Source organism: Myxocyprinus asiaticus, chromosome 11, assembly GCF_019703515.2.
Source record: "Myxocyprinus asiaticus isolate MX2 ecotype Aquarium Trade chromosome 11, UBuf_Myxa_2, whole genome shotgun sequence".
Lineage (NCBI taxonomy): Eukaryota > Metazoa > Chordata > Actinopteri > Cypriniformes > Catostomidae > Myxocyprinus > Myxocyprinus asiaticus.
Window position 1 is genome coordinate 31834143 of NC_059354.1, and position 144179 is coordinate 31978321.

Below are 144179 nucleotides of genomic sequence, written 5' to 3' on the forward strand. Positions count from 1 at the left end.
GTAATAAAGGGGGTTTTCATACTGGGCACTTTTGAGGCTGTCCGAATCTGAGTGTGATTGTTCCCGGTGCCCCCCGTATGTTGGTCTGGTTTCAGACTTGCGTATGATTCTGTCAAACCCCTGTGCTTTTCTATCATCAACTTGCATCATCATAATCTTGCACATGATGGAAAACACAACGCGAGTCACTATATTTGTGTGTTTTTATTAATTTGGTGTCATTATGCACACCAGAATGAATGACAATTGTGCCTCTGTGCATCGCACACCGTAATTCAGCAGTTGTACATGTCCAGGAGAAGGCGACTATATTGGTTGCTCACAGACAATCTTTTTTGAGGACAAAGCTGGTTGCATGCTCACTCACAAATGTATATAAAAGGCACCTAACCTCAATGTTCCCCTGTCATTTCCTGGTGCATGTGTGTGTTTATTTTTGTGCAACTGATGATGTCATCAATCTTAAATCGGCAAAAACTCATGTGCAAGTCATTTTACTTCCTGAACAAGTGCATACTCGATTACAGGTTTCTTTCTCACTCATGCAAACTGTGCCACAGTTCCATTGCAACTGAGCTCAGACCACCTCCTACATGTAGTCTCTGGTTCAATACCACGGTCCACACCTCAGTCTGCCAAAATAACTTTCACAGGATCAACTTTTCATGTGAACCGTGCTCTCGAACTAAACTACCAGTGTGAAAGCCCCCTGATCCATTGTAAAGATCCGACTCAGTGAATAACAACATAATGTTAATTTTGATTTAGAAAACTTATAATGGATGAGTCGTTTGGACTCCTTATGATGCGTTCATTGTTCTTTTGCATATTTTTTGAAGCTTGAAAGTTCCAGGTCCCATTTTGTGAAATTGCATAAAAAAATATCTACATTCCCAAATTTCTCATTTTGTACTCGACAGAAAAAAGGTCAGGGCTTGCGAACAGGGTGGGGAAACCTAGTTGCTTTCAGTCCTCCAGCTCACTGATCTCCCAATGGACTGCCAGAGCCCCAGGCACAATCATTACACTTCCATGCTTCATTGGTGCCCCTTTGCCAGGGCCCCATCTCTGTGTGGGCAAGGCTGATGGTATTTTACAACAGAGGACATCAGGCGTTCCACTTCAAGGACAGTAGAGAGCATTGAGAATCTTTTAACTTGCATTAACGCATGTAGCAATACAGTACCAGCCCTCCCAGTCATGCTAGCATTAGCATGTAAATGGATCTATTAATTGCTCTAAAAATATTACTCAGGCAGCTAGGTGGCATTTTTAATGAAGTAGTCTTTTGTATATCAAAGTTTATGTGTGCATTTGGAATGGTTTTAACACTGGACGAGATCAGATGTCACATTTTTAGGCATGTATGAGTGATGCAGGATGTTTGAATAGGAAAGTAGCTCTTAAAAATACTTTTTGATGGAAATGAATCATATTAAATGAGCACACTGTGTTTTTTAAGAGGTTGAAACAGCATTACTAGACACAATCGACCATGTCTGTGAGTGTAGTGAGTCAGATCTAGATCATGCCCTCATCCACTCCTTTCCAGTACTGCATACACATATCTAACACTGACTATGCAATCACACTCGCAAAGAACCCTCATTACTAGAAACCCATTTGAATGAATGTGCTTCAGTGCCAAGGCTCTCATGCTCAATATCCTTCTCTAAAAAGGTTAGTGCATGCTGGACTGCACAGATCATCAGGCACAAGGCGGAGGCTACATATGGAAGACTGGAACTCAAAGTTAATGAATGCTTTGACTGCATCCACACTATAGTTACAGGAAAACTAATTGGTAGAGAGCAACAGGGAATTAATTTGAGCACGCTGCTGGGTAAATGCAGTGCAGTCGACTATGGAGGGTAAATCAATGGCCTACAATGTGGCAGAACCCATGCAAGGTCTAACAAGGATCTTATTGATTATGAGGGCCACACCTTGAATGTTTGCAAGAAATGGTTTACCACAGAGAGAGGGATGAAAATTTTGCAAGTGGTTAGCACACATGCTCTGACGCATTGAGCTGTGGTGCTCGTACGGGTGATGTGAGTTAAATACGGCTTGTAGCATTTCCCAATCCCATTGCCACTCTCTCTGGTTATGTGGTGCAGTGGTTGAAGCTTAGGGCTGGTAAATGGATGGTTAAATCCCTGCAAAGAGTAAGGCATTAACCATCACTGTTGTGCCCTTGAGCAAAACACTTACCCCAGGTTGTGGCAAGGCCTGGTCATGTCACAATAAATAAAGACTGTATTTCTTGAAAATCTGATTTTCAAGAAATACCAATTTGTGAAATATTCATTTGATATGAATTTGTGAATATAGGGTTAATTGTCTTCTCAAACCAAAATTTCTTTGTTTAGGGCTTGGTAAAAATATAGATTTTCAGATTAACTGTGATTTCATTCGAACTATCCTGATATCGAATTGTATACAACAGTTAGTTCTGGTCCTCGAATCTTATTGGACGAGACGTTTTGTGAATGATGATGTCTCAGAACTTCAGGGGAGCCCACCGCTCAGATGGCTATTTTTACGCAGAGAAAATAGGATGTACTTGACCAAAATTCCATTACCTTCAGCAAGCTAACACTAGGCAGACTGGCCATCGGGAGAACAGGGACATATCCCGGGGGGCCGGCCGCGAAACGGGGCCGCGATATGCCAAAGTGCACTGTGATATGATGAAGGGGACCATGGTGAGCTGAAGGGGGCCGCGAAACGGTGCTGCAATATGCCGAAGGGAGGCCGCGAAATGCAGAAGAGGACAGCGAAAGACATTGCCACAACACAACTGCAGTACGTCCGTGGCTATAGCTTTACTGTTCATCACTGCTTGGGTGTCGCAACAGACGAAAGTAATCTCTCTCTCTCTCTCTCTCTCTCTCTCTCTGTCACTCACTCTCTCTCTCTCTCTCTCTCAAACACACATCCTTGTTTCTGCAATGACTTGTTAGAAATAGCCCAAGCTTATTGGAGGAGGGAGTGTGGGATAGGATTCTAAAAAACGTCAGCATCCAGAGATGCAAGAGTGAGTCTTATGCAATTTAAGATTTTACATCGATTCTATTGGACCCCCTCTAGATTGTATGGGCTTGGTCTGAAAGACACCCACCTGCCAATCAGAAGATGGAGACACAACCCATGTTTTTTGGTGGTGTGTTAAGAATTTTGGTTAGGGTTCAGTGTTTTATGTGTGACGTATTGGGCACTCAAATTTCATTTTGCCCCAGACTCTATATTTTAGGGGATGAGACGGTCATTAATATAGGGGATAAATATATAAAAAATTGGGTCCTAGCCAGTGTTATGATTGGCAGACAGATTGTTCTTAGGGGATGGAAGTTGGCTGGAGTAACCTCATTTCAAGAGTGGTGCACAGAGATGGGGAGGGTGGCGGCATTCAAAGAAATGTCATATAGAAGGCTAGGCAAGTTAGATTCATTTAATAAAAAATGGGGCAGCTACTTGGCCTTCTTGGAGGGCTCTCGGGGAGGGGCAGTGGAGAGAGAAGTGTAGTTTTAAATGTGTGTGATTATTTTTATTTATTTATTTTTTTTTTTAATATATTTTTCTTTTCTTTTTCTTTTTTTTTATGTGTATATTCAAGCGTGACCACAGGGATATTTGTTGAGGGTCAGGGTGTGGTTGGGGATTGGGAGCGGGAAAGGTAATAATGGTGGTTAAATGTTGATTCTGTGAATATATGTTTTGCTTTTCTTTGTCAATTGTGTGAATCAATTAAAACTGTTAATCAGAAAAAAAAGAAATAGCCCAAGCTGTCATTTCTAGTCCTAATGTGACATTTTGATTTAGTAACAGAGGCTAATGCGCATCTTTTGAACTAGCAACGGCAGATCCTGATCCGTGGCGTAAGAAAGCAGCCCATTCACAAGTGTGTTTTTTGTGTGTGTGTGTGTGTGTGTGACAGTCCTTAGATTTTCCTAATCATGCTGTATTGCCCTAAATCAGCACGGCTGTGATTACTTGAGGCAGAATCACAGCCATGCTGATGTAGGGCCATACAGCACTCTTGCATGTGTGATATTGCTTTATTAAAATCCCAATATTAATCTTTACCTTTGAAGTTTACTTTTTGGTTGTGAGGATTTTTTTATCTATTAAATAAATAATTGAACAGCATATTTTGGGCCCTGTTGTTAATTTTTAAAATTAATATTTTTGTTAGAAAGTTAGAAGGTTCCCTTTATAATTTACAGGATTAGAAAAATAAATAAATAAATAAATAATAATAATAATAATATTTGTAGCCTAAGCAAAATTAACATTAGAACTAAAAGTGAAACTGTACCCACATGAATCAGAATCAAATCAAATTGCATTGAAACCGGGATCAACCTGAATCGAGAGCTTGTGAATCAAAGAAACAAAGTCATGTGGGTTTGGAATAATGTGAGGGTGAGTAAATTATGACAAAACATTTTTTTTAAGGGTGAAGCCTGAAGTATTTCAAGGGCTCAAACACCTTTTGGTAATAATTTTCTATGCACTACAGATTATGTTTTGTTGTTCACAGGTCTCTAATTTGGAGTCTCTCTTGTCTCATGTCTCAAGTAAATTGAATTGCGATTTAAGAGTGACTTGAATCCACGTCTCAGGCTCCAGTTTCTATCTTGGTTGCTCACCAGGGTCTGGATTCACAAAACATTCTTAAGATTAAATTTTTTTACAACTACCATTTTCTTCTAATTTAAGAAAAAAAAAAGAAGTTAAGAATCAATTAGCATAGGGACCTGGGTAGCTCAGTGGAAAAATACGCTGGCTACCACCCCTGGAGTTTGCTAGCTCGCTAGTTCGAATCCCAGGGCGTGCTGAGTGACTCCAGCCAGGTCTTCTAAGCAACCAAATTGGCCTGGTTGCTAGGGAGGGTAGAGTCACAAGGGGTAAACTCCTCGTGGTCGCTATAATGTGGTTCGTACTCAGTGGGGCATGTGGTGAGTTGAGCATGGTTGCCGCGGTGTGTGGCGTGAAGCCTCCACATGCACTGTGTCACCATGGCAACACACTCAACAAGCCATGTGATAAGATGCGTGGGTTGACGGTCTCAGATGCGGAGGCAACTGGGATTCGTCCTCCGCCACCCAGACTGAGGCAAATCACTATGTGACCACGAGGACTTAAAAGCGAATTGGGCATTCCAAATTATGAGAAAAAAAAAAAAAAAAGAATCAATTAGCATTCCTGAAAAGACTTCTTACAGTTTTTTCTGAATTGCTAAAACACTAAACCCCATTCTCTGAACCAAATGCTCAGTGGCCTAAACCCATTTGTCAAATCAATCACTCTTTTTGCAAAACTCTAAACACATTCTCACTCACTAAAACACATTTCGCACTGTGATGCACTTGTGTTGCAAAATGGTAAATACAGGCAGCAAAAGTTATACACAACTACAACACAGTTGTCATCGTTTACACACAACGACTCAAAATTGTTCACACTTGTTTCTAATGATGTGAAAACGTGATGCTGAGGCAGAATGAATCTCTCACTGACTTTGATTTTGCAGTTGCACAACATTTTTGAGTGAGTGTACTGTAATGTGTTTTTCATTTAGAGTGCTCTTTGTACTTTTGGGGGTTTACAGTTGGACTACTGTATTTTTACAGTATGCAAGTGCTGAATACACAGGCATTCAATAGGCTACTGTATTACTTGCAGTACTTACAGTATACAATATGTCACTGTACTACTGTAAATTGTGATTACTATACTTGTTTTGACAGTAATTGCAAAATGTGCTTACTATATAAAATAAAATAAATATTCTGTAACTACATGCCCTGGATGCTGTGTTCTCCATTTTCTGATGTAGTGTCTAATGAATGCTCTGTAGTGTTTATATATTGACCTGCTGTGTATAGGATGTGAAAGCATTGTTTGATTTTGAGCACAGATTAAATGGTTTTGAGGCGATTGTTTGATTTTGCCAGAAGAGTCAGGGGTTTTGTGAATGTAGTTTGAAGATTTGGTTTTGTGTTTAAAGTTGTGAGAAAATGGGTGAAGGTTTCAGAAAACGTGTTTTATCAATTCAAAAAAACTGTAAGAATGTTCTTATCTTTTTTCTTAAACCATCAACATTTATACATTAGCTAGATACCTACGAACTTTTTATAATTCGTAAGAACGTCCTTTGGTCTCTGGGGTTTATCCTTCAGCCCTTGCCAGTCATCAACCTTGAAGAAAACTGAATAAAAACTGCCCCTCTTTAGCAGAAGAGTGAAAAAGATTGGTGGTTGAGTTTTGAGAGTATATGAATGGGCATTCGCTCTGCCTCTGCCCCCATGGGAGATGTGTGGTAGATAAGTTATTCAATAAGAGGTGCATTATTGGGTTGGCCACATCAGTGCACTGAGCCGATGATGTTGTGATTACCCTGGTCTGCATTCCTCTACCCCACCACAATGTAGTCGACACTGTGGGTGTGTGTGTGTTAGAGAATGGAGGGAGGGCGGACACGGGAGAGGATGACAGAGAGAGTCACTGAAGCAAGAGGGTGAGGGAGAGAGACATGGTTAGAGTGAAATGGAGGTCTATCAGAAATGCCTGACTGGTTTTAAATGAACCTCCTAACCACCTCAGTCCCTGGCCACATTCAGCTGCTCATATTGAAGGAGGGGCTGGCAGCAGTCTGCTACCACTTCATCAGTCTGTAATAGTCATGCCTTTCCCCGCTCAATTGTTATCCAGGCTCCATATATAATTTAGGTTCAAGCAGTACAGGACCCTGCTGCCAAAGATTTTTTGACAAAACTGAGTGTGATATGTCAACCCAGAAAGATTGTTCCAGTTTATTTTTCTTTTCCCCTCTTTACATGTGTTTCTTTGTAGTGTCAATCTAGATTAACAGTGTCGTAACCCAGAGGAAAATGTTATTGCTCAGATGATGCTCTTTCAGGGCTCAGGAGTCTTAAGGGTTTTCTGAGGTATATTTTATTTAAGTATCGACTTTCTATCAGATATTTCTCCCAAAATTCCTTCAGAGAAATAAAAATAAAACAAATGAGTCAATTGACATGCAGTAAGAGTACAGAGATATAAAATTAATATAGATAACTTAGCCCAGATAATTTAGTCTCTGTAGAATTTGATGTAAAATCTTTGAGTTCCTATTGATATCTCTCTTGTTTTATTACAGTTTTTGAGCTTAAGATCTCTTCTAAAACTCTAGAGGACACACATGTGATGACTGTTTTCTTATTTCACAGGAAAATATCTGAAAAGCAGGAGACACAAGTCTCTATTTGCTCTGCATTGCTCTGATTGCTGATTAGGAGAACAAACAAGATGTTAAAGAAAGGGATATTTGTGGATTTTTTCCTATGTGTTTGCAATGTCAGGCTGGATGTTAATAGATGTCACATTTGTGGTTAGAATGATTCAGGACATGCTACTGTATGAGTACTTTAGAAGCAGTCAGAACATTGATCCACTGGTCCTTTAATGTCAGAAGGCTAAAGATATTAGATGTGTCTGAATTCGTGTACTGTCAGAGTATGTAATATATTAGATGAAGAACATACTTCTTGGCCATTAAACAATTATGTTCTTTAGGTATGCAGGTGAGTAAAATGAATACATTCCCAAACATACTTCATTCGGGAACGTGGGTATTGTCCCGAATTTACCTGAATCTATGATATAATTACAACAACCGTGAATATAATTTTCTCTGTATTTATTAAACAAGTAGAATTTACCCACAAAGAACAACTTTCTTGGTATATATAGCACTTACAGTTGAAAAGTGCCTGACTCACTGTTCATTGTTTTAATCTGACATCACTTCAGCTACCTTTGGAGTATAGGATGGTAAAGTGTCCAGTGGAAACATTCGGTCATCCGGGTATTTCTCGCCTACTATTTTGTGAATACTGAGGATTCGGACACTACTTAATACTTTAACTACTTAATTAACATACTGCTTTTTTCATGCAATATAGTAGGGAAGTATACATATTCAGATGCAGGGAAACTCTCAGCTCACAAACACAGGTGATGGCAAGGACATGAGTTGTGTGTGTGTAAGCGTGTAGACAAGCTTCAGAGGGTTATGGTGAGCTCCTGCCAGGAAAGGCTGGCTCTGGTACCCACAGCAAGTCCCCAGATGCCCAGAGCGAAGAGGGCTGGGTGCATCATCTGCTGTGCAGAGAATACAAATAGGTCAGTGTTGTAGAGGAGGGGCGGCCCTGGTCAGGAAGCCCTGCCAGATGAATTCCTCCATCAGACTTGATAGTGAGGGCCATCTGCTGAAAATGTGGGGGAAGTCAAGCACGAGGTTGGGCAATGTCTCCTGTTAGCTTATCGCACATAAAAAAGGAGGGGGCTTGGTGGAGGATAGTGAGACAGAAGAGTAAAGGAGTTTATTAGCAAGGTGCACACACATGTCAAACAAGTACTTGTAGCCCCTCCCACCACTGTAGCCATAAAAAAGCTAGCCATCGTGCTGAGATCTGACAAAAACACAGCCTAAATAATAAGCAGTTTAAAGCAAATGTTCATAGGCTTTTCAGAATCGTGTGACTAATTAAGGTATAAATACACACAATCGTGCTGAAAGATAATTAAACTTAGAGGTAGGCGAAACAGACTAGATTAGAATAATGTCACGGCTTGCAAGTGATCCAGTGTTTTTTGGCTTGTGTAGCTAAATCATACGTAACTTAATGATACATGTTGCTTGTGCTTTCTCTTTCATTTTCATAGTATGAATTTATCACCTATTTAAAAGAGTCACGAATTATAATTTTCCCACAACAGATTAAACACCTAATGAATTTGTGATTGAAACGTGATTACTAATAGTCTAACAATAGTGTGCTGGCTTCAGTTGACCATGCTAAAATGTGTCACTTTACTTTCGCTCAGTTAACTTTGAATTGTCATGATTATTCTAGCAGCATCCTAACTTGTTATTGTGTGTTGCCATGTCTATTCAAGTTATAGTAAGGACCAGCAATTAAAACTCATCAAAAAGTTTAAAATGAACTTGTTAGCATGTCAGCTTAAAAGGATAGCCAAAAATTGATAAATTGTCATCATTTGCTCATCCCTAGGTAGCTGAACCAAGTTCCTATGTCTCAAGGCCGTAACCATGTCTTAAACATTGGGGGGACCAAACCATTTTGGGAGTGGGGGATATCGTGGGTGTTGAGGTCACAAATATAATGGTCCTCGGTCCTTTAAAATAGTAATGGCGATAAAATTATAATTTTCTGAATAAAGGCTTTAAATGCATTTAAGTTTTTTAAATGCGACAATATATTTTATAATTTTTGGTTTTAAAAGATATGTTTTTTTAAGTTCACACAGTACAAGACAAACACTGTGTCTGCATTGCTAGCAATATGCCTGTTTCAGTCATCTTTTGTTTCTTTTTTGTGCTGTGTCAAAGAAAAGACGAATATAATTTGAATTTCTTTTCATCACTGATGTATCTGTAAAATTACATGACTGTCAGCTGGCAAGCAAAAAGAAAATGCACACAATTATTTACTGTCCTCAAGTTATGCCTCATTGTCCCCCCACCCCACCCATAGAATCTTAAATTAATATTTACTTCAAGAATCCTAACGCTGCTCTTTTCCATACAAAAACAGTTCATACTGACCACTGCTGTCAAGGTCCAAAGATGAAAAAAAAAACAAAAAAAAAAAACAACTTCATTAAAATACCATAAAAGTAGTCCATACAACACTAAGCATTTCTATGACCCCAGAAAGTTTTGAACATAGTGCACAAGTCATTTGGACTACTGTTATGATGTCTTTATACTTAACCTTTAATTATGCTTTATAGTATTTGTCCTTTTTGAATCCTGAAAGCTCCTGCTCACTATAAACTGTTATTCTATGGAATAGAGCTACTTAAAATATCAATTTTTATGTTCCAAGAAAAAGTAACAGCATATCGGTTTTGAACAACATAAGGGACGAGGAGGAGGGCGTGGCCAGGTTGTGAGGACTCACGCCTGGCCCTGAATTGTCCTAATCAGCTGGGAGGGGGATAAAGACAAGCCAGAAGCACCAGTTCAAGAAAGAGAGAGACACACACGGTGTGTGTGTCTGTGTGTTTAAATTTGTTTAAGTTGATTTATGTCATTAAATGTTTTGTTGTCTGCTCAGCCGGTTCCCACCTCCTTCTTGCCCATCCTTGCCTGTTACATTGGTGCCAAAACCTGGGATGGAGGAGGGATGCGCTGTTATGGAGTCCTTGCTGCTGCCGTCCGCCAGGAAGGGGAGGAGCCATTCTGTCCGCAAGGGATCAGAGGACATCTGCTAGGGGAGGAGTGGCTGTCGTCCGCCAGAGGGCAGAGAAGTGGCTGAGGACACGGCGACGGCGTGTCCGGGGACTGGCGAGCGAGGTTCTCTCTCTCTCGCTCTCTCTCTCTGTCACTCCCCCTCACTCTTTCCTTCTCCCCTCTCCCTCCCCTCATCTTTCCCAGGGCTCCAGAGAGGCGAGGATGACGGCAGGAAGGGCAACACCTCTCCTCCAGGAAGGGAGGGGAGTGGAGTACGTCATGCTGGAGGTTTCCCCGACCTGAGTCAGGCGGTGGAGGAGTGTGACGAGGAGGAGGGCGTGGCCTTGCCGTGAGGATGCACGCCCACCCCTGAATTGTCCTAATCAGCCGGGAGGGGGTTAAAGATGAGCCAGAGGTGCCAGTTTGAGAGAGAGAGAGAGACACACACTGTGTGTGTGTGTGTGTGTGTGTGTGTGTGTGTGTGTGTGTGTGTGTGTGTGTCTATGTGTTTAAGTTGATTTAAGTTGATTAATGTCCTTAATTTCGTTGACTACTCAATGGTTCCTGCCTCCTCCTTGCCCATCCTTACCCATTACATTGGGCTCCTCCCCTGGCAGACATCAGCAGTTCCTCTGACTCACGTTGGCCAGCAGTGACTCCTCCTTCCCCTGTAGGATGGCCACAGCTTCCACCCTGGCAGATGGCAGTGGCTTGGGCTCCACAACAGCACATCCCTCCTCCTTCCTGGTTTCGGCACCAGGTAATCATGGGCAAGGAGGTGGCGGGAACCGGCTGAGCAGTCAACAAAACTTTTAATGACACATCAATTTAAATCAACTTAAACACACAGACACACACACACCGCTGCCACGTGTGTCTCTCTGTCTCTCGAACTGGTGCCTCCGGTTCGTCTTTATCCCCCTCCTGGCTGATTAGGACAATTCAGGTCTGGGCATGCGTCCTGACGGCCCGGCCTCGGCCTCCTCCTCGTCACATAGTTCTTTAACTGGTGACTCATTTTTTGAGCACAGACCTGACAAGGACATTGTTGGAGCAGAGTGATGCTTCTTTCTTGAGCCAGAAAGAGACATAGGAGACCAAGGATGAAGGGCTCCAAAGAGTAACTTTTATTAAAGCAGTATTAGCACTCATGCATGCATCACTTGATACACAAAGAAAGAAGAATAGAGATCTGCAAAACAACAGTTGTATTTGTACTTTATAACCTCTAAATGGGTAACGGGTGTGACCACACAAGTCATGAGATATGTCTGTTTGCACGTACACACACATACTCAAAGGTCGGCGATTTGTCACACTTCGTCCCTTCTTGCAGAAACACAAGTTTCCACACTTCACTTATCTCAGGCAAACAAACACAAGTCATAAAAAAGTCAATGCATGGAATGACAGCAAAGTAATAAGAAAACATTTATTAATATATTGATTATAGATCCCACATTTTCCCCCTAAGATTCCCAGGGTGGAAAAATACAAAATTTCTATTTAACTCATGTGTTTCCCCTCAGCTTGGTGTTATCTTTCTTTTAGGAACTGTTGTAAGTTGATTCTGGGCAGTCAGCCAAGAGATCCAGTCTTTGCTCATTTGGCGCCAGCAGACTAGTCAGCCCTACAGGGTCTGACAGTCAGGCCTGTGTCCAAACAGCCTGCACAAACAATTCTGGGTGTGTTTTAAGTCGTCCTTCCCCTTGACAGACTCCCTGTAATTACATTAATTTTGATGTTTTTACCTGTGAACATAAGCACAAAAACAAAGGCAGTAATTTGTTTTACAGAGGGTTGAATGGTGTATTCACTCCTCCCTGCCTTTCCCTTATTTCTTTTAGCACCAGCGGTAAGCGGTAGAGCAATCTAACGGAGACATGGAGTGGTTGGACATCTTCACCATGCATGGTGGCCCCTCACCCTCTAAATAGGTGAGTTCTTCCTGACAGCTCTCTCATGCCTCTAGTCTCTATCCCCAGTTCGGTCTGGCGGGCAATGAGAGCCGTGTACCCAATGTCTCTTTCCCTGAACCTTTACCACGGTAGAAGTGATTAGCAGAATGGTATATGGTCCTTCCCACTTTGGCCCCATTGCATCTCTTTTAAGTATTTTAACAAAATTTGTTGTCCTGGGTAAGACCCATGAACCGCACTCCCATCATTTGGTTTTTGTGCTGCCTTAACTTGCCCCTCAACTCCCTTCACTGCTTCTGTTAGTTGCATACAATAGTTGATTAAGGTGTCAGAGGTGAGGTGGACATCAGCTTCACTCTGTCCAAGCACATACAAGGGACTTCCTATGATCACCTTAAAGGAGCTAAGCCCTTTCGATTTGTTATGTGCCCCCAATAGAGTATAGAACCATAGGGAGAGCTTCCGGCCATGGAATTCTGTCACTGTGCGATTTGTACAACCTATTTTTGATGGTTCGATTTACTCTCTCTACCATACCACTTGACTGAGGGTGACCAAGGCAATGAAAATCCCAGTCAAGCTTTAGCATTCGAGCTACTTCCTGACACACCATTCCTGTAAAATGCGTACCCTGGTCTGAGTAAATTTTTTTCAGTAAACCCCATCATAGTATGTGGTCTTGTACCAATATTTTTGCAGTCTGAGTGGCGGTATTTCTATTTACCGGAAAGGACTCAACCCACCGGGAAAATGTGTCTACAATGTGTCTACAATCACTAACACTTCTCGCTTACCCTGGCATGGTGGCAGACTGATGTAGTCTACTTGTAGGTGTTTAAAAGGGCCTGGTGGTCCGGGTAGACTTTTCATGATCACAGGTGTCGTGGCGTCAGATTGTTTTTGACAAATCATACATCTATTACAAATATCTGCTGCCCTAGCTTTTACACTAGGCTCCCATCTGGTTTGCCTGAATTGATGTACCATCTGATCCGCCCCCCTGTGATCTAAATTGTTTATTTGTAGGGCATTAATACCTTTGGGCAGACTAGTTTACAGTCTTTCCTACAAATGTTGTCATCGCCTAAACGCCGTTTTCCAACCAGGACCACATTTCCTCTCCATTAACTTCCTCCTGTATTCTTTTAATATCTGCTGTTGTATTGAAACAAAACTTCTGTGTCGGACGTAGCAAGGCTTCAGTGTTTTGTGGGTTGTTCATGGTAGCTACTCTTGCTGCTAAATCGGCTCAGGCATTCCCTTTTTCTTGGATACGCTCACCTTTTGCATGAGCTTTTATTTTTAGAACTGCCACTTCTCGTGGTTTTGTGAACCCAGCAAAGAGCTTGTCAATTTCTTCCCCATTCAATATGGGTGTCCCTGCAGCTGTTAGAAACCCTCTTTCTTTACATCCTTTGCCAAAATCATGTACTACTCCAAAAGTATATCGACTGTCTATGTAAATATTTACACTTTTTTCTTCTGCTACCTTGCTGGCCTCAGTAACAGCTTTTTAATCTGCAACCAGAGCTGATTTACTGGCTGGCAATGGCCCCGCCCTCACTACCGTGGAGTAATCTACTACCACCCAGCCTGTGTTTCTCTTTCCTTCGTACATGAATGAGGGCCTGTGAGTGTATAGAAGTCAGGGTTGGGTAGGGTAGGGGGTCCACTGAGTACATGGATGCTTCTGTCAAATTGATCACACAGTCATGAGAGTTAACATCTGGTAAAAATGTTGAAATCCGCTCTGATACTTCTGACACATCCTGATTCCCCCCCACCAGGAATGGGAACGTTTCCTGGTGTTAATTTGTGTATTTTAATATTTGACCCCTCTAGTACTGTGGACCACCACACCCATCATGGTGCTGTAACACAGGTCGCCTGTCCTACAGATAGTAACGCTACTACGGCATGTGGGCAGTATACATGTAACTCTGAATCAAGCACAAAGGGTGTAGTTAACTCTACTGCTAAGTAAGTAGCTTGCATTGCTCTTAAGCAAGGCCCCCACCCCAATGCCACTGAGTCTAGCTTCTGACTGTAGTAAGCAATTCGTTTCTTCCTGTCTCCCCATTCCTGCGTGAGTACAGCATACATAAAACCTTTTTCTTCAGCAACATACAAGTGGTACGACTAACCATATTGGGGAATGCCCAGGGCTGGACTAGCGACGAAGTGTTTTATATCCTTATACGCTCGTAATCGGTTTTCATCTAACACTATGGGTGTTTTGCGGTCTGTTGTGCATAGTCTAGGATCCAATTTCTACAGTAACAGGTTTCTTTTAGAATACTTTGTTTAGTAAGGTCTTCTACCACCTGGATAATCTGATCTTCGACCTGTTTGCTAATTGGATATTGCCATGTGCAGGGTGGTTGTGTGTCCATGAATGTAACAGGTGGCATTTTCAGGTGACCACAGTCATTTTTTGATTTTGCCCAAATAAGGTGATCTTTCACCCTGGTCGCTAACTTGCCCGGACTCCCCGTCGAGCAGATCTTCAATGACTGTTGCCACCACATATGATCACCTGCCAGCACTAGTTTTCCCTGCAACTCACATAACACATCTATACCCAGCAGCAGTTGTAATACATCCCCTACCCACACATTAATATGTATTTTGTGTGGGCCCAGCACCATATTAATGAGCCCCGTCTTACGTAGTGTTATAATGCCTTCTGTAGCTCCACCTGCATTCAACTCCTCTCTAGTCAGTAGCAAATCTTGTACTAATTTTCAAAGTATTGCTGTTAATTGTGCTCCTGTGTCTACCAAAAACTCAACATCATACATGTAATTTACCCTTGCTTTTATGTAAAAGCCATCAGCCCTACGTTCAGCCTCACCCTCCAGGGTACGGAGGAGCGGAGGCTCTAGTTTGACTTTATTTGAGTGACAGCAGCTAACACCATCCTCTTTTGTTCTTCTGATAGCTCCGCAAATTGTCGATTATAGTCATCACCGTGTCTAGCTGCATTGCAAGTACTATTTGGATTGTCTATTACTTTACTTGGGTTCCCTTTACCTTGTTCTTTGTCTCATTTCTTTTTCCTACATTTCCCAGTAGCCGGGCAAACCACAATACCTGCAATTCCCTTTTTTCTGCCCTCTTTGAACATTCCCTCCACCTCTCTGTCCAGCAGAGAGCAGTTGGAGAGCTCTTAGTTGGGCACCGTCCATTAATTGGATGCTTATGCTTTTTCTCAAACCTCTAAAATACAGACTCAGAGCCATTCATCCGTCCCTCTCATTATCAAAGGTGGTGTGATCTGCTAAGAAATCGTCCATAGCCTCTTTTAATTTACATTTCTGAGCCTTACTACCCCTATTGACGTCATGGCTATGCTGTAAGCATCCCTGTATGAGTAATTATACACATCTCTATAGTTGAGAATCTTCTCCAGGGCTTCTGTAGGCTTCCCTACAGGATCAATCTCTTTATCTAGGGCACAGACCGTCGTGGGTTTGAGAGCTGTATACGCGTAGTGTACGTCTGTTCTTCTCAGTCCCCAGTCTTCCTCACCTTTCACTTGACTTTGAGGGGCCTGAACTGCGTGCTAATCCCAGGACCACCTCCCTCCCAGATAATCTCATGTATGAGGCCAATAGGCTCGTCACCCTCCGGATCTGTGTCTGTATCGGGATCTTCAGTATTATCGTTAAACCCTATGTGCATCATATGTTTTACCTCAGACATGTGATATAAAGGCTTGCGTGGTTGGTTTAACTGAGTTTTCTCTTCCGTTTTCTGCTTTTAATTTTGGTTATTCGCTTCTTTCAGCTTCTGTTCGAGCTCAGTGACTTTCTTTTTAGTGTTTTCCAATTCAGCTGACAAAGCTGTCAATTTAGTCTGCATAATTTTACTAGCCCTATTGTCACTTTCCTTCTTTTGTTCCTCTGCATTTATTCAATCCTTACTTAGAATGAACAAATCCCACTGCAATTGAGTTTTCTTATTAAAAACTCCTTTTGGCCTTTTCTTGTATGCTTGTTTAATTTCTGGAGCTGTACACCTTTCGCCTACATTTTTACAAGACGTTATATTAACTAACATCTTTTGCTTGAGTTCTTTTAAACTCATGGCTTTTTGTACCTGCTCTACACATAATGTTTGTATCTCCTTTAAGGAGATATCGGGTCCCTTCATACCCGGACCTGATGCCTCCGGCTTCTCTGTCGCCTTTTTGCACATTTTGATAGAAAGAGATGAAACTAAGTAAAACTGTCAGCAACTCACACACTGCATGCACCGTAGATGTCGTAAAACATTCAGCGAATCCAGTTCCTCAGCGCCCCAGGGTCTTTGTGGCTTTCAGAACCTTCGTAGTCTTTCAGTGTGAATTCTTCCCAAATTCCCTCAGTTTACCGTCTTCTATCCTGCCGACTACGCCAAGAATGTTGGAGCAGAGTGATGTTTCTCTCTTAAGCCAGAAAGAGACATAGGAGGCCGAGGATGAAGGGCTCCAAAGAGTAACTTTTATTAAAGCATATTAACACTCAAGCATGCATTAGTTGATACACAAAGAAAGAAGAAGAGAAGAAGAGAGATCTGCAAAACAACAGCTGTACTTGTACTTTATACCCTCTAAATGGGTCACGGGTGTGACCACACAAGTCATGAGATATGTCTGTTTGCACGTACACACACACACACACACACACACACACTCAAAGGTCGGCGATTTGTCACACTTCGTGCTGAAAACTGCCTGACATGCTGAAAACTGCTCTGTTAATGTTTTCACATTCACAATTATGAATGACATATTTTTAATTCAATACGGGCAAATTTCGCCAAATGGTGAATAGTTGGCACCCTTGGAAAGTAATGTCGGTCAGTACAACATTTTAATCATACAGTAAAACAGTGGTAAAATATTACATGTTTAGTTAGATACTTACATCTCACATGACACTAACACTCTTTACCTGAACTGCTGACACTGATGTGTGCATACTGCGTGGCGCTGGAATAATCCACAAGGTTCCCACTTAGTGTCTTAAACGTGAGTCCCGCATTCATGGATTTGATTGGCTATCTCAAATGACATTAACGAGCGGTGTTAGACTACTGAGTGCTGTAAAAAATGTAACTTTTTGAAACCTTTATGTTAAACTTACAACAACTTAATGACAACTAGACGGCAATGCATAATGGACTGTAGCAGAACAGCAACAAGGATATCAATTATTGGGGGGGGGGGGGGGTTGGGGGAGGGTCAATTTTTTGAAGGGGACTTGTCCTCCTCAAAGTATATTGCGGTTACGGCCCTGCTATGACTTGCTTTCTTTAGTGGAACACAAAAGGAGAAGTTAGGCAGAATGACAGCCTCGTTTACCATTCACTTTCATTGTATGGAAAAAGGATGCAATGAAAGTGAATGATGAAAGTACATGATGACAGAATTGTCATTTTTGAGAGAACTATGCCTGTGACTAAACACTTTCATCAGGAAATGGGATACTTAATGCTTACTATAACAATGTCCTCATTAACTAATTGTTCTTGCTTGAGTGGAAAACTTCATGTCCTGTTTTGGACCTCTCTACTGGAAATTCCTGATATGAAAAATTGTGCTTAATCAGCGTGTAAAAATAGAAGTGGTTTGCTTGTGATGTAATCCATTTTTTAATATTCTTTAAAACAATTCACCCCATTCTTGGCTGCGTGGACTTCGGCAAGTGTTTGATTTACACTGGTGCTAAATCAAATCCCACTCCTGATTAAGTCTGACCAACTTTCAGAAAAATGCAACGAAAAATAAGCAGCTTTGACTGACTTGCCCCAGTCAGTGTCATGAAGTCAAAACAGACTCCACCAATATGAGACATTCCAGTGTTTTATAGTGGTATCGTTTTTCCTGTTTAACACCCATGCTGAGTTCAAAACACAAAACGCTGATGAAAATACAGGAAATAGGCACAGTCAGAGTTGAGGGTTTTGTGGCATTGGAATTCTATCATTTGCCAAAATGTAAATATGCATGATTGGGATTATAGGGTTTGGCTCATATAATATGCAAGAAATTACATAAAAATCTTGATGAAAATTGGAATGTGTACACAACGCTGTAAGCATGCAAGAAGTGTAGTCAATTTCTAATGTAAATATGCAATGATCGAGTAAACAGCACTCATAACCATTGATTTAAGGTGTTCATGACAAAGCTTATGTTAGGTGTGGATACTACTATAAAGGTAAGCCATAGCTTTTTGTAGCTCTAGACTGAAAGCAATGCCATTCCTGGTCCCACTTTGTATTAGGTGACTTTAACTTCTATGCACTAACATTAAAATACATACAATACAATGTACTTAATGTTTAACTGTGTGTTGTTCTGCAAAATTCTCACAAGTCTTTTTATTATGCTTATTTTCCCCCCTCCATTTCACCGTTGCTTTGCAACACATCCATCTCTATGATTATTTCAACTGGTGCCAGCAAATGACTGTGACCTCTTTAATTTGGCCTGTGTTGAGGGCCCCTCCAATTCTCCACAGTCCCCTTTTAAAGCACAAAAAAGTAGAGAGTGAAAGCAATGTTGTTGCCATGGTTACCGGCTGGCAGCCTCCTCCATGTACCGAAAGCCCCCACAATGAACAGCACTGGCTGTTCCCAACCCTGAGCCTGGGTGGGAGGGGTGGAGCTGCTTGGAAACAAGCTGGCTGGGGAAAGAGCAACAAAAGGTTCAACACAAACCCAATGCTCTCCCTTGTGTCCATGTGGCTGGGTGATGGGTGCACTGTGTATTTGGACACTCAGCTGATGCCAGGGGCTGTTATCAGTCTGTATGACAGGTTGATTGGGATTAAGCACAGTATTTAGATACAACTCTGCTGAAACTAACTAAATGTTTGGGAACCCTAATAAAAATGTACCATAGTTCTTGCACAGTAACTATAGTTAATGTATAGTCACTATACCAAACTATACTGTGGTATTTGCAGTAAAAACATATTAACCACATGTCAAACCATGGATGGCTCCTTATCGCCATAGTTGGATCAATGCAAATATGGTTTATTGTAATTAAAATGGATAGTTTAAACAAAATTAAAATGGATAGTTTTACCAAATATTTGTGCATGTTTGTATTTTGTACTTATTAGAGTATTGTGGCATTAGCCAATCAACATGGTAGCAACATTAGTTTAGCAATTTCAAGCTCTTTTAAAATCAATTGTACAGCTGAGTCTCCTATGCACACTTCTATTTGTGTGGCACACATAGTTGCTGTCTATGAAGAGCATCCTAACTCAGTCAATTATGAGGTTTTATGACAGTTAGGATGATGCCTTTGAAGCCAGCTGCTTACTGAGGCAGTAAACTAAGTTTTTGTACAAGGCTTATATATCAACCATGAGTAGCTTCAGTAAATTAACCACAACAGCCTAGGAAATTCCCCAAAAGAAGAGGAAAATGACTTAAGAATATTATCAATAATGGAGTTAGGTAGTATCTACATCCATCGAAATGCTCAGATGACTTTGGTTGCGGTTTGTGGGGGGTTAAATGTCAGCCCCGCCTTTGCTAAGTCATACCCTGTGAAGGAAAAGAATCCAGGTAATAGATCTGAGCAGAGATCACTTAATACCCAGCATGCAGTCTGAGAACATATCGCTCTCACTGATACTTTCACAACTGTCCTTTACAAAGGGGAGGACACTGCTGTAGCATTTATTTAATTTGTTCATTCCCACCTATTCTATTACATTATGCCCAAATCTAATTCATTAGGAAAGGGTGTAAACACGTATGTGCAGGGTCCAGAATGTACTTTTTGCTGCACCAGCCAGTGTTGAGTGAATTCAGAAAATTAAAATTTAAGTTTTGCATTATTTGTTATTTAAAAATTATATCTGTGTGACTATGACAATGGGATTTTTTTATTATTATTTTTATTATTATATATATATTTTATATTTTTTAGCTTTTTAGCTTTTCCTTACTTCTGCTTATATTAACAAGTTGGGGTGGTGGGGGCGTGGTGGCCACTGAAAAGCAAGTTTTTTTCCTCCTTACGTCATAACACCGAACTTGCTACACTGATGCTGAAACCCGGGAACAGGGAGGAAGAATGCCACCAAGGATGCCTCACCTCTGGAGGACGTGTTCAAGTCCCTTGCCAGCATCCACCAGTCACAGCATCAGGCCCTCCTCGAGTTACACGCAGAGCAGGAGCAGCAGTCCTACATGCTCCTCCAGGCCCAAGCGGAGGACCGGCAGGTGCTCTGGAGCTTGCTGCCCAGGAGGGGGCTGCCGCTGCGACCCCGGACCCCATTACCACCCCGGCATATGTTCTGCTCATCAAGATGGGCCCCCAAGACGAGCCGGAGGCCTTCCTGGAGCTCTTTGAGTGGACGGCAGAGCAACCAGTGGGCGGTCAGATTATTACCACTGTTGTCCGGGGAGGCCCAACTCGTGGTGCAGCATTTGCCAGCAGAGAACCTCCTTGTGTATCCAGACATAAAGAAAGCCACCCTGCAGTGGGTCGGCCGGACACCAAAGCAACAGCGCCAATGCTTATGCTCACCCAGCGTTTGCCTTCACCCAGCAGCTTTGGGACGCCTGCCAGAGGTGGTTGCTGAACAGTTTATTGCTCGGCTTCCGAGAGGGACAGTGGAGTGGGTCCAGTGCCATTGCCCGGCGTTGCTCCAAACAGCCATCCAGATGGCAGAGGACCATATGGCGGCGTATTTGTGAGCCAGCAAGCCCCAAGATCCTTTTCTCTTTCTCTCTCCTGTCTCCCCTCCTTCTCTTCCTGCCCCTTCCCCCTGTCCTGTTCCTTCTTCCTGGAAACAGGGAGTTCCCCCTCCCAGACCGGCTCCCTGGCTTCAGGGACTTCACAACCTGCCGGTTTCTCCTGTCCCTCTCCACTCTCACTCCCATGTTGGTGAATCCGCCGCTGCGGGCACCGGGCGGGAAGTCTGGGCCGGTTTGCTGTAGCTGTGGGGAGCCCAGGCATTTCCAGGACAAATGCTCGGTGATGGAGGTGGGGACATTGGTCCAGGTCCCTGACATACTGCAGGCTGCCCCTGATCGAGCTGGGACATACCGTATACCTGTGAGTATTAAGGGGGGTACATATCAAGCCTTGGTGGATTCAGGTTGTAATCAAACCTCCATTCTCCAAAGCTTGGTTCAGTCCGAGGCCTTGGATACAAGCCGGTGGGTGAAGTAAGGTGTGTACACAGAGATATCCAAAATTACCCTGTAGTAACGGTCACCATTCAATTTGGGGACAAAAACATAGTGTCGAGGCTGTGGGTAATTCCCACCTTACCCATCCACTAATCTTGGGAACGAATTGGCCGGCATTTGCTACCTTAAGGGGAATGTGTGTTGATGGGTCCTGCAACAAAGCGTATCGGTGTGTAGTGTGTGACTCGCTGGCTGGAGAGGCAGAGCCAGGGCCGTCTACATCTGCTCCATGTCGGGAGGATGTAAGGGATGGGGAACTCTCAGCTTCCCCGGTCCTTAGAGGATTCCCTGCAGGAGATATCCCTCTGGAGCAGACACGAGACGAGACTCTTAGGCATGCATTGGATCAAGTGAAAGTGATACAAAAGTGAGACAAAAGAGGATACAACCTAATTGTTTGTACCGAAGAGCCATCGGGAAATTTTATTCCAGACGGGTCATTATAATCCGATGGTGGGTCACTTAGGGCAGGGAAAAACACTAGACCGTATGATGGTCCATTTCTATTGGCCGGGCATTCGCAGGGATGTCCACAGGTGGCGTGCGCCATGCCATGAATGTCAGATGGTGAAGCCCGTGGACACCCTAAAAGTGCCATTGTGCCCCCTCCCATTGATTGAGGTCCCCTTCGAAAGAATTGGCACGGACCTTGTCGGGCTATTAGAGCAGACGGCATGCGGGCATTGCTTTGTGTTGGTTCTGGTGGACTACGCAACATGATATCTGGAAGCAGTGCCTCTGCGCAACATCTCAGCATGTAGTATTGTGGAGTCACTCTTCAGAATAATCTCCTGAGTGGGGATTCTGAAAGAAATCCTCACTGATCAGGGCACAATGTTTATGTCATGTACACTATGCAAACTGTATGAATTATTGGGAATAAAATCGATTCGGATGAGCGTTTACCACCTCCAAATGGACAGCTTGGTTGAACGATTTAATCAAAGAATATGATTCGTAAGTTTGTGCACGAAGACGCTCGAAATTGGGAAAAGTGGCTTGAGCCCCTATTTGCAGTACGAGAGGTGCCACAAGCCTCCACGGGGTTCTCCCCATTCTAATTATTGTAAGGGCATCGACCGCGGTGTGCTCGATGTCCACAGGAAAACTGGGAGGAGGGACCTTCAAATAGCAAAAACGAAATTCAATATGTTCTTGACCTGAGAGCAAAACTCCACACACTGGGGCAATTAACACAGGAGAATTTGCTCCAGGCTCAAGAACGTCAAAGCTGGCTGTATAATAGGGGTACTCGGCTATGGGAATTTTCACTGGGAGATAAAGTCCTTGTATTACTCCCCACATCGAGCTCTAAATTACTCGCCAAGTGGCAAGGACCCTTTAGAGGTCACACAGTGAGTCGGGGAAATTGATTATGAGGTTAAACGAACAGATAGAGGCAGCGCACATCAGATTTACCACCTCAATCTCTTAAAACCATGCAGAGAGGCGGTCTTCTTTATGTTGGCGATGGTGGTTCTGGAGAGGGAGGAGCTTGGACTGGAGGTAAACTTAAAAGCTACCGATCGAGTCACCCCGGTCACTTGCGGAGACCACCTCTCACCGTCACAAGTCACGGAGGTTGTCAGGTTGCAAAGAGAATTCTCTGACGTGTTCTCGCCTCTTCCTGGTCGTATGACTCTTATAGAGCACCATATCGAAATGACCCCAGGGGTAGTGGTACGTAGTCGTCCCAACCGATTACCCGAACACAAAAAAAAGTGGTTTGGGAAGAATTAAAGGCCATGCTTGAAATGGGAGTAATAGAAGTATCCGACAGTGATTGGGCCAGCCCAGTCATTCTAGTGCCAAAGAGCAATGGCTCAGCCCGGTTCTGTGAAGATTATAGAAAAGTCAACATGGTGACTAAATTTGACGCGTATCCAATGCCTCATATTGACGAACTGCTCGATCGGTTGGGCAAGGCTCACTTTTACTCAACATGGATTTGACAAAGGATTATCGGCAGATCCCCTTAATGCCAGTGTCCCACGAGAAAACGGCCTTTTCCACACCTTTGGCTTACACCAATTCGTGACCCTTCCGTTCGGTTTGTTTGGGGCCCCGGCTATGTTTCAGTGCCTTATGGACAGAGTCCTCAGACTGCACTTTGCTTACGCTGCTGCCTATTTGGATGACATCATTATATACAGTAATGATTGGCAGTGGAATATGCAGCATCTGAGGGCTGTTCTGAGGTCACTGCGATGGGCGGGACTCACGGCAAACCCCAAGAAGTGCGCAATTGGATGGGTGGAAGTACGGTATCTGGGGTTGCACTTGGGCACGGGCATGTGCGTCCCCAAATTGATAAGAATGCAGCGATTGCAGCCTGCCCGAGACCCAAGACCAAAAAGGAGGTGAGACAGTTGCTGGGGTTAGCTGGCTACTATAGAAGGTTTGTGCCTAATTATTTGGATGTCACCAGCCTGCTGACTGATCTCACTAGAAAGGGAGCCCCAGACCCAGTACAGTGGACGAATCCGTGCTAACAGGCTTTTATGCAGGTGAAAGCTGCACTTTGTGGCGGGCCTTTGTTACATTCTCCTGATTTTGCTCTCCCTTTTGTTTTACAGACCGACACGTCAGACAGGGGGTTGGGAGCCGTGTTGTCCCAGGTGGTCAAGGGGGAGGAGCGCCCGGTGCTGTACATCAGCCGGAAGCTTTCAGCGAGAGAGGCGAGGTACAGCACCATTGGTAAGGAGTGTCTGGCCATCAAGTGGGTGGCCTCACCCTTCGGTACTACCTCCTGGAACAGGCTTTCACCCTCTGTTCGGACCATGCCCCGCTCCAGTGGCTCCATCACATGAAGGATACCAACGCGCGTATCACCCATTGGTAACTGGCTCTTCAACCGTTTAAGTTCGAGGTGGTCCACAGGCTGGGGGTGCAGATGGCTGTTGGGGACATCCTCTCCAGAAATGGGGGATGGGGGGGGGGGTACTGGGCAGGCTGGATGGCTCCCCGGCCTGAGTTGGGCGATGGGGGTATGTGGTGGTGGGTGCGTGGTCTAGCGCCGGCTTGTGATTGGAGAGCGAGATCGGGAGATCATCACCTGTCAATGATTGTCATTAACAGCTGTTTGTCATTGTAGTGAGAGTTGGAGATGAATTTAAGAGCGAGCCGGATGCCAGTGAAGAGAGAGAGAGAGAGAGGAGGCACGTAGAGAGCAGTGTGTGTGTGTCATCGAAGCTTCCCTGTCTGGCTGAAAAGCAGCAGTTTTATGTTGGCCACTGAAAAGCGAGTTTTTTTGTTGTAGCAATAAAGTACCTTTTGTGTTGGATTTCGCCGTCTCCCGCTTCCTCGTTACATCATAACACTGAACTTGCTACACAAGTGTAGGTTTTTATTTTTTCTTCTTAAAATTAAACCATGTATTACTAGCCAGTAGCAAGTTACTCTGATTACATACTTGTCAAAGCCAATTTGTTTTCATATTAGTCATGTAGTGGGTGTACTTTTAGACTTTGCATACGTGCATTTTTGATTGGACCTAATAACCAATATAATATGTTTGTAAACATCCTGTCTCTTTGTTTGTATGTTTCTCCACTTTTTCTCCTTTAGTATATTTTTACATGAATGCACTCTCAGCATTAATCTGTATGTTTTAGTGTTTGTTTGCATCTGTGTGTGTGCCTGGTTTGCAGTTGCACATGGTATGCACACTTCTTTCTGCTGTAAATGCAGTTGCTATTGGACATAGAAGAGGTGGTGGTGTGGCTGCCACCCCCACTCCTGCCCCTGCCCCTGCCTCTGCCCCGTTGTGGTGCACTGACCTTGGCCAAAGCACATAAACGCAAACCCTGCAGCCACACCAACCAGAGACCTCTCTGTGCAGCCAGGGCTTTTTCAGGTGGACACACACATACACACACACACACATGCTGGCTCCTGAAGAGCCCTGGCTCCCAAGCATGCACATGTTATGTGCCCCTTAACTCCTCACCAAAGAACATTCACTGAGACAATATACTCATCGGCCAGAAAAAAATTAATACTTAAGCTGTGTCCCAAACTACACACTATACACTATGCACTTACAAAATGTACTATGCACTCAGCCATGCAGTGTATGAATTTTCAAAGTGTAGTATCATCCCAAATTTTTTTTTTACTACACAGAAGCATTCGCTGTTTAACAGCTGACAGAAGTGACATTTCAAATGCACATGATGTTTTGCCGCTAGCTTTAGAGCGTTAGCCAACCTCAGTTCAACACTCGTATCTTAAACAACGTACATATTCACACAGCTTGGGGTGATGGTAAAGCATTCAACTCACATTTGTGTGGTGTTGTATCCACTGAAGTTTTGCTAGCTGCTACATTCTTCATTAATTACAACTGTTTTGTCAGACCAGCAGTGCAGCCAGTTAACTCCACCCCCTCTGCTATGTATGGCAAGCCGCGTGCGCTGGGTGCATGAAGTGTACAACATTCCACACTCCATTTTGACGGTTGAAAAAGTGCATCATCCCTAACTTAAAGTACACTTCTTTTTGTTGCATTTTCAGTGTTAACATACTACTCGCACTACTTATGCTACAAAATCGCGTAGAATAATGCAGAAGTGTGCCATTTGGGACGCACCTTTAGTTCTTGCCACAAAGACTACCTTGGCACGACTAAATTTTTTTTTTTTGTAAGAAAATGTGGTGTTTTTTTGTTTGTTTTTTTTTTTTTTTTTTTTTAAGAAAATGTGTGCAAAACTCACCACCACAATATTTGGTGTTTTAGATGGTTGCCAGGGTCTTGCTATGCAGTCGCTGAGGTGTTCTGAGTGTTTTTAATGCATTGCTTTGTGATTGTTCTAGAACGTTGCAAGGGTAATGTTCTGGGTGGTTGCCAGGCGGTTGCTTACTGGCCCAAAAGAGCCCATCACCAAGTCTCCATAATATTCTGATCCTTAGATAGATCCTAGTCTAAGCCATATTTAAGTCTATGGATTTTCATTTTTGCCTTCTTCAAATGACTTTGGAAAGTAATAGCAAACCATTCCTCAACAGGCCGCATGATTTAAGGTCTAATTCCATACTGTAGCTAAAACAGTGTGGGACTAGTTACATGCTTAGTTTAGAACAAATCCCTAACCCCAATAATTTGTAAAAAATAGTGATGCTTGCCTTTTGCTTAAGGCACCACTCTTCTTCTTCTTTCGGCTGCTCCTGTTAGGGGTTGCCACAGGGGACCATCTGTGATCCGTATATTTGACTTGGCACAGGTTTTACGCAGGTGCCCTTCCTGACGCAACCCCCAGTGGCTGGGGGACTCTCACTCACACCTACAGGGCCATTTGTAGTCTCCATTTCACTTAACCTGTATGTTTTTGGACTTGTGGGGGAAACCAGGGCACCCGGAGGAAACCCATGCAAACACTGGGAGAACATGCAAACTCCACACAGAAAGGCCCAGTTGAGCTGGGACTCGAATCCGGGACCTTCTTGCTGTAAGGCAACAGTGCTAACCACCATGCCACCCGCTTAAGGCACCACTAAAGATTCAAAATAATTTTAAACATATTTATTTATTTATGCACCGTACATGTAGCCTACTTGTTACATAAATTCTCAAAAGAGTCAAATTCAAATATTACAGACTAAACTCCTACAAGCAGTGTGGATGCTAAAGATCTATAATCTCTTGAACGCTTCTTGGAAGTATTCAGTTGTTTTTCTTTTTTTTTTTTTGACATATTCTGATCGCTTGAGCTAAATTGGCGTACTGGTGAGGTAACTTAAGATTCTGCCCAGAATGAACTGTAGCATGCTGTTCATCACACATAAAAGATCAGAACCCATACAAATTAAGTGACCAGACAACATGGAGGAACACCCTGTCACAACAGACTGCTCTCTTAGTTCCCTTGGCTTAACACGTGATCTGAGCAGTGGTCCTCTGAGGATAACATCATCCACAAAGTTCCCATATTGTTTAATAAATTAAGTAAGTCAGATTTATTAAATCACATTAAACTAAAGATTGCTTATTCTTAATTAACCACAGCTTAAGTCTTACTTGGAACAGATGGCTGATGACAGACCTTACATTAAAAATATTATTTTGTCTGTTTTCGCATCGTTCATTTTTTTTAAAGAAAATTACACTAACAAAAATGTATTTGGTTGTACCATGGTACAGTGAAGGTAACAAATGGATAAACCATGACCCAGCTGGATACCACATGGTACTGAATAATTTTCATATCCATATGCAGTACCATGGAATTTATATGGTACTCCAGGGTACTTAAAAAAAACACCATATTACCAAGATTCCATGTCCAAAAGACATGGTGTTACCATGATACTTTTTTGTAAGTGTCAAATTTGCACTTTTTTTTACAATACACGTACTTACAGTGTACTTACCCAAGAAAGTACTGAGTAATATTAAGTAAATACATGTTCTTACTATGGGTTAAGGTTAGGGTTTGGGTTAGGTTTAGGGTTAGTACCTAGTAATTACCACAGTTGTTGTAATTATATAGAACGTAAATGTAGAACAGTACCGTAAAATGAAGTGCAACCATAGTCAGGCTAAAGCCGTGGGATAAAGCAAGAAGAATGTTGCTTAACTAATAGAAATGTCATACCTCATAGCAGTCTGATTTTATTTAAACAATATTAATAAAATAATAAAATAAGAACCAATTATATTTTATAATAATAAATGCAATAATTATACTAAATCTAATTAATATAATTATAAATAATAAATAAATAAATATTTTAATTAAAACTAATATTCAAACTATAAAATTAAGTTTTAGTTTTCAAATTAGCCTGCTTTGGTTTTAAGTTTTAGTTTTCAAATTAGTGCTGAATTGGCCTGTGCGAAATTTTATTTCTAATAATTTAAGAATAAGGGTATAATCTTATTTCACTTTGACTCAAACAATAATAAATACACTCCCAACCCAAACACAAAAATCTATTGATGGCAAAATCTATTACCTTGGTAACAATTCTCAAGTGAAGCTGAAAAGGACATGCACATAATATCTAGATACAGCATTTGCATTCCAATCAAATTTGATGGTAAAATGGCGTGAAATGATTCATTATTGTGAAGTACTTTTCTTGTGGTCTGGGCACAATGTTCAAAGCAGGCTCACAGACAGCGATAAGTTACCCAGCAGGAGACGCATTTATTGCGCAGCGACTGGGTCTCTCATGCTACCAGGAAATCTGTGTGGGTAATGCGCCATCAACGCATTTCCCTGCTCTCGCCGTATATCGTTAAGTACTTTGTTTACTGATGGCACACCATTACCATCATCAAAAGCTAGTTCTTCTCATTAGTACTTTGGAGTTATTTTGATTTGTTTTCTTGGGCAAGTTTTTCTTTTCAAACCAGATTCTTCAGGGAATATTTCACCTCATGGAAGATTTTCTCAGTCACAGCTAAACCTTAAAAAGCAATTAACAATTGTTTTGTCTTTTTTTAAAACTGTGAAATAAATTAGGGATGCTGGAGATTGACAGTCATGTTTATACTTCAGACAATACATTTTTGTTACCATGTCATTTTTTGTTGATGTGTAATAGCATATTTCTGTGTATATTGGCCTGCATGGGCTTGGTTAATCTTATCACCTTACAACAACTGTTTGCCTGCTGTGTGGTTAACACGAACATTGGAGCCCACCTTATCGCCTTGGGTTCTCACTCTGCCATAGCTGTAATCAGGGGTGTTCACTCTTTTTGTGTCTTTCTTTCTCTCTCTCCTCTTTGCTGGGGAGCTAAGAAGGGGCCATGTTCCCTGGCAATGTTCCATAGACGGCTCACCCTCCCACTGGTACGCCTGATTCCAGTTCAGCCCTTTACAAGACATGCCAGGACCCTTTGTGTGCCAGGCTGGGTGTGCGGGCAGTGCAGGGCTGCTTCCTCAAAATGTCATTATTGCTGGGGAAATTGCTACTCTTGTCAGAGGCTGCAGCTGGGTGGTATAGCATTTCATAAAGAAGCATCATGGCTAATCAGCAGTGGAGCGGTCTTTCAATGGCCAATTTTTCAGACAAAAGGATTCAAGTCTTTGTTTTTCCTGTGTAATTCATCTTGCATTGAAATAACTTGTAATTATCTACCAGTTCTTACAATGGATATGGGTCATTCTCCTTTGCGGAATCAATATTACATAATTCAGTCTGTTCATTCAAAAAGATTCCTTTCATCTGCACATCTCAAGTGCAAAAATCTTCAAGGTATGGCTGTATTTAAAATCAATCTCATAAGGAAATTGAATATTTGTGATCAGGGGCGGTGCCAGGATTACCTTGATCAATCTGTGGTGGCACTGAAATTCCGGGGTGGGGGGTGTGCACATGGGGGGGCCAGGCTTCTGTCAGGGGGAGCCAATGCCACCCTCCCCAGATCTATTCTAATCTGAACAAGAAGAATGTTGAGTAACACTAAGTTAGTTAATGAAATTTGCATGACATTGATGTTTGCATTGTCAACCGACGCTTCTCTCTGAAACAACTTGTAATACAGATATGAATTCACATGTGTCTCTTTATATGTTAAGTGTCATCACAGACAATTAATAGTCACACAAATTATGATAAATATGTTAGGTTTTGCACATTACGCCCTGAAAATTGCAATTGAGGATTTAAAAATGGATTTAAGATTGAAATACGCATGCCAACATGCCAAAATCATTAGTTTTAATATTAACAGATTAAAAAAAAAAAAAAATGCTTTCCCCTGGTAGACTTTATTTTTATTGTCAAATTCTGAGACTTTTTACTGAGAGTTTATATTAAGTAATCCACTCTTTGTGTGGGTAAATGTACCCTCTCTTACTTTTTCTTTCTACCTCTTTCTCTCCTTCTCTCTCTCTCTCTTCCCCTTTAAACGGGGAGGTACTCAACTGTTTCTCCACTGCCGGGGCTCAGAGTCATGTCGGAAACCTCCCACGAGGGGCCCCGTGTAATTCGATGCATGCTGTTAAAGCTTAGAGTATATTGTCTTCTCTTGCTTATGAAGCCTCCACCCACCGGCCCACCCTACATTTAGTGGATCATGTGACCGTGGTAAGTCATTTGCAAGTACAACAGTTCTCTGTGAGCTTCCATTCATTTCCTGAGAACTGCCCTGAGCAGCTGAGGGAAGCGGAGAGGGGAGGGAGTCACACGAAGAGAGAGCGAGAAAGAGGACTGTATAAGGAAGACAGTTTCTGTCGCTCTGCAGCTCCTGATCAGGTCTGTCTATATTGTATTCCCTTTTGTTTACTCTTGTTGTTCTTTTTTCTGTTCTTGCTTGTTTGTCTCTTCTTTGTGCATCTTGTTCAGCTGTCACTGTACTGTTACGTCAACTGACAAGTCTGATGTGGTCCAGCCTTCTATAACAACCATACAATGCAGGTGGCCACAGACATTACAAAAAAGCATGATGTAATTTAATTCCATGCACTTATATGTGGTGCTCTCACAGTTTGAAATGTATATAAAGTGGTAGATACAATATAAATATACTAAAAAGTGGTCTGAACTGTATAAGCAGTTGTTGTGAAGTTTAATTTTCGTCACATCACTCTGGGTCACAGAGTGTACCTGAGATTTTCTCTGGAATATTGAAGTGTTTTGGAGATATTTGTTCTGCTTTTTAGGGAGGCAAAGTAGTTTCTGGGTTAAATATTGACATACTGTCAAAGAGGTGTGTGTGTGTGTGTGTGTGTGTGTGTGTGTGTGAGAGAGAGAGAGAGAGAGAGAGAGAGGGAGAGGGAGAGGGAGAGAAAGAGGGGAGGTGGAGTGGTATCTGAGTGCCCACTGTTCCAAACTGAAAAAGTTTGAGTCCCTGTTGGAGGCGTGCATGCATGAATGTAAATGTGTGTGTGTTTGGTAATGGCACGTGTATCTCCAAAGCGATGACCAGCTTCCTGGTGAGTGGAGTTACCGTGGTGACAAACAGGGATCAGAATCAGAGACTGAAGTGGTGGAGGAAGGACAGTGAGGGGGCGGGAGGTGTGCATCTGTATGTGTGCGCCGGAGTGTTGCATGGGCGGTGTGGTGGATGTCATCTGCTCCTCAAGGAACAGTCATCGGTATTGATGGCTGGCTGTCAGTGACGGGGCTCCGGGGTTGGTGTGGTGTAGCTGTAGGCTGGCCTGTGGCTGTTCTTTTCAATAACGGCAGACCTGGCTGCAACTGACAGCGAAGGCATTTGCTCGTGGAGAGCGCAGTGTTGTTCGATTTTGTCGATTTTGCATTTCTATGAGTGTGTAATTGTGTTTTTTTGGGATTGGGTGGATGTAGGAACACATGGGACTGGTTTTACCAACATTGTGGGCACCAAATGTCCCCACAAGGACCCACTTACATTGGCAACAGTTTCTAGAAGGAAAAAAAAGCTTGATAAACATACTAAAACATGCTAAATGTAAATACAGAAATGCGGAATGGTTTGGTGAGGGTTAGGGGTTTAGAAGAAACCCCAAAGCATGAGCAATAGTGATGCTTGCCTTATTAAGTGCTACTAATTACCTTTCATAGTTACTGTAACTTGACTCACACATCAGTAGCAACAGAATGATTTACATACACATACACTCAGCTGTGTCCTGTAGTAGGGGTCTCGTCTGTCTTAACCGCAGTGAGAGTGAGCATGAAATCTCTAATCTCTCTGCCTGAATAGCCTTGAGCAGCAGAGGCTGCCTCACAGTTTAAGGCTGAGTGACCAACATTAGCACTGCATAGAGTCACACAGATCAAGACACACCAAAGTACACACACACATACAGTACATTTGTTTTTCTATCATGGAGGGACTTCTATTGATAACCATCCCCTTAGCCTACCCCTTATTCTAACCATCAGATAAACCATTATGTGTTTGTTTATTGAGCTATTTTCCTCAAGGGGACTGTTGACTGGTCCCCACAATATAGGTGATTTCAGGTTTTACTAACCTTGTGGGGAAATTTGGTCCCCACTTAACATTGACTTCTATTGTTTTATAGTGAGCTAATGATATTTTCTATCCCCTAACCCTAGTATTACATTTGTATGTGTAACTTGTCCTATTTGTGCAATGGACCTGGGCCTCGTTTCTCAATAACAATGGATCTTAGCGGTTAAGAACGTTTTCTATGAGCGATTTTACGAACGTTCGTTACTTTTTATGTGCGCTTCCCAAAACTGCACTTAACATGAACATGCGAGGATGCGCTTTAAATGCTACTTAAGAGAGTCGCTGTCCATAAACATGAAGTGCTGAAATGTGACTGTATAGTGCTGCTCATCATTGCAATTTCATTATATTTGTGCGTAACTTTAAAAACAAAAAATTATTGCATTTTGTTTTGCAATTGTTTTGTGTAGAATGATACATTTATTTTACACAATCACTGCTTTGTTCATCAGATGTGCATTTTAATATTTTGTTTTCAAAATTTGCTCTGTGGGTCGAGATTAAAGCTTCCAGGATCAGTGAAGACAGCGGAGGCCCTGTGTATGGTCCTGCTAATGACAACAAGTATTAATTCAATATAACGAGGTTCACCGTGTTGTTGCTGAGCGCAAAATAAGGAGATACGTGGAAGCTGCACTTTAGGGACATTCATCAATCAAAGGGTGGACTGCTCTTTACTCCCAAAAGTGATAACGGTAACAGCAATGCTACACAACATGTTCGGTACTACACAACACGTGGTGTGAGTGAGAGCGCCTTTGTGTGTCAAAGAGGAAGAGGGGACGAGGATGAGGAGCCAATATACTGTGCGGACTGTAACGGTGGTGGCCCCTGTACTAAATTAATAATTTTAAATCAAATTCGGGTGCCAGACAGGTTTGGGTCTGTCAAAATTAATACCTTTGACCCAGATAGCTCTTAAAGCCACCAATTACATGCAATAAAAATTCACAAAATAAGAGTGCATTAAATTTCAAAGCATAAGTGTATTATTCAAATAGCATCAAGAAAACAGTAAACAAAAGGCAAGGAGTCCAAGACTCACACAAACAAAATACCAGCAATAATCATAAATACATAAATCACAACAGAACAAAACCAATAATAATTATTAAAGTGTGTGTGTGTGTGTGTGTGTGTGTGTGTGTGTGTGTGTGTGTGTGTGTGTGTGTGTGTGTGTGTGTGTAAATGTATGAGAGAGATCAGGCAGTAGGAGAGTTTGTGAATGGTGCACGCTGGTTCACGGAGAGTTTGCATGTACCTGTTTGGTGACTGTGGGCAATACTGCAGGATGCAGAGTGGGAGTGCAACAAACGGAAATACGGGTAGGTCCGGAGTTCCAAGGAATCACCTGGTGCTTCCCCTTTAGACCTTTAGTTTTCCGTCACACCTTGACCATGGAGCTCTTCGGCAGTTGCAGATCCTCTGAACTCATGCCACCCACTTTTAATCAAGGAGTGCAATCATCGGCTATGAAAAGCCCGGCCTCACTGTCTGGTGATTAGCACAGTCAAATTAGTCCCTTTGTTGTTTCTTCCTCTCTCCTCCGATCATGTTCCTTATCCACATCACGGTGCAAAAACAAACTTTCTTCTTACTCAGCTTGGCATACTTTAACTTCACCTCACCCCAGTCTCAAACCTCTTTTGTCTTTGGTGAAAGTCCGCTCTCCTGTTCTTCACCGTTTCCTTTATAGTTGCCACCTGGCAATCTAACGAGCAGCCATTTTAGGTAGTGGTGGTGGATCCTTAAAGGGGCATTGCGCAGTTCAGCTCTGCCACAGGACGATATTCTTGCACGGCAGCAAGTTACTGACTTTTTTCCTTCTCTCTCTGATTGTAATTTTGACAGTTCTTTGCAACAATCATGCCACAACTTTGTTGTTACCAACTATCCACAAATAACTTTGTGTTTACTTATTAACTTATCTGTTCATCCAATATTGACTAACCATTTTCTGCATTTATTATTGTTATTATTATTATTATTATTATTATTATTAGCCTTGTTGGTTAAAAATAATAATAAAATGAAACTTATGTATACTGATATTAAATGAGCATAAAGTGTTGCTATAGGTATTTAAATTTAATACGATTGTCCTGCAGGTGTCTGCATAAGTCTGTGTCCTTACAATGTTCTTAGCGCTGCACGACTACTCCAGAGCACTTGTTAATCTAAGAGCATTTTCAAGTACTACTTAAGTTACGATGCTTTTGGAAAATGGGCTGCAAAATTAAGATGAATCGTAAGATGGATTCTACGGTCTACTTTGGCTTACAGTGGTTTTTGGGAAATAAGGCCCTGACTGATACCTCAAATTGAGCATCTTATTATTACTTTTCTAAGCATTCAGACACACAGATTTGCCTGGCAGACAATAAAACCGATGGAAAAAATACTGAAGGAGGGACCTGAGTCGTATCTTGGGACCAGAATATCAGAGTTTTGAGGGTGGGCTCTTTTGACTTGGGCCAATAAGCAACCACCTAGTAATGACATAACAACCCCCCCAGAACACCTTGGCAACCACATAGCAATGTGTGACAAACCTCTCAGAACATCCTTAGCAACTGCAGCCAAAGCCTTGGTAACCACCCAGAGCACCCTAGTGAGTTTTGAATGGGCTACTCACATTTTCAAACAGATCGGTTGGTTATGTCTAATCTTGATATTTAAATCTAAATTTACCCTCTCATATTAACTACACACATTCAAAACATCAATTTCACATGTATTCAATTAGGTATTTGAAATCTGAATCTATCCTCTCGGATGAAATATAGACGATCAAAGCATGTTAGGCACACATGGATAAAATCAAACTTTAACTTGATTCATTGACTTTGTGGAGTTCATTGACTATGTGGAGATTGCCACTGTGGCCCCAATCTGAAGAGTATTGGAGGAATCTATCCATGGCTCCGAGATAGCAATCAGCCAGATACAGTGCTCAATAATGGGACCCAATAATCACAGGACAGCATATCTGTTTATCACCACTGCTTTCCATTGCACTGGAGGATTACATTAAAACATAAAAGAGTGGGCCCTGCTGGCCTTGTGGATCAGGAATTAAAGGTTAGCACACTTCTGCTCGGAGGAGCTTCACACAGGTAGGCTGGGGATTGTGAATTATTGATGGAACTTGCCTGAGACTGGACACCTTGCTGAAGGGATTATCTGGGATACCCTCGAAAGACACCCCAGAGCTCCGGGCCATGCAATGGGCTGGGATCGAGCCCCAAACCAGCCATGTCTGTCCTGGGCTTGGCCCAGAGGGACTCAGAAATGCCCCTTATGTCTACAGAGCTGTCGGCTACAGCTGATCAGTTGTTCTGCATTGCCCACAAACACCCTTCAGTGAAAAACAACTTAAGAGCACAGCACATTTAGTGTGTGGACATGTTGTGTTAATGTTGGATCTGTCACTGCTCCTGTTCAACATCACTTGGAGAGTGTGCTGTTCTAATGATACCCTTCATTGTAATGACAGATCCAGGTGTGTTTGTTCTTACTGATTGATTGCTGTGGTGCATACTGAGGCACAACTATAAAATAGAATAAAAAATACATTTTCATTATTTATTGCATCATGACATACAATATCTGTTCTCAGTACAGCTGGTTTCAAGGATGTCAGTGAGTAAACTGTAGCATATGAGAGACACAGAGTGTGCTCCTCAACATGATAATGACTCATAAATGTTTGCCAACTCAGAAAGTAATGTCATGATTATTTGGTAATACTAGAAGGACTCAATACACAAGTAACTGTAAATTACAGCCAAACAAACCAAAAGAAACATGATAGTTATGTTTTGTCTCTTGAAATTAGGAAGTTTACTGGGTAAAAATGCTGGTAACACTTTACAATAAGGTTCTGTTTATTTACATATGAATAAAGTATCATGAATGAACAATGATATTGAACAGCATATACTGTATTAATGTTGGTTAATGATAATTTACCAAAATACTATTGTTCGCATTTACTAATGTAAACGTTGACAACTTTTAATGTAAAAATTAATCAGTATACTTATAAATGCTGCAAACGTAATGTTCATTATTAGTTTGTGTTAACTATTGGATTAACTAATGTTAATGAATACAACCGTATTGTAAAGTGTTACCAAAAAGCATCCAAACATCTAAATGGCAAAGATATTTTATAATGATACCACAAAAGAAGAATGGTCTTGATGTCCATTTAAGCAGTCAGTACATTTACATGTGGAGGTATAATCGAGCTACAGCAAGTTTTTGCGTACTTGAGCTATAGTCTTCATCTGTCAGTTAGAGTATACACAATGCATAATAAAATACAATATATATACACACACACACACACACACACACACACACACACACACACACACACATAAAATAGTAGCTTAAACACTTTAAAAACATAATTTATTACAATACAGTTTCAATTAACAAAAGTTTAATAGATTTCAACTAAATTGTTAGCCTATTTTATATGATACTAACATTTTTGTCAAAATACTTCAGTTAATGTTACTAGTGTAAAATCGTAATACATTTTAGTAAAGGAGGGTGATTATGTGTAAAGTACGATAACTGATAATTGGACTGTTGTTGAATTTGTAGATCGATTAGGCAAAGATATTTAATTTTTTCCATCACTACAATATTAATGTGGAAAATGTTTGATTATAATATTGATATTTGCTGTATCAATATCATGAGGAAAAATATCACGATACTTTAACATATAAATATTTTTCCAAACCTCTATTGTAAACACACTGAACATCTGATTGTGGGTAACTGTGCATCTGAGGTTTCAACATTTTGCTAAGCTGACAAAATGTTCTGGTACATGTCCTCTGGTGTAGTCAACCCTTGACCCTCGCGTCCAGTCCTAGTTTGTTTACTAAAGCTGTGTGTCATGGGGGTGGGGGGTGGGGGGGTATTGCTGAACACTCTGACAACGTACATCTGCTTCAAGTACAAGCGCTCCTAAACACAAATGATTTATGACAACTGTCACTATTCTTTATCAGTAGCACTATTTGTACACTACACTCTGTTTATCCGTTATGTACAGTGCTCAGAACACTCTTCAAGATCTTTAGCGGAAAATTTACATGCTTTGAAGAGAAACTGATGTGGGTTTTTTGGTAATTAGACATGGAACAGCTTTGCCTGACAGTACGAGAAATGAAAGATGACTAGACCTATGCTGTATAATATCTATGTTCTGTCCTCTGCCTGTCGTCATGACAACACAGTTAGTGCACTTAGCTGCAGTCCCTTAACCTGAGATGACTTTTAAGAACTTGTATTGAAAACATGTATTCAATATAGTCCCTCAAGGCATAATGATACATCCATGATTTCTTCTAACTTATATTTTGTAAATTGTTCAGTTACGTGTGAGACTTGGAATGGAAACAATCACTAGGATGTTTTGGTGCTCCTGGGATGTGCGTGAACTTTGTTACCAGTTATAGGTCCAGCGTTTGTTGGGTGGTGGGGGGAAGGGGGTGAGAGAAATTATGCAAACAACATGTGGAGTCAATTACAAATCAAAGGCAAAGCACAGCATGCATGGCTCAGCTTTGAGAGATTGCCACAGTCAAGCTTGTGTACGTCCATGTCAGATAGTACAACTTTCCTCTGTCGGCTAGCTGAGACTCATACCTGGCACCTAATACTGGATATCAACACAAAACATGCAAAGGTAAATTTAAAAGCAGACTGCCACTGCATATGCAGCATGACCATAAACCCAGCTGGTTATTCAATTAAGAATGGATATGGGTGCCGGAATGGGTCAGATTTCATTTTAAAAATACCCCTGTGAGGACTTCCTGTGTTACTTAACATTTAAGTGAGTTGAACTCTGAATTTTTGGTCTGTAGTTGTTATTTTACTAAATGTGGCAAGAAGGGCAGTTATAGATTTGCAAAGAAAAACAGCATGTAAGATGACTGTGTGCCTTGCTTCTTGTGTTTTGTGATAGTGTTCTTGTTTGGCATAAGTGCCATTGCTCAATCAGAGAACATGTGTAGGTGGATCTACAAGAGGATGTTAGCTGTGTAAATACGAATGTTTCTGAAATCTGGGTTTTTTTTTTTCTGTTAAAGGGAAAGTTCACCAAAAAAAATTAAAATTCTGTAATTTACTCACCATGATGTTGTTCCAAATTTGGATGACTTCTTCCTTCCCTGGAAAACAAAAGGAGATTTTAGGTTTGAGTTGCCGTTGACTTTTACTGTATGGAAAAAATTATGGAACAAAATTAAATGTTGACTGATACTAACATACTGTCTAACATCTCCTTTTGTGTTCCACTGAAGAAAGAAATTCAAATGGGTTTGGAACAACACAAGGGTGAGTCAATGATGACAGAATTTTTATTTTTGGGTGAACCATTCCTTGAAAATCAATGTGAGAGAAAGGGCTGGACAATATATAAACTTTTAAAGATATATCGATATATTTTCAAACGAGATATAGGATGAGACAATATACTGTTTATATCGATATAGTTTGATGTTGCGTTACATAAGCCGTGCCATTGTTTGCATCTCTCCGCGAAACCCTGCCCCCACTCTCCCTCTGCGTCTGCGCGCAAACCCGGCCCACACTGCCAAAGAAAACTCACCCTGTATCTCAATCAGCTCCCTAGCTCTCTATGTCATGAATCAGTTTATTGTGAACACGAATTCGAGCACTGGTATGGGTGTTCGTCCACTGAACATTGGGACACTTATGACTCAATCACCTATGCCGCGACACATTTACGAGATTGCGCATTGTATCGCAGCTGTTATTAATAAGCACCATCGCTGTATAAATGACACTATCATTCATTTTATTGAAGATATTTAAATGTACAGTGTTATAGACCTTTTTCACACTCCGGGTTTTGGAACACGCAAGTAAACGTTTGCAGGTTAAACTTCGACAGCGGTGAATGGGAGTGAATTGGAGATCACAGCAAATATTATTTTCACTTACACATTTGCTCCAAGACCAAAATAAAAATCCACTATTACGTTTGAAGGACTTTCCAGAAGAGGAAAAAAATAGAGAGTGATGGACTAAGACTGCAGTTGTGGTAATTAATTTTTTTAAACGAATTCCAGAATAATGTAACATATAATGTTTTAATTTTACACTTAATATTTAAAAAATGTATAATATATATATAAAAAAAAATAATTGCGAGATTTACGCTGATAAATAAGGCGGAAACGCATCATCACAGTCTGTGAAAAAGGTCTATTATAACAGATAAATGGGATAAAGAAATAAAATATAAAGGAGTGTATTTTAAACCTTCTTTTAACAACTTAAATATTTAAAAGATTGTTTCACTTTCATGGAAATTATGAATGAAAGACATTACAAACAGCATATCTTTTTAAGAGAAAATAATGGTTGGACTTCATAGTTTTACACTTGTGCTCGTCATCTAACTTCAGAAGACACAAGGACGTTTCTGGTAAGGGAACATAGTGAGCAACGATGCTCCTTGGTTTTTACAGTACATTGTGGGATTTTTTTGGGGAGCAAACATAAACTGCAGTACGAAGAGTGTGTTAAACTTCATGCTGCCGCTGTAACCCCAGCAGTGAAGTCTTTGCAGCCTGAAAAGTCTTCTGCCCCAGCACATTGCAAGCTTCATTTACCATCTCACATGTGGCTTTGACTTACAACTGAACATTTAGCCCACTTCATAGAAAATACCGAGATATATATTGCGTATCGCCATTCAGCCTACAAATACAGAGATATGATTTTTGGTCCATATCGCCCAGCCCTAGTGAGAGAACATGCACGTCGATACAATCTGCATTTCTTGCCAAAATATCAAGCGAGTGTTTGTGCATTTATATGTAAGGAATAATTGATGACGGACCATTGATTATTGAAAAATAATGCACACCCGAGGTGGTAATGTAGTCACGACGTGCAGCGGAGTGACCGTTACACCGCGGGTGAACATTATTTTAAAATATTTCAATGGGACTGAGTCAATTATTCCGCTTATACCATGGTTACAACACCTTAAGACATCGTTCAGGGTTTTATCTCAAGACATTTTCTGGTTTTCGTCCCTAAAATGCTCTTGTGAGTGGAACTACTTTCTTCCGCCATGGATTCAGCATCTTGCTCTGAAACAGCTCAAGCCTTCGTTGCTACTTCGAAAATGTAACTTTAGAACTAGCAACAGAGGATAGCAAGGCTTGCACTGCTTTACTGGTGCACTTTCTGGACTAACAAGTTAGTGTGTTTGTGTGTGAGTTTGTTTTTGAGGGATCGAAAGAGAGAAGATCAGAAACTGAGAGAGATCACTTGTGGGATTACCTTTATTTGTTGCAGCTCTCGTTAGAAGTAACATCGCTTCAAAATCACCAAGATGTATGTTTAAGCACTTCTTAGCAGCAGCAAGTGTCGCCATATTTCCGATGTAAAACTGTTTTCAACCATACTGAGGTGCAGGTGTGTGCTGACATGACTGCTCTGTTTTCGCTCGCGAGTGTGTGCGTAATGTCTATAATGTATGTGTGTCCACGTGTGTGGGAGTGTGTGAGAGGAGGAGGAGTGCAAGGGTGTTTCCCACAGATATTTCAGATAATATAGAAGTTTTATCAATCAAGTGTATCTAGCTCTGATACAGCTCAAGCCTTCATTGCTAGTTCGAAAACGTCACTTTAGAACTAGCAATGGAGGATGCGCTGCTTTGGAGTAACAAGGTAGTCTTTGTGTGTGTGCGAGCGAGAGAGAGGGGGAGGGGTAGCTCGGTGCTTTCCATTATAGCTATGTGAGGCTGATTAGGGTGAAATACATTGAAACTTTTAAGAAACTATAAAATTATTTGTGTGTTTATGTGTGTGTATGAGAGACGAGAGAGAAAGAGAGAGAAAGAGAGGGAGCCCAAGGAGGCTTTTCAATCGAAATTGAAATATATGTAGGATATTATAGACATTGTTTGTCATTCTTATCTGATGTACTTGACCAATGTCTTTGTTTTAATTGGTTATTTTGTTGTGGTAGCCTGTAGGGCTCTTTGAAATAACTGAAATAATTTGGCGAAGTGATATGGAACCGTTATGCGGTCAAGACCTGGAACTACTTCATAGCCGTGCATTTACTTGAAAAATAATTGCACACCTTAGAACGTCCGTCAACCAATCAGAATCAAGCATTCAACAGATCCGTGGTATAAGTGTTTATATGTGTTTACTCTTGGCTCTGCATATCCTATTTATGTGTGTTTATGTGTGTGTGTTGGGGGAAGGGGCAACTGTGCAAGGCACTGAAAGACTGCAAGGAAGTGTCTAAAGGAACCTTTCCACCATTAAGGCTAGAGGATGCAGCCAGCCCCCCGAGACAGGAGGAATGGGTTATTGTACTGATGATAATACACTGCACCACCTCCACCCGCACACCTTTAGCTCTCCTCCTATCCACCTCCGCAAACACCCAGACTTACTACATTGTATAACCTTCACTTCTATACATAGCACGACTGCGCTTATTTCCATATGATGTAAATTGAGGTATAGAGCATACATTTATTGAATGAAAGGCTTAAACTATCTCCTTAAATTGCGTTGGTGGCAGCTGTGCAACTGCAGATGTCATTCAAATGCCTCTTTGTTATTATTCACAGAAAATCACTGTTACATGAAACCACCTGAAATAAGTTTGTTGAGTGCTGTTTGCACATGCAAAACTCACCACCATGATGCAAAGGTGTTGCCAGGACGTTGCTATGCAGTTACTTTGTTATTCTCAGTGTATTCTCAGGTATTTCAAGTTGGTTTCTTCCTGGTTTTAGAACAAATCCCTAACCCTGAGTATGAGCAAGCACCACTAATGATCAAATCATATGAAAACATTACCACTAAAAATAACCTTAATTCTCGCATGAACACGCAAGCCACTGTGAACAAGCTTCTCTCAAACATAGTTTGCATGAATGTTAAACAGATGTAAAAATTTTAGCTGAAAAATTACCTACCTTACCAAGCCTTCCGAGGCCTTGCAATATGATGCAGAGTCACCTGGACTACTTTTATTATACTTTTGTGTGCTTTCTTAAGCTTTCAAGTGCCACTGTATTAAGAAGATGGACCAGGATTTTCATTTATTTTTTCTTTCTGTGTTCTGCATAACAAAGAAAATCATATGGGTTAGGAATGACATGAGGGTGAGTAAATAATAACAGAATTTTAGTTTTTGGGTGATCTTTTCTTTGAAGTCTTTTTTGTGTTAAGTATTTGTTGAGTAATTTACCCGAAACATCTAAGGGTGCACAGCTCGAGCGTGAAACAGTATTGTTGTTTGCTCATCTGGATGTGATGTTTTCTTTGGATGGAACTCCTACCTTTCCAGCAAACAGAACTACCCTGTCATCCCCAGTTGGTACTAACACAGATGGCCCTTAAAAGTTCGGATTTACTTGAATGCTGTGGGCAGCTGTGAGTGCCTTCTTAGCAGACGTAGGCTTTAAGAGGTTGGGCAATTTTGCAATTGTAGCCAAAAATATTGGCCCCCTTGGTAAATATGAGCAAAGAAGGCTGTGAAAAATAAATCTGCGTTGTTTATCCTTTTGATCTTTCATTAAAAAAAAAAAAAAATCACAAAAATCTAACCTTAAACTGAAGTAAAACAACTGAAAGAGGGGAAATATCTTATTATTAAATAAATATTTTTCTCCAAAACCCATTGGCCATAATTATTGGCACCCTTTTATTCAATACTTTTTGCAACCCCCTTTGCCAAGATAACAGCTCTGAGTCTTCTCTTATAATGCCTAATGAGGTTGGAGAACACCTGACATGGGATCTGAGACCATTCCTCCATACAGAATCTCTACAGATCCTTCAAATTCAGAGGTCCATCTTCGTGGATTCTCCTCTTCAGTTCACCCCACAAATTTTCTATGGGGTTCAGGTCAGGGGACTGGGATGGCCATGGCATGATTTTGTGGTCAGTGAACCATTTTTGTGCCGATTTTGATGTTTGTTTTGGATCATTGTCCTGCTGGAAGATCCAACCAGGGCCCATTGTAAGTTTTCTGGCAGAGGCAGCCAGGTTTAGATTTTTTATCTGTTGGTATTTGATAGAGTCCATAATGCCATGTATCCGAACAAGATGTCCAGGACCTCTGGCAGAAAAACAGCCCCACAACATTAAAGATCCAGCACCATATTTGACTGTGGGCATTGGGTACTTCTTCATCTCTGTGTGTGCCAACCCCATCTCTGGTGTTTGCTGCCAAAAAGCTCTTTTTTTTTTTTCATCTGACCATAGAACCCGGTCACACTTGAAGTTCCAATAGTGTCTGACAAACTGAAGACGCTTGAGTTTGTTGTTGGATGAGAGCAGAGGCTTTTTTTCTTGAAACCCTCCCAAACAACTTGTGGTGATGTAGGTGATGTCTGATATGATTTTTTTTTAGACTTTCTGACCCCAAGACACATCTAATTTCTGCAATTCTCCAGCTGTGATCCTTGGAGATTCTTTGGCCACTTGAACCATCCTCCTCCCTGTGCATGGAAATGATATAGACATACGTCCTTTTCCAGGCCAATTCTTAAGATCTCCAGTTGATTGGAACTTGTTAATTATTGCCCTGATGTTGGAAATGGGCATTTTCAATGCTTTGGCTATTTTCTTATAGCCACTTCCCATTTTGTGAAGCTCAACAACCTTTTGCCGCACATCAGAACTATATTTTTTAGTCTAACCCACTGTGTTTGATGATTAAGGGAATTTGGCCTGTGTGTTACCTCATATTTATACCCCTGTGAAACAGGAAGTCATGGCTGAACAATTTCATGTTCCTAGTCACCCAGGTGCAGTAAAAAAATAATTAAATATGAATGGGAATATACTTCAGATATATTTTACTCATAAGAATTTCTAGGGGTGCCAATAATTGTGGCCAACGTGTTTTGGAGAAAAATATTTATTTAATAATAAGATATTTCCCCTCTTTCAATTGTTTTACTTCAATTAAAGGATAGATTTTTGTGATTTTTTTTTTAATGAAAGATCAAAAGGATAAACAATGCAGATTTGTTTTTTTCACAGCTTTATTTTCTCATATTTACCAAGGGTGCCAATATTTTTGGCCTCCACTGTAACTGTCAATCACATTACGAGCAATTGTTGTTGGATGACAAACCTGGTGTGTGTTGCTAATTGGAATAAACTGGTTGGCTAGGCAGGGAATAAACTGGTTTACCCTGCCCAAGGGCAACATTGCTATACTGTTAGGTGGAGCTCATAATTGCAATGGTCAAAGAGTCACAAGAGTGACCTCTGAGACACTAGAGGGATTTGTTTTTACAGCAGTGACATTGCTAAGAGTCAGAACTGTCAAAGCATTGACCACATGTCAACAACAAGCCTAATTACAATGGGCTGGGTTCATTAAAAGTGGATTAATGACATGAGAATCAATGTGACATTACAGACCTGCTCATTAGTCACAACGACCTGTCGCAAGAAAAACACAGGTTTGAGGCTTGTTGTTAGAATATTGTAAACTAAAGGCTTCTGACATGACAATACACATAAGAAGGATGGTTAGACAGAAAGAGGTGTGCGGTGTTGCTGGTCAGAGGCAGTTCTTTAATTTGCTTTGCTGAATTGGAAATGAGGTTGGATTTTCAGTCCCTGTGTGTACTGAGGGCTTGACAGGAGAAAATAGGGAGTAAGAGAAGCATATCAGCAAATGCACATGCCTTATTGATCCAGCACAGATCATCAACTTTAATGGCCATGAAATCCCTCTGCAGTGACCAATCTGCCCCTACCATACCTCTCAGAGCAATTGAGGTTTTTGTGTCAGGTCTATTTTAAAGCACGGGCCACTGAGACCACTACACTTTAACTAAAGGGGGAAGGGAAGAGGTGTGCTAGCAGTGGCTAGGGTCACCTCTCTCTTGTGCAGCCCACTATTTCAAGATGATAAGATGATAATGTGTTTTTGTGTATAATAGCAGATTTATTGTATTTCCTTTTCAAAAAAAAAAAACTTTTCAGGACATTAGTGTACTCATAAATGTATTTCTGCATATACTATGTACAGGATATATATATATATATATATATATATATATATATATATATATATATATATATATATATATATATATATATATACACACACACACACAGCACACACACATACATACTGTATACATACATGCATATATGTGATTGTGAATATATTCAGATTTACATTCAGAATTTATAACTGTATGTGTTCACAATTTATATAATAATTTTTTGTTTGCCCCCAAAATATACAGTATATGTATGTATATATGAAAGTATGTATGTGTTTCAGAGCTGAGAAACCGATTTGTCAGAGGAATCAAAGCACAGGAAGTCAGACAAGTTTACGAGAAGCTGCAAAACCATGTGAATGAAAAAACCCACAGTTCTCTTGTTTTGGCTGTAAAGACGCCCTTTTGATTAGTTAAAAGACGTCACTCATCACACATCCTGAAACTTCAAACAAAGTAGCTGAGCACTGACTAAAGGTGTTGTGGATGTATTTTGTGATACCAAGCCCTTTCATTCCATTTTAGAGATCTTAGCTGAAAATGCTGGATTATTATTATTATTTTTATTAATTCTTACTATTCTCTTAGTAACCCCTGATGTACCCTAGGTTCCAATGAATATTCATTTTGGATATTTTTGACATCAAAAAGGAGGAGTCTTGCACATAAGTGAGGGCGAACTCTGTCCCCTCTTCTGTCCTCTAATCCTTACACAACTCCTGACCTGACAAACCCCCCCACATAGGATTGACCAATTAGTAAATAAGCCCGGCTGACAATTTATCTTGTAATATAATGTAACCAGGGAAAATATTTAATAATTATAGTTCCCAGGCATATTTATATCAGCTTCCTTCTCAATTCCTTGTTCTAAATTGTAAAGGAAATGGATGGCAGAAAGATCAGTCACTGATTTTGGCACTACTCTGTCTGTCATCATCTTTCAGCAGTACTGCGTGTGTGTGGTTAGGACTAGGGCTGAATCTCATGGGTTGAGTTGTCCCATCCTCATTGGATCACTGACACAGGATCTCCCATGTGCAGAAATAGCCAGAGCCCAAGGGCAATCTGCTGGACTATGGGTGCTTCTGTCAGCCTCTGTTTTGGAGAGTTGGCCTAATGTTTACAAGAGCCTCAGTGTTCTAATAAAGGACTCTCTCTTCCTATCAGGTGTGTGAGGCCCAGTGGTGGGGATAGTAGGCTAAAACTGGTGTACAGTTTAGAGTCTTTTTGCAGCTGCCATCTTGGATATGCCCCAGTATTTACCTCTCTCAAAAGAGTGAAACGTTGATGGGATTTATGGGGGCTTTAGGGCTTGGATTGAATTGACATGGCTCTAAAATGGATATTTGCTCTCTATCAAGACTACTCTATTCTTTTACATTCCCTCGTGACCTCATTTTTTGTTCAGAAGAGTTTATCTGGTCATGTCTTTTACTTCTTCCGCTCCCGCTGCAGAGTACATTTGTCATACTCAAAAAAAATAAAATAAAAAGAGCTACAAGACAGCAAATCAACTTCGTCAGGGGCCTAAGTGAATGACAGGCATTGTTGTGTAGCTGTTTTTAACCAGAGGAAAATTGCAAAGTGGGCTCCCTGAGGTGAAGCACTCTGCGTCAGGATGCGCAGAGAAGGGAACACACACTCATATAACTCTTACTCAAACTCAGCTGGTACTTAAGCAGCACATCTCTCTTGAGCTCAAATAAACAAATTACCTAAAAGCAGCCAAAGTTTTAGGGTATAATTGCCTGCCATAGAAAATGAGAATGAAATTAAATATGAAATGGAAAGTCTGAAGTCATTCACAGCGTGCCAGAAAGATTAACCAAAGAAATAGTGTCCATGCAATGTATGAGGACTGTTGGGATTAGAGTCCACAATATCTGCAGGACAGAGTGGACAAAGATCAAGTTTGTAAGTGTGTGGATGTAGGTGTGTTTGTATGTTTAGATAATTGTGACAAGGTTCTTTTAACTCTCTCAAGGAGGAAGCAGGTGATGGGTAACAATTCAACGTGCGTTTTTATTTCACACACAAACTTCAGAACGCATTCCAGCTTCAACACAATGACCACACACATGAACACACTGCTGCGTGCAACACTCTCTCCCCTCCTGTGGGCTGGATTGCCCTTTAAATCCCTCTCCGCTCTAACTGCAAACACAAAACTCTCTCTGCCTCGCTCACCACAGACGTCGCTCGGCCACGCCCCCATCACCACATACCCTCATCGCCCAACTCAGGCCGGGGAGCCATCTGGCCTGTCACTTACTCCATCAGTTTGGGGGTGATAAACACATGTCCGAATCGATTTAATACCTAATAATCCTTACAGTTTGTGTAGTGTGCATGACATAAACGTCATGCCTTGAGCAGTGAGGATTTCTTTCGGAATCCCCACTCAGGTGATTAGTCTGAAAAGTGCCTCTGCAACACTACATGCTGAAATGTTGCGCAGAGGCACTGCTTCCGGATACCAGAACCAACACAAAGCGATGCCCGCGTGCTGTCTGCTCTAATGGCCCGATGAAGGGGACCTTGATCAACAGAAGGGGATGTAATGGCGCTCTTGGGGTGGCTGGTGGATTCACCAGCTGACATTCATGGCATGTCGCACACCATCTGCGAATATCCCCTTGAATGCCCGGCCAATAGAAACGGGCCATTAGATGGTGAATAACATTTCCAGACGGCTCTTTGGTACTAACAATTGGGTTCTATCTTCCTTTGTCTGAGCATCCTGTGTCACTTGATACAACCGATCCTTGATAATTGAAAAATACGGATATGCAAGCATGTTGTCTGGCTGGAGACGTTGGCCATAAATCACTGTCACTTGATCAAAGGTGTGCCTAAGGGTCTTGTCTCGCATCTGCTCCAGAGGGAAATCCCCTGCAGAGAATCCTCTATGGGCTGGGGAAGCCAGAACTTCCCCCTCCCTTACGTCATTCTGATGCGGAGCTAACGTAGACGGCCCTAGCTCTGCCTATCCAGCCAGTGAATCGCAAACCACACACCAAGACACTTTGTTACAGGACCCATCCATAAAAAATTTCCCTCAATAAAGCAGTAAATGCTGGCCAATTCGTACCCAAGATTAGTACATGGGTGAGGCGGGGACTAATCACAGCCTCTACACTATGCTTTTGTCCCAGAGATTGAATGATGACCATCACTAACGGGTAATCGTGAACATCCCCATGCACACACCTTACCTTCACCCACCGGCTTGTATCCAAAGCCTCGGATTGAATCAAGCTTTGGTGAATGGAGGATTGATTACAACCTGAATCCACCAAGGCTTGATATGTACCCCCACCTTTATACTCACAGGTATCTGGTACGCTTCTGCTCAATTGTGGGTGGCCTGTGGTGCATCGGGGACCCGGATTAATATCTCCACCTTGATTGTGGGTCATTGGTCCTGGAAATGCAGCTCCAGCAGACCTGGAGAGCTGCGGCAGTGGATTCACCAGCCTGTGGGGGAGAGAAGAAAGGGTTAGGAAAAGCCAGCAGGACGAACAGCCCACGGGATCGGGGAACTGGTTTTGGGGAAGGAATTCCCCATTTCTGGCGAGCAGGAACAGGACGAGGGAAAGGGGAGGGGGAGGAAAGGGAGAAAGAGGGAGAGAGATAGAGAAAAGGGCTCACTGTCCCCCAGATACGCTGCTATATGGTCCTCAGCCAACTGGATTGCCTCCTCAAGCGACTCCAGATAGTGGCACTGGACCCACTCTGCTGTCCCCTTGGCAGATGTGAGACGAACTGCTCCAGCACCACGATGTTAATGACTTCGTCGGCATCACCCTCCTCCTCAGCAAGCAACCACCACCGGCAGGCGTCACGAAGCTGTTGTGCGAAGGTAAACGGGCGACCGACCTCGCTCAGCGTCAGTTTGCGGAAATGCTGGCGTTGCTGTTCCGGGCTGTGGCCGACCCATTGCAGAATGTCATTCTTCAACTCAGAATACTCCGGGAGGTTGTTAACCGGAAGTTGTTGTGCCGTGAGTTGGGCTTCCCCAGACAGCTGTAGCAGATGGGCAGCCCACTGTGAGTGCAGCCACTTCAGGGCTCTGGCCATGTGCTCAAAGAGCCCAGGAAGGCCTCCGTGTCGTCCTTTGGTGTCATCTTCGCGAGTGTCACATGGGGTCCTGCTGCTGCTGGGGTTACGGCTGAAGCCCCCTCCTGGGGCAGCAAGCTCCGTAGCACCTGCCGGTCCTCCACTTGGGCCTGGAGGAGCACCTCGAAACGCTTCTTCCGCACATCTTATCACGTGGCTTGTTGAGCGCATTGCCATGGAGACATAGCACGTGCGGAGGCTTCATGCCATCTACTGCGGCATCCATGCTCAACTCACCACGTGCCCCACCGAGAACAAACCACATTATAGCGACCACGAGGAGGTTACCCCATGTGACTCTACCCTCCCTAGCAACCGGGCCAATTTGGTTGCTTAGGAGACCTGGCTAGAGTCAGCTAATGCTATTCTTGAGCTTCAAACCCTCATTCCTCTTCCAGTTCTGAAGTTATTTGATCTTTATGCATGTGTGGTTTGAATGGACATTGCTGGAGAGATCTATAAGAGGGGGAAGTGATAGACTGGGATGGACACGAGCTGTGTCGCACCAGTCCAAAAGTTTCACAAAGTGCACAACCCTTAAAAAGTACTGTTGCCACAACAATGTACAGTGACTGTATCAGATGTCAATATCATGGGCACTGTCTTATTCAATTAGTTTTTTTGCTAGCACTTTTTACAATTTGAATTCACACACTGCAAAAAGTAGTTTTCTTACACAGTGATCTTGTCTTGTTTTCCAAATAAAAAAAAATCTAAATATGTACTGTAAATGTTCCAAGTAAAAAAATAAACATGTTCCAAGTAAAAATATCTAAACATCCTTAAAACAAGATACACGTACCCGATTAGCAAAATAACACAAGATATTAAGACTTGTTTTCAGAGAAACTCGCTGTGTCATGTGAACTTTCAGTATGTAACAATGATTTTTGTCTTTAGTGGATCAGGAAGGTCCTGAATAAATCAGAAAGACTCTTTATATTTCATAAAAAAGGGGGGAAAAGTGATTGAAAGTGTCAGATTCTTGCATCTCAAAAAGCAAGGTAATCTATTTACAAGAGCTCAGCAGGGAGCAGCTCTTGATAGCTCTTTTCCTCAGCGGAGCCTGATGTTACATAAAGCACTGTTTTTTTGCTCTGGTTGAGCCTGAGAGGCTCTGTTGGCATATTTGAGTTCAGTGTTGTCTGACACTTGGCTGGAATCCATTGCTTAAATCCCTACCTCCCTCCTCAAAACCACCTCCTCCTCATCTTCTCATTCCCATCCGCATTTCCCCCTTTTGCCTGTGGCAGCAGAACCAGCCTCTGTGCCACAGATGCCCGCAGTTGCTCAGGGCTCTCAGCATGGGAACAAAGCATTGGCAGGACCAAGGGAAGCCGTCTATTTGGGCGCTACTCTTTCAGTGCAAAGATCTAAAATCTCAGATACGAAATGCCTATCTGCCTGTGTTCCAAGCAATTTTTGCCTTGTTATTTAGTTATGTCACCGCAAAAAAAAAAAAAAAAAAATTCTCCTACTCAGTATTTTCAACAGGTCTCATGACAAGTCCAAATAATTAGTACGAGATGGTTAAATAAACTAACCACTGAATGATGCTATTACATTTTTTCCTAAGTTTAACCCAAACCAAAACCTAACCATAAACCTTACGGAAACCTAAAACTGAACCATGATTTTAATAAAAAATATCTTAGAAAATAATAACATTTTCTTTCTAAAAATAAATTGCTGGATAGGAGGCTAGCTAAAATTTTTATACGAGCCAAGTCACATATTAATTGTATGATTTTGCCATCTTGTATGAATTATTACAAGTAGTCATGTTGGTATTTTTGTCTTATTTTCAAGTAAAAACATCTAAACAAAATAAATTTACTTGAGAAGCAAAATTACATAAGATAATAAATCTTGTTTTCAGAAAAAGGTTTATGCTAAAGAAATACAAATGTTTGTCAATGGTATAAGAAAAATAAATGTAATTCACAGGTAAAACAAGTTTATTTTTCTTATTCCACTGGCAAATATTTATTTCCTGTTTTAAAGCATAAACTTCACTAAACTGTGTTAGATTAATCTGAAAACAAGACTTAATATCTTATGTCATTTTGCTTCTCAAGTAAATATATTTTATTTTAAGGCAGTTTAGATTTGGCCGTGTGCTCAAAGAGCTCCAGGAAGGCCTCCGTGTCATCCTGTGGTGTTATCTTCACGAGCGTCACATGGGGTCCTGCTGCTGCTGGGGTTACGGCTGAAGCCCCCTCCTGGGGCAACAAGCTCTGCAACACACGCCGGTCCTCCGCTTAAGCCTCGAGGAGCACCTCGAAATGCTTCTGCTCCTTCCGCAGCTCCATGAGAGCCTGGAGTTGTGTTTGGTGGATGCTTGCGAGGGACTTGAAGATTTCTCCCAGTGGTGAGGACATCATGGCAGCATATCCTTCCTCCTTCCCAGGTTTCGGCACCATTGTAACTGGTCCTGCTCAACCCGCTCCAAGCAGGAATTCGAACCGGTGTCTCCAGCATGGGAGGCGGGTAACAATTCAACATGCATTTTTATTTCCCACATAAACTTCAGAATGCTTTCCAGCTTCAACATAATGACCACACACATGAACACACTGCTGCGTGCAACTCTCTCGCCCCTCCAGCAGTCTGGATTGCCCTTTCAATTCCTCTCTGTGCTCACTGCAAACACAAAACAGCTGTTAGAGGTGATTTTCCACAGGTGTCAATCCTTACTGTACTCACTCTCTCTGAGTATTTTATACCCCTCAGCCCTACATCATACTCTAAATTATAAAAGCGACTTAACTGATTTGGATGATTCTAAACAAACCTCAATTTAAACATAGGTTCCAACTATGCACTGTAACTCCCCTCATATCAATGCTACACCAGGCTCGAAGAGGCAGAAATTTACACAATGAGGCATGCTCCCGGCTCTAGGGGTGAAAGCTGAATGCTCTTTAAATCTTTGTGTGGCAAGGTCAACATGGGTTCCAGGAAGGTCAGGCTTTTCCACCCAAAGCCTGTCACCTCATATTGATCCGCTCATCATTTGTCGTGATCAGGATGGATGTTTTGCCCCATGTACTGTGTATCCACACCCATGGCCATCAGGGAGTTCTGGAGCTGAGACCAGGCATGGGAATGCCAGCCAATCCCCTCCCCTGGCTCCCCCATCCTCGGCTGGAATCAAATCCCAGGCGAACCCCCTCCTTGTTGCCCGGTTTCCAGTTGAATTGCTCTCATTCTTCTCAGGGAGCCTCTTGGGGATCGGCTCCAGCCATGCATGGCAATGAGATGCCTGAGCACTCGGCTCCTACACCTCCCATACACACATGCTCATTACACTCACACCTGGGATCAACCATTTCATTTCAGAGCCCTGGTGAAATGGAAAGGTGATCTTAATCTCTCTCTCAATTGCTCTCCTTCCATTTCTCCAGGTCTTTAACATATATACTAACTCACCTAGTGAGTAGGTGTGCCTCAATAGACTCAAGCTCAATTGGAAAAGCCTAATTTAAAGGCTTTATTTCAACACTCTTTTTGCCATTTCTCCTGCTCTGTGTGCTTGATCAAATTGAAAGCAAACAGCACACACCCATTAAACTGCTAATAAGTCTGTTTTTATATTAAAACTAATATACTCTTTCATTCTTTAAATATAGCTAGTTTCTAAAATAAAGATGGTTATTTATTTATTTACAGCATCATTATCCCGCATTACTTTCTTTCTTCCATGGAACACAAAAGAAGAGCTTGGTTAGAATGTTCAGTCTCAGTCACCATTCACTTTCACTGTATGGAAAAAAAAAAAGATACAATGAAAGTGAGTGGTGACTAAGACTAACATATTGCCTAGTAATACCTTATGTTTTCCCAGAAGAAAGTCGTATGGTTTTGGAACCACATGAGGGTGATTAAATAGTGACATAATTTCCATTTTTGGGTGAACTATATGTATACCTTGAAGGTGAAAATTCTCTTGCTGGGCTCTCCAGGACATTGCATTGACTGTATACTTGATGATATAAACAACAGTGATCCGACTTGGAGCATTTACACTGTCTGGAGAAGGAGAGGAAGATGGATTGAGAATTAGTCATCATTACTCTTGCCTCTTGTATCACCTTGTTGCTGTTAAATACAGTTGGCAATACCCCATCCTCCATCACAACCTCTTGATTAAGTGTTAATCAATTGGAGGCTAAGACAGACAAATAGTGCCTAAATGTTAACTTCATGATGCTGTACTCAATTATGCTAATAATCTGTTCATTTGATGGTTAATGAAACAACTGAGACCTTGCTCATGGTATTGATTTCCCATTTGGAGCTCCCTTAAGGGACAAGGTTAGTTCGGCAAAAGGTTAGCTCATTTATCTGATCTAATGATCAACGTCTTGGAGTGATATGCTTATACATTACACAAGGGTATGATGACAACTCCCTGGCTGGATCTTAGACACAAAAAATCGGAGCCTGAATGGCCTGGTCATCTGTGAAACCATGTATGTCAATCCAGAACTGGGGCAGTGGTAGCTCAGCGGTTAAGGCTCTGGGTTACTAATCAGAAGGTCAGGGGTTCAGGCCCCAGCACCACCAAGATGCCACTGTTGGGCCCTTGAGCAGGGCCCTTGAGCAAGGCCCTTGACCCTATCTGCTCCAGGGGCACTGTATCATGGCTGACCCTGCACTCTGACCCCAGCCTAGCTGGGATATGTGAAAAAGAAGAATTTCACTGTATATGTGCAAATGTGTGATAAATAAAGAAAATTATTATTAATTATAATTATTAATTATTAGAAGGACAACAGCCTTCTAAGCTTCAACTTGGGTTGCCATGGCAACATTATCTCAGACAACCACTACCTGGAGCCATTGGACATCCTGATCACAATATCAATCCAATGCACACAGATTAGCTTGGAAGCATGCGCGTCAATGGCAAAAGGCTAGGATTACATTTCACAGAGAAATCATATTATTCTTAATAAGAACCTTTCACTCCACAAGGCTCAGCAGAAAATAGCTAGATAGCTTGTGGAGAAAAAGGGTTTCCTTAAAGGGATAGTTCAGAAAATTCTGTCGTCATTTACCCTCATGTTGTTCCAAACTGGTAAATTTATTTCTTCCGTCAAACACACAAGGAGATGTGAGGCCGAATGCTAGCCTCAGTCACCTTTCACTTTCATTGTATGAAAAAAGATGCAGTGAATGGTGACTGAGACTAACATACTGCCTAATATCTCCTTTTGTGATTCACAGAAGAAAGTCAAATGGGTTTATAAGGACATGAGGGTGAGTAAATAAAGACAGAATTTTTTTATATTTGGACAGTCGCTTTAAGTTCAGATGTGGAGCTGCTAATGGCTAACACACTAGCACCTACAGTATATCATGCATGGCATGCTATATAGGCATGACAAAGTTGATTCTTAGGGGTTAATCCAGTTAGTAGTATTGTCTGATCTCCACCAGAATGGGTTCAGTCCAAGTGCTGAATTGAGATCTGGTCCTCATTTCCTGCTGGCCATGCCAGGAGTGAAGTGTAATAGAGATGTTTAAATTGTATCTGCTTTGCTTGCATTCCTTCATGAGCTACTGCTAAAATAATAAGTACATGGGTTACTTCAGGACACCTGCCTCTGAGGCAGAATCACATTGTTTTGATTGGCTCTTTCGTGAGGTTCCCTTCACTAAGGGGCATGATGATAATACATATGATGGAGCCGCGGATGGCCGCCTCGGTGTGGAGAGCTCCTATTGTTTTGTTGTTTTTGTTTGTTTATCCTGTGTTTAGTAATCTTTTTCCAGTCAGTTTTACCTGAGACGAACTGCTGAACATTCGATAGCATATACCAGTCAATCTTTTCCCGGATTTTTAATATTCGGATGTTTTGTTTGACATTTTATTTGGAGATGTGGCTGTGTTGTTTACATACGCTATGAGACGCAGGCGATGGAGATGAGCAGGCGCGCTGGTCAAGCTCCAACGGCGTGGCTTTCGAACAGCGCTGCCGAGCATTCATCTTGTGAATCTCCGCTCTCTCCCTAACAAAACGGACGAACTACATCTCCTCACCCGCACAAACAAGGACTTTTCAACCTCTGCTGCCTTGTGCCTCACAGAAACCTGGTTGAGTGAAGCCATTCCAGACAGCGCGTTACATCTGCCGGGCTTCCAGCTGTTTAGAGCGGATCGCATCGCGGAGTTAACGGGGAAAACGAAAGGTGTTGGAACATGCTTTTACATCAATGAATGTTGGTGTACAGATGTAACAACGTTAAAGAAGATGTGCTGTCCTAATTTGGAAGCGCTCTTTTTTAACTGTAAGCCTTTCTACTCGCTGTGGGAGTTTTCCTCGTTTATTCTGGTGAGTGTGTATGTCGCGCCAAACACGTGTTTGAATGCTGCGCTGCAACAGCTGACTGATCAAATCACGGACACAGAACAAAAATACCCAGTTATTATTATTCTTGGGGATTTTAACAAAGCAACCCTCACACGTGAACTACCTAAATACAAACAGCACATTACATGCCCCACCAGAGACAGAAATATACTGGATCACTGCTACACAACAATAAAACTGATGCAGTCAACATAGGATTGCATCATATCCTGCAACATCTGGACAGACCAGGGACATATGCAAGGATCCTTTTTGTGGACTTCAGTTTGGCTTTCAACACCATCATCCCAGCTATTCTCCAGACTAAATTACACCAACTCTCTGTTCCCACGTCTATCTGTCAGTGGATTCCCAGCTTTCTAACAGACAGGCAGCAGCTTGTGAGACAGGGGAAATTCACTTCCAGTACCTGTACAATCAGCACTGGTGCCCCCCAGGGATGTGTGCTCTCCCCACTACTCTTCTCCCTCTACACCAACGACTGCATCGCCAAGGACCCCTCTGTCAAGCTCCTGAAGTTTGCAGAGGACACCACTGTCATCTGCCTCATCTGAGATGACGATGAGTCTGCATACAGAAGGGAGGTTAAACAGCTGGCTGTCTGGTGCAGTCAAAACAACCTTGAGCTGAACACGTTCAAAACGGTGGAGATGATTGTGGATTTTAGGAGGAACTCCCCAAAACTGTCCCCCTCACCATTCTAAACAGCACTGTGGCAACAGTGGAGTCATTCAGGTTCCTGGGCACTACCATCTCACAGGACCTGAAGTGGGAGACCCACATTGACTCCATTGCGAAAAAGGCCCAGCAGAGGTTGTACTTCCTTCGCCAGTTGAGGAAGTTCAACCTGCCACAGGCGCTGCTGATACAGTTCTACTCAGCAGTCATTGAGTCTGTCCTCTGCACTTCTATAACTGTCTGGTTTGGTTCAGCTACGAAATCAGATATCAGAAGATTACAAAGGACAGTTTGGAATGCTGAGAGGATTATTGGTTGCCCCCTGCCCTCTCTTCAAGAACTATACACTTCCAGAGTGAGGAAAAAGACTCGAACAATCACTCTGGACCCCACTCACCCTGCCCACTACCTTTTTGAACTGTTGCCTTCTTTCAGAGCTCTGAGCACCAGAACCGTCAGGCACAGGAACAGTTTTTTCCCCCAGGCTATCCATCTCATGAACAGTTAAAACTGCCCCTTTGAGCAATAATTAATGTGCAATACACAGCTTAGTCTTTTTATATTATCCAACACATCCTACCTCCTCTGCCATGTGTGTGTAAGTGTATATGTATGTATATATATATATGTGTGTGTGTGTGTGTGTGTGTGTGTGTGTGTGTATATATATATATATATATATATATATATATATATATATATATATATATACACTATATTGCCAAAAGTATTCGCTCATCTGCCTTTAGACACATATGAACTTAAGTGACATCCCATTATTAATCCATAGGGTTTAATATGACGTCGGCCCACCCTTTGCAGCTATAACACCTTCAACTCTTCTGGGAAGGCTTTCCACAAGGTTTAGGAGTGTGTTTATGGGAATTTTTGACCATTCTTCCAGAAGCGCATTTATGAGGTCAGACACTGATGTTGGACGTGAAGGCCTGGCTCACAGTCTTCGCTCTAATTCATCCCAAAGGTGCTCTGTCGGGTTGAGGTCAGGACTCTGTGCAGGCCAGTCAAGTTCTTCCACACCAAACTCGCTCATCCATGTCTTTATGGACCTTGCTTTGTGCACTGGTGCGCAGTCATGTTGGAACAGGAAGGGGCCATCCCCAAACTGTTCCCACAAAGTTGGGAGCATGGAATTGTCCAAAATCTCTGAAGCATTCAGATTTCCTTTCACTGGAACTAAGGGGCCAAGCCCAGCTCCTGAAAAACAACCCCACACCATAATCCCCCCTCCACCAAACTTCACAGTTGGCACAATGCAGTCAGACAAGTACCGTTCTCCTGGCAACCGCCAAACCCAGACTCATCCATCAGATTGCCAGATGGAGAAGCGTGATTCGTCACTCCAGAGAATGTGTCTCCACTGCTCTAGAGTCCAGTGGTGGCGTGCTTTACACCACTGCATCCGACGCTTTGCATTGCACTTGGTGATGTATGGCTTGGATGCAGCTGCTCGGCCATGGAAACCCATTCCATGAAGCTCTCTATGCACTGTTTTTGAGCTAATCTGAAGGCCACATGAACTTTGGAGGTCTGTAGCAATTGACTCTGCAGAAAGTTGGCGACCTCTGCGCACTATGTGCCTCAGCATCCGCTGACCCCGCTCTGTTATTTTAGTTGCTGTCATTCCCAATCGCTTCCACTTTATTATAATACCACTGACAGTTGACTGTGGAATATTTAGTAGCGAGGAAATTTCACGACTGGACTTGTTGCACAGGTGGCATCCTATCACAGTACCACGCTGGAATTCACTGAGTTCCTGAGAGCGGCCCATTCTTTCACAAATGTTTGTAGAAGCAGTCTGCATGCCTAGGTGCTTCATTTTATACACCTGTGGCCATGGAAGTGATTGGAACACCTGAATTCAATTATTTGAATGGGTGAGCGAATACTTTTGGCAATATAGTGTATATATATATATATATATATATATATATATATATATATATATATATATATATATATATATATATTGTCTATTGTGTATTCTATATATACTTTTTCTTTTCAATATTTATCTATTTTTGATTCAATTTTAATTATTTTTTAATAGTCTTGTTGCTGTTTTTGTATTGTTGTGTACTGGAAGCTCCTGTCACCAAGACAAATTCCTTGTATGTGTAAACATACTTAGCAATAAAGCTCATTCTGATTCTGATTCTGATGACATATCCGATAGACACACTGTCCATGTTAGCGCTTCAGTACTCATGACAGATGCTCCTATGATCCACACACATCAATAAAAATAATTTTGACAGGTTCACTTGTATTTCATCTCTTTTATTCCACAATTTGCTTTCCTTAAAGGGATAATCCACTCAAAAATGAAAGTTATGTCTTCATTTACTCACCCTCTTGGTGTTCCAAACCTGAATGGCTTCCTTCCATGGAACACAAAAGAAGATGTTAGGCACAATATTTGAGACTAAAAGCATAAGTCACCATTCACATTCATTGCATCTTTTTCTATACAGTGAAAGTGGTCCTCGTACTCCAAGTCAAATGGACTTATGCAACTGGCTAGTATGGTCAACATAAACTTGCAGCACCCAAACTGTGCAAAGCATATGAAATTTTTCATGCTCCTCCGACTCGAATGGGGGAGGAAGAAAGCCTGAAAATTAATAGTCTGTGAGCTAAATGATGTAGAAACAACCTTGGGCAAATAGCCCAAACGAGGTCTTAACACCACTTTGAACACCCTGGCGCAAAATCCATACATAAGGGATTGATTGACAGGGCATGCAAATCACCAACCCTTTTAAAGATTCCAATGCTACTAGCAGGGCCGTTTTAAGAGTCAGAAACTTATCAGCGACTGTTGCCAAGGGCTCAAACGGAGCACCCGAGAGTGCCTCTAAAACAACAGATAAATCTCATAAAGGAAATGCAGACAGGAATAAAAGTTCTAAGCCTGCATACCCGCGCATAAAACGAGAGACAAGAGAATGTCTACTGACAGAGACTCCATTGATAAGCGCATACTCAGCCACTAAAGTGGCAACATAGACATTAAGCATTGCCGGGGCAACCCCAGACCCAAAACGCTCTTGCAAAAAAATACAGCAATGTAACGACAGGGCAGTGAACTGGATTTTCACCTCGCACTGTACACCAAGAAGCAAAAATAAGACAGTTGAACATATAAAACTTCCTAGTTGATGGAGCTGTAGCATTCAGAATGGTATCAACCACAGTGGGGGATAACCCATCATTCAAAAGAGCGCCCTGTTGAGAGGCCATACCCTCAACAGGGGCCAACTTCCACAAGTTGAGGGGCCAACTTCCACAAGTTGAGGGGCCAACTTCCACAAGTCTGGCCAGGGGTGCCAAATGCTGCCCTGAGCCACGTCTGTTCTGACTGAAATCTCCCAAGGCACTTTCTCCAGGAGAGAAACCAGAGTCAAAAACCATACTTGAGATGACCAAAACGGTGCCACTAACAGAAGCCGAACCCGATCCTCATGAACACTCTGCAGAACTGTAAATACGCATTTTCGGCCACTGATGCGCCAACGCATCAATGCCCAGTGGTGCCGGGGGCGAGAGGGAAAACCAGAGGGGCAGAGTGACATCTTGCTTGAAGCGAACAGGTCCACTTCCGCTCTGCCGAACCTTCTCCAGATTTGTTCCATAATCTAAGGATGTAATGTCCACTCTCTGGGCATCAAGACCTGTCTGGACAGGAGATCTGCCTCCAAATTCAACTGGCCTGGAACATGCACAGCTCGTAGAGACAGCACATTGTCCCATGCCCACAGAAGAATGTGACGTGCCAGTCTCAGCGTGGCATGAGAATGCACTCCTCCCTGGCGATTGATGTAGGACACCACTGTCCTGTTGTCCGACCGGATGAGGACATGACTGCCCTGAATCTCCTGGAGGAAAATCTTTAATGCCAGCAGCACCATGAACATCTCCATACAGTTTATGTGCCGATATTGCCGCTGGCTCATCCTAACCCTGTAAGCTGGACGACCATCGTATACAGCGCCCCAACCTGTGGAGGAGGTGTCTGTCGTTATAACTTTGCGGCAACACACCTGTCCCAACGGAACACCTGATATCAAAAGGCAGGTCCATTTCCATGGTAACAGAGTTCGGTAGCACCCATGTGTCACTTTGTAAAGACAAAACGCATGCATCAGTGGTTGAAGTCCCTTTGTGGAGTTCATTCAGCACTGAAAAGGTCTCGCTTACAACATGCCCGGGGGAATGACAGCGGAAGCCGCAATCATGAGCTCCAAAAGCCTGTGAAATGTTCTCGCAGAGAAAACGCATCCCACTCTATACATCACTAGACACTGGTGAAATGACAGAACACGAACTGGAGACAGATGCACCTGCATCGTTCGCAAATCCAGCTCCATCCCTAAAAACAGAGTCTGTTGCCCTGGCAACAGGACACTCTTGTCTAGGTTACACACACCCCTAGATCAAATGGCTGAGAATGACATCTCAATTTTGGGCAGCCAAAGTCTCAGAGTGGGCAAACACCAACCAATCGTCGAGATAATTCAAAACACGGATGCCTTGAAGCCTCAAGGGCATCAAAGTTGCATCCATGCATTTTGTGAAAGTGTGTGGTGCCAGTGCAAGTCCGAACGGAAGGACGAAAAAGGTATATGCTTGCCCCTGAAAGCAAATCTGAGAAAGCGCCTGTGCTTTGGTGCAATCTGAATATGGAAATAAACGTACTTCAAATCTATTGTCACAAACCAGTCCCCTGGCTGCACTTGTGAAATTATTTGTTTCTGTGTCAGCATTCTGAATTGGCATTTCATTAGAGTGAAATTCAAACTCCAGAATGGAACGCAAGTCGCTGTCTTTTTTTGGGACCCGAAAATACGGCTGTAAAAGCTGCATTCTCTCTGAGAAGGGGGAATCTCCTCCATTGCCCTTTTTCTAAGAGAGAGTGAATTTCCCAAATCAAAAACAGGGCTTCCCGAACAGAAACCATTGAACACTGGTGGAGGCCGCCTGAATTTAATTACATAACCATGCTTTATTTTTCGAAATGCCTTACAGCTCCTGCTAAGCCGATGGGCAGACAGGGGGATTAATGCATGGCTCTTGCCTGCAGTGCGACCTGTAAGCATGACCACTAGATGGCATGCTTTGCTTAATTTTGCCGACTGCCCCAGAACTAGCAGCACAGCAGAGAGAAGCCTTCGCTCCTCCAATACTGTGATACTCCTCCTGAAAACGGAACCATATTCTGGTTATCGGACGTTCGAGGCATGTACAACGGTGAACTCATTCCGAAACTGACTGAAGGGCAAACAGGAGAGAAACAGATATGTTTATATGGTCCAATTTGGTTTACTGAATGGGGGCTCATCCTTAGTTACACAGCAAGCCCGTCAGGCTCATGTGTAGACCAATTTTTATCGTACATTGAGTTATATTACACATGCCCCAAGACCCTTGGTCAGGGAGGCAGAGGCCAAACTCAAGCTGAAAATATTCAATACTTTTGTCTCACCAGAATGTCCGTGTGGTCCACGAACAGGCAAAAGATAAAAGAAGCGAGTTAAAATACCTTGCATCTCCTGATAGAATCCCGAAAGAATAACCACTCCACTGGGGAATATTCTCTTATTCCAGCCCCCTCGTTCTGCGGCCGGGCTCACCGGACTTTTAGCAGTAGCTCAAGAGGGGAGAGAGAGAGAGCCTTATTCATGTGCATTCTCTCAGAACGACACAGAAAAAGACAATAGGGACAAAGGGGCCAATTTGATCCTTACCTTCCAACTTTTCGCACGCTTTGTCAGAAAATGGCTGCCAAGCTAGGCCTCAGAGCATGTCCGACAAGACTCGCACTTTCGCATAGGGGGAGGGCGAAAAACATGAAGAAGAACCCGATGTCTTTTCGTACTCCAAACTTTTCAGACGCAAAGCCCAAATCCCAAATGGCTCCTGCACATGGAGCTCCAAATCTGGAGGCTGTGAAACTGGAACAAGTGCGGATAACACCTCGTGATGAGAAATTGCAAACCTCGAAAAGTGCAGCTGTCACCGTCGGACCCTTGTTTTGTTTTTTTGGAAAAAAACTTAAAATTGCTCTGAAATTTATGCTGTATAAACGAAGTCCTTACGTGTTTGTCACTCAAAAGGGAGGATTAATAATACTTGCTTCGATGTGAGTCACTGGAACAAACACGGGCTTAGACAAAATCATGCATTGAAGAACAGAAAATGTGACTCGGTGGCGTGAAAGCGAGCGCCTTTATGGAGCCCATGACGTAGCTCCCTTGGGGCATCGCTTAAGCGCCATCAGCCAATAAATTGGCATGATTGTATAAGGGCTTCAGACCACATGACACTCAGGGCGTGACCCAATGCGATTACGCAGCTGGAGTTCCTACAAAAGGGAACCCAAACTAATGAGAGGAAACATGAATATTGCATTTCCCAAGATGCTTATGTGTCTGTTACAGTGCCTTTATGGTGTTAAACATGGTAAATTGAGTAGACGGGGGAGAGAAACTGGCTCAGTGGGAGTGCTGGAGCATCTCATCTTCCCATCATGCAGTGCTCTAAGAGTTATATTAACTTGTAATCAGATTTCAGCAGTTCATTTAAGCTGTCTCCTTGTGCATCCTTGAATGTTAAGGGAGGTGGCCCCTTTTTCATGTGTGAGAGAAGGTCTGGTAGAGCGCTGCTTGTTCTTAAGCAGAGAGCTGTAGCCTTTGTTCCAAGACTCAGACGCCTGAGGGGAGTTTTCACAAAGAAGTGGATTCTGGTAGAAAGCCTTGTCTTTTGTGTGGATATCCAAGATGGGAAATGTCAGGGGACTCTGATAGCAGAGAGATCAATGATTATGTGTGTGTATATAGATGTGTTTGTGTGTGTGTGTGTTCTGCCCCTCAGACATGCAGCAGGTCACTTGGGTGATGCTGAATATTCTTTTTTTCTCGCAGGATGTTATGTAAGGTGAATTTTTGCAATGTGAATGTGCAAGAAACTGATTTCCAGGTTCAATGCAAAGTTTAATTATGAGCATAAAGTTTAGCTTAAAGCAAATTTTAATTACGGTTCTACATAATATAAAGGCCAAATTTAAGTTTTTCTCTCTCTACTGTTTTATTAGTGTGGTTTATTCACTAAAGGTGCACTCAGTAATTTATTTCCTAAAAAAAGTTTTACTTCTAAAGAAATTAATAGTAATTTTTAAACATATGTATAAAATCATGACCACTCATGTGAGATGAAGAGTTCAGTCATATCAGTAACCTTATAAAAGCTCTTTTATTCTATTATATACATGGGGCAGGGGCACCTCATGGGGGTAGCCATATTAGAATCACATGACCAGCTGAATACTACTCGCATAATCTGCCCTGTATAACTGCTCTGTTATTGGACACTTTCACTCATGGATTTAATTAACCCTGGCTTACTGTGCATTGGGGCTGTCAAATAAAAAATGTGAATATTCGTCGAATTTAAGAAAAAAATTCACATTCGAATGCTAAAACTGTGCATTCGAATTTTAGATGTGTACGAAGAACTGACGATCACATTCTTGCACTAAAAAAGGCTAGACACAGCGCAACAAATACAGTTTAACAGAAAGCAGGTGTCTCAATATGCTTTTTAAAGTTCTTTTTAATTAGCCACATAAAGAATAAACAAAAACAAAGAAAAACAAAGACGTTCGTCTAGTGTGCATTTACAAAGAAAAACAAATGGATGGTTGCAATAGCATTTGGTGTGAACAGCCCCTTACAGTTGGTGGAGGTATTTGTCCATTGCGTCTTTCTCTCTTATAAGCGTTTCTCAGATTAAGCAATGAGTTTTTTAAACGCTTTGTCAGGAAAGATGTTCAACTTGGAAATGTGTGTCTTGAGATCCTCGTTCGGTTCCATTCTGTTGTGTTCTGTCTGATTGAATAACCCCTGGTCTGGGCTGATAGTCTGAGCTGCTTTACCACAGAGTTCAGCCAAATACCTCTGCTATCTAGGAATATTGCTACCCTACATGCAACTGTAATGAATAAAAAACAATGTTATTATACAAACAATGTTATTATAGCATGTGTCTGGGGTAGTATATTGTAGCATCAGTGCCCCTCATTTTACTTTTGACTTAACATTTGAGAATATGGACCGACTAAAACGTTTTAATTATTTATTTTATGCACATTAGTTGAAAATGAAATGCTCATTTTTAAACAGCCAGGAAAGTTCTTTGCAATAATAGAATGCTGATGCATGGTTTATGTATTTATTGCGCCCTCTTGTGGACTAAGGTAACAACATCAGTTTAAGAATCAGATGATTTTAGAATTTGAATATTATTTGAATTTTGAAAATATGTAAGGTAAAAATATTAATTTAGTTTCTCTGCTCAATTGACAACCCTACTGTGCATAGTGAATGTCTACAGTGGCATTGTTAACTGAAAATTACTGTTTGAACAAAGCAGCATCCAGGCCACTAGGTGTCAGTGTAAGCCATACTTCGATATACTTCAAAACTTTACTGAGTGCAACTTGAAAAGGCTGTCATTATTAAGTCACCCTAATGTTACTCCAAACTCATTTGGAATTATTTCTTCTGTGAACACAGAAGGTAATTTTTTTTTTAACAAGTCTTCACAGGGTTTATTTGCCCTAATATTAGTGAATAGTGACTTCTGTGTGTCAAGCTCGAAAAATGCCAAAAAGCAAAACAGTAACAGTAAATGATATGACCCATACACTACATTCCAAGTCTTCTGAGGCCATTTGATTGCTTTGTGTGATGAGCTGAACAAAATGAAAACATTCTTCACTCTCAAATAAAATCTTATTTATATGTGTTTAAATTAAAAATTTCGCAAAGTCAATAAAATCAAACCTCATTTGTTCTCATTGCATTTCATGACCAAACATGCAACATGGAGTTAAAATGAATTTTTCTGGGGGGTGAACTATTCATATAATAATCAATATATAGTATTTTTTGGCATGTTCTGTTTTTATACTGGCATTTTGTCAGTTCTGACTTGATTCCATGTTATGGCTTTCCTACTACCTGTATGCCACATTCTGCACCATTTACTCTCTTTAGAGCACTTTAGGTGTAAAATACAGACCAAAATGCAGGCCAGATGTGTTTGTTTACTCTCATTCTTAAACCTGAACTGTTTGCTAACTAATATGACATCATTGCCTGTTCTATTGTAGCCTGTGCTTTTGTTCAGAACATGCAAAGTCTGAAAAGGTGAGAGGAGTCACACGCAGCAGCTTTTTCATGCCTTTCTCTTTTTGTCTTTCTCGCCTCACAGACGCCATCAAAAACAGGATGTTAATGCTAGACGGAATGCCTGCAGTCCGAGTCAAAGTAGAACCTCTGGAATCTGAAAGAGGGGTAAGAGAACAGTTGTTTTGGATACATTTTTTTGCCCTAACCTCCCATCCACACTCCTAAATCACCCTCGTCTTTTAGCCCTCATTCTCACCCACCCCTTCAATGTGATTCCCCTAATTATTCCCAGGCATTGAGCATTGAGTGTGTGTGTGTGTGTGTGTGTGTGTGTGTGTGTGTGTGTGTGTGTGTGTGTGTGTGGAGCAGGCCTGATGGAGCACAGGGTTGTGGAGAGCCACAGCTGCAGCAGGAATGCTCCCAGGGCCTGCAGTCATGGCCACTGCAGCCATCTTGGCAGGCCTCAATCACAGATGCAGAGACACTGCTGTAGAGAGTCGTTCACTGCTTCTTTTCTTTGGCTTTTTATATAAGGGACAGTTCATGAAAATTATGTCATGATTTACTCACTCAAAATCGCATGACTTCCTTTCTTCTGTGTAACACATAAGGAGATTTTAAGCAGAATGTCAGGAACTGATGGCGAACTTTCAGGAACAGGAACTTTCATTTATTCTTTTTTTTTCCATACAATGAAAGTCAATGGTGACTGTGGCTGATATTCTGCCTAACATCTCCCTTTAGTGTTCAACTGAAGAAAGTCATTCAGAATTTCCTTATGGGTGAATTAATCCTTTAAATATTTGACTCAGGAATGTATAGTTTAGCACATAAATTGATTCTGTGCCAGGAAAGCACAGCGATATTGCTCAAACACATTATCATTATTCAGTAACTGACAGTGATGCAGTGATCAATGAATGGCTCAATATTAATTGTTTAGTTAATGTTTCATAAAAAGCATACATGGACAGATGCACCATTTTCTTGGAGAGAGAATCCTTAAGGTGCAGTCAGTTTATTTAGGAATTATCTTACAATTCGAGTTGAGCGCACATGAATGCCACCACAATGTTGTAGTTGCCAGTGGGAAAATCAGGATATTCTTTAAGACCTGACTTTTCGAGTTAGGTGCTTGTCAGTTAGAAATCTTTGTGGAAGTAAATTAATATTGATCATAATAAGTTATAAATGTTGATGGTATAATTTCCTTTGTATGGATTTTGTGTACTGTTGATGAAGAATGGCGATTAATCTTGCCAAAAAACACTACTCATTTAGTCGGTATATGAGGAGACAGGCTTTTGAGACAAAACTACTTTTCCCATTATTCTGTCACAGCACTAGAATGCAAAAATAGTGTGTGGAAGAGATAAATAAATGCGAAATTGTCAATCACATTAATTTTTTTTCTCCGACCAAAATCACTTGAACGCACATCCCACCATAATTACAATTTCCGAACTTGTAAGAAAAAACTTTCAAGGAGGACTTGAAGGCAGCATTACTATTATAAATAATTACATCTCAGAACCAGCAATGCACCCACTTTGTGTTCTACTTCTCAAGCCAGAACATCATACCAACACCTTTCTTCCTGCGAAAGGCTGATAGACTTAACTATCCATATGTGTCGAAGCACTGCCAAGCAGCAGGAAGTGTGCAACCTACACAATGTCTTTTTGAAGTGCATCTCATCGCACAGACATGGTTGTTATTTGCGTGGCCACTTGCAAAGGCCTTGCTGTGAATGGTTTGCCCCAGTTAATGCCCTCAGCTTGCTCGGCCTGCAAAAATAGACCCAGATTTCATGTAGGATTACCAAATAAAGCGAAAGTCATCAGTAAAGAGTGAAGGTGGAAACTACAGAGCTGTGTATGTACCAGAAGGTGACCAGATTTCTGAAATGAAAAACGGGGACATTTCTAGTTCAGTGGAAAATATGTCATTGAAATTTCACATTACTTAGCTATTAAATAAAAAAAGGAGACAATTCAGATGTTATGTATTTTGACCATGGTGAATGTAGTAATGTCATGAACTATAGTATATCATACTCTGTTGAATATGTCTCAATGAAATTCTGATACAGAGGTAAAGTTGATCATTTTTAATTGTCTTCTGTTACATATGAGTTTATTCTTTTCTATACTGTATACAGTAGATGACACTGTGGCATAAAAGTGAACTAAACAAACATACAAACAATGACTGAATATAGGAACAGTTGCAGCTGACTCCCTGCCCTTGGTCACACTATTTACATCAATCTTCTTACTCTCTTCTAAAGTTCCTTCTCTTCTTCACTTTTGCATCACCTTTACCTGCCACTTTCCTAAAAGTAAGACGGTAGGCTGCTAACTTGCTTGCTGGCAAATTGGCAGAGAATTTTCAAAAGAAATGATCTCACTTGACTACCATTTCCCTCAGTATTACAACTGAAATCATATGAAACACTTATGTACTATATCAGGGCCTGAAATAAATTTCTGAAGGGGGTTTTGCCCCCCTTAGATGCCTCATATTGTTGGGGATTTTTTCCACTTTGTAGCAAGGGCCGTAGGCAGGAAATTACTTTTGGGTGGGCCTCAATAAAAATGGATGGGCCAAATTTTCACCCCAAATTTTTTCAATCATATTTTCCTTAACAACAGAGCGCATTCAAGCAGTTCTTTCACACTTTTAGAAATCAGAATTTATGCATTTTTTAAACTATTTTATAAATATATATTGGAAGTCATTGAATATTCTCCAATACTCTGGGTGAGCCTGGGTCTAATTTGGGTAGGCCCAGGCCCACCCCGGCCCACCCTTGACTACACCACTTCTTGGTAGTCATGAATACAAATTATTATTATTATTATTATTACACTATTTCACCTGTTTCTATCAGTTATCTCATATGTCTTAAATACACCTTTTATTTTGATAAATTATTAAGCATTATGATGCTTCTTTTCAGTCACCAGCAAAGCGCAATGTAGTCTGTGCTGTGATGTGCTGACTTACGCTACCGTTAAAAAATTTGAGGTCACTTTCCTGAAATGTTTCTCATGATCTTAAAAATCTTTTGATCTGAAGGCGTATGCTTAAATGTTTGAAATTAGTTTTGTAGACAAAAATATAATTGTGCCACCATATTAATTTATTTAATTACAAAACTAACATTTTATTAAAAAAAAAAAAAAAAAAGTTTTTGAAATGGATGACTTGGACCGAATAATTAAGAAAAGCAGCCACTAAGTGCCCAGCATACAGATGAGAACTCCTTCAATACTCTTTAAAAAGCATCCCAGGGTGATAACTCAAGAAGTTGTTTGAGAAAATGCCAAGAGTACATTTCTGCAAATTCTAGGCAAAGTGTGGCCATTTTGAATATGCTAAAATATAACATAGTTTTGATTATTTTGGATTTTTTTAGTCACAACATAATTCCCATATTTCCATTTCTATTATTCCATAGTTGTGATGACTTGACTATTATTCTAAAATGTGAAAAAAAAAAAAAAAAAAAAAAAGAATGTGTAAGTGACCCTAAACTTTTGAATGGTAGTGTACATTTATTGTTGTTCTTTGCAGATACTTCATTATATATTTCATTTATTTTTCCATGTTATTAATGTCATATTCTTATTTTAAATGCATCAATTTTATATAATACATAACAATATAACTTCTTTATAACATAGCTAGTATGTGCCTCACCTCGAAGCTGATAACGATGATGATAATTCTTTTCAATTGCGCTTGCTCCCTGCTCCAGTTCTTAATGGCAAATCTGGCGTGAACAAGTAATCAGGAAAGGAAGATGAATGACTTAAAGCTGCTATAGCGAGCAGCCCCCTATGTTGATCTAAATAAACAGCACACAGTAAACCTTGTTGCTGGCAGGCTTCAACAGTGGCTTTCTTGCCATGTATTTTCACTTTGCGGACTGTTTTGAACACGCAGTAAAAACGGGGACATTTCCGGGGACAGCTCCAATTGGGAAAAGACTGTCAGAAACCGGTACTGTTCCCGGAAAACAGGGATGTCTGGTCACCCTAATGTAAAATAAGCATGCAGTTGAGGTTTGGAAACATTTGCTGTTTTCTGCTAAAACAGACGTTTAAGGGAAAGGTTTTTAATGCAAACAACTTTTACCACTTTACATTCCTCACACCAAAGCCTTGGATCTGTTTATGTGATTGGTTATGTTTTAGATAGGCTAATTATGTTGGCATGACAAATTGGTGTGCTATGTCTTTTCTAACTGATCGGACAGGCAGTTTTCGCACAGCAGACAATCAGAAATTAGACTTACATTGACGGAATGTTCAAACGGGCCATGCTCGTTAATTCAAACACCATCTGTCATAAAAATTCAAATGTAAAGAAACCTACATAAAGCTTATTTGCCGTTTTTATCTTCAAGTACCTCAACCCTGCCTTTGAGAGGAAAACCAGTGAAACAAAAATTAAATTCAGAGCTCTCCAAGGCCAAATTGAATACAGTGTAAAGAGAGGTGATAAGGTCTATTTGAAAGGGAGATTGGTCTCAGAGGGGCCGCAAAGGCCTGGGGTTCACCACACAATGTCCTACACACACAAACAAAACAACATGCATGGTATAAATCCTCTTAAGCATACCCTGAAGGTTACATCACAGAATTCAATAGAGCTTGAGCAAGAGTTCACTACATACAAACCTCTTACTTTTCTGTTGTGAAGAGTGATATTTTCAGCAGATAGAGAATGTTGCATTGCTGCAAATGTTTTTTTTAAATTTTTTATAAAGGACATGACCAGAAACATTTAGTCCCTTTATCTAGAAAAAAATGGGAGTTCTTAGGTATTACAGAGGCAGTGATAGTGAGGATGATATGTATGATGCTGATTGGTTATTAGAGGTACCTCCCTTCCCTTTCATACAACCCTCATTAGCAGGTTGCTGATTGCCTGCTATGCAAATAGAAATTCACTCCTTGGGTTTGATTACTACTTTGTCTGTGCAGCTGTGCAACCACATACCCAAAATGATTATAAATCTTATCATGTCCAGCATTTACAAAAGCATATCAAAAAGAGATGTTACACACATATCGTGCATTTCACATAAAATACCTGCAAATACATAAAAACCTTTCACTCCACTTAGCTTAGCAGAGAATAGTCAGAAAGCTTTTTTCTTTAAAAAAAAAAATAAAAATTTCCTTAAAGGAATAGTTCACCCAAAAATGAACATTTTGTCATCAGTTACTCACCCTCATATTGTTCCAAATATGTATGATTTTATTTTCTCTGTGGAACAGAATGACAAAATGTTAGCCTCAGTCAACATTCACTCTCATTGTATGGAAAAAAGATGCAATGAAAGTGAATGGTGACTGAGGCTAACATTCTGCTTAACATTCTGCTCTTTTGTGTTCCAGGGAAGAATGAAAGTCATATGGGTTTAGAGCAACATGAGAGTCAGTAAATAATGACAGAATTTTCAGGTGAACTGCCCCTTTAAGACTTCCACTGGACCACAAAAGAGAAAACTAATTTGGAGATATTTGCAGACCCTATAATACAGCCCACCAGTCAATTGAGTAAAACTGTGAAAAAGTCTTAATTGTACATTTCCTTTAGCCCAAAAAGTCCTAAAAGAGGCAACATGACTATTGAACCATTGTTGTCAGTGCTGTCACACTTTGCAAAGGGTCCTTTGTTCTGAAAATACTGCTGTTTTTGCCCTTCCCAGTCAATTCAGTATTGCAACCCTGACCTTGAGGTCATGTGTCCTGACCTGCAGGGCCGTAACAAGGAATTCTGGGCCCCCTGAATATATATTGCTCTGGGCCCCTTACCTATTAAAATAATACAGTTTTGAATTTGTTGTGGGCCACCCTGGACTTTTGGGGCCCTAGAATCATTACCACCTTTCACCCTACTAGCTACAGCTCTGCTGTCCTGTGACAATTGTATATGAACCCTGAATGACCTGACCTGGGTTTTACGGGTCACGTCAGCATATTTGATTGGCCGACATTTGTTTGTTTTTGGATTCAGATGCAGTTTTATTGTACTGTGTAGTGCATTCCGCTGATTCATGGGCTAGTAACGCTCAGAGTGACTCCACACATCCAAACTAAGAATAGTATGAGATCAGGGAGTTAAAAAAAAAAAAAAAAAAACGTAATTCGACATAGACCCACTCAGTCCACATTACAGCCACATAAAGAAATGTGAGTCCATAAACAAAGTTGAGCCGTGATTCTCTAGCAGACCGTTTATCACATCTGCAGTAGCAATGCGAGAACTTTTCCCCTCGGTTTAATGAGATGCTGTCATGATTAGCCGCCTGATCCAGAGTGATCATTTCACTGCATGCTTTTACTGCAGAGAGGAACGCTCTATCTGCTAGCGATTGCATTGTTTTCTTGTGCAGGCTGATGATGTTCAATTAGTTGAGATTTTACCCCATATTTTTTAGATAAAACCTTTACTCAACAATTAAAAAATGCACAGTAATTGGAAAGTTATATTTTATCCATACTGCCATATGTAATGTAAAAGTGTTTGTTTGTGTGTCGGTGATTCTCACAAACCTTGTCAAGAAAAGTCCTGCTCATATTTAAGGTAATAAAGCCTATATTTAGGAACAATAAGATGTTTTGCATAGTGACATGATTTTAAGTGCACTTAAGCACATTTTACCACCCAATTTTGATTACTGCTACACGTCCACATGTTTTACTTTCACGACTCCCATTGTTTTCAATTAATTTCTATGATTTACAGTACAGTGATTTTTAATCATAATAATGAGTACAATGTTTTTTTTTTTTTTACTAAAATCAGCAAAAATCATAGGCAGCCCCAAGGGAGTACTATGACAATATTCATTACAATTTAAATATCACTGCGTCCGAATATCCATACTTCTCTTCTATACAGTATGCCAAAAACAGTGTTCCAATGGAGTAGTATGTTCGAATCCACACTATTCATGAAGCAATAAGTGAGTAATACCCAGATGACCCACTATTTCCAGTGAGAATCTGAAGTGCGGATCAACTGGACACTTAACAATCTCATAATCCCTCAGGAGCTGAGGCGACGTCACATTCAAAATGCTAGATTTAAAAGAACGGCGGTGAACCGCGAGTCGGATGGCTCTTCTCAACTGTTGTTCCTTGTGCTAAAAATGGTGCTTGTTTAACACAATCAGAGCAGATAATTTTTACGATTGTCATTCTTACGTCATTATGTGGGTCACCGGTCAATGCCCATGTCCCCGGATGAAGTATGTCCGAAATCTATTCATATTACTCACATGCATACCAAACAGAACGTACTGTTTTGGCGGCAGATAAGTGTGTTCCTCATCAAATACAGTAAATACTCAGACAGTATGCGGTTTCGGATGCAGCTTATATGTTTTTTTCAACATTGCTGTTATGAGAGCTGGGGGTTCAGTTCACAAAAAAATCATTTTCTACACAGGTTTTGTGAGAATAACCAATGTATTTGTGAATGCATGCACAAGTTTGTGTTTTAAACCAGCACCCCGACTCATACAAGGCACAAGACAGTGCCAGAGCAGGTCAGGAGATCTGGCCCACATGATATTTTTGGAGCAGTGAAGGGCAGATTCAATAGAAATGAGTATAGCCAATAGAGACAAACTGCTCTATGATTGAGAGGAAACAAAGAGAATCCGACACAACACTGCAGGCATATCTTATTCAGTGTCATCACCTTGCAGGCCTACTGTGTTAGTTTAAAAGTGGGCCACAGCTTCCAAGACTAGGCCTGAGCTACTAAACATTTTCATTTATGTCTTTGTTTCCTGCAGTCACCTAAAGTGCACAGTTACCCTGATATGGAGGCCATGCCCCTCCTTCTCAGCAAAGTGAAAGCGGAGCCTCCAGAAGATCTTCTATCTTCTGAGCAGTTCCAGACACAGACAGAGCCAGTGGACCTGTCCATCAAGACACGGACATCATCTCCTTCGTCTAACACCTCAGCCTTCTCTCCATCCTCTTCTTCGTCATCGTCATCCTCACCTTCTGTCATCACCTCTGTCTCTTCTGGAATGCCCTCTGTGTTGACACCTGGGCCCTTGGTGGGCTCTTCACAAGGAGTTAGAGGCCAGCAGTTTTTGCACATCATCCACCCCGTCCCCCCTTCAAGCCCCAGTAAACTGGCCAGCCAGGTGCACCGCATCCCTGTGGTGGTGCAGTCGTTGCCCCTCATGTACACCACGGCTGTACGCTCCCCTTCCACCCTCAACTCCACTATCATGTTACCTCTCCTGGACAAAGCCAAGTGCCAGGGCAAAGGTGAGGACCTGTTTCTGGATTACTCATGAATCCCATTGATTATTTATTCATTTCAGTGTAGTTATCCCTTCATGTTTTGAGGAAATTAGTTGCTAGCCTAATTGGGAATAACTTAGCAGCTCGAAAATTAATGAGAGCAAAAACCTACTCAATCACCTTGGTGCCCCCTGGTTAAAGCACTTAACATCAGCTTGCCTGAAGGGTAATGTTGAAATCTTATGAAATTGTGATGGCAGGGTAAAGTAAAATATGCAGAAATGAAAGCTAATTACAGGCATCTCAAACGAAAGTCTGCAGCCTAGTTAGGCTGTGTCCTTCTGAGGCTGTAGGATAGGGTCCTGCTCAGCATTCAGTGCTATGAATGAGATGGAAAAGTAGTTCCTCATGGCTATGTCATAAAGGTTTATGCCTCCATGGTCACGGCATGAAAATTTCAAAAATAAATTATTTGTGAACCACTACAACTACTTTGTAGAAATGGAGGAAGCCACCAGGAGCGTGCACATCCATTTGATTTGTTTTCAGAAATGTTCTTTAAAAAATCTGAATTGTGCAAAGGATTGTGGGAGATTGAAGGCCATGAAGGATGCAACTGATACATCCTCCAAAATAAGCCAAACGAAGGCTGCGAAACGAGGCTGCCTTCCAAGTGTCATCACAATTGAGACGGCCTTTGATGGTGCTTGATGATGTGGCAGCTGAGACATCCAACCTAACCAGGATGCAGCCTTCCATTTGAGAGAAACAGAGTATGTGCTCTGTTAAGCCTTGCTTGCATACTGTCCAACTGGTTATTTTACTGCAAAAAAAAAAAAAAAAAATTGTCTCACTCTGTATTTTTGTCTTGTTTACCTTGAAATTATTTAAACAGTCTTAAAACAAGATACATTTACTTGAGAAGCAAAATGATGTCTTGTTTTAAGTTAAGACTTTAGTCTTGTTTTTAAAGAAATATAATCAAATTTAGTGGTTTATGCTTAAAACTAGAGAAAACTTTGCCAAAAAAATAAAATTAAAATAAATTATATTACGTTTATTTTTCTTACCCTATGAGCAAATCTTTGTCTTGTTTTATGTGCAAGCCTCACTAAATTTAGTTGGAATTATTTAAAAACAAGACTTAATATTTTGGAATATGTCTTTTGCTTTTCAAGTATGTATGTATCTTGTACATAAGTATGTATTTTGTTTTAATGATGTTTAGATATTTTTACCTATTATTTTTTGTACCTATTGATAAAAAGTCAGTACATTCATAGAGGCCCTTTCCTACACTGTTGTGGAGTGTCTTTAGGTGTTGTTGCTGTTCTAGTAAACAAAATTTGTGATAACTGGGATGAAAGTCGAATTGGAGGAATATTGTAATTCTGACAGGTCTCGGCTACTTGCCACATGCCCTAATCAGAAGCACACATCTTGCGCTGTGCCTTCTTAAACTCTCCAGATTGATGGTTTCCTGTAGGGAGGTTTTTATGCTCTGGCACTAAACCTATGGGTGCTGCTATCAAATGCTGTTCAGCCCAAGCAGAGGGCACAAGGGAGCTGTTTGTTGCTAACTTTTTGTTTATCTGGGAATGGTGTCTGTCCCAAATGGTTGGGCATGGTTGGGCATCCTGCAAGGAGAAGAAGGATTTAAATACTGGGTGTCTCTCAGCTGGAGGGGAGGAAAGAGAGAGAAAAAAAACAAGGTTTGCATAATGGGGTGGGGCAGACATTGAAGATGGGTGGCAGCGTGTGCAGTCAGGCACATAGCAACATGGACTCCACCCAGAGAGCTCTGAAGCAGCACAGAGGAAATGGGGTCAGGCCTGGGTGGGGTCCACAGAGTAGCCGACTATGATATGATCAAGATGTGAGATTCATGCTGGACTGTTACAATTTACCACTGTTGTGTAACACTTCTTGTATGTCAATGTTCATACTTTGAAGTGCAGCAATAGGCAATATTTTGACACTTTCTGGTAATTTGCGGATGCTTTTGTCATGGGCAGTGACAGCTGGAAACACAATGGACACTGTACACTTTCACTTGCAAGCATATACTTGTGTACAGGTTGCCAGGGGGAGGTGGGAGGGGGTGTGCCCTTCTCCACAGCTCTGTCTCCGGCAGAGTTACCATGGAAACAGGCAATGGCTGGAAACAACAGAAGAAAGAAATCATGGGGTTTGCTTCACTACCTCTTATGAACTCCGCTTTTGTCATTGCCTTTATATGGACATTTTTAGGAATATACAGCCCAGCTTTGTAGTTAGAATTGATAGATAATGGTGGAGAACACTTTGCAGAGGTAGAGCCAGACTGCTTTGCGGTTACTGTCTACTACAATATCTTCCTATACTGTGCATAGTCAAAAGTATATTTAGATTTCAGAATCACATGAAAGGGTATGACACAATATAAAAATAGAGTTTATGAAAAAGTTTAAGAGGTTTAATCGTTTTCTTCTTGCATCACTGTATCAAGAGAATACCAACAGTATTCAAGGTCTGTTTGAACATTGACTAGTAGCCCAACACTAGTTCTTGTGGGCAATGCAGAAGTTAGTACTGTGTATTGTTTTGGTTTACTCTACATACAGAGGTGGCCAAGTGAATGCTAAAACTGATTTGTGTCTATTCTGAGTGGACAGAATTGAGGAGGAGAGAAAAGTGCTCCAGGCCCCTGTAATGCATCCAATTATTCTTTCGTTGAAATCCTTATCATCGTTTCTGCTGAATGTTTGTGGCATTCTGAGGTGAATGTTAAAACTACCCTTGCAAAAGACATAGAAACATAAGGAACTTTGTTTGCAATGAAAGAAGTTTTTGATGCTTATGACTTAATGAGGAATAGGTCTTATGTTATGTTATCAACTGGCTATTGACCAGTGAGTTACACATCTGTTGGACAGGAGGGGAAAAAAACAATGTAAAATGCAAATGATAAACTGCAACAATAATAACAATTGTGCTTTTAGGAAAGTAAAATAAACAGGCTTATAAAATGTTATAAAGGGAGAAGAAGTAAATGCTTCCCATATCTTTTGTTGTTGATGTCAAAGGAGGCGTGTCCAATCAAACTCTTCAGTACTTTGCCACAAATTCATCTGTCACTATGAAGCTAGCCAAATAAGGCAGATGCCAACATGAGCAGGTAGCGTGACATGCCCTCATGCTTGAAAACAATGAAAAATACACAAAAATATGACAGATACTACATTTAACATGGGTTTAGTATTGTGTTGGGTTGCAATTTGATATCCAAAGAAGCAAAGCCACTGATTTAATTCATGCTTGAAACTATAAGAACGTCCTTTGGTTCTGAATTAAATTACAGCGAAGTATCAATTTACTGTTCGAAACAATATTTATCAATGTTTGTATATACCAGTCAACCATACAGAAATTCATTAACTGTCAGCATAGCCATGTCCACCATCCTAGAGATAGGGGTGAGTGGCAGCGTAGTGCTGTTGTTTTTTGTGTGTGTGATAGTGTGTTAATCGCCTGTGCTGGTGACATGCCCGGAGGACACACCGCCTTAGGCTGATTAGGAGACAGCATGGACACCTCTGATCCAGGATCAGGTCTGACAGACTGCTGAGAAAGCAGTGAATTAAAGCCATAGCCATTCAGCCTGGGCTAACCCACATAGTGCTTACAAAGCCTGCAGTCAGGGAGAATGCTGGCCTTTTTCTGTGGGGAATGAGATAATGCAATCAGATACTGGTGTTCTGTGACTGCGAATCTAAGACACTGGCATACGACAAGACACACACAGGTGTGTCTGAATTAATAACCTGATAGATGACATACTGTACATACATGCTTGCATGTGGACAAAGAGGTGCACACCTGAGTTGGATCATACATTATTAAAATATTTCTTGTTTTAGCATTACATCATGTCCTAACCCTGTGCAATATGATGAAGCATCAAGTGATAAATCCTATTTCTCCTATGATAATCTAAGTTTTTTTTGTCCTAATCAGCCTACCTGGTTTCATAGAAACATGTACTATACCTACATTTTTCAAAATTATTTTTATTTTATATAATTGTATCGTGGCAGTTTCCTGGTAAATTGAACACCAGAGGTGCTAAAACAACAATTACATTTATTCCCTTTCACACAAATCAAGAGTAAAATGAAAGATTATCAGTTCACAAATACTTACTTTTTCAACCTGTTCCTCACACAATGCTATTTTATCACATCTAAACACTTTTACTGTAGTGCATGACATATTAGGCGATACACTGTATCATTAGCATTACCTAACCAAATGCATTTACAGCTTGTTCAAGTGTGATCAAATTGACTCTTCGCTAAGCTCAGCACCTTGGTAACCATTGCTTGCGGTGACAAGCTCTGCTGAACTCCCTATTGGAATGAATGAGAGATTGCATTGAACGACGCGGTTATGGCAAAATATTCTCATAAACAGAATGGATAATATTTTTACGTGGGATGGAATGAAGAGTGACACTGAAATGCATATTTATCTGAAGTTTTTCTCAAAGAAATTGTTAAATTACACAGTAATTTGATTAAAATCTGCGGAGACTGTGAATCAGAGTCAAGGCAAACGATTATAACTTTCACTTAAAAAGTGAAAAACTTCATTTAATAATGATCACACATCTAATAACATTAGCGTAAGTGAACAGAGCTGTTTATAAAGTCTCATAACACACTCATTTTGATGCTGTGAACTCTTTATTTACTATCGCTTTTACTATGACTTGAATAAATACATAAATGTATTAATGTTCAGTTATTAGCTTTAATTTACCTTGGAGCAAATGTAGGTGTCGTTGCAGATGTTATATGCTCATTTGTGAATGAGGGCTGATGCAGTTTAATCCATAACATGCTCTTCTCCAGTTTTATTTAAAGATTATTTAAAAAAAAAAAAAAAAAGAAAGAAAAACACTGTAGGTATCCTCTCTAGGTAACTCGTTTCACTATTACAAATGACCTGGCAAAAACGTGTTTTAAATTTTTTTATTATTTTGATAAAATCCCACTTAAAAGTACTCAAACACACATTACTTCCATAGGCTGTCATTGGAAAATGGCAAACGCGTGTCAGAGTAATGGCGGCAGGGCAACAGTTGCTAAGACAGGATTGGTCAGTAGCGCTTTTAAGGCGGGGCTTAGTGAAGGGTCAACTGCGCAGCAACTGCTTGAGCATTGCAATTGCAATGCAAAGGACTGGGGTAGAAGTCCTGAAGGGCATACCAGTCAACAAGTAATCTGAAAAAGTGATAGAAGTACCACAAAATGACATAGTTGCTTCAGCAATTGCGTTTTTCATCTAATGTTTGATTTTTCTGACACTATCACTTAGGTTTAGGTTCAAGGATTAGGGTAGGGAGGTAGGTTTTGTTGATTTAAAACTCAATAGAACATTAACTTAAAAATTTTTATCTGTTTAAGAGTAAATTTACCTCTCTTTTAGCACCACTCGGTGGACATTTCACCTCGGAATTGCTGAGATACATGTAATGAGCTACGTAATCTCATTGGTCCAAAATCCACCTCCAAAAAGCTGTATTCAGGTACACTGGATCATTAACATTTTCTAATTTGGCAGTCGCTTTTATCCAAAGCACCATACAATACATTCAAGCTATACTGTACATGTGTGTTCACTGGTTTAGTTTTATTTGTGAAATACTGCAGTCTGAGTTTCAATTTTCTGTGCAATACTTAACCCTGCCCCTAAACGGCACGTAATGACAAAAATATGTTTTGTCAAAACGACTGTGATCGCTTAACATGTCAGCTAGACGACTCTTCCTGTCTAAGTAAGTGGTTCTTGGACAATTTAAGCTGCAATACAGCCGCAGTCAAAGGTCTGGCTGTGTGAGAATATGTCACACCTGGTTAGGACATGGTATTACAGTGAATACCAAATACATTTTATTATACAATTTTAAGTTGCTGTCAGACAGATTAAAATTCTGTGCTAATTTCTATTAAAAGTCATGTGGCATATTGTGAGCGTCTGAATCAGACTGAAAATGGCCTTGGGCAGTATGCATATCATAGCCATGTAACTAACCTACTCCTCTGTTTTCCTCCCCCTGTGACAGCACAAACAGACCCCAATGGCCTGTCGCCAAGTCAAATCAAAAGTGACAGTGATGATGACGACCTGCCAAACGTGACCTTGGACAGTGTTAATGAAACAGGATCCACAGCATTGTCTATAGCCCGAGCAGTGCAGGAGTGAGTATTCTCTGAAGACCCACTCTCACAAACACACAGAGCCTACAGCACACCTACTGTTGCATAAACTGAAAATCAAGTTCCAGCATATGCAGACTGACAATCTTGATTTTGCTAAAAAAAATAATGAGTTGACAGGTTAGGCACACCGTAGCTAATGATCTTGTGTTATTTGAAGATTCTGCATGGCATTTTGACATTTAGTCAGCTGTGTCATTTCAATGTCAGTGGATCAAAGAATTGAAAATGAACGCCTCTCATGACAAGCCTTTTGCAAACTGCAAAGCGTTTCTTTAATCTATGGTAACACTAGCTGTCATCACCCATTCTTAACAGCACAATTCCATGTGTCTTCATTCAGATGAGGTAGTCTTCCCATTACAGACTGTGGCATGATCAAAACCAGAAGACTCTCTGAGCAGACTCAAGCCTGTAGGCTGTAAAAAACAGCCTAAGACTTCTCCCAAATACCCAGTCTATTGCATGAGCCAGTTCCCTACCAGCACTCTGTCGTCCGCCTGTTATTTAGGCAAATTATTTGGAAAGTATTCCAGTATTCTTCTGTATGTCAGAGCTCCTGCACTGACACAGTGTAAATGTTTACTTTTGCTCTGAGCGTGCTGTGGACGAACAGTACTAGAACTTTGGCCCCCAGTGCAATAGAATGCCAGAACACAGTTTAACCAGGTTTACAGGAATGGTGTTATTGGGAGAGCTGCTTTTGGCTGTTTACACAAAGAGAGAGAGTGAGAGAGAGAAGAAGAATAAATGTGGGCATTAGGGCATGTGTGCGGCTGTGTTCATTCTAGCTTATGAAACAAGATAACACTGTGGCCAGTGTAGCCACCAGAATGACACTGATAGCACACTGGATTTAACGGATTAGAACAAATTAGCATGTATCATTAGCATCAAAGAAATGTTTGATGAAGTATTTTAGCATTAAATTGGGTCCGTGTTTTTGTGCAATTCTCGAACTAGAAAATTATGTTGTGTCCCATGTTTAGAAAGCATGGTCAGTAAATTAAGCACACTCTACACTGTCCAACAGAAGGAATGGTATCTTGCTATTCTCTCCCGACTCTGGTGGTGTGAATTTGTGGACACAGAGGTTGGCTAGCTCTGCGTGGCTCCCGTGGGACCAAAATAACCCCCTCCGCTCACAGACCTGTCAGAACCCTGTCACGGCCAACCCAAAATGACTCCACTATAAGACCATACTCACCATCAGAAAACCAATTTAGGAGAAAGATAACTCTCAGCTCTGGACTTACTTCAAATGTCCATTTGGTTAAAATGTGTATAACTGGCATATAAACAAAAGTCCTAGATGCCATTATTTGCAGTCATTTGTACATTTTAGAGTTAAGCTGCAGGTATCAGTTTCAGAGCATGTATCTGATGAACAGTCTAAAACTCTGCAAAAAAGGCCCAACTTCCACATTTCTGAGAGCATCTTGAGTGACAAATGCATCTATATGGGTTTTGTGTCTTTTTAAAACACCCTTTGCAATACACATGAATCAATGAGGGAAAGAGGCTTTACTACTCTTAGAGAGGCCTTGGCTGGTTCTTTTGGGTCTGTCGAATCTCTAGGGCCATTCGGTCAGACACATGAGGAGTGTGCCTGTACAGACACACATGCACAGATGTACACATAACCACACACTTTCAATCCTCATAGGACAGAAATTCTAGGCACATATGCAAACGCAGGCACTTGGCCAATGCTTTGCAAGCGCACAATCCTGTTATACATACTTAATGTGCATTCTTGTGGCGGTAACTAACCTCGGTAATCAAAGAGCCGATAGAGTTAACTTTAAATGTCTGTGCCATTAAAGAGGATGTTTTATTATTCAGGTGTAGCTAGCTATAAACATGCTGACAGTTAAAATAATTTGCTCCAAAAGATCCAAACTGTTGCTCTGACATGAAAGTATTGGACCTGACAGAGAAAACTTACAGTTGAAGAAAACGCTAAAGCCTGCGCTCTTTGCGGCAACACTGATAATTTAATGCACACTTGTGTTGTGCTATGAAGTGGGTTCTGACACAACAATGTGAAATCCATGTGTATGTGCATAAAATGTTTCAGGATTTATTCTTTGTTTAATAGGCATTTCAAGATCACTTGCTGGGTTCAGAGGAACTCTGTGACTCCATGCTCGGTCCTGAAAAACTAAACTGTTATGGAAATGTCTTCCCGCACTGTACTTGAGCTACCTCTCCCTGGTTCTTGTCCATCATTCCTCCCTGTTTTTTCTTTGTGGGGTTCCTGGATGAGATGCAGGTCTTGTTGTGACACATGTTTCAGAGAGCATATTAGAGAATACCCTGAGTTCCCAGTAGAAAGCCCAATTCAGAGGTGAAGGGAATGCGAAGACAAAAGGAGTTGACTCAGCGCAGTCCGATTTGAAGCACATTTCAGAATCATGTCCCTAAAAGAAGATTCACTAACTTTAGCCCCTCCACACAGAGACAAAAGCACAAAGCCAGGAACTAAAAGTTGCATGCTGTCCTCATCATCCTGGGATAAGTGAAGGTTGGGATGTTCAACGGAGCAGTGGGTAGAAAGGCACAGAATCAGAAGGTCGTCTTTTAAAGGAATAGTGCACCCAAAAATTTTAATTCTCTCATCATTTACTCACCCTCATGCCATCCCAGATGCATATGACTCTCTTCTTCTGCAGTACACAAACAAAGATTTTTAAAAGAATATCTCAGCACTGTATGTCCATACAATGCAAGTGAATTTGTGACCAAAACTTTGAAGCTCCAAAACAGCAGCAAAAAAGTAATCCATATAACTCCAATGGTTAAATCCATGCCTTCAGAAGCGATATGATAGATGTGGGTGGGAAACAGATCAATATGTAAGTCTTTTTTACTATAAATCTCCACTTTCGACCAGCCCTACTATGTGTGTTCACGAGAGGACCAAGTTCTTTTTCTTCGTTTTTTTGGTAATTCTCATTCTTTGTGTATATTCACCTGTTTTTTTGCCGATTCGCATTCTTCGTGCATATCACCACCTACTGGGCAGAGAGGAGAAAGAAAAGAAAGAAGGAATGGATAAAGGAAAGCAAAAGAATAAATCAATCATATTAGCACAACAACCCAGTAGGTGGCGATATGCACAAAGAATGTGAATCACACACACACACAAAAAAAAAAAAAAAAACTGAAGAAGAAGAAGAACTCGGTCCTCTTGTAAATGTGCACAGGAGGGCTGGTCGAAAATGGAGATTTACAGTAAACAAGGACTTAAATATTGATCACCCACATCCAGTATTTCCTATTTGGTGAAAAACTGCAGGAACTTTCTGTGCATTCCAAATATGGTGAAATGCTATCATCTCCTCTTCTGGCCACAAAAACCTGGTGTCATAGGGTTGTTTTAGATTTGTATAGGAACTTGAAGTGGGCAATTAAAGTGAATTTGCTGTAAATATAACACACTCAGCGCATGTAACCAAACCAAATCAAGCACAACTGTTGAAAAGTGGTGCAGGAAACACTGCCCACACTGCCCTATCATATCCCTTCTGAAGACATGGATTTAACCACTGGAGACATATGGCTAACTTTTATGCTGCCTTTATTTGCTTTTTGGAGCTTTAACATTTTGGTCACAATTCACTTGCATTGAATGGACCTACAGAGCTGAGATATTCTTCTAAAAAGAAGTTTGTGTTCAGCAGAAGAAAGATAGTCATATGAGGGTGATTAAATTATGAGAATTTTTATTTTGGGGTGTACTATTCTTTTAAGGTATCGCACACCAGACGCGTCAGGCGGGCGACACACAGCATCCTTAAATTTGAAATCATTGTTTCCTATGAATGTAAGCACACTGCCGCTGCTGTTCAGCGACAGCACCCAGCTATGACTTTCGTGCCAATCATATAGTTTTCCATTAAATTCAACCCAAATATGAAGGGACATAGATTACTGACTTTAGCCTATGCTACAAGATAAATTATGAAAAGGCAATTTTTCAGTAACAAGTTTTTATTTTTGTGGTTTGACAGTTTGAATAAAGCCTAGGTTTATTTATGTAAATTGCATAATAAACGTTGCCCTTTTTAATCTTCAGTTTGCACAGTTGGACCGATTTATTTTTTCATACTTCTGCAAACTCATCATCTACGTAAATGTTTTCATATTTAAACATTTTAGATTTATCTTTAGTCAGACTACTGTATCATTATTTATGTCAACGGCGTCCCCTCTGAAATATATCAGACTGTAAACATCCTGTAAAGGCTCGCTGCTGAAGGTCTTTCCACTGTAAATCCTGTCACTCCCTTTGTGCTCCCCCTCTCCCTCTGAGCTCTCCTTCCAACATTACCCCTCCTCGTTTTTATCTCGCCACCAACTTTCAAGTTAATATAAAGCATTCGCCCTCAGTCTTTGTCTGCCGCTCGCTCGCTCTCTCGCTCTCTCTCTCTCTCTCTCTCTCTCTCTCTCTCTCTCTCACACACACACACACACACACACACACACACACACACACACACACACACACACTCTTGTAATTTCTCAGAGAAAAAAACCTGTTTGGCTCATTGCCTCTTTCTCAGCTTCTCTTTGTCTCCTCTTCTCAATTTCACTTCTTCCCTCATAGGACTCTTTCTCTCTCTGTGTGCGCTAGCTTTAGGCAACAAGAGAGTTCAGCCTCATTTCTGACACACTGGCTCATTTCCGCTAGGCCTTCGCTTACCAACAGGTGATCCCAGGAGCAAGGGAGAAACAGGAAGTGGGCTGCGTGTGGTGGAGACAGTTCACTGGAGGGGTTGTCTGGCTCCGCTCCCTTGGCCCTCACTGCCAGGCCCAGCCCATGCCATTAAGCAAAGCAGGGGACAAAGAGCTCTTATTATTTTAGAAGGGAAGGGGAGAGAGGACAAGCTAATGTAATTAGCCACTTCTCTGTCTCTACCGATGGGAAAATTGAATTAAATGACTTTTACTCACATACTTTCTCTCTCTCTCACATTCAAACACATGCACACATACCTCACACAGCATGTCCTCACACTGCTCTTCACTCTTTTCCAACAGTTCAGTAAGCTCATTGGTTGATATCTTGTACAAATCCTTTCTATGAGATCCAGGCAGCTTTAGAATCTTTATTCAAAACAGGCCCACCATCTGGAATGTCAAACAATAAAATTTTCCCACAGCAATCATAACAGACAGCATGTTAATTGGGTACAGTTTTGTTCATCTGATCCTATAATACCATTTGATATTGATTTGGAATACGATTTTCCAGATTAGACCAGTACGTAAAGTCAATTACTTGCATTTTACTAACAGCAAACTAACTATACAAAAAAAGCAAATTGCACTGCTCTGTAAAAATTATGACTCCTTTTGTATGAAAAAAGATCTAATGATTTTGGTCTTTAACAATTTGCTTTGTAGAATCAAAATGCATCAAATATATGCCTACAGCGCCATCTAGTGATAGATAAAGCACAAATTTGTGAAATTTGTTAGGGCAAAAAGGTTGTACCGTAGTTGCCATGGTTTGTTCCTGGAAGGCAGCAGATGTCCTAACCCCGCCCCTACCCTAATCCTAACCAAATGGAGCCTGTAAGGCAGAGTAGCCTGCCTGGAACAATGGATGGCACCTTTCTCCCATCGCATAGTTGTAGTTCACAAACCCGGAAGATAATTCGATATGGGTTCACCTACAAGTTGACGTCAAGGCTGAACAGCTCTATATTGTTTTAATATGAACAGCCTATTACATTTTTTAAACAGTTAACTAATCAAATATTAAAATAAAAGTTAAATAATAAATACATATTTTAATTTTAATTAATTGCTTACACATTTAAAGTGAAAAACAAGTTTCAAGGGTTTTCAATATTTGCATTGAAAGAAACTCGTGAAATATCAGCGCGATGACGGTTGCCTCTTATCGATTATTTATAGCGTTATTTTGCCCCATGCAATCCTCCAAGGCGCTGTCTCGAGCGGCGGAAAAAGTCTTGTGGTGTTGCAATGTCTGACATTTCTTTTAAATTACCTGCTTGTGTGACGACATCTCGCCCACATCCGAAATACTGCAAAACTACGGATTCTTCTTCGACACCAAATAACTGTTCTCCTCGGTATTAATTTCCCCACACTCCACAGTTTTGTGCTTTTACCGCACTGTGCTGTTATTTGTGGATTAGTTGCTCATTGATGGGAACATCTGGTGTACGCAGTAGCCTACGCACGTCTAAGTATTTGCTGTGGAAAAAAGTGAAGGAAAAAAAATCTATCTATTATTGATATGTATTGCAATGTAATAAGTAAGGAATGAAGTAAATAAAGACCCCCCTACCCGCACTTTGACCACATTTCAACCACCGACGTTTTAGTGCAGTGGGTGGACTTTTTAGACGGTCCTTTACACACCGTAGGCGAATATACAACGAACTTCAAACATAAAACTACCCTGCTTGGAATTAACGGTCTGTCTATGAAAAAGTCTCTTTAATAAAGCAAAAAAAAAAAAAAAAAAAAAAAAAAAAAAAAAAAAAAGAGAGAGAGAGAGAGAGAACGAGAACGAATGATAGGCTAATAGCGCCGTACAGTACAAAGGGATAATCAAAAGATAATCAAAGATAATCAAATCACAAAATAAGATGTGCCCCATGTGCATAGTCTTCATACACTGACATGCAGTTTCTTACCCCTAAAAACAAAATAAATCATTGAATGTTTGAACTTGAGCTCTTTATCACTCTGTAGCGAAGTTTACACCAGTCCTGTAAATAAATTATATTTGTTTATTAGGTTATTAGCCTAAAATGTACGAAGGATCAATCCTCTTTGTCTTTGATTTTTAGTTTAAATTAGTGCATCTAATTTGATTTTAGTCCATTTTAACAGGAGGGGAGACAAAGGAATATTCAAATAAAATGTCTGATAGCCTATTAACTGCTCGTCATCGTTACAAGGGAAAAGAGGCGACGTTAATTTCAGAGCTAAAAGGGAACTGTTGTCCAAAGGCCGCCCAAAATGTGATTTAAAAAACCTATTCGCTCAGAAAGGAAAGATCATGATGCTGTCATCGGTGGCTAATTTCTGATTTCAATAGATAAGACGCGAACATAACGACTTTTACAACGAATTTGCGGAAATTCTCAAGGCGGGACGCATTGAATTCGTGTTCAAGTAACGGTGGGAATACATTGAAAAATATGTTAAGGACTATAGGTCACTCATAGCAGTTGCATAGCATTATTTCTGGTTAGTCTGATATGTGAGTATGATTTGGTGAATTGAATTGATTCCTGTGAAGGATTAGATAGGCTAGTTATATGGTGCGTTTTGAATTTTGACTCCCAAACTGTAATGCAAAAGGCTCTGGACTGATCTGGGCCCCAATAACGAAATGTTGATCTTAGTTTATTTTTTTTTTTTTTTTTTTTTTTTAACAAACGTTTATTATTTTTTTTTACGTGCTTTTCCCAAAACTGCACTTAACAAAAATGCGCGAGGACCCACTTTAAGTGCTTTTTGAGTTGCTGTCTATGTGCGAGGTGCTGAAATGTGACCGTAAAATGCTGCTCCGCTCGTCAGTGTAACTTCATTATAGTTGTGCGTAACTTTATATATTATATTATAACATATATTATAACATTTGTAATTTACCTCGCTGGAAATGTTTATACACATTTAACCTAATTAATTACACAATTACATATTGTTTTTGGAATAATTTTTTGTAGAATGGTCTATTTATTTTACACAATAACTGCTTCGTTCATCAGGTGTGCATTTTTTATATTTCGTTGTCACATATTGCTCTGTTGATTGAGATGACAGTTTACAGGATCAGTGAAGACAGTGGAGGACATGTATGACAAGCATTAATTGAATATAACGAGGTTCACCGTTATATAAGGAGACGCATGGAAGCTTTATGGGGGTTTATTCTCAAAATGTTTCTGTATTCTGTATAATAAAGATAATTAATATATTTCATACTGACACATGGAATCACTTGCTACAAATGGTTACGCTGTGCTATCATGTTACCACATGATGGAAGCAGTGAGCCACAACTGTATGTGCAAGTAAACATTGCTTTTGCCTCCTGCACCATTGTAATGCCCTGTACAGTGTGATTAAAACATCTCCTTTCTGTTTCTCTTTCAGTTCCATGTCACCATTCAGTATTGAGAGCATTCGACGGCCACAGCCACCTGAATCTCCAGACTCCAAGAAGAGACGTATCCATAGGTGTGACTTTGCGGGCTGTAATAAAGTTTATACCAAGAGCTCCCACTTAAAGGCACACCGGAGGACACACACAGGTTAGTCAGTACACAAATGCAATTTATACACATTTTCAGTCTCATTTCTTTTGATTTGAGTGTCTTGATCCTGGTTAAGCAGTCTTGATTGATCCATATTGGAGAGTTCCTATTTGACAATTATTCCCTAAATATTTCCAATATTAGAATTGTGTTTTTGTGTTGTTCACTAAGAGCTATTTATTGCTGCAAACATCCATTCCTTCTGCTTATGGACTGTATCATCCTCTTCCATTGTCTCCACCAGGTGAGAAGCCATACAAGTGCACCTGGGATGGCTGCACATGGAAGTTTGCCCGCTCAGACGAGTTGACACGGCATTACCGTAAACACACAGGGGTCAAACCCTTTAAGTGTGGGGACTGTGACCGAAGCTTCTCCCGTTCAGACCATCTGGCCCTGCACCGCCGTAGACACATGCTGGTCTGAACTGGGTCATCTAACTTATTCACATATCCTCGCACACACGCACACACGCACACACACACACACACACACACACACACACATAAGGGGGGAGCTGGGACTCCCCAAATAGTATTCAGCTGGGCTGGACACAGACACGGCCATCCCTGTCCCTGAGAAAGAGAGAGAGGATAAAAGAGATTATGATGATTTCCACACATCTGAAGAGCTTAACAGGGTCCATTCAGGTGGGGATGGAGGAGGCTATTCTACAGGCTACCTGTCATTCTGAAGAAAAAATTCTTCACTTGGATAAATAGTTTGTTTTCTGGTTTTCCGGTTTTCCTTTCTGAATCTTCCTTGTGTTCTATTCAAATATGGCTGCTTTTCAGTCGACATCTACAATGTGAAGAAATGCAGAAAGGAATGGCTGTACATGTTGTTATTCTGGTCCAAACCTTATCTGGGCTGCACCTCGGGCAGATGTTGACCAGGTTCACATGGTGATGAAGGCAAAAGTGGGACTGACCATTAATAGTGTTGTTGCACATTTTTTAGCATTTACCTTTGTGGAACATCAAGAGCCAGGCACATCTGAGACGGATCAAGGGGTTGTTCTTTTGATGACCGATCGGAAACTTTGGACCAGTGATTTCAAGGTGAGAGGAACTGAGGTTGTCATTTACTACAGGTCAATACACAAGCGAATGAGATTACACAAAGCAACATATCAAAAATTGTATTTATGGTCATTGTATCTTCTGTTTCCCCAAATGCAGATTTTCAACTTAAATAGAGACTTAATGAATTTGATCCCTATATAAAACAGATGGACTGAAAGGCAGTGGAGACCAGCATGAATTTTAATCTTTGTCCAGTCATGTTTATGCTTGTTTAGTGCTGGTCTAGCTGTTGGACCAGCATAGCCATACTGTTCTCCAGCACTTAGTTAAGCTGGTTGACCAGAATGTCTCGCTGGTTTAGTGAACTAAGAAGCCTGGTGGAGACAAAAATGCAACATACCCTGGTGGTCAGCTAAGGTTTTTTTTTCCCCAGCAAAAAATAATGTCACCATATTAACTGACTAATTAGGGGGCGCGGAAGACTGACCCGTCCTCAAATCGCGTTCACTTTCACACATTCAACAGAAATAGTGAATATACACCTAAGAACCGATGTGCGCAATTTCTTTTCTCCTGTCTTGCTAAACTTTCGCCTGGCACTGCAGCGCATCCTTTGACAGCCCAAAGCGTTGATGTCAGGTGCGCTCATGTAAACAAGGTCATTCTTGCGTGCGCGCCAGTTTCAAATGAGTGACGAGGTGAATTAACACTTACATTTCGGTCTGTTCCTCACACAACACTATCATATGGCTTCAGAAGAATTCAAATCTAAGGCACGAGTGTTATGGATGACTTTAATGTCGCTTTTATGTGTGCTTTCGGAGCTTGGACAGCCACAAACATCATCCTCTCGTCCCTCTATCTTGTGTTTAACGGATGAAAAAAGTAAAACTGGTTTTGAACGACAAGGGTGAGTAAATGATGGCGGAAAGGTCCGTTTTTATTAAAGTTTATCAGTATGATTAATCAGGTGTTAATTATTGTTCAGAGGTCCTGACCGCTACCGAAACAGTGCGTAGACGGCGCTGTCACGTGATACATGTTACTTTTTTCTGCGCTGGCTAGAATGCGACAATCACAGTCATTTGTTATTACTGGATGCGGATTTAAAAAAAAAAAAAAATAGAGACTGCTGAAGCTTATTTCCATTCATAGGTATGAATCCTTTAAAATATCAGTTTATATATATATATATATATATATATACACACACAAACTATTCTAGAGTAAAATTATATATATATATATATATATATACTATTATATAGTATAATTATATATATATATAAACTATTCTAGAGTAAAATTTTCTCCAATGACATATAAAACCTTCTGGTAGTTAAATGCGGCTGAATGGAGGATTCGGTTTTCTGAGCGGCCAAGCACCCCCTGGAGTGGGGGTTTTCATTGCATTTTTAAATAAAACCTTTTTGTCAAATGAAGATGAAAGAAAATGTAGTGTAATCTTTTTTTTGGGGGGGGGGAGTGGGGGGTTGGGGGTGAGAACCACTGAATTATGTAATATCAGTACATCTGGATAATGAGGGTCTACTCAGACAAATCAAGACAGAAGAGCAATATATCATTTCCGATAGTGCTGGCCTGGTCCACTCCCTTGTACTTGCGTATATCAGGTGGCTTTGAAGCATGGACAAACCTATGGATTTCTAACTGTGCCACTTTTGTTTTCTATAATTCACATACTCTCTTCTGTTTATAGTGGATTTCTAGCTACCACATTTTAGAGGTCTCGCAACTTTGTAGAATATGCAGAGGAAGTCTCAAGAAGGTTATTTCCTTTCTTTGTGAGATTGCTTGTGGATGAACTGCTAAATTGCAAGTGTCAATGATCAGTAACAACAGCTTTGCAAAAATGAGAGAAAATGGCATTGTCCTTTACCCTGTATTTACCAAGAATCCAGATTCAGCTGTATAGCATTTTACAGAATGCCCTAAGAACTGTTTGAAATGCATCAGGCAAGGTCTTCGCAAACTTCAGTGCAAGCATTTGTCAACACTGTTTTGTGTGTGTGTGTGTGTGTGTCAGCCTTGCATCACACCAATTTAAAGGGATAGTTCAACCAAAAATGATAATTCTCTCATAATTTACTCATTCTCATGATATACCAGGTGTATGATTTTCTTTCTTTAGCAGAACACATTTGAAGAAAATTAGAAAAATATCTCAGCTCAGTAGGTCCTTTAAATGCAAGTGGATTGTGATCCAACTTTTGAAGCTCCAAAAAACAGTCAGCAATAACGTCACCCATACGAGTCCAGGTGTTAAATTAATGTCTTCTAAAGCGACACGATCACTTTTGGTGTGAAAAAGATCAATATGTAAGTTATTTTTTTTTTTACTCTAAATCACTGCTTCCGGTCATTAGCGGTATGTGTGTGTGATGTAATCATGTTGGCACGTGAAAAACATGAGAACTGAGGCACTTGTGGCACACATGGAAGAGCAGCGCTGTTAACAAGTGAGTAGGAGGAATACTGTACAGAATCTTTGTTGGTTTTGGTTTAGATCTGTATTCATCTGTTTCTTAACTCACAATGGTGTTTTTGTGTGCTTATCCTGGATGTCTCAACCAAGAGAAGAACGTGAGTTTATGTCCGTAACATGGCAACGCGAAAACGTCACATGAGAGACCACGTGATTTCCACCCTTTGGTGAAGCTTACCAGAAGTGATCTTTTTTGCACCAAAAGGGATTGTATCATTTTAGAAGACATTCATTTGACCGCTGGAGTCGTATCGATGATGTTTATGCTGACTGTCTGTGATTTTTGAAGCTTCAATCACCATCCACTTGCATTTTAAGGACCTACAGTTGAAGTAAAAGTTTACATGCACTTAGGTTCAATTCTTTAAAACTAATTTTTTAACTACTCCACAGGTTTAATATTAGCAAACTATAGTTTTGGCAAGTCGTTTAGGACATCTACTTTAAGTAATTTTTCCAAAAATTCTTTACAGACAGATTGAGATAGATAGAGATAAACATAGTTTGGTGCCAAAAGTGCAAATCAATCAGCAAAGGACCTTGTGAAGATGCTGGAGGAAATAGGTAGACAAGTATCTATATCCACAGTAAAACGAGTCTTATATTGATATAACCTGAAAGGCTGCTCAGCAAGGAAGAAGCCACTGCTCCAAAACTGCCATAAAAAAAAGCCAGACTACAGTTTGCAAGTGCACATGGGGACAAAGATCTTACTTTCTGGAGAAATTTCCTCTGTTCTAATGAAACAAAAATTGAACTTTTTGGCCATAATGACAATCGTTATGTTTGGAGGAAAAAGGGCGAGGCTTGCAAGCCGAAGAACACCATCCCAACCATGAAGCATGGGGGTGCAGCATCATGTTGTGGGGGTGCTTTGGTGCAGGAGGGACTGGTGCACTTCACAAAATAGATGGCATCATGAGGAAGGAAAATTATGTGGATATATTGAAGCAACATCTCAAGACATCAGCCATGAAGTTAAAGCTCAGGCTCATATTGGTCTTCCAAATGGACAATAACCCCAAGCATACATCCAAAGTTGTGGCAAAATGGCTTAGGGATTACAAAGTCAAGGTATTGGAGTGGCCATCACAAAGCCCTGACCTCAATCTGATAAAAAATTTGTGGGCAGAACTGAAAAAGCATGTGCAAGCAAGGAGGACTACAAACCTGACTCAGTTACACCAGTTCTGTCTTGAGGAATGGGCCAAAATTCCAGCAACTTATTGTGAGAAGCTTGTGGAAGGCTAACCAAAATGTTTGACCCAAGTTAAACAATTTAAAGGCAATGCTACCAAATACTAACAAACTGTATGCAAACTTGTAGATCCAATGGGAATGTGATGAAAGAAATAAAAGTTGAAATAAATCATTTTCTCTACTATTATTCTGACATTTCACATTCTTAAAATAAAGTAGTGATCCTAACTGACCTAAGACAAGGAATGTTTTCTACGATTAAATGTCAGGAATTATGAAAAACTGAGTTTAAATGTATTTGGCTAAGGTGTATATAAACTTCTGACTTCAACTCTACTGAGCTGATATTTATTTTTTATTTTTTTCAAATGTGTCCTGGTGAATAAAGAAAGTCATACACGCCTGGGATATCATGAGGGTGAGTAAATTATGAGAGAATTTTAATTTTTGGGTGAACTATACCTTTAACAATTCCCAAAGTTACCAGTAGAGAGCAGTCAGTGGGGTGAATATCAAAGGTATCTCTGATAGGCTCTCTAGATTACTGTTTTCTTTTTTTCATAATATTCTTTGTTTTATGCATTCATGCTCCCATGTTGGAAACATGTAGAGTTATTAAATTATTTACTAAGCCACATTCCCTGCAATTAGAATCTGTTCCAATCTTCTTTTAAGAATTGTCTCTTTATCAAAATATATATAAACACACTACACAAACTAAGATGATCAAAAGAAGCAATACAACCTATTTGTGAATACAACAAACACTTGCATATTGTTCCTAAATAAAGCCACCTAAGGTATAAGCCTTCACTAAAATGCCTATGTTGACATGGATTCTAATAGAGCTGTAATAAAAGCTATCTTCTGCCCATATGCACTTTCAAGTGTCCACAAAAAGCTGCCGTGATAGCTTCTCAGATGATTAGATAGTAACAGAATTTTAATTCTGAATGGACACTTTGCAGTTTGCCTGTGCATGCATGGGTGATCAAATATGGTGAATAAATCTACAATTAATTACACAGTTGCTTGGACATCCATGTAATTTAAAGAAAGGAAATTTAAGCCAAATGTTATGAAATGCTGTAAAAGGAAACATAATGGAAGAAAAAGATTCTTAGGAAAATTTGCCCATTAGAGATAGAACATGACCAATCCGTTTCTTGCTTTTTTGTTTGTTTGTATGTTCTGAAGTATTATGATCTACCATGTTTTATGTTCCACAGTATGTATTTGTGTACACATGTGTGTATTCTGTTGCGTATGGGCTTGAACATAACATGAACACCTTGTTTTTATGAAGTATGGAAGTGATTATTTGAAGATAAACATGACATTAATCACCAATGTATTTTATCATCATATTCTGTATTTTTGAGGTGTGTCTGTAATGTAAGGCACGTCATCTGCATATGACTATTTTCTGTAAAAAAAAAAAAAAAAAAAAAAAAAAGGTTTAAAATGTTGTAATATATGTGAAAGTGAAAAGATATTGCTCAGCTTTACAGGCTGTAAATACCTATTAAAATAGGGCTTTTTTAAATTACAAGGGATTATCTTTATAAATATGCAGATTTTTCAGTGACGTTCATTTAGCGTATAATAAAGTGTTCAACTGGGCTATGTGTGAGAAGAATGCTGAAGGTTCTCTGTCATCTTAAACGCAAACATGGTTGCGTGCAATTTATTTGAACAATCAATCAAATGTTCAACTCATCACAGTATTCAGGCAGTGCTGCCTCTATATATATATATATATATATATATATACAGTAATTTTTGAATGTTTTTATACTGACTCTATAAAATGTGAATAAAAACAAAAATAACATGCTCCCAGCTCAACATTCAAGGGTCACCTTCAGCAAACTGTTTTTACAAATTTAGTAAGTAATCTTACACCAATAAGGTTTCAGCTCTGTAAAACTGAAAAATGAAGAGAGCTGGGTTGTTGTTTTTTTTAACTCATTTTGCATTGCTTTCCCTCACCTGTGGCATTCTCACATTTTTCGTAGCATAATTTTGTAAAGGCAAACAGGGTCAAAGTAATGCAATAATGATGAGTGCCTAGTATTATTAAGAAAATCATATACATGAAGTGTATGCACAGATATTACAAACAAAATATTTTCTAGAAAGGAGTGCACCTCAAGTTGCCATGTTTCCCTTGTTTGGCCACCCCAACATAACATAGATAAACACACAATTCTATTCCTTTGAAATGCACTGAGCCTTATGAACCATTTTGTAACATCAGAAGGTGAAGCTGTGAAATTTCCCAATTAGTGTTTGTGTCTCCTATGGAAGCTGCATAAGATTTGTGTGGTATTTTTCACCTATGGAAGGATACATCTGCTCATTCGTCAGGACTCTGGTTTACCTCCTAACTTTACAAAGACGTTTGAACCTTTTTTTGCAGTTTCAGGCGTCCCCAATTATGGTAATATATCAGTCACAGGGAATATTCTGAATGTTAAGACACTGGTTATACAGCGTAGTCCCTTGGTAATTTCTCCCCCCTCAAGTCTCTGTAAAATATTGCCTTTGTTTCTGTGTATATTCCATTTCCTTTACTTTTATTGGATTCAAAATACTTACTCCATTGATTTTGTTTCTTGTTTGCTGATATTCTGTAATTATCTTTGTGTATTTATGTATAGTGTGTGTATTGTAAATATATTCAGAGCTTTTTTGATTTTATTGTAAAATTGTGATATTTTACCCTGCTACACTTCAAAGGGAGTCCCTTCACATTGAATCCTATTGGAGGATGTCTCGTCCCAATTGTTTCAAAGGTTGAAAGTGTTTTCAGCTGTCTAAATATTCTGTGGTTTTTTGCTATTCTCTGTTTTTTCTTTTTTCCAGAAGATTGAGCTGTGAATTGAAATTGAAGTTACACATAATACTTGTTTGATAATCTAAACAGAGGCATGGAAGTTAATAAACTTGCATTTTGTATGGAGGACAACAGCATCAATGCGATATAATTCAATTTAAACAGCCATATTTCCATTTACTTTACAAAGACTGATTTCAAATATGCTAACAGAATACAACAGAAAATGTATTTATTTCCACAACTTATACATTGCCATAGAAAAGCACCATGGACTTACTAAAAGGACCAAACAACGCAAGTGAATGGTGGACAGAACTTTAAAGCTAAAAAAAGCACTTAAAGGCAGCATAAAAGTAATCCATGACTCTAGTGGTTAAATCCATATCTTCAGAAGTGATATAATAGTTTTGGGTGAGGAAAAGATCAACATTTAAGTCCTTTTTTTTACTATAAATCTTCACTTTCACATTCTTCTTTTGTTTTTTGGCGATTCACATTATTCGTTCATATCGCCACCGTGTGGATGGGGCTGGTCAAAGGTGGAGATTTATAGTAAAAAAAGGACTTAAATATTCTGTTTCTCACCCACTCCTATTACATAACTTCTGAAGATATGGATTAAACCACCATATGGATTACTATGCTGAAGATATGGATTAAAATATTTATCTGTTTCTCACCCACACCTATCATATTGCTTCTGAAAATCACTGGAGTCAAATGGATTACATTTATGCTGCCTTTATGTGCTTTTTGGAGCTTCAAAGTTCTGGTCATTAATCACTTGTATTGAATAGACCTACAGAGCTGAGATATTCTTCTAAAAATCTTCATATGTGTTCTGCAGAAGAAAGAAAGTCATACATATCTGGGATCACAAGAGGGTAAATTATATGAGAATTTTCATTTTTGGGTGAACTTTTCCTTTAAGTAGCTTGCTCAGGGACGTAATGGTGACAGTTCAAAGCTCATTCGGGGATCGATCCAGCAGTCTTCTAATTACAAATCCCTATGGCTTAACCACTACACCACACCACCCCAAAATGAAAAAAAATGTAGTCATCTAAAGTAAATGAACGTATCCACTGTACAGCTTCATAATACTTCATAAATATTATGTACATTTCAGTGTAAATACAACTTTAAATCAGATTAAAAAAAAAAAAAGTAAGTATAAATGGAAATACTAAATTTTTTATGCCAAGTGAAAAATCTCTATTGTTATTGCTTACATACAAACATGATTTTGTGGGAATAACTCCTGGTTCTCCCTTAAGGGTATGAAAAATATCACAGTGATCCTATGAGTGCTTTCAGTAAATGGCATTCACTAAAGAGGATAACAGCAAAGCCACTGTTTGATCCATACTCTCATCTGCAAAGATCATCTATATGTCAGGTCAAATAGTAAATTAAACTATTGTTCCTTTCCATTAAAGAAAATAAATGAGTTCCCTATTGGGCATTTCAAAGAAACATGAAGGCATTGGCTTCATGATAACGATCTTCCTCAGAGACAATAGCAGTTGGGTTGATTCTGGTCATGTTTAACAAGTATTCTTAAAGTTACTAGCTGGCAATCGGCAATACTCCAATAACATCACCATTTGGCCTACGAATGTGACTGTGATAACTTGTGCAATGATGGCAGAGCCTTAGCATGTAGCCATCATGCTAAACCTCTGCTATTCTTTTAGTCTAATTAACTCCTAGACAACATCCTAACATGCAAATCACATCATCATAGAGGCTGTGTCTGAAATCTAAAGCAGCTGGCTTGCTGCTATACTGCCCAGTCAGTCAATGACTTCACAGGCAGTATTTCGTGTATGAAGGTACCTCAAAAGGACACTGATTTCAGACTGCCTTACAAGGCACTCTAATGTCATTTCTAATGATTTAGAACAAACCTATGTGAGATTTATAGATAACAACATACATATTTAGTCACTCAAATGTTATTTCTTGGGAGAAATGGAGTTCTAAGTTAGAAAAGTAAAAAAACAAAATGACATCAAATCAGATGAAGGCATCTTAGTACACAGTCAATGAAGCCAACATTGAATTTGGATGTGCCTTGTTGCCTTTCTACCTCGGTATAATACCTGTGAAGGCAACATTTTTTAGCTTTCAGACACAGCCAGAATGTAAGCTGTTTCATGAGGCCACACAGTTAAAAAACACACAGTATAAGCTTGACAAATATGGACGATACTGATCTAAATAATTGTGTTTGCCCTATATTTTCTTTTAATTTACAATTTTAGCTTTATTTAATAGTTACTAAATATTTTTTCACCCTTCTGTCCTTGGATAGGTCAGCACACATACTACTAAAGATGTCTGTACACATATTCCTGCAGAGATGAGACATTTCTTGTTAATGGGCTTACAATGTATTTTATACAAGATTACAACAGTATCACTTAGAAGGAAAAGGCAGTGAGGTGTAACATTTCCACACAAGAACAAACATGCTGAAAACCAAATATGAATGGATTATAGGGGTTTTGTTTTGTATTGCTATATTTCACAATACTTAGATGTTGAATTGAGCAGTTGCGTGCGAAAGATCTAATTTATAAAATAACATACACCCTTATCAATGATAAGAAAACATCAGATTATTTTCTTGACTGAGGTCATTCACTGTGGTCTATGCTCAAAATTCTGCTGTCACCAAGTATTGAGTGATTTGTATACAGGCAAGATAATTAAAGTATACATTTAATTGGGTGTTACCGCGCAAGAACACCAACTTTTAATTCAGTGGCTTGACAAAATTTGACAGCTCGTATTAACAACTGTATTAGATTAATCCAGTTACAATTTAATCCACTACACCCACAATGATTCACCAAACCATGTCATATGTGACCAGGCCCAGGACAGCAGGATACTCCAGTTTTACCTGACAGACTGACGCTTACTTTATATTTAGAAGTTTAATAACCATAATGACGTTTTTAACATTTACTGTACTCCTCTAAGTGCTGGAAATTAGCGCTATTAGTGGGTGTGTTGTAACATTTTAATCCTTAACAGTTGAAACTTAAATTTTAAATTACAGCCATTACAGTTTTGCATTTTTGTTTTGGTCACAAAATGGAGAACTTTACAATAGTTGTACAAGTTTTATCTTGAACAGAGCTATACCCCAAAATGTCAGTACTTTGGGTCATAGTATTACATTACCTCAGATAAAAACAAACTCCATATGTTCCCAATCTGTACGCTTCCATCTCAAAAACAACATCAGCTTGTCATCTGAGTCTCTGAAGTTATGCATTTACAATGCAGTATCTCTGAAAAATAAGGCTGAAAACATTTTGATCACTGTAATGGAAAATAAGAGGTTTTATGAGGCCACACATACAGATGCAACACACACCGTAAGCCAAACAAAGTAATGTAAACAATCAGCTGCCGCATTGTTCGGCATAATGCAGCCATTTAGAGCACTATCAGTTCAAACAAAAATTTCTATAACTATTTCCCCAAAACCCGACGCACATTTTATGAGAGTTGAGTTACATTATATAAAATAGAAAAAAAGAAAATCTGAGCAAAATAAATACAGACCAGAGGAATTACAATATGTACATTTAAAGCTATAATTTATCCCAAACAAATGCATAGTAAGGAAAACTAAACAAATAACTATGGAAGTAATTGTTATCTGCCCTGTCCTCTTGCCAGGAAAATACGGCATTTGTACCACTTATTGCATTTCAGTAAAATACACGAATTGACACAAAAGAGTTCAATCAAACTTCAAATTGTGCATTTTCAAACACTTTGTTAATGTAAAGCAAATCAGAATTAATATCAGAATTTGAATTAAATCCAGCTCATTATTCTTTGGTGTTCTGAAGCTTCATTTAATTTTCGAATTACCTGGTGGCTCCCATAAAGTTTTTGAAGCACTGTTTCTTATCAAGTGCTGCTTTTGGAAACATTTGCAGCTCATTCTCATGACTGTTCTGGGGTTTGGTTCTACAACCAAACAGACTCTTGACTTTAGGGAACAGAGCTCATTCTTGATAAAAATTTACCTTGTGATACAATCAGTAGTAGTCACTTAAAGAGGTGTAAAATTGCCCATAAGCTTTTGACAAATGTATCTCAATTCTTCAAGTAAAAAAGGCACATTAAAAAGTAGTTATGTCAAAAATAATGACCTTAAAGTATGCAGATAAACAACACAAACAAACATGTCAAAAGAATGTCTCAACTGGCAGATGAGCTAAGTTTTCATCAATTAGCTGGTTTTGTGACCACATGAGCCGTACCGGCGGCAGGGTTTGGTCATGATGAACCTGATAAACTGCCAAAACTCAAGATTAACCAACACACCCAAATCCTAATTAGTATCATCAACAGAGCTCCTGGTAGCCCTCCCGCAGCACTGTCAGAACAACGCAACTGGGCGCCTCTAGTTCTGGTGTCTTTTCATGTGGAGGGCCAGGTGGTCCGATCGGGAGAAGCAACGGCTACATACGGCGCACTGGAAAGGTTTGGCCCCCGTGTGCTTCCTGAAGTGGCGCGTTAGCTCGTCGGAACGGGCAAAACGCCAGTCGCACCCCTCCCATGAACACTTGTATGGCTTTTCGCCTGCAATAAAACACAGGCCAATACGGTTTGAGTGGATAACACTGTCTCTGCACATTTAGTGTCTCGTACATGAGAAACTCAGACACGCGCAACACGAAACATCAAGGCATGATACATCAAAGCGAAGAGAGACATTTGACATTTAATACAGCCTTTGTGGTCCATCGGAACAGGTTTTAATATTCAAGAAGATTCACAGAACAGTAAGAGTAAACATGCATGTCTGTCTTGACACACAAATAACAGAGCCCTCTACAAACCATTTACAGTATAACATTCATTATCGAAAGTCTTACCTGTGTGTGTCCGTAAATGGGCCTTCAAATGTGAGGACTTGGTGTAGACTTTCTTACATCCTGCATAAGAATGCAATAAATGTTATTTATTTTATTCATTTATTTGTCAGGGACCATGCACAAAAAACATTAATCTCTTTGCACCAGATTTAGCAACTAGCTAATTTTCATCTGCAGTCCCTGGGCAGGTAAATAAAATACTATAAATAAAAAACATGCAAATATATGAACATACATACACACATATACATTAACAGTAAAATACTAACATCGTACAAAATTAATGATGACAAGTTTGAAGTCCTAAAAGCCAATTTTTAACATTTCTGGAGAACATATAAAAATCTACACAAATTTTAAGATCATCGGGTAGTTTATTCCATTCTTTAATTGCCTTGTATCAAAAGGCAGATTGTGCAAATGCAGAATTTCTTTTAGGAATTCTGCAATCTCTCCATGCAGTAGATCTAGTAACCCTTGTCATCTGTTCTGAGCAAAGATGTACAAATCTTTTAAAAGGGGGAGGAGCAATGTTATTAACTATTTTAAAAACAAACCTAACATTTTAATAAACAATTAAATTTTCAAAGCTTAATAACCTGTATTTACTTAATATACCACAGTGATGGTACAGCAAAGATCTCCTATCTAATACTTTTATAGCCTGTTTATAAAGTGATATAATGGGCTTTAAAGTTATCTTGTTTGCTTGCAACCAACAAGAAATACAGTATTTAATATGGGAAAATATCATTGCATTCAAATAAACCCATGATGCCTCATAAGTAAGAGAGTTTCTAATATGTCTAAACGTCTACTAAATGTTAGTAGATATCACAAACTTTACCATTAAAGCTTGTATCAATAACATAAATAAGAATTCTGGCCAGCTGTAACTTGTCCACCATTCATATACTGTATAAAAGATGTTAAAAGGTTTCCTGAAGCTCTTTTGTTATTGTGACTTAAGCCTCTAAGTGAAAGTCCATCATATACACTGGTAACTGTCAGTTTGACATGTTTAGGCATGTCATGCAATAATTCATCTATTCAACCATCTTAAATCATCTGCATAGTATTATATAGGCAGTCATATGAACTTTCTGACTTGTGTCCTCCTTCTGAAGTCTTAAGTATTATTTCAAATAAAGTTTAAAACCTAATACTAATGTGCCAAAACATGGATACTGAACTAAACCCCACTTAGCAGGGAAATGACCATGTGATGTCCATCAACTCTATGTGGCTCACCTGGTACATCACAGTGATGTATCCTTCTTTGGTCTAGATCAGGATTGTTCCGGCGGTTGTATTGGGCCGGTACTGCTTGTGTTTGGACAGACAGAGTTGGCCCTGGAACTGGGGTAATACCTGCCATTTTAGAGGCCATGCTGGCAGCATAGGATGGAGGTGGTGACAAGTTCTGTATGAGTTCTTTCCTCCTGTCTGGGCTGCCAGGTTCTGAGTTAGGAGGGGAGGGTGGTAGAAGAAATGCAGTCCTCTTCATAGGATGCCGGCCCAACTGGGAAGGCAGGGAATATCTGCTACTGCCCATATTACATAGAGATCTCTCTACATTATGACTGGGTGATGGGTGAATGCCGTTATATGTTGACATTGGAGGGCATCCGGCATTGGGGGAATCTGTGCAAGAGTGGGCTCCAGGCACATTTGGGTCAAGCTCAGAATTCAACAGCTGAAACAATGGAACCTCTGGAAATTCGAGGGATGGCATCTCATGCTTGACGTAAACGCTGCTACCCGTTTCTGCAGCTGGGCTGTAGAGGTTCGGATACTCTGGGTGGGTCACAGCGGGCACGACAGAACCATGGCAACTCGAGTAATTGAAAGATGAATCCAGAGGTTCCGTCTTTATCTGCGGCACTGTAGATCTCACAGGCCTGCACATGCCAGTCCGTAAGTAGGTGACGTCGGGTAAGAAAACATTCATGTTTATGTTGTATGGTGTGCCTTGGTCCATCGTCAGAGAATTGTCTTGACAAAACTTCTTATGGTCTGTCATCATGTGAAACTGCGGCGGCAGGTATCCATTCATGTCTGGTCTGATCTGAGGAATAGAAAAATTAGGTTTTCAATCACCACAAAAACAACAGTCCAAAAAAAAAAAGAAAAAAGAAACTGAAAGTAAACAAGTTCAATCAGCCATTTCCAAAGATAGTGCTCAGAAATGTTGCGTAAATCCTTTAAGCTTTCTAGGAACAATGCAAAAATTCCTGAGAATTACAAGACAAGTTGACAGGAATTCACCTTAAATCTGACTGTTTTTACAGTTTCTGAATGTAGCACTAACTGCGATCAACTCAAAGATGCTATGGACTTCCTTAAATTCTTCTAATTTTCAAAGTAAGCAACTCAAGGCAGTGTGAATCTTTAAAAACACATGTCTGTTGCTACCTTATTCCCAAGAAGGAAACCCCAAGGAATCTCTTGCTATAACAGACACACACACACACACACACACACACACACACACCCGCATGCACACACGCACGCACACACACACACACCATCCAGGAACTATGAAATACTCCATCTGAATTTAGAGCCAACAGCTGCTCTGCTGTAATGTAGTTTTCAGATTAAGGTCAGTGCAGAGTTCAGCACTATTCATCTAGTATGTCCTGTTTGGATGAAGGAAATCCATTTAAAATAACAACATTCTGTAAGACCAACCCAGTCACAAAACCCTAATACTGAAATGAAACCCTGTTGCATATAGACTAGAAACACACATCTAAGCTTATAGCGTATTTGAACACTGTAATTAAATGTAGGCTGTGGAGCGATCATGTTTTAACGCATAAATAGCAAACGCATATATGAAAGCATCCACGCAGCACTGTTACAAATACAAATGTAACATGCGATATATAGAGTCACTCTACCAGAATATGACGCTTTGATGGAGTGTCATTAAATCCCACTGTAATCGTCCTCTCTCAATACCTCGCTCTCAGTTGTTATTGGTGTATTATTGCAGCCGTTGATCCCGCTCAACAAAGCGTTGCACATAAACGCATGTCCTCCGCTAAAATAAACGGGAGATCAAGTCATTCACTCTGCCGCAAATGAAAACGACACGACAGCTAGAGATGTCAAGCGCTTTAAGCGTTTGACATGACAAATTACGCTACTGCCTCGTTTCAATGCCTCAAATCGGGGCGGGGCTTTATTATCATACATTTAAAAATTGACCCAAACTGGTTTTTAGGAGCTACAATAGTCTTACATTTATATATATATATAAAAATTAGATTTTTTTTGTTGTTGCATGCATATAAAGACTATAAGCATCTTAAATAAAATAAAAAGTCCCAGTTTTAGTTCATTAATGTATTCATGAAGTATGGACTTCTTCATTTTTTATATTTTAAATTATAACATTGTTTCCACAAGATGGCTTCATAGAAATCAGGTCACATAAGCCACATTGCTAAAAACGGTCCCTTTGTAATGACTGATGATATCCTCAGTCCTGTAAATACAGTATGGAATTCCAGAGAATGGGTTAATTCACATTGGCCTATGCCTCTCTCTCTCTCTCTCTCTCTCTCTCTCTCTCTCTCTCTCTCTCTCTCTCTCTCTATCTCTTGAGCCATATGTGCTGGTATGCAAAACTGCCTGACTGCACTGCAGCTGCCTGTGTGGCTTGCATGTTCTATGCCAACATGCTAGGAGAAGTGTTGAAGTAGGCAGAGTTGCTGCCAGGTACAAATCAGAAATGTTGTGATTAAAAATAGCACAAGATCTTACAAGATCATGTGGAATGCCTCCCTCCATTGTGATCTTCCCAATTAATGACTAATTTGTATAAACCTGATAACTGATTAATGTAAATGTGCCTGAAATTCAGGTTCATTTTAATCTGAAAGGAAATCAATGTTATATTAAGAAAAATGTATGTGTTAGCATGGCAAATAAATTGTGATGTCAAAATAAAGGCCTTTCTCATCATTCATTTGTGAGCCTGCATTGTCTTGATTCACAGAAGCTTTTGAAAACCAAACACAGGCATATTTGCTTGACATACATGATTTTCATAAAAAACAAAAAAAACAAAGACACACATCAGACAGGTTTAGAGATTTGTTCTGGGATCGAACAAACCACTGCAATTAAAACAATGTGACTGACCAATAATGCTGTTCTTTGCATAGTGAAATCACGGATGATGATGATTTCTTCACATTTGCAGCAGTATCCAGAAAAGATTTTTGTATTTTACTCTATATTAAAGATTTGGTTGATGTAGGCATGTGCTGCATTTGCAGAGTAGATTTTCATATAAAATACTGTTTAGTGATATTAATAAGGAGCATAAACAAATAAGCATAAACCTCATTTTTCACACATATCGATGCATTTGTCATCCATAGTCTGTCTATTGTATTTGTGGCATTATTTATTAATAAAGATGTATGCACACACATTTTGTTCTATCAATAAATAGTCACACCCCATGTCTCATTGCCAAATGTTAAATCAAGGCTCACTGTGCTGAATGTAGTTATGCACTGTATGCACATCAAAGACAAGCATTTTCTGTTGCTCATTAGACAATTTAAAGATCATGGCAGCCACAGAGCATCTGTTGATATTGGCACATGGACATCCTCATATGAATGCAAGTAATTCATATCGCACAACATTAAAAACTCAGAATATGCCCAACAACTGCATGGCAGATTTTAGAGAATGCAAGACATGTATTTGGAGATGGTGATCACTGACTGAACTAATAAGGTGAAACTTGCATGGCTAAAAATTATTGACCTCAATTGGGAAGGATACAAGAGTTTGCAGATTCTTGTTGTTTATCATTTGCAGGTGAAAATCAAAGTAAATATACTATATATTATTGTATATGTATAGTGCAATTGCACTCTATTTAAGGTCTGAAATTCAAATGTAAAGACATGTATTTATTTATTTATTTGTTTTTCATTTATTAATTTTTCTCAAAGGGATTGTGTTGATCAGTGATTGCACACTGTACTGCTACATTTAAAAGCAGGTTGTTATGTCAGTATTGTAAAGTTGTAGTTAGAGGGTGTGGTGGCTTATGAGGAAACTCAAAATATGAGTGGGATTACAGGTAGGCTTAATAAAAGATTGCTTGATGGCACTGAATAAGAAAAATTTTATCCATATGAGTTTATTTGGCCTTTTAACTAACACAGAGATAATAAAACTAGATGGAAGTGATAGTGTGGTTTGAGAGACATCAGTACACTTGGGCATCTTTAGGACCTCTTGTATTGGGTGTAAAAAAAAAGAAAAAAAAAGAAAAAAAAATAGTTAGGCACCACTGCATCTACTTTGCTCCACTTTTGCCAAAGAGAACAGGGTGTGTTGTTGTTTGTATTTGTCTTCATTTGTTATGATATGAACACTTGTTTTGTTTGTTATAATTTTTAACCCTTTAAATGCCACTACAAGAAATACGTTTTTTCTTAAAAACACTTCTTGAAAGTGAAATACTGATTCCTGGACTTTTTATTTTTGTGAAATAATTATTGATTTCAATAAATCTGCTATCCATAAAAGGTACATTTTAAAAGCACATTAGCTGGATACCTGTGAAGAAGAAATGCCATTAAAGTGTCTAAAAAAACTATATATGGAACTGAATTAACTTCCTGAACTGAGTAGACATGTGTGTTTATTTTAAACACAGTATGAGTTAACTTTATGTTTGTGCTAACTTCATCAGCTGTGATCATAAGTCTGTATTATCTTCAAATTACATACACATTTTATTGCTGAGCGAGTGTTTTTATTCTACATTGCATATTGTGTATGTCTGTCATCATTTCTATCGTCTACAGGGCCTCTAAAATGAAAAATAGTGCGGTCGATATCCCTTAACTAACCAGTTCCTAATTTAAACATCAAAATTGTGTGGATGCTTTTAAGCTTCTGCTCTCCTCTCAAAGTGATGAAATCAAAAGACTCAAACAACAAGATGGTGTCCAAGACACTTAAGGTGGGAATTTGATTATCATGGCTCTGAAAATGAGCAAATCAGAGCAGGGCATAAGTGTTTAGATTCACATTCAATCTGTCAAACTACGTTCTACCAACTGCTAGAGAAAACAGTTAATATGAACAATGTGGGACCTTTTGTATTGTTTAAGCATATAAATATTGAGAGAAAAACATTGGTGGAAAAAAAATTATATTTGTACACAGTAAAAAATACAATCAATGTGGAATAACAGAAAAAAAATTCTAAGCTGTTTTCTCAGATTTATTGGTTATAATGATTGTGGCAGCGGGATCTAAGATACACACATCTAAGCTTATAGCGTATTTGAACACTGTAATGAAATGTAGGCTGTGGAGCGATCATGTTTTAACGCATAAATAGCAAACGCATATATGAAAGCATCCACGCAGTTTTGTGTCCAGCCGGACATCGCCCTTTCATACCCCTATTTTGCGATTATAATTGAGCGGTTGTATAGAGTGACACAAGACACTCGGACCAAAGAGGATACAACCCAACTTTTGATTCCAAGGAGCTGTCGGGAAATGGTATTCCAGGCGGCTCATTACAATCCCATGGCGGGTCACTTAGGAGAAAGGAAAACACTGAACCGCCTAATAGCCCATTTCTATTGGCCGGGCATTGGTAGCGATGTCCGCAGGTGGTGTGCAGCATGCCGCGAATGCCAGCTGGTTAACTCACCGGCCACCCCAAAAGTGCCATTGCGCCCTCTCCCTCTGATCGAGGTCCCCTTTGAGAGAATTGGAATGGACCTCGTCGGGCCATTAGAACGGTCAGCACGCGGACATCGCTTTGTATTGGTCCTAGTGGACTATGCAACGCGATATCCAGAAGCAGTGCCTCTACGCAACATCTCAGCATGCAGTGTTGCAGAGGCACTCTTCAAAATAATCTCCCGGGTGGGGATTCCGAAAGAAATCCTCACCGATCAGGGCACAACGTTTATGTCACGGACACTACGCGAGCTGTACGAGTTGTTGAGTATTAAATCGATTCGCACCAGCGTGTACCATCCTCAAACGGATGGCCTGGTGGAACGATTTAATAAAACCCTCAAAAATATGATTCGTAAGTACGTGCACGACGATGCTAGAAATTGGGATAAATGGCTCGACCCCCTGTTATTTGCAGTACAAGAGGTCCCGCAAGCCTCCACTGGCTTCTCCCCATTCGAGCTGCTGTATGGGTGACGCCCACGCGGTGTGAGAGAGGCCTGGGAGGAGGGACCTTCAAACAGTAAAAATGAAATTCAATACGTTCTTGATCTTAGAGCAAAACTCCACACTTTGGGGCAGCTAACACAGGAGAATTTGCTCCAAGCTCAAGAACGACAGCGCCGACTGTATGACAGGGGAACTCAACTAAGGGAATTTGCACCGGGAGATAAAGTGCTTGTATTGCTTCCCACATCGAGCTCTAAATTACTCGCCAAGTGGCAAGGACCATTTGAGGTCACACGACGAGTGGGAGATCTCGATTATGAGGTTAAACGAACCGATAGAGGGGGCGCACGTCAAATATACCACCTCACAATCTCCTGAAATTGTGGAGGGAGGCGGTTCCCGTGACGTTGGCTACGGTAGTTCCCGAGAAGGCGGAGCTCGGACCGGAGGTGAGTTCAAAACATAAACAGTTCACCCCCCTCATTTGCGGAGACCACCTCTCACCGAGTCAACTCGCGGAGGTTTCTAGGTTGCAACAGGAGTTTGCGGATGTGTTCTCCCCTCTACAAACCTCATCCATCACCACATCGAGACCGAGCCGGGGATCGTGGTACGTAGCCACCCCTATTGATTACTCGAACACAAGAAGAAAATCGTTCGGGAAGAATTGGACGCAATGCTCGATATGGGGGTAATAGAAGAATCCCACAGCGATTGGTCCAGCCCAGTTGTTCTAGTGCCTAAGAGCGACGGGTCTGTACGGTTCTGTGTGGATTATAGGAAAGTCAACGCGGTGTCTAAATTTGATGTGTATCCAATGCCTCGCGTTGATGAGTTGCTCGATCGGTTGGGCACTGCTCGTTTTTATTCGACATTGGATTTGACGAAGGGTTATTGGCAGATCCCCTTGACACCAATTTCCCGTGAAAAAACCGCCTTCTCCACACCATTTGGATTACACCAATTTGTGACACTTCCATTCGGTTTGTTTGGAGCCCCGGCAACGTTTCAGCGTCTCATGGACCAAATCCTCAGACCGCATTCAACTTACGCCGCTGCCTATTTAGATGACATCATCATTTACAGCAATGATTGGCAGCGGCACATGCAACATCTGAGGGCGGTTCTGAGATCGCTGCGCCGAGCGGGACTCACAGCGAACCCAAAGAAGTGCGCGATTGGACGGGTGGAGGTACGGTAAATTGACAAGACAGCGGCGATTGCGACCTGCCCGAGACCCAAGACCAAAAAGGGGGTGAGACAGCTCCTGGGGCTGGCTGGCTATTATAGAAGGTTCATACCTAATTATTCGGACGTCACCAGCCCGCTGACTGATCTCACAAAAAAGGGAGCTCCAGACCCGGTCCAATGGACGGAGCAGTGTCAGCGGGTGTTCACGCAAGTTAAAGCTGCACTTTGCGGGGGGCCGCTTTTACATTCACCTGACTTCTCTCTCCCTTTTGTTTTACAGACAGATGCTTCAGACAGAGGGCTGGGGGTCGTACTCTCGCAGGTGGTGGGGGGGGGGGGGAGCGCCCGGTGCTGTACATTAGCCGTAAGCTCTCGCTGAGGGAAACTAAGTACAACACCGTGGAAAAGGAGTGTCTCGCCATCAAGTGGGCGGTCCTCACTCTCCGATACTACCTGTTGGGGCGGGCCTTCACCCTCTGTTCTGATCACGCCTCACTCCAGTGGCTCCACCGCATGAAAGATACCAATGCCCGGATCACCTGTTGGTATCTGGCTCTTCAGCCATTTAAGTTCAAGGTGGTCCACAGACCGGGAGCGCAGATGGCTGTCGCCGATTTCCTTTCCAGGAATCGGGGGGGAGTGGTAGGCAGGCCGGATGCCGCCCCAGCCTGAGTCGGGCGGTGGGGGTATGTGGCAGTGGGGGCGTGGTCAAGCATCTCTCTCCGGAGAGAGAGAAAGCGGTAAGGGCGCTTACACCTGAGTTAAATTATGTCTAACACCTGTATCTAATTTCAGTGAGCATGGGTAGAGCGGCATAAATAGAGCCACACAGCAGGTAGACGAGAGAGAGAGCCTGGGCACCAGAGAGCCAATTGTGAAGCCAAGAGTTTATTATTCCAAGAGTTTATTTTGTGAAGTAGTTTGTATATTTTTAGAGTTAGTCATTGAACAGTGTAAGAGCCCTGAACAAGTGCATTTGCTGCAGTAAGGAGAATAAAACACTTGCCTGAACCAGGAAATCTGCTTCTCGCCTCCTCCTTCCACTGAGAAGTGTTACAGTGATATAGCAAACTTTATATCAGTAGTATGCAGTCTTTAACTTCATCCAACACCACGTCCACATGCTTGCACGTTGTATTTTGGCTTTGCTATATGCAACGCATAATTTAAATTATTTAAACAGACTGAAAACTGTTCACAACACTCTAGACTGGCGCACCGAGTCATGTGACACAAAGCATGATGTCGATTTCTGTGAAGTGGTTCTATGGGCGCAGAGCCAACAAAAGTGCCTCTGGTAAAAAAACACTATGTTTTTCCTTGAAACCTGTTTGGGTGTAAAGAGTAAGGTCCTAGTTTCGTTTGATTTGCCGCTTTAAAAATGCATTCATTTTTCACGCGTCAGCACGCTGATAAACATGATGTCCATATATGTGGATTTTTGGAACATTATTCCCTCAAAAGTTGAAAAACATGTTGGTTATTTTGAATAACTTTCAACATTAACACATCTGTGAGTCACTTTTATTCATTTTAATATAAATTTTGTTATATGTTATTTTGTTATCACTACAATACGATTCTATTAATTAACATTAGTAAATGCATTCCTATATTTACCATGCATCACACTGAGAATCAATGGTTTCATCCAAAAGCTAAAAAATGTTGCTTTCAGAGGCTTTATATGGAGTTAGGATGAAAATAAGGTGCATTTCGAACTTTTCTGAGACCAGTGCAGACAGACAGCACACTGGAGTCATTCACTAAATAGGGAGCACGGGGACATCTTACAGCTTTCTATGCAGCTGTACTGTAAGTGCATTCACTTCTAAAATCTGACCAAAAGTTCAGTTTCAGGCTGCAGATCAGTTCGGAACACTCAACATGTTTGGCAGACATGGGACAACGGTAAACAATCCTTAGATTCAGAATTTATATTGCTGAATTTTATTTTAACATGGTTGCCAGTGATTGGATGATGCTGACCATTACTTTGAATAAGAATTATTTATTCAGCTTTATAGAAAATCAGCTGTAATGTCTCAAAAACATCAATAACCAACAATCCTGGAAAAATAATAAACAATTTGATTTTAAAAAATCTGACTTTTTATAGCTTGGTATTATTTTAAATTTCAGAACTCAGTCCCGCTGTCCACATACTGTAAGTGAACATCAGTTTTTATGAAAAATATTTGCTCTAAATTTATTTTATTTTTTTATTTTATTTTTCTTGCTTGTTTATTATTTTATTAGGTGCTACTTTTTACAAATCAGATAGGGAAATAGGGAAAAAAAGATGGTTGTGTGTTCTCAAGAGTAAACGGACTGAGTCCATTTGCTTTATATGAGGATATTTTGTCTAAACAGTGCACCCAGCTAGTTGCTTGGTAAGGAGATATCACTTTCTCTCATTTGTGAAAAGGTGCACTAATATTGATTTTTTATTTCATAAGTTAGCTGGTTAGCATTATAATTCTGTCTGATGATATGTCAGACTGACACAAAACTACTTCAATAAAGGAGTCACATGCCAGATAATCAATACATTTTCTTATAAAATAAAGATTATGGTTGTATAATTTTGGAGTTATGGCTACATACAAATACCAGCATACTGTTAAGACTGCTTTGGTGGTAAAAGTGCAGTGCTTTTTAAAATTTTTTTTATAGATGTATTCATTTTAAATTATGAACTATAGAAGGCTTCTCTTTAAAATAATACAGTAGGATTGGGGGAGAAGCACACTGAATTATTATAGTAAATTTAACTTAATTTTGTGGCTCTCTTATCTTTCAAAGTCAATAGCTAAAAAAATATGAATTGTGAAGTTAAGCAAAATAATGATAATTTGAAAGTAATAGATTAATGAAGCAATTTGTGGAGATTCCCACAATCAGACAATTCATGAACCTTTAGTGAAATCAGACAAAAAGTCAATTTACACAAGTCCATTTGCTTTTTATTGGACTATTGAATATTTGGCTATCTGGAATTCAACACTGACCTGGATGACTGAAAACTTTTGGACTTTAAATAAATTACTGTATATCAAATCATGGCTGGACCTAACCAAGATGTCATCCATGTTTATATTTCATTCTTGAATTCAATTTGAATTTCTGTTTACTATTTATACCCCCAATTTAGTGCCTGAAGTCCCCAAATTTTCCAAACTATAGAAATGTATATTTCTGTGACGTGCTGTTTTTCAATCCACAATGATCTATCGACGTGCTGTTGTTGTGTATAGGGCTTCAGGTGCATGCCCATAGGTATACATACATACGTAGATGCCTCATTCGGTTGGTTCGGATCCGTCGACCACGGCGCCAGAGCGGACAACAAACGCAAGTGAATAGAGAAGAAGCCTCAGACTGCTGCATAAACTGCTTTTATGTGGTTCATCATGTAATAAAATGACATGAGTGCTAATTTTCAGTATGTTTGCCTAGTTCTATTAATTTGAAGAGGAATTTATTTGCATTTTGCTACGAAAAACAAAACAAAACCCTGTTTTAGAAGTGAAATCAAGAATTTTTATATAATCTAAAATATTGCTCAATGTTTATGGGAAATTAGATAATCTGTAAATTGGCTTGGAAAGACTCCAGACTGTTACAAACCGTATCTGTCAATTTACTTTCATGTGTTGACGACACTATTTGAACTCGCCGCCACGCATATTCTACATTAATGTGTATGTTGCATTTTATCGCTGTAGATGTTTAAGGTTGAGCTAATTTTAACTACTTTAAATACTGTTGGGAAGTATAATCTACAGCAATGCATCATATTCTATCATCATATTCTATCATCATACGTTTGTAGCGTTGCTGTCCTGTGAGAACCATGTATCTAAAAAGTCAACTTTTCATGATCTCAGAACAACAGCCCTGTTTTCATCTCTGTGACAATGCATTTTCTAGCTAACCCAAGTTTTTTTTTTAAATAGATAATTTAGTTTAAGAAGAAGGAGAATTTTCTCAACCCATAAAGGTACACTTAATCTTACAGTTTATCACAAACATTCAAAATGACCACATTTGGAGTTACATGGTTTTCACTGGACAGGAAGGGTATGAAAAACTGTAAACTGAAAAGTAACTACTGTAGTAACTAAAGCTGTCAGACAAATGTAGTGGAGTAAAAAGTACAATATTTGCATCTGAGATGTGTGGAGTCAATGTATAAAGTTGCATTAAATGGAAATACTCAAGTAAAGTACAAGTACCTCAAATTTGTACAGTACTTGAGTAAATGTACTTAGTTACATTCCTCCACTGGAAGCAGACAATGTCATAGGCCCCAGAGGAGACTGGGTCTTGAGAGGAGTCGAGCCTGTGGCTGCTGGAGAAAACTGGGAGTAGTAAAGAAAGATGAAACTGTGTTAAGGTTAATACGTTGAATGACATAGATTAAATACACATTGAAAGCCAATGTTTCCCAAAGATTTTAATGAGGTAGAGATTACAAAAGTGAGAGTACACGCCTACAGTTAGGTCCATACGTATTTGGACATTGTAATGATTTCTGTCCAGTACATTGAATCTGAAATTATATAATGACTATGGACTTCAAGTGCAAACTCTCATCTTAAATTTGTGGGTATTTTCAGATGTATCAAGTGAACCATGTAGTAATTGTAGCCATTTGACAGACTGCCATTTTTCAGAGGACCAAAAGGTATTGTACAAGTTCCTATAAACCTAAATATAATGATCATATTTAGTACTTGGTTGCAGATTCTTTGAATTTGATGACCAAATAATACCCTCATACTAAACCTGAAAGTCTGCATTTTAAACTCCTAATCATTGTTTTATTTAAAATCCAATATGCTGAAAGACAGAGCCAAAATAACCAAAAATTGTGTCATTGTCCAAATACATTGACCAGTCTGTATAAATCCCAAACCAACCTTACACCTGTAGGCTAGCCCAACACCTAAACTTCTCCTTCCTACAATTACAAGGGTTCGGACATTGTGGACATGGGGTATGTTCACCATCAGGAATCGGGTTAATCCCTGGCAACATTTCAGCAGTTCCCTCTACTCATGACCACTGCTAGGCAACACCATGCGGATGTGCCTGGTGACAAGCAATCTCCCTAAAAAAAGTAACAACACAGAAACAATTCATTATCAGGGGTGCAAGCTCATCAGGGGTCCGGGGGCATGGTCCCCTGGGAAGAAACTGTTTTAAATATCAGCTTTAAAATGTGGATTTACAGTCAATTTTAGCATGAGGATACAGGGGAAAACTCACCCTAGAATTAATGTAAGGTAGGGAGGGGTTACTTGGCACCCCTTCTCTGGAAACTATAGTATTCATAACATCTAACTTTCATAGATCGATCTGCCTTGCTTTGGAGAAATTAACCAGTGTGGTCAGAGGGAAATTAAAAAAATTCAGTCAAATATGGGACACTTTTATGCAATTCCTTGAAAGTGATTAGGCTGAAATTAATGAGTGAAATTGATAAATAAAACAACAGCGCATATATATATAAAAAAATGACCTCTTACTATTATATATTATTATTTTATTTTTTCCCACTGAATGTTCAATGCTGAGGGTGGGGTGGGGGAGGGGAGTGTTTATAAATGTTATTGTATGTATGACTATGTTCTGTTTGCACTCCACTACTCTGTGTATTTCTATGAAGCCTAAAAGCTTATATACAGCTGCCAGTTTATTAGGTACACTGAGCTAAAACTAATACAGTCTAACAGTACAGCAATAAATCCTACCTTCATTAAGGTTATAATGTTCAGTTTTTGTTGTTTAGAGGCGTTGATTCAACTCTATGATTATTTTGGAGGATACAGAGAGCTGTTTCTGTCAATGACATACCTTATTGCTTTTTGGATCATTTGTGGATAACTGGCTTACTAGGTCATCAAAGTCAGTCTCCCATGGTTTCACATGTCAGCTCTTCAACAGAAAAAATATGTAAAGTAATTAGCTATCTGCAGTTATACTTTCTTTTTGCTATGATCATCCACATTTATGCTGCTGATCTTATCACCCGTCACTGATGCACTGTCTAAAAAAACGATGTGTGTAATGACTGAATTAACCAAGGAACAACCTTGCTAGATACAAGCTAGCCATATTATTTAGTTCAGCTATCTACCATTCATTGAAATTAGATGTACTAATATTGTACGGACTTGTCGTGTTGCTAACTTTAACAATAAATCTAATCACCAAAGATAAACTTTGTATGTTAATGAACACCAATAACTGCAATTAATTTGAGGTAAGTGTAGGCCAACTGACATCTGGTTATCATAGCTAATGAAGTGTTGCTTGAAATGAATGGGGTTCAGTGCTGGAACTATTCAGTGTTTGGAACTATCGGTTGCCCCACGACACACGTCACTTCCGCATTCTCCGATTACAACAGAAGTCTATGGTTGTGTCTCATTTGGAAGGCTGCATCCTCCAAAGGTCGCATTTGTCAGCCGCATACGTCATCGAGGCTGTCGCGTTTCAGAAAAGTGAGTAGGACACTTCGAATGCAGCCTTCGAATGCGACCATCTTTCACGGGAATTCGGAGGATGCATGAGGTGTATCCTTCGTGGGCACTCACAACCCACAATTCTTTGCTTCAATGGAAATGTCTAAAAAAAAAAAAAAATAAAAAAAAAATAATGCCAATTTGCCTGTAAATATGATGTTCAAACGCAAGTAATGTTAATTCCCAAGTTGAAGTACCTCAGTAGATGAGTGCAGAGTATATAATATGTATAATTATATTAATATATAATTAAAATAATAATTTTTTAGACTAAAAGTACACCTGTAAAATCTATTTTCTTTTCTCTTTACATCATTATAATGGTCCTAAAATTTACCTCATACGTTCCCTTCCAATGGGACTTTGTTACCTTCTCACTCAAAGCGCTCATATTGTTAAAGAGTGGCATGCTGTCATAGCAACCATGTTCCGTTCCGTTTCTGTTTGTCCTAGAAAGGCCGTCTCGTTTAAACGAGGCTTGTTTAAAGGAGGACGCTCAGTATACTGCAGCCTTCATAGGACGCATCCTACCTAGCACGCAGCCTTCGAAACGAGTCACAGCCTAAGGCAGTGTTGCAACTCCCTTTTTCAACGGCGCTGTCGCGGCCCATAGGAACAGCTGCTGAGGTATCTACGTACAGATGTCTATGTGCATGCCCCAACCTCTAAGCAGACTGCCAGCCCCTCCCTTTCGACGTTACTTGAATATTATTTTTTCTCCTTTTTTTTTTTTTTTTTTTTTTTTTTTTACACAATTAAACATTTTCACTGAAACGTAAGTATTCTAATTTTCTTTTATACCTGAAGTCGTTAGGCGGCTGTAATTTCCCCCAAAAATTATTGAGAAGATTCAACTCCCAAAAGCGACACAGTTTTCAGTTTTAATGAGAATGCCCCACTTATAGTGAGTTAGCCTCTATTTTGTTATTGAAACTCTCTTTGTTTACAGTGTTTGCTTTGACACTTCCATTATAAAGTTCGTAAGGTCTTCATTCGATATAGTGTAGGTTTACATAAAACTATACGAATTTATGTCTGCCAGTGTTTTTTTCTTGATATAAAAAAATGAAGATTTGATAAACAATGGGTCGGGGTGACGTGTCTCTCCAGAGTGGGTCAATCCTACTGTAGTTACATTCTTCTCCCTCCAGATGGCACTGTTTAGTTGTCATAGACAGAGACGTAACGCTTCAACGAGAGTTCAGTCTTTATCGCAGATCTATTTGTCTCTACTTTGTAACACTGTAAGGATATGGACACACGAATAAAATAATATATTGTATTATTAATAGGATTTATGTAGTTAATGAGAAATTCCTAAAACAATCGTATATATATTTGAGACAAAAGGCTTTTAGGATTTTTTGGATTTTGGAAAGTTATAAATAAATAGACCCCCTCCCTCCAACAGAAACTGTTGAATAGGTGAAAGGACTGTGTTTGGGGGTACATAATAATAATAATAATAACAACAACAATAATAATAATAATAATAATACACATTTATTGTAGGGATTAAAGGCTCCCAATACAAATTATAGATATACAGTACACAAGATATGCACAAGATATACATAGTGCTATATTAAATGCAAAATAATACAGAAGTTCTTATATAGTGCTTGAGAAGTTATGAAATGCCAAAAGTGATTAAATAGAAAAATGTTACATTATTTGCTGAAGTGGTTATTTTGATTAAGTATTTTATATTTAAATGCTAGCCCAGATGCATGTAAAACAATTTTTCTTTAGTGTCATTTTATATTTTAACAAATGAAATACATTTGTAGGGGGTAAAAATTGCTGTCAAAATCTACACACAGTGCTATCAAATTTCATTTGCAAATCAGAGAACCAGATCTCTTCAGAACAGATATTTTAGTTTTATTTTAGATATAAAAGTTTTGATCCTGTTTTCATATTTAACAAGAGATGGTAATTCACACTCCCTTGGTTTGTCTTTGCCGTCTCTGACACAGTTTTATTTTCTTTCTGATCTCTGTGATCATTTCCACAACATATTTTGCTTGTTTGTAAGAGAGAACATGAGTCTAAAGTTGCTCTCTGGGGAAGTTCAACATACTTTGTTAATTAAATGGATTAATTTAATTACAGTAGCTATAAAAAACACATTCAACAATATAATTGTTCCTCTAGCTCCAATTTAATTAATGTTTAAGTGAAAACAAGTCAGTTTCAAATGTACATACAGTAATACTTCCATACATGCTCCCCCGCCCCTTGCCACCTATTCATTTTCCCTCTCTGATCCTCATCGCACAAAAGCCTGTCGGTTTTTGTTTGATTTTCAATGATATGGCATCGATGAAACCAAACATTTATTACAGCAATTTAATTTAACCTCTCAACAGGCTTTTACCAGAAAACCAGAGGGATAGTATCAGTGAAAGGCACTCAGTGTTCAGTTATTAATCTCCCACCACCGTTGGCCCTTTCATAAAAGGTAAGTAATATCCAAACTCCAAACATACCACTGCCATTCAAGCTGTCTCGAATTTCATCGCAATGCAGACCAGATAGACTTCAATTCGTCCATGCGAGCCAAAATAATAAAAGATAATTTCGGCTAATCTGCCCGAGGAATGTTGAGCATTTGATGTGGACAGTGGTGGATCTTCAGTTGAAATCCCTGGTTGGGATGGTTGGCTTAGTAAGCTCTTCTGTGTCTTACAGGTGTTCTTCTGGGCAGACAATCTTGCCGTTGTTTTAGAAAGAGTGGGAGAGAAGAATCTGAAAGTATTCTCCTGATAACAGAAACTGCTTTTTTGTTGAATACTGGAATGAACAAAATGATATGGGAACTCAAGTGCTCTGTGTATCAAGTTTAGTCTGGTAGTTATATTCTGGTCTAGTGAAAGTTTCACATATTTTATTGACTTAAGAGTCAGAATTACGGATGATATAAAATATCATAATTGCTCACCTTGTTTTAAAAAGCTCCTGACCAGGCATGTCTGAAATTTTATGAAATGCGCGAATGGACTAATAATTCCCCTTCTTTATCTCCTCACCACACCCAAACAAATACTTAACGCAAATGCAACACCATTTCTTCTATTGCCGCATCATTAATATTAAACAAAGGCACAGCTGTATAGATTGATCTCAAGTGAATAATAAATGCCACAATGCAACTGCTCCCTCCAATCTCACAGCTGAATAGAGGCATAATGATTTCAGCCTTCAGTGAATATTCCAGTTTTTTGATTCAGCAATTGGACTGTGCATCTAATTAATCTAAGGAGATATCTTACAGTGGTAACGATAAAAACATAGGTAAAACATAAGAAGGCCACAGATTGTCACCTTGTCACGTTGAAAGAACTTAAAAGAAGCATTTGTTTTTGTTCAATTAAAGTAATTACTGTAACTTAGTATATAATGATTTACATTTACATTTTACATTTACATTTATGCATTTGGCAGATGCTTTTATCCAAAGCGACTTACAGTGCCCTTATTACAGGGACAATCCCCCTGGAGCAACCTGGAGTTAAGTGCCTTGCTCAAGGACACAATGGTGGTGGCTGTGGGGATCGATCATTACAGAATTCAACTCTATATTTTGAAAGCCACTTAGGAAAGTTAGGAGAGATTCTTCTTCACTGTTCCTAATCTGAGGGTTGAAACAGTGAGCTACTTTTGTGAACTTATCACTAAATCATTGTTTCAAAACAATGTATCCACACTCTTGAACAGTTTGTATTATTGAAACAATTAAGCAATTGCACAGCAATGCTTTGCTCAAACATACACAGCTTATCTATGACAGCATTACAAATTTCAAGCTGCTACATGGGCAAATATTTGTTAGCCTTGTAGAGGATGTTTTGTAATCAGCTTTTTTATTAGATTCAATGATCACAAACAGGAATCGCACAAAGAGAGAGAACATCTGTCCAATTGCGGAATATTCACTGAAGGCTCAAATCATTATGCCTTTATTCATCTGTGAGATTGGAGGGAGCAGTTGCTGGTTTTGATCACAGCAGAATCAAAGTACTAAACTGATGTTTTGTGTTGAAATAGAAATATAATTGAAATTAGAATTGAATTGAAGTTTACACTTACAGTGATTGCATAAAATATTTGGACACTTAAGTCATCGTCATTTTTTGTTTAAGTCATCGTCATTTTTTGTTTTCTATATGCATTAGATAACAAATATCAACCTAGTGATATCTGCAAACAATTTTTACGTTTTTTCTAAGCACTTTTATTCAGCCATTTTTGCAGTTACTTGTAACCAGCTGATACCAAGGTCACGTTTAGTGAATGAAGTCAGTTTCCTTCAGATTCACACAGGTCCCCTAGAAGAGTAGTGACAGGTGTAGTTTTTCACATTGATGACCAGAAAGCATCAGAATACGACTAAACTTCTTTTCGTGAAAGTTATTGCTTGAAAAGTTTGATTGTTATATCTTTATTTAAAACAAAAACAACTTGATTAGATATTTTGTTATAATGCAATGCCTTGAGTGTCCAAATACTATTTAGGGCCACTGTATGTTCTTTTTTTAGCTTGTATAATTCAATGTTTTCATGCTTTCTTATATTAAATTAAAATAGTCTATGCTGCTGTGGCTTTAGGTAATTTAGAAGCCGTTTGTTGTATATGAGCTGAAGTATATGGGACATATAAAGGTAAATGATACCTCTTCAGCCACCACATTCCCAGCCATTACCTGATCTGTCTACACCTTCTCCTCTTTAGTCATTGGCCAGATTCTTTCAGAACAGACCACTAATCATGTGACAAAGCTGTCTCTATTAGCCTCTGTCTACCCCTCCTTTCACTCGTCTCTGTTGGGTTTCAAGTACACACACCGATTTGCCTGGTATTATTCTCTTTATTGTTGTGCTAATGAATTATTTGACCAACAGCATTATTTACTGTCATGTGAAAAGTGCTAACTCCATAGTTAAGCCCTGAAACTGATGTGGAACACTATGATAAAGCTAAGCCTCTTCTGGCTCTAGTCAATAAAATCTAAACAAAGGGGCACCTTCACCATTAAAGCCAACAGTATCCACTGAAAAACAGACCTGTCAATCAATGGGCTGCTCCAAAGGCATGTTGTGCATTCCTAGTAAAAAAAGGGGAAATTAATTAGTTTTTATTTGAAGCATTGCTGCAAAGACATGTTTCAATGTAGCCAGTCTACCCACGGAAAATGGTCTACCTGATTATTTTGATGATGTTGGTGATGATTGATGATGTTGGAAATCTAGTCTTTAAATATTCTTGTGCATGTAGATTTTATGACCAGATTAATTAAGAAAATACATAGAAGCAGAGGTGGGTAGTAATGCACTACATTTACTTGAGTAACTTTTTGGAAAATAATTAACTTTTATGAGTGTTTTATGGTGGCTACTTTTCACTTTTACTCAAGTAAATTTCTGATGAAATGTTTTTACTTTTACTTTGTTACAATGGGTAGCGTCAGGGGCGCAACTTCACATTTTCGAGCGGGTATGCAGAACTAAAAACAAGCAGTGAAAGTAAATGATGATTAAGACTAGCATTCTATCTAACATCTCCTTAAAGGAATAATTTTCACAAAATTGAAAATTCTCACATAATTTACTCACCCTAATGCCCTAATCCCAGATGTGTGTTTTTTTTTTTAATTCTGCTGAACACAAATTCTGCTGATTTTTAGAAGAATATCTCAGCTCTGTTGGTTCATAGAATGCAAGTGAATGGTGAACACAAATTTGAAGCTCAGAATGCACATAAAGGCAGCATTAAAGGAATTCAAATGACACTGGTTCAATCTATGTCTTCAGAAGGGATCTGATAAGTGTGGGTGAGAAACAGATCAATATTTAAATCCTTTTTTACTAATAATTTTCCACTTTGACATTCTCCTTGTGTTTCTGGTGATTCAATTCTTTGTCCATATTGCCACGTACTGGGCAGGGAGGAGAATTAATTGTAAAACAGGACTTTATATATTATTGTCACAGTCTGTCTCCCTTATGTCTTCAAGGACTCTTATTTTGAAGTTTTCCACTGGATTACATCTCCCATTGTTCACTGCCCTAATCACTTCCGTCTGTTCATCATCATCCGCACCTGCCTTCCATTCCCTCATTAGATTCTGTGTATATATACCCTCTAGTTTTGTTCATCATTTGTCAGTCCTTGAAGTGTTGCGCTGAGTTTATGAAGTGTTATGTTAGCATGTTGAGCTTTATTGTTTGTTTCCACTCCAGCATTTGTTTCCACTCCAGCGATTATTATTAAAAGATTTAAAGAATCTACTCCTGCATCTCCTCTCTTCCACTCCATGTACCCAACATTACAGAAGGACTGACCAACAAAGAATACGGATATACTTACCTGCTCTTCCAAACATCTTCCTCTACACCAGCGACCCCACTAATCCTCTTCTCCTACAAAGCCTTCCCTCGATGAGCACATCACTGAGCATGGAGCCAACAGAGTTATTCTTGGAGCTGTTCAGGCAGGATCTTCCCCTCTTGTAATACACAACAGAGTTCCTTCACCTCACTGCTTTGACATCAATACCAGATATGTACCTCAAGCCCATTTATGGAATGGGATTAAACTTTCACAGACCCACAGCACTTCCGGAGGTGGAAGATCTACCCTTGGCAAATTACATCCTAGCCACCCTGAATATCCATTACCCTTCACTCTCATGTTTAATACAGAAGTTGACTTTGTGCCTTCCACGGCCCCTGTCTCCAAGGTAACTCTCCATACAATTCCCCTAAAAAATTTTTTGGGGGAGGGGGCTCATCCTCCCCTGGTTCCGGTGGTCGATTCCCTGCCGCACTCAGCGGTAGTGACCACGGAGGCTGCGTTTCCCCCATATGCTGTGAATTATGGCGGGAACCCCGGGCCACAACCTGTGCCCATGCCTGCCACTGTTAATGAGCCCGTGCCTGTAGCCTAGACCGTCCCAGTGCCTGTAGCCTCGACAGTCCCTGTAAACACGCTTCCTTCTGGCTGGAGAAGAAAGAAAAGGACACCTTCTCCCCAGTCTTTGCCTATGCTCCCGACCACGGAGGTCATTCCTCAGTCTCTGCCTGTACTCTCTTCCGCAGCTCTCAGCCCCGAGCCTTCCATGGACTCTTCCCTCGATCCTCCCATGTCTCTGCCCCTCGAGCCTCCCATGGCTCTGCCTTCCATGTCTCTGCCCCTTGAGCCTTCCACGGCTCCGCCTGCTTCCCCAGAGTCTCTTCCAGCGGTTCCACCTCCGGATCCATTCCCTGCCCTGAAGCCACCTCCTGATTATCTCCTGGGATCCTTCATCTGCGTCACCCTAACCTCATCCGTCTTTGGGCTCCAGGAGTCGCCCTTTAAAGGGGGGGGTAATGTCACAGTCTGTCTCCCTCATGTCTTCAAGGACTCTTATTTTGAAGTTTCTGTTCACTGCTCTAATCACTTCCATCTGTTCATCTGCACCTGCCTTTCATTCCCTCATTAGTTTTCCTGTGTGTATATATACCCTCTAGTTTTGTTCATCATTTTTCACTCCTTGAAGTGTTGTGTTGTTAGCATGTTGAGCTTTATTGTTTGTTTCCACTCCAACGATTATTAAAAGATTTAAAGAATTAAAGTTAAAAATATTCATCTGTTTCTCACCCACACCTATCATATTGCTTCTGAAAATCACTGGAGTTGTATGAATTACTTTTATGCTGCCTCTGTGCTTTTTGGAGCTTCAAAGTTCTGGTAACTATTCACTTGCATTGTATGGACCAACAGAGATGAGATTTTTCTAAAAAATCTTAGTTTGTGCTCCGCAGAAAGTCATATACGTCAGGGTTGGCATGAGGGTGAGAAAATGAGAGCATATTTGTTTTGGTGAACTTTCCCTTTTCATTTGATGCGTGGAAGAAAGTAATATGGGTTTGGAACAACATGGTGGTGAATGATGACAATTTCCATTATTAACAATATTAATCATAGTTTTATTATTAATAATCATTCTGTAATGCATGTTAAATGTGTATCATGTACTGGAATATAGGAGAGCAAACATCCATTATGTTATATGTGAAAGTAACTAGTTACTTATTGGGTACTTTCTTACTCGAGTAATTTTTAACATTTACTTGAGTAATACATTTAAGAAATTGTACTTTTACTTGAGTAAAGTTTTTGGCTACTCTACCCACCTCTGCATAGAAATAATTCACTTGTCACACTGCAGAACCGTTTGAAATGAACCAGTGGAAGTGAACGGGTGATTAAATAGTAAAAAACTAAATTGAGACCTCATACACATAGAAATCAGTCATCTTATGTGCATTATTATTTATATACATGCAAGCTGGTATTACATGTCAAAAACGAGCAGTAATATAAAAATAAAATACCCATCCATTGAGCATACCATACTTTACATTAGGGGCCATTATTTTAATGATTATTCCACCACAGGTCAGTGTGGATAACAAAACTCTCCATATTTCCTGAATGCTATCCATTTGTTGAGCTTTACCTCAAAGCACCTTACTCTTACCTACATAATTAAGAGCACTTTAGTATCAAACAGTCCAGAGGTTTGTTCAAAGGTATTAATAAGGACTACTTATGCAGATTCCTCAAAAATTTGCATAAAAGTCTATTCCACAGATGGGTTTATGGGTGTAATGAATGTGCCATCCTTTGATATAACATCTTGTTCATCACAACAATGCTTGTCCTTTGAAAAAATAACAAAATAAACACGTTGCCATTAATGAAGAGGATGTTAAAAATATCACAGAAAATAACTTTTAAGTTTAAAAGCAAAGCAGCAGCAACAACTCATTTTAAATTAGCAAAGTTTGCCCATGCAAATTGCATTAAACAGAATGTTTCAAATTTATATACTTTAAGTATTTTGGGGAAAAAAGCATGCTTTTTGTTCTCTGAGTTGAACACAAGTCATATAGGTCCTATGTTATCATAAATGTCATTTGTCTGGTCTAACAGAGACATACTTTTATTGTAGTACCCTTTTTAGTTTAGTTTTTCTCAAAGGCTTCCACAAAAGAACCAAACTTCCTTCTTTTCTTCAATGTGCTAGCTTGGCACACATTCCCAAAGTGTGGATATTTCTAGGCATTGAGCAAGATTTCAAATGGGGGGTGCTGTGCACTTATCCTCCACCGGCTACAAGGTCACTCGAGTATTGATAAATCAGACAGCTGTGATTCCCCACTGACAGCTCAAACTAACATCAACCTGGATGGGAGAGAACAAAAGACCATCAAGCGGCCCTTTTCTTGACACTTTTATTCAATCACGGCCAGATTGCTTACGACAGCAGCAGCTGTTTTTTCTTCATCTTTCCGCATTTGATAAAGTGTGTCAAGTCATATTTTTGTAAGTATTTCACGTCACCCCTGCTGTGTGAAAGCGGCTCCCGTTCGGCATATGTATTCCACATGAGGGGATTATCAAATGGGTCAGGGTTTAATGACATCCCTCCCAAGGTCATCAGCCATCTAAAAGGGAAGCTGCCACAAAGCAACAAGCTGAGGGTCAAAGATAAGTGCACACTGGAAGATATCTTAGATAAAAAGCAGAAAATTAAACAATGAGGGAAAGTGGGAATGCTTTGATTGTGTTGTTTAGTGCAGTTTTTATTTTGGGTGCACCAATTCACAGAGTGCCGATGGTAACCTTGTCCTCTCAGGATAAAGGTTACAGATTGGACTTGCACCATACATTGCCATTGTTTACTTTAGAGCTCCCAGGAATGGGATTTCCATTCCCTTGTTCAGGTCCAGTTATAGATTGAATTTGCAGCAGTTGTGTTTTAAGGGTGATGTGTGATCACAATTACAGATGATTGGATGTTCTCTGATGGGGTGAGTGCGAGGTAAAAGGCAGGCAGAAATGACAGAGGTTTAACGGTTTTGAGATTCTGGAATGTGAGAATATTATTTCAGAGACTAAACGGTCCTGTTGGTGGACATTTCTTACCAGTGGGTGGTGCTGAAAGCTATATTGTTTTACTGAAAGTTTTTGGAATATTGGGGGTGTTTGTAGACACAAATGGAAGATCCGAGGGTTGTTTTTTCTAAACTTCACTCATAGTATTTACTAATTCACACTCAGTGTTTGGTTAGACATAAAGGATAATGCTTACAAGGTCATACACTTGCTTATGTTAAAGGGACAGTTTACCCAAAACCTAAAATTCTGTTATTATTTTCTCACCCTCATCTTGTTTTAAACCTGTTTACAATACTGTAGAACATGAAAGGTAAATATTTTAAGAATATCCCACCCTTTCCATATTCACCTTATGCGCCAGAGTATCTAGCACGCAACCATCTTAAGAATTTTATCTTTGATCTTCCGGTCTATCATATTCTATATAGTTTTCTGTGGTGTTGTTGCTAATGTGTAATTAGCTATCCAAGTGGATTTACAAGTTATAGAGTTGATGAAACAAATTCGTTGTTTGGGCAATGAAGGAGTCAGGAGGCAGCAAACTGTCAACGTGAAGATTTGCTTATTACTCTTCAGCGTCGTACATAAACTTAAACAAAACGGCACTCAGTGGCCAAGTAGTCTCACACACAAATGAGCAAGGGCTTCTTATTGAGCACATACAGGTACAGACTCTCTCTGGTCTTTCTCTGTCACTCTGACGCCTCGTGTGCCTTTTTATGTCTCCCTCCGCCATCACTACAACAAGAAACAGGTGTTAGAGATAATGACAACCCAGGTGGCGAGCCTTACCGCTCTCTGTGTGTGACAGACACATGACCACGCCCCATAACCACAGTTGTCAAAAGTTATCATGAGTATTTTAAAGTGTTCAGGGGATGTAATAACAACTGGAGGGGAGATTTTAAAACAAAGAGTACTTAATTTATATATAAAAATCCTACCTTTACGCTGTGGACGTACTGATATGCCTCTGTGCTCACGATACTCCAATAGATAACACAAAGTCATTACAAATATCTCAGTAAGACCCCTCTGACCATTTTCTCATGTCATTCACTCATTGTGTTTCAGGTGAGCAGATTTTTTGAGTGCTAAACCCGAACAGGGGAAGGGGTGCAACTTTATACATACACACACACACACACACATAGAGGTTACCAGAGCCAGCCAGATCCAGCTCCAGCTCCGTTCCTGCTTGGTGTCGGACTCCACTGCTGCTTGTCGCTGAGTGATGAAAACAAACTACAGCCGGTGCTAGCCAGACATCACTTCAGTATTTTAGAATAGATTTCAGAGGATGAACTGATGCCCACTCCAACTGTAAGACATCGGATACTTCATATGCCACTGCCTGAACCTTGGATTTATGATGGACCCTACTGAACCTCACTGAAATGACCTGCCGGTTGAACTGCGAAGCACTGCACTGATCTTTGCCTGCATCACCTTTGTCTATTGATGGACTACACTCTTGAAAGGAATACACAGACTATCATTAAATTGCCAACAAAAGCCTTCATCACCCAACTAACAAAGGACAATGCATCTATGTGAACTTCTGCAGTTAATCCAGGATGGACTTCAAAGACATTAGTCATTAATCTTACATGTAGTTCATAAAAAATATTTTTTTTTTAAACATTGGCCTTAACACTTAGTTTACAAATTTTAAACAATTTTAAACCATGACTTGCACTGCACACAGATAACTAATATTGGCATTATATTCATGTTGTTTAGCCAAAGGGCACTGGCCCCCACAGTGAGCCTGGTTTCTCCCAATGTTATTTTTCTCCATCAGCCAACATCTTATGGAGTTTTGTGTTCCTTGCCACAGTCGCCTTCAGCTTGCTCACAGGGGTTCTAAATACAAATATTATTTAATTATTTAATTTTTATACACAATTTACAATCATATTTAATCAAACTACACAATGATCACTCTAAGACTTTATAGATATTACAGTTTCATTTTCTGTTAATGCAAGATTTTCTGTAAAGCTGCGATGTGTGTTGTGAAAAGTGCTTTACAAATAAAAATGACTTGACACACATATATATAAAAGTGTATGTTTTATATTGCATTTAGAACTATTTAAATCACATTTAATCCTCTTAAAATTGTGGGGTGACAAATTAATTTTAAAAGTAAATGTAATTTCCTTTATGTAATGATCTTGCATGCAAAATAATACAAGCTGTCCTGTTTGAAATTCCATGCCAACTACACATTTTAAACCAAATTACCAACGAGTTGAAACCTAAACATTAAGCAGAATTACACGTAGAACAATGAAACGCTTGTATCATGAAAAAGTGCAGTGTGTCATAGCTGTCTGAATGTGATCTGCAAGGTTCAATTTACCTCCAATGGTGTCAGAAAACGAACATTTACAGTGACAGAAAAAAACACCTCACGAGCATTTTCACATAGTAAAGAAGTGGTGTAGACTCACACCATCAACTCTAGGTGAAAATACTTTCTGTGCTCTCACACGTAATCCATTTTCATCGATTCTTCTCAGTAACTTCAATGCAAACAGGAAATTAGATGACAAAATGTGGAAGAGCAGAGTGCTGAAAATGGGCGGGCTGAATAAGGTGGTTAACGAAAGTGAATTAGGACTGGGGCTCCAAAATAACAAAAGAAGCACCTTACAAGTATCATAAAAGTATTCCACATGACTCAAGCTCTATTCCAAGTCTTCTGAAGTAATATGATGTGCCATTGTGTGACGAACAGATCGAAATTATTTTAACTGTTAATATTCCCCTCCAGTGGCCTCTCAACCGTGCTGACCGGATCGTTGGGTCTCCTTCTGAAAGAAAAGCATACGGTTTGAAATGACATGAGGGTTAGTACATGATCACAGATTATTATTATTTTTATTTTTTGGTTAACTATTGGTTTAACTTTGGCTTCCCAACCTGGAAGCAGCCATGAAAAAAGTTGTGATCGGATCCAGCCTTGGAATATTTTTACATTTATTTTTTTTTTTTTGTAAAATGTTATGTTATGGAAATTGACTCAAGTAAAAGTTATAGTAGCTAAATACAGGAGTAAACTCAAGAATTGCTCTGACAAATTCAGTGAGTGAGTGAATGTACAACTACGGTGACCATCTGGTGCAAAATAACAAAGTAAACAATATGAATTACTGTTGCGTGCAAGTCATGTTGGAATGATAATTTTTTAGAGATGAGCGCAAATGAACACCACCACAGTGTAACGCCAGTAAACCATTTATGCCTATGCAATGAAATACTGTATGTGTGTCTGAACAAACAGTTGCTTCATTGTTTGAAGTGAGAATAGCAGAACTGCGGCCAAGTTTGTTCCAGTCCGGTTATGGACAGAGGTCTTTTTTGACAAATGATTTCGATCTCACGACAGTGTTTAGCACAAACGTCCACTCTCATATCTGTTCTGCGAGTGCTGTTGAACTTGCACCAGCTAGGAACTGCTGTCAAGTCCGCATGCGATTTTAAATTCTCCACTGTAATGCGATCTCTTGCATATGGCAGTGCATGGTGCGAATTACGGAAAGAACCGGAGATCCCCCCCGGAAATGTATTTTGCGAATAACCTGACTGGAGTCTTTGCCGATGCTAGATTTGAGCAGATCTGCTCCTTGCTCATTGTAAACTACTTGTCACTGTAGAAATTATACATGAATTCTGTTTATTAGTCCTCAAAAATTTTTTTATTATTTTGAGTATAATAAAGTACAGCAGTAAAATATAAAACGTTCTCCAGTATAATTACTGTTCTATTAATATAATTTTATTACCATGACATGCTATGCTATTCTCATACATTTACGTAGACTGAAAGTACAATGGATGGAAATTGTCAGAATATTCATTAAAGGACACATTCTTACCAGCTCAATGACATCTTGCATTTCACAGATTATTGTGGGACATTTCAGATAAATGACATTTTTTTTTCTATTAACAAGACCAGCATTATCAATTCATAATGGTTTTCTCTCCAGCATTCGGCAGCTATACCTTATCAAAGAAGAGCAGCCCTTCTGTGCTGTGAACTGATTTTATGGAGAGAAAAGACTCATGAGAACCCTTATATTTCTGTAAATGCCATTGACTGCCTACAACATTAGAAGACAGTTACAACTGTTATGGCATGTAGTTGTGAAAGAAAAGCCTTTGAAATTATTTGTATCTTTCCATGGATGGCACTTAAGTCTGATCCTTATATAAAAAATAACAATACTTTTTTACATGTACGTTTTTGCAGGCTTTTTATGCTTTTATAATATATTGATAGGATTGTAAAGGCAGGACAGGAAAAGAAGGGGAGAGAGGCGGCATCCCCAGTCCTTTGGCACTGAGGTCCTCTATGGCATAGCCTACTCATTGGATCTCTGGAGTTGTGATCCACCCATAAAGATTTTGTCCCAGGCCCTGTGCATTTAAGCAATGGCCCTAAATTTGAATCTGACATATTTGTCAATTCAGCAGAATTACAAATCATTCCAAAGGGTTCACTAACTGTTCCTCACAATTAATGTAAATAAAGTAACTTTCTATCCTTCAAAGTTTCACAAAAAGTGCACTTGTAGAGTATACTAATAATAGATGCACAGTTTTGCATCAGACAAAAGTTAATTTGTATTTTTCTCTTCTCTCTTCTTTTCTTTTTCTTTTCTTCTCTCTCTTCTTTTCTCTTCTAGGTTTCAGAGTGATTCTGATATGACCTGGAATACACTGAACAGTAACTCATTGCTTTTATCTGGTATACAGTAAATACACTCCAAAAGCAAAGTTTTCTAATTAACTCAGAATGTATTTAGTTTTGCTTCAGCTTTGGAACAAATTAATCGCACCACAGATGACTCTGATCAACTTTGAAAAATGCTAAAACAAAACGCCATAAAATGATCACTAACGCTCCCTAGACTGACAAGTATTATCAACAAAAATTAATCAGCCACATCTTTTCATGAACTCAATTAATAATGTGCAACAACAGGGTCTTTTTTTCTCGGGATGAAAATTAATTAGCAGTGGGAAGGTCACTCCGAGACGCTGACATCACTCATCAGAATGGTGTGGCAGTTCTAATTATTTGTCTTCCAGGCTTGGGTGATCAGAAATTATTGCAATACCTGAGCAACATTCAGAAAAAGACATGTTTTAAGCCCGTTTAATTAGACGTAGCTATTTGATTAATGCCATGTAAGCATTCCAGTTCAGCCTGTTATCAGTGTTCTGACAAGTTTGGTGGTCACTGTTCTGTGAAAGACATTTCATTGACATTAACCTACTGTTTAGTATCTAATTCATTCATTTTGCAACAATTAAAAAGCTATTGTACTTGTTGATATCAATAAAGATGTTCTAAACTTTGACAAACCACCCAGTCTCTGTCTCACAGAGTGCTGTTATATGCATGCAGGAGGCTCAAGTGACCACAAATGCTAAATGTCAGGTAGAGTTTATTCAGCAGGATCAATTTCCAGGCCTCTCCAATATATTTATATAGTTATATTTTATATAGTTCATAAAAAAATAAAAATTCTGTCATCATTTACTCACCCTGATGATGTTCCAAATTGAATGATTTTCTTTCTTTTGTGGAATACAAAAGGAGACGCTAGACAGAATGACAACCTCAGCCACCATTCACTTTCATTGCACGGTAATACGATGCACTGAAAGTGAATGGTGACTGAGACTAACATACTGCCTAACTTCTTTTTTGATATTCCACAGAACAGAATAGCTCATACAATATGGATTTGGAACTACATGAGGGCGAGTAAATGATGACAGAGTTTTTATTTTTGTGTGAACTATCCCTTTAAAGACTGTAAAGTCAATCTCATCAGATCATTAGTGTTAACCATCAACACTTGTAACATAGAAAATACAGAACTACCTGTTGAATCTTGTATGCTAAAGACCATATGAACATTATGTCTTTGAACTCCCAGCAATCCCAAGTACAACTCCACTGTCGGCTGAAGTATCCCTTCACCTAACCACATCAATCCATATTACCTGCAAATTAGCGGAGTTCTACTTTCAGGCACACAGTACATTTGATCCAAATAGACTTTAAATGCCATTTCTGTTCCTATTAACCTAGGGAGCGCTATGGCAGATATTTCCATGAGGGTGCATGGATGAAAAACAGGGGGCTAATGGCTTAGTTGTGACAGCGCTTCTCATGATGATTTATGATTCCGTGTTTAACTTGATTACTCCACTGCTGACTCTGAATACTATTTCAATTAGTACACTGAAGGTCACTTCGCTAAATCCCTCCATAATCTATTCCAATTAACACTAATGCAGGGAGTATCCATATCTGTTCACCCTTGTTGATTCAAATCATCCCTGCTCCTAACAGGAGGCTTGTTTACCAGTATGCTGGTTTAGACATATCCGAGATGGTAATTTTCAGTCCTTGGCATATTATTAGTACTCTCGCTTTTGGCACAGTACTGGAAGGGATATCTCAATAGAGCCCCTTGATATTCCAGAGATCTAATTTGTCTTATGGGTTTAGTATTTATTTTATTTTTTTTATCTGTAACTTGGATGTTTAAGTGGGCTGTGTAAGTTGTTAAAACTTTGTTGCTGCTGTGGGTTTGCAATGTGGTCTCATGAGAATTTGAATGTATTATTAAGTAAAGTGTGGTTCTTGCACATCTACATTTGCTTATGTTTGCAGACACTGAATTATTGACAGCACCTAAAATGTAATCATTTTATGTGTTAACAACTATTTTACCCTGGAATCACTAAAAACGTCATGGTTACTTGTGTAACCTCCGTTCCCTGATGGAGGGAATGAGACGTTGTGTCGATGTAGTGACACTAGGGGTCACACTTGGGAGCCCGAGACACCTCTGGTCTTTGATAAAAGGCCAATGAAAATTGGCGAGTGGTATTTGCATGCCACTCACCCGGACATACGGGTATAAAAGGAGCTGGTATGCAACCACTCATTCAGGTTTTATGCTGAGGAGCCGATATAAGGTCCGGCCATTTCAGCGGGTAGTTCAGCGTTGTGGCAGGAGGGACACAACATCTCGTTCCCTCTATCAGGGAACGGAGGTTACACAAGTAACCATGAAGTTCCCTATCTGTCACTCACTCGACGTTGTGTCGATGTAGTGACACTAGGGGTCCCTATACAAAATGCCACAATTAGCTGAACTGTGTTACATGAACTGGCGGTGTGTGGTGGGCAGACTACTGTGTGCCTCATAGCCAGCACACCAGGTCGACACGTAACCTTCCCCAACATAGTTATGAGTGTCGAACGGCCCTTTGGGGACTTTTGACTACCCAAAAGATAGAGACAGGCTTAACCCAGTCATGGCCTCTTTTCCCCTTCTCCAGGTCTAGTCGGGGGGTGTCCCTCCCAAGGGGAAGACACCGCGGAGACCACACCTCGCCCAAAGAGAGGAGGAGGGGATATTTAAGTGGAAGAATACGTCACATGGTCTTTCCGACCATGTGGAGAGTCTTCAAGGTAGATCCTACCCAACGGGGGAGGAGTTACTACAAACATGGAGACTGGGGAAGAGGGGCTTTGCCCTAGGAAGACGCAGTTTTCCAACAGGGAAACGAACTAGCAGAAGATATATATCGCATGGGGTTAGCCTTACAGGGAACCGCCACATGCGGATCACCTACCCCAGAACAGGACTCTTAGTTAGCATGTGTACTGGGCCGGCAGCGAGTCTCTCCGAACACTCGACTGCCACAGGGCTCGGAGGAAGTCAACCAGGGAACAAAGTTTGTGAACACTACTGGGAATTAATGGCGCACGTCTTCAGCTCAAAAGGAGGTGGAAGGCGCTATGTGCAAGCAATACACCCAGCCAGCAATCACGGGCTTATCCGCTTGTGTTGCGTGCCACTACCTGGGATGAAACCGGTTCCACCCGGAGGTTGTAGAACCTTGCAAAGGTGTTGGGTGTTGCCCAGCCCGCTGCTCTGCAAATGTCTGTTAGAGACGCACCTCTGGCCAGGGCCCAGGAAGCCGCTACACCCCTGGTAGAATGGGCTCGTAGCCCTACCGGGAGCGGCATGTCCTGGGCGAGATATGCCATAGTTATGGTGTCAATGAGCCAGTGGGCGATCCTCTGCTTGGAGGCAGCGCTTCCTTTCCGCTGTGCACCAAAGCAGACAAAGAGCTGCTCAGAGATTCTAAAGCTCTGCGTGCAATCCAAGTAGATGTGTAAAGCATGCACTGGACAAAGCAACGACAGGGCTGGGTCTGCCTCCTCCTGGGGCAGCGCTTGCAGGTTCACCACCTGGTCCCTAAAAGGGGTGGTGGGAATCTTGGGCACATAGCCCGGTCGGGGTATCAGGATCACGTGAGTGTAACCCGGACCAAACTCCAGGCACGTTTCGCTGACAGAGAACGCTTGCAGGTCACCTACCCTCTTAATGGAAGTGAGCGCAGTCAGGAGGACAGTCTTCAAGGAGAGTGCCTTATGCTCGGCTGACTGCAAAGGCTCAAAGGGGGCTCTCTGTAGACCCTGAAGAACTACACAGAGGTCCCATGAGGGAATGAGGCATGGTCTGGAGGGATTCAGCCTCCTGGCGCCTCTTAGGAACCTGATAATCAGGTCGTGCATCCCTAAGGACTTACCGTCGACTGCGTCGTGGTGTGCTGCTATGGCGGCAACGTACACCTTCAAGGTGGAAAGGGACAGCCTTCCTTCCAACCTCTCCTGCAGGAAGGAAAGCACTGATCCGACTGCACATCTCTGGGGGTCTTTGCGTCAGGAAGAACACCAATTAGCGAACAGACGCCACTTAAAGGCATACAGGCACCTCGTAGAGGGGGCCCTAGCCTGAGTGATTGTGTCTACCACCGTGGGTGGTAGACCGCTTAGGTCTTCCACATCCCATCCAGGGGCCAGACATGGAGGTTCCAGAGGTCTGGGCGCGGGTGCCAGAGGGTGCCCCGTCCCTGAGAAAGAAGGTCCTTCCTCAGGGGAATTCGCCAGGGGGGAGCTGTCGCAAGGAGCGTGAGGTCCAAGAACCACGTCTGGGTGGGCCAGTAGGGTGCTACCAGGACAACCTGCTCCTCGTCCTCCCTGACCTTGCACAGGGTCTGTGCAAGCAGGCTCACTGGGGGAAATGCATATTTGCGTAGGCCAGGAGGCCAGCTGTGTGCCAGCGCGTATATGCCGAGGGGAGCCTCGGTGAGGGCGTACCAGAGCGGGCAGTGGGAGGATTCTTGGGAGGCGAACAGGTCCACCTGTGCCCATCCGAATCGACTCCAAATCAGCTGGACCACCTGAGGGTGGAGTCTCCACTCTCCCCTGAGGGTAACCTGCCGTGACAGTGCGTCTGCTGTAGTGTTGAGGTTGCCCGGGATGTGAGTGGCACGCAGCGACTTGAAGTGCTGCTGACTCCAGAGGAGGAGACGGCGGGCGAGTTGTGACATACAACGAGATTCTACCTTTGCCATGCTGTCTGTCCGAACTAACACGTGCTTGCCCTGGATCAACGGCTGGAACCTCCGCAGGGCGAGCAGAATTGTCAACAACTTGAGGCAGTTGATGTGCCAATGCAGTTGCGGACCCGTCCAGAGGCCGGCGGCTGCGTGCCCATTGCAAACAGCACCCCAGTCCGTTTTGGAGGCATCTGTCATGACCACGACGCGCCTGGAGACCAGTTTTAAAGGAACACCTGCTCGTAGAAACGAGAGGTCGGTCCAAGGGCTGAAAAGATGGTGACAGACCGGCGTGATGGCCACGCGATGTGTCCCGTGGCGCCATGCCCATCTTGGGACTCGAGTCTGGAGCCGGTGCTGAAGTGGCCTCATATGCATCAACCCAAGTGGGGTGGCCACCACCGATGACGCCATATGCCCCAGGAGCCTCTGAAAAAGTTTCAGTGGAACCGCTGTTTTCTGTTTGAACGCCTTCAAACAGGCCTGCACCGACTGGGCTCACTTGCTTGTAAGGCGCGCTGTCAAGGAGACTGAGTCCAACTCCAAACCGAGAAAAGAGATACTCTGAACCGGGAGGAGCTTGCTCTTTTCCCAGTTGACCTGAAGCCCTAGTCGGCTGAGGTGTGAGAGCACCAGGTCCCTGTGTGTGCATAACATGTCTCGAGAGTGAGCTAGGATTAGCCAGTCATCGAGATAATTGAGAATGCGAATGCCCACCTCCCTTAATGGGGCAAGGGCAGCCTCTGCGATCTTCTAAAAGACACGAGGAGACAGGGACAGGCCGAAAAGAAGGACTTTGTACTGATACGCCTGACCTTCGAATGCAAACCGCAGGAAGGGTCTGTGTCGAGACGAGACGTGGAAGTACGCATCCTTCAGGTCTACCGCCGCGAACCAATCTTGATGCCGGACGCTCACCAGAATGCGTTTTTTCGTCAGCATCTTGAACGGGAGTCTGTGTAAAGCCCGGTTTAGTACTCGCAGGTCCAAGATTGGCCGCAACCCGCTGCCTTTTTTCGGTACGATGAAGTAGGGGCTGTAAAACACTTTCTTCATTTCAGCTGGAGGGACAGGTTCTATCGCGTCCTTCCGTAAGAGGGTAGCGATCTCCGTGCTGAAGTGAATACCGCTGAACCTGGGCGGGCGCCTGGCGAACTGAATCACGTAGCCAAGTCGGACGGTCCGGATCAGCCAACGCGACGGATTGGAAAGCGCGAGCCACGCGTCCAAGTTCCGTGTGAGGGGGACCAAGGGGGCAACGTTGTCGGACGTACCGGCAGGTGGGGCGGAGCAGCGGGGCGGAGCGCGAGGTGCCACACCACGTCGTGGCCGTGCTGAGTCTAGGGACATCGAAGCACTTACCTGGCTCCTTGTGACCACCCCCGGAACAGCCTGGGACGGGGGAGGAAGAGGCCTGTCCTCGTAACCCGTGGATACTGCCACATCGGGGGCGGCTGTGTGCCACAGCTTGGTGCTCAGGGGCGGAAAGCCCACCGCTGGAGTGCCAATCCAAATTTCAGCACTTTCAAAATCTGTGATTAATCTTGATTAACTATGAAAAATCATGCGATTAGGGATAAAATGAAAATTCTCTCATCACTTACCCTCATGCCACCCCAGATGTGTATGACTTTCTTTCTTCAGCAAAACACAACCAAAGATTTTTAGAAGAATATCTCTGCTCTGTAGGTCCATACAATGCAAGTGGACAGTGATCAGCACTTTAAAGCTCCTAAAAGAACAGACAGTCATACTAAAAGTAGTCCATACAACTCTATTGGTTAAATTAATGTCTTCTAAAGTGATATGATCACTTTGGGTGAGAAACAGATCAATATTTACGTCCATTTCACTATAATTGTTTACTTCCGGTCGCTCTCCAATGCGCGTTCATGAGAGGATAGAGTACACACAGCCTCTCATGTGACATAAGCGTGTTGGCTTGTTCAAATGCGAGCAAAACCAATGAAGCTTGTGAGAAGCATTCTGTTGTAAATAAACCAAGCTGCACTTCCGGTTGTTTTGCGTCAGTTCTTGCGTGAACATGCCAACATGCATTAATACATATCTTTTATTTACAGATATATATATATATATATATATATATATAAAGTTTCAGATGCTGTCTATAGGTCCATATTGTACATTTCAATTTTGTATGTCTCAACAAATGTACAAATATTAAATATTACATACAGTACAAATTGCTACAAATAATAATGAGATCAGGCTTGGGTTTGACTTCATTCAGGTAATTCTAGATGACTTTTTCCTGAAGGTTATACTGTATGTAACATGTGTTAAAGTGATAGTTCTTCCTAAAAATTACAACTCTGTCATCATGTCTCATGCTGTTCCAAATCTGTATGTTTTTCTTTCTTCTTTGGAACATAAAAGGATATTCTAGGTAGAATGTTTGGGACTGACAGCCACAGAAATAATTGTTCTGAAAAAAAAAAAAAAGAAAAACATTGTCATAAGAAAAAAAAAACAAAGAAGAAAAAAAAAAGAAAAAGAAAAGAGCAACATCAACAAAACTTTCATCTTGTGTTCCATGGAAGAATGAAAGTAATACAGGTTTTTTTTATCAATTGGAAGGTGAGTAAATCATGACAAAAAATGTATTTAGTGTGATCACACTGTTTTAGGAATCAGATTACTTTTTGAAATGAACATGTAAGGGCAAATATGCAATAATAAAGAAATAAGTAACACATTGCTTTTTGAATTTACACCATGATTATGTATTTATCTGCATATATATATACAATTAAAACCCCCCACTTCCCCATAACATAGTCACATTAGCCTATACAGTGTGTGTGACACTGTGTCAACAAAACTAGATTACTCCCGTTACAAACAATAATTCCAAGCGATGCAAAATCTATGCAGTTATGCAGGTTTTGGATGACACAAGGCTGAGTAAATAATGACAGAATTTTCCTTTTTACTAAATTGAGAAGTTCCAAAGTCATGTCTCTAACAAACTAGTTGGGAACCAGAAAGTTCCCCGCTATAGTTTAGTGATCCCTCCGTTGCCCATCATGTGGAAAAGCCACTTTTTTAGAAAGTAAGAGGAAAGAGCTGACACTGACATGGGACGACAGAGCCCCATTGAGGAATGGCTAGGTGAAGCACTTTGGGAAAGTGACATCAATTTTCAAGATGATTTACTCTAACCATAACGCTCTTGTGGAGAAAAGGCAAAATTTCCAAAGTCTGATTTACCCCCAGTGACAGTCACGCAACTCCCGTAACAATGTTTCCAAGGCTGCTAGCAAATGATGAGTGGTCATGTCTGTAGAACTGTCCCCATTGCTTTGATTTATGGGTGGGGGATCCAATAAAAATGGCAATCAAATCAGCCCAGCCACTTTACAGGTAGTAGGCTGTCTGATTAAGTTGTCGAAGGCATGGCTAGGGTTCAGAATGATTATTTGGAGGAACTGAAAAGGGGTCCATTCCCACTGCCAACAAGGACGCCATTCATCTCCCGCTGTGTTCTTACCACTCTGTGATACATATCCAAAATAACTGCACATCTACTGCTCGCTTCCCTTTACTGAAGGTTATTTGTTGTCTGAAGGACTCCTCTTGTCAAGATATGATGAATACCATGTACATAGACAGGGGAGCATCAAAACCTGGATTAGCCGGAAAACTCACTGATCTGTGAATAGCCTAAAAAACAGGAGCCGAAGATTAGCAACAACGCTTTTAAGAATGATCCATCAAACTCAACTACCAGACGAGTGCGAATGAATCATTCGCCATGATTTTTGAAACATGGCCTCAGCGACTCATACACCATCATGTAGCACCGGGAATCTGCTGGAGAATGTTATTAAATAAGTGCTATTAATTTCACACAGATCATTTCTTATCTGGCCTTCAGAATGAATTATTCACACAATGATGTCACAGATTACTGAATTAATCTTAGGTCTTTTACATTCAACTCTGTTGACTAGAAACCCTAAAGCAATGTCAGTGATTTAGCCCTTCAAGTAAAATAATGGTTAATGGGGAAAGAAAAATCCCTTAAGAGCATGTGGGACTTATTTTCTCATATTCGCAATACAATAGAAGTAATGGCCGCATGTTAACCTTAGAATGAAGGACAGTAGTATGAATTAAGGGGCATTTCCTAAACCGAGAGGCCCATTTATTTCCTCCAGTTAAGAGTTGACGTTCATACAGTTTCCTGTTCAAATGCCACTGCGGTATTTAACAATCACATGGTTGCTTTAACACCATTGTCTCAAGATTTGCATTGGGGAAATGTGGAGGTTGGAATGCTGCTACAGCAGGCCTTCTTTCTTCTTAGTCCACAGGGACGCAGACAACAGGTAAAATAATCAATTTGAAATGTTTTTGCTGGCCTGAAGAAATGACAGCACACTTTCAGCCTGTTTACTGCCTGTTTTAAGAAGTCCATTGCAGGAAGTGAATTGGATCAAAGTCAGGGCAGCTGGTAAATCAGTTGTATGTGATAAGTCAAATGAAATCACCCTCATTGTTACATTGAAATGACTTGTCTCAGTGTCTGACAGGAAAAAAGCAGGAAGAGGAAAATGGAGCTGATAGTTGCCGTTGCCTGAGTAATAAAACAAGGCCATGGGCAGTCCTCCAATTCTGAAACAGAACAATCGAGTGGAGAAGCTTTTGTGATAGCACACAATCATCCACCAAGAAATTATAGTCTTGTATGCATAACAGGCAAATCTTTCTAGACATAAATCTAACCAGGGACCACAATCATGGCAATGACAGTTGGGCCTGGCTATGATGTCTTTTTCATTCCTTGACAGTAATGCATTTTTTTCTATAAAACAAATCGTAGCATTTCAAATTAACTTTCAGCTTGTACTGGTGTAATAAAGTCACCAACAATTCAAATGACTTACCACAATAGCTTTTTTTCCACATTGTAGTTATGTGATATGCATGGTACATGGATGCAAGATTCAAGATGTCATAAAGCATAATAAGGCAAAGAGAACATTAGATATATGGCCAAATTAATTTTATGCAGATTCCTTTAATTACATTCGGCATAACTTTACAAGTCCTGAGTCCTCAATGTACTTCAAGTGGAAAGACAGGAGAATTCTTAGAACTGAACGAGTCTGTCTTAATAACATGCATGAAACAGATAATAACTATTCATTGATTTTTGTTTCCAGAAAGATACATTTTATTAGGGGTTCAAGCCTGAAGGGCTAGAAACCCTATTGTTTTTGTCAGGATTTTTATTATTATTTTTCTGTCCTAAAACTGATCGTGCAGACCAAACCGTAAGGCCTAGACTAGAGACTTGAAACTTTCAGGGATGGTAGAACTCCGGCTGGCTAGCCATATGCATGGAATCGGCCCGATCGGACCATAGGTGGCGCTATAGTGAACAAAATCACATTTTGGGCCATAACTCTTGGGTCGTAAGGGCTAGAAACAAAATTCTTAATTGCAAATTTTGGCTCAGCCCACTCATTTACCTGCTATTTTGGATTGTTTGAAAAAAATTCAAAATGAACTATCAGGTCTAGGCCGTTCACCCGATCAGAACCAAATCAGTGCAGAAAGATTCAGCAGAGTCCCAATATGAAAAGTTATCAAAGGAATTTTGAACTTTTGATTTGTTGTCAAACAGTACGCCAAAACGTTCGTAGTGGGCGTGGCCACTTTTACTAAAATGGTTATAACTTTTGAAAGGATTTAGATATTATCACCAAATTTGGTACACTTATGTATGGGGTCATTCTGATGACACACAAAAAATTGCACACATCTGCCTCTTGGTGGCGCTATAAAAATGGCTCTAACTATGGAACCGCTGGTCCGATTGACTTGAAATTTTGCATGCAGTGTCTTTGCCCAAGGTACCATCAAGGTATATGTGGACAGTTGCATATCTTGAATAGGGTTGGGAATCGTAAGGAATTTTATGATTCCGGTTCCGATTCCTCTTAACGATTCCGGTTCCTTAATGGTTCCAGTAATGATTCCAGTCATTCTTTTAGTACTTTTTTTTTTTTTTTTAAAGAATTATTTAGAAATGAGAAATGCATTTTTTATTGCATTTACTACCCTCTGCTGTCTGTTACCAAATAATGAGATTATTTCAGATTTGTACAGAGCAGATATAACAAATCAGAAATAAATGTAATACAGTTCTTGTAAAAGGTGTGTTTGCAGACTTTTTAGAGACATAAATACAATCCAATAATAGATCCTTACTCTATTTTAAATAGCGAAATCTAAAACAACACAAAATGTGATGGCATATTTCATTAATTTATTTATTATTTTATAAAATTCCACTTATTACAACAAAACTTGTGTATCTTTAAATATACATTGTCATATGAACAACCAGTCAGTAACTGCACTGCTTGATTTATTAGAGACACAGGTCATCATTAAATAAACAGTAATCGTTCCAGAGACAGTTTAGACTGCGTCATGTAGGCTAATGTTGTAATTCAGGCTTGTGAGACTTCAACAGTACTTATTTAATTTTGAGCTGAACATCAGCATAAGATTACTTGTATACTGGAAGCGCTGTATGTTTCGTGCTGTGATTCAAAAGAACTAGCTCCTTTGAATAATTATTTTGGGAATCGAACTGTACCGGAAGTGCATATGTTTTGCACTGTAAAAAGAGCTGGCTCAAGACTCGTTCGATTGGGAATTAAATACACTGGTAGAACTGTGTGTTTTTACGCTGTATATTCAGTAGAGTGCAGCGCTGCTGCAGAGATGCGCTGCTGGAAACATTGTCATAGTATTTGATGATGGTGTTCCAGCCACATTGGTGGAAAATTGCACGCTGGAGAACCGTTAACGGAACTGAAAGTCACGAAGACTATACGAAGATATTTTTTTAAAGAATGGAACCAGTTCTGAACAAGAACCAGTTCTCGGTTCCCAACCCTAATCTTGAAAAACATGGCTGCCGTTGACTAATCAGCTTTTGGGAGCTATTTGCAGGGGTGTAAAGTAACGAATTACAAATACTCACGTTACTGTAATTAAGTAGTTTTCCCCAGGAATTGTACTTTTTTAAGTAGTTTAAAAATGGTATACTGACTTTTGTGATTTTTGGAGCTTCAAAATTTAGGCACCCATTCACTTGCATTGTATGGACCAAAGAGCTGATACATTCTTCTAAAAATCTTAATTTGTGTTCAGCTGAAGAAAGTCATACACATCTGCGATGGCATAAGGATGACTAAATGATGAGAGAATTTTCATTTTTGTGTGAATTATTCCTTTGAAGCCAGATGTGGCCCCTGTACCAAACCACTGCTCTACCCCCTCTATTGTGCGAGACATAACGCACCAAGTGACCCTGCTTTTTTAGTGGGTTTTCATAATTTATTTATTTATTTATTTTCATTCCTTGCATTGATTTGAACATGTTTTATGCGCGACTGTAACTCTCTGTCAGCATTAAGGAAAATTTAGCTCCTACACATAAACAGATTTTAATGAAATTGTTTCATACATTATGATATTGAAAATAACTTTCATCTTTTCATTTCTGTAATCATGTCGCCCTTTTATTTATTTTTTAAAATCAGATTCATGTAGTGTTTACAGTATCATAGATAAGTGATGTATTTTAAAAGTTGTCAATCACAAACACCTATAAAATACCTATATTTTTTATTCTTTCTGGCAAACAGCCATAAAAGGGAATGTAAATTATAGTAGGTGTACTACATTTTTAAACTGCAGCATAGAGATTTTATTATAAAGGGTCATAGCTTTCGCAACTCAGTACTCAACACTCACTACTCATGAGTACTTTTAAATGAGCTACACTTTTACTCTTACTTGAGTAGTTTTTAGGACAGGTACTTTTACTCTACTCATACTACATTTTTTAAGATGTAACAGTACTTTTACTTGAGTATTATTTTTCAGTACTCTTTCCACCCCTGGCTATTTGACAAGGTTAAAAAAGGCATATTGAAATGAAACATGGTAGGCCAATTTGTCTCTTGGCCTGAGAGGTCTGTGTAAAATTAGAAAACAATTGGCCACCGGAAGGCACTATCACATTTTAAATAAGTGTAAATCAATGTATATACAGCTGTCTTTCACAAAGAAACATGTTATCATATCATATAATAGACCAACTCTTTCTTAACAACTTTGCCTCAAGAACCATTGGTGTGAATCAAATGTTCATTAAATATTTTAGATTACTTAAAGGTGCTATAGGTAATATTTGTACTGTATTAAATCATAAAATGACCATAATATGTCATTAGACAATTAGAAAACATGCTAAGCTGAAATACTGGCTTCTCCAATAACAATGCTACAGCCAGTATATTCTACTTTGAAGTTTCCATTCCAGGCCGGAATTTCTGTTTCTGTTTTGGCCTGTGTGATCCTGCCTACTGCCCACTCACCAATAGTATTTCAACACCGCTGGGTTGCCAGATTTGAAAAGTTTGCAGGCAAACAACACTGCGTGCTGCAGCCATGGAAGCCAGCAAACGAACTGGATCAGAGATAACAGATTCCACCCAACCTAAAAAGCCTCACCATCCGTCTAAAACCCACCATGACCAGAGGCGTAGTAAAACAAGGATAAATATTGGAGATGCCTTTGGAAGATATAGACAGTTTAAAGCCCAGAAATCATAAAATGTATGCTGAGTTGGCTAATTTGCGTGTCAACATTCTGGCATCCCGCATGAAATTCGAATCTGGGGCGGGGCAGACAACTC

General features: G+C 40.3%; 2 protein-coding genes and 1 long non-coding RNA gene across 6 annotated transcripts; 1 reads left to right on the top strand and 2 right to left on the bottom strand.

Moving 5' to 3' along the window:
• Positions 1 to 30353: 30353 nt before the first annotated feature.
• Positions 30354 to 90844, top strand: LOC127447708 (Krueppel-like factor 12). Of its 2 annotated transcripts, XR_007898413.1 has the most exons (7): positions 30354 to 30605; positions 65858 to 65940; positions 73598 to 74084; positions 80167 to 80302; positions 88469 to 88626; positions 88874 to 89690; positions 89811 to 90844. XR_007898413.1 is itself a non-coding variant. In XM_051709740.1 (6 exons), exons 2-6 carry the CDS (start codon positions 65875 to 65877, stop codon positions 89053 to 89055), a joined length of 1029 nt encoding a protein of 342 aa, XP_051565700.1. In that variant the 5' UTR covers positions 30354 to 30605; positions 65858 to 65874; the 3' UTR covers positions 89056 to 90844. The 2 variants fall into 2 exon arrangements, 1 of the variants encoding a protein (XP_051565700.1); XM_051709740.1 differs by having other exon boundaries at positions 88874 to 90844.
• A 315-nt stretch (positions 90845 to 91159) lies between these two features.
• Positions 91160 to 104257, bottom strand: LOC127448168 (Krueppel-like factor 5). 3 transcript variants are annotated; one of them, XM_051710504.1, is made up of 4 exons: positions 104080 to 104257; positions 102364 to 103180; positions 101113 to 101172; positions 91160 to 100816 (listed from the first exon to the last, which is right to left on the bottom strand). In XM_051710504.1, the coding sequence occupies exons 1-4, from the start codon at positions 104143 to 104145 to the stop codon at positions 100638 to 100640; spliced, it is 1122 nt and encodes a 373-aa protein (XP_051566464.1). In that variant the 5' UTR covers positions 104146 to 104257; the 3' UTR covers positions 91160 to 100637. The 3 variants fall into 3 exon arrangements, with proteins under 3 accessions (XP_051566464.1, XP_051566465.1, XP_051566466.1); XM_051710505.1 differs by having other exon boundaries at positions 104019 to 104222; XM_051710506.1 differs by lacking the exon at positions 104080 to 104257 and adding an exon at positions 103381 to 103888.
• Positions 104258 to 114033: 9776 nt separating this feature from the next.
• Positions 114034 to 123180, bottom strand: LOC127448535 (uncharacterized). Its single transcript, XR_007898545.1, has 3 exons — positions 122401 to 123180; positions 115360 to 115440; positions 114034 to 114613 (listed from the first exon to the last, which is right to left on the bottom strand). It is a non-coding gene; the product is annotated as an uncharacterized LOC127448535 (long non-coding RNA).
• Positions 123181 to 144179: the final 20999 nt, after the last annotated feature.

What these genes read in the sequence shown, in the direction of transcription:
- LOC127447708 (XM_051709740.1), top strand. Translation starts at nt 65,875, where the DNA reads ATGTTAATGCTAGACGGAATGCCTGCAGTCCGAGTCAAAGTAGAACCT. An exon ending in CTCTGGAATCTGAAAGAGGG is followed by an intron (nt 65,941 to 73,597) that starts GTAAGAGAACAG and finishes TGTTTCCTGCAG; the next exon opens with TCACCTAAAGTGCACAGTTA. An exon ending in ATAGCCCGAGCAGTGCAGGA is followed by an intron (nt 80,303 to 88,468) that starts GTGAGTATTCTC and finishes TTTCTCTTTCAG; the next exon opens with TTCCATGTCACCATTCAGTA.
- LOC127448168 (XM_051710504.1), bottom strand. Translation starts at nt 104,145, where the DNA reads ATGTGCAACGCTTTGTTGAGCGGGATCAACGGCTGCAATAATACACCA. An exon ending in CAATAACAACTGAGAGCGAG is followed by an intron (nt 103,181 to 104,079) that starts GTATTGAGAGAG and finishes TCTATTCCTCAG; the next exon opens with ATCAGACCAGACATGAATGG. An exon ending in CCATTTACGGACACACACAG is followed by an intron (nt 100,817 to 101,112) that starts GTAAGACTTTCG and finishes GTTTTATTGCAG; the next exon opens with GCGAAAAGCCATACAAGTGT.